Source organism: Macaca fascicularis, chromosome 19 (genome assembly GCF_037993035.2).
Source record: "Macaca fascicularis isolate 582-1 chromosome 19, T2T-MFA8v1.1".
In the NCBI taxonomy this organism is placed as follows: domain Eukaryota; kingdom Metazoa; phylum Chordata; class Mammalia; order Primates; family Cercopithecidae; genus Macaca; species Macaca fascicularis.
The window spans coordinates 40,348,100-40,471,879 of record NC_088393.1 but is presented as its reverse complement, the minus strand read 5'-3'; the positions used below and the strand labels follow the sequence as shown (position 1 = coordinate 40,471,879).

General features: G+C 47.8%; 2 protein-coding genes and 1 non-coding gene across 5 annotated transcripts; all 3 read right to left on the bottom strand.

Annotated features, from left to right (window-relative positions):
* Positions 1 to 17,717: 17,717 nt before the first annotated feature.
* TRNAT-AGU (transfer RNA threonine (anticodon AGU)) lies at positions 17,718 to 17,791 on the bottom strand. Its single transcript has one exon. It is a non-coding gene; the product is annotated as a tRNA-Thr (tRNA).
* Positions 17,792 to 17,876: 85 nt separating this feature from the next.
* WDR88 (WD repeat domain 88) lies at positions 17,877 to 65,241 on the bottom strand. Its single transcript, XM_045381277.3, has 11 exons — positions 64,843 to 65,241; positions 59,008 to 59,118; positions 51,881 to 51,969; positions 48,965 to 49,028; positions 47,176 to 47,314; positions 44,878 to 45,007; positions 38,301 to 38,488; positions 34,527 to 34,609; positions 31,083 to 31,151; positions 22,392 to 22,484; positions 17,877 to 19,450 (listed from the first exon to the last, which is right to left on the bottom strand). The coding sequence occupies exons 1-11, from the start codon at positions 65,116 to 65,118 to the stop codon at positions 19,274 to 19,276; spliced, it is 1,419 nt and encodes a 472-aa protein (XP_045237212.2). The 5' UTR covers positions 65,119 to 65,241; the 3' UTR covers positions 17,877 to 19,273.
* Positions 65,242 to 66,892: 1,651 nt separating this feature from the next.
* Positions 66,893 to 115,340, bottom strand: GPATCH1 (G-patch domain containing 1). Of its 3 annotated transcripts, XM_045379083.2 has the most exons (20): positions 115,257 to 115,340; positions 107,306 to 107,440; positions 103,768 to 103,853; positions 101,130 to 101,290; positions 100,393 to 100,490; positions 98,754 to 98,812; positions 98,125 to 98,364; positions 96,991 to 97,138; positions 92,920 to 92,999; positions 89,604 to 89,808; positions 86,314 to 86,613; positions 84,257 to 84,435; positions 83,544 to 83,671; positions 81,953 to 82,089; positions 81,441 to 81,607; positions 79,921 to 80,137; positions 77,481 to 77,588; positions 71,766 to 71,863; positions 70,231 to 70,376; positions 66,893 to 67,170 (listed from the first exon to the last, which is right to left on the bottom strand). In XM_045379083.2, exons 1-20 carry the CDS (start codon positions 115,327 to 115,329, stop codon positions 67,140 to 67,142), a joined length of 2,796 nt encoding a protein of 931 aa, XP_045235018.2. In that variant the 5' UTR covers positions 115,330 to 115,340; the 3' UTR covers positions 66,893 to 67,139. The 3 variants fall into 3 exon arrangements, 2 of the variants coding, with proteins under 2 accessions (XP_045235018.2, XP_065392441.1); XR_012427419.1 differs by lacking the exon at positions 84,257 to 84,435; XM_065536369.1 differs by lacking the exon at positions 77,481 to 77,588.
* Between the last annotated feature and the right edge of the window lie 8,440 nt (positions 115,341 to 123,780).

The window sequence follows — 123,780 nt, the reverse complement described above, 5'->3', positions numbered from 1 at the left end:
CGGTTTGTCTCATGATGGTCTAGTGCCCCCTAGAGGCTGCTGTGCTGGCAAGACCCTTGCTGGGGTCCCTAATGCAGCTGTGGCCCAGTCCTCTCCCCCACCGCCCTCTCACCACTTCTGGAAATGTTCCTGGTATTCCTGTCTCTGCTTGGACACTCTTCCACCCTAGCTACAGTCGCCTGGGTCTCTCCACCTCTGGAACCTTTTCATAAACCTCCCTCACAGACTCAAGCTATATCCAGAACGTGTCTATTCATCACAACCCAAAAACTTCTAACTAGTGGAGAATTCAGTACTGGGAAGGAGATGATGGGTGTGGACCCAGAATATGGGAACTGGCTGGGGCAGGTGAGGGAGCAGTGGTGGGGCCAAGGGGCTCAGACATGAGAGCAGGGTCTTCCTGGCAAGAAGCTGACCTTCCCAGTTAGCAGGAAGCAAAGCTGCTGTCACAGTCTCTGTGGGCCTGTGATGCCTTCAGGAATCTGCTCCAGGAGTGAGGGGCCAGAGGACACGCAGAGAGGAGACGGAAGGACATAGAGGCATCCCATGTAAGTCCCCACTCCATCCCAAACAAGAGGGCCACCACCATTGCCCACTCATCAGCCACATACCCCAAGCCCTCATGTGACACAGAAGAAACCAGTGACTCAGGAGAGTCCCACATCCTCCTCCAACATTCACCCGCAGGCAGATGCACACTCAAGCACTCTCTTATCCAACTGCTTACCAGACACTAATGAAGAGGACTCTGCGTTGAATGGTAAGTGTCTTTCCTGATTTCAAATAACTAGAATCATCCAGATGCGGTAGCTCACACTTGTAATCCCAGCACTCTGGGAGGCCGAGGTGGGAAGATCAGTTGAGGCTAGGAATTCGAGACCAGCCTGGGCAACATAGCAAGACCCTGGCTCTACAAAAAAAAAAAAAAAAAAATTTAATGTGCTGGGCATGGTGATACGCATCTGTAGTCTGAGCTACTCAGGAAGCTGAGGTGGGAGGATTGCTTGAGCCCAGGAGTTAGAGGCTGCAGTGACCATGATTGCACACTGCACTCCAGCCTGGGCAATAGAGTGAGACCCTGTCTCAAAAACAACAACAAAAATCCTACTATCTATTTGAAGGTCAAAGGCCAAAAGTGACTTTGGCAAATACAACTGAAAAAAAAAATTGTTTTATGATCACCTGCCCAGGTTTATCAGAGGTGACTTCCAGGAGGGCACACCCCTCATTGATCCATTATCCTAATTGAGCCATAGACCAGACACCCCTCACCCCCACATCTGCCCCTTCTCTACTGTGCTCTAGTCAGTTCATGGCCACATCCATTACTGAGTTGATAATTTTTACTCCAATCTCCCTACATCCAATCCATCACTATAACCCACAATGACCCAGCTCTCTCCATCACCATGACCACCTCCCTGGTCCCGGCCACCATCTCCTCTCTCCTGGACCTCCACAGAGGTGTCCCCTCCATGTGGTCCCTTGCCTCTCAATTCATTGCTCACATTTTTAACATGCAAATTGGTTCATTCCCACTGCTGAAAATGCTCCAGAGCAGACTTCAAAGTTTTTAGCTCAAGCTTCATGATCCTGTGGAATAGCCCTGCCTGCACCTTCTCCAAGCCCCCGTCATCACCAGTTTGCTCTGGCCTCAGAACGTTTCCGCTTCTCCCAGAGCTAATTCCTATCCTTCTACCTGTTCCATCAGGCAAATCGTCAAGCCAGAGAGCATTTGGAGGGAAGTTCTTGATCCTTTCAGCAGCCCCTCCAGCATATGGACATACTGATGGCCCCCGGGTCTCCAGGGTCCCCTTGGAGAGAAGAACTGCAAGCACCTGGGGCCAGCAGTGAAAGAGGAAAGTCTGTCTGCCTAGTCTCTCCTTGGGCAGAAACTGTCCTGAAGTGCTTTGTGCAGTGGTGTGATTATAGTTTGTTGTAGCCTTGATCCCTCCCAGGACCCTAGCAGATGTGCCTCACAGGATGATGTCTTCTAAATGGCTATTTTGCTCTCGTATACATTATTTTTTTAATTTTTTGTTTGTTTGTTTGAGACAGAGTCTCATTCTGTCACCCAGGCTGGAGTGCAATGGTGTGATCTTGGCTCACTGCAACTTCCGCCTCCTGGGTTCAAACGATTCTCCTGCCTCAGTCTCCTGAGTAGCTGGGATTACAAGCACGCGCCACCATACCCCGCTAATTTTTGTATTTTTAGTAGAGACAAGGTTTCACCACGTTGACCAGGCTGGTCTTGAACTCCTGACCTCAAATGATTCACCCGCCTCGGCCTCCCAAAGTGCTGGGATTACAGGAGTGAGCCACCACGCCCGGCCCTCATATATATTAAAATCCATGTTTCTCCAATGACATTTGAAAAGCTCAGCCATTTGGGAAGAAATTAACATGAGGGCCTGTGACTGTGGGATTTTTGAACAGAAGTTAATGTCCAACTTTGGAGTAAGATGGTGAAAGGACAAGAAAGAAAAGAAGACAAAAAATGGAGCTTTTGAGAAAGGGTGTTGATATGGTTTGGCTGTGTTCCCACCCAAATCTCATCTTGAATTGTAACTCCCACAATTCCCAAGTGTTGTGGGAGGGACCTGGTGGGAGGCAATTGGATGATGGGGGTGGATTTTCCCATGCTGTTCTTGTGATAGTGAATGAATCTGATGAGATCTGATGGTTTTAGAAAGAGGAGTTCCCCTGCACAAGTCCTCTCTTGCCTGCTGACATGTTAGAAGTCTCTTTGCTCTCCCTTCCTCTTCCACCATGATTGTGAGGCCTCGCCAGCCATACAGAACTGTGAGTCCATTAAACCTCTTTCCTTTATAAATTACCCAGTCTCGGGTATGTCTTTAACAGCAGTGTGAAAACGGACTGATGCAGGTGCTAAGGGTTATTTGAATTAAAAATATCAAAACCATAACGAGATACCAACTTTGCATCCATTAGGATGGCTACGGGGAGGGGGGATACACAGAAAACAACACATGTTGGCAAGGATGTGGAGAAATTGACATTTTTGTGCATTGCTGGTGGGAGTGCAAAATGGTGCGGCTACTGTGGAAACCAGTACTGGTTCCTTAAAAAATTAAAAATGGAATTACCATGTAATCCAGCCATTCCACTTCAGGGTATATACCCAGAATAACTGAAAGCAGGATTAGACAGATCCTTGTACACCCATGTTCATTGTGTCATCATTCACAATGGCCAGAAGGTAGGAGTAACCAAGTGTTCCTTGATGGATGATGAATGAATAGGCAAAATATGGTTCATCCATACAATGGAATATTATTCAGTTTTTTGTTTCTTTGGTTTTTTGGGGTTTTTTTTGTTTTTGTTTTTGTTTTTTAGACAAAGTCTCGCTCTGTCGCCCTGACTGGAGTGTGGTTGTGCAATCTCAGCTCACTGCAACCTCCATCTCCCAGGTTCAAGCGATTCTCCTGCCTCAGCCTCCTGAGTAGCTGGGATTATAGGTGCGCGCCACCACGCCTGGCTAATTTTTGTATTTTTAGTAGAGACAGTGTTTCGCCATATTGGCCAGGCTGTTCTCAAAGTCCTATCCTAAGGTGATCCACCTGCCTCAGCCTCCCTAAGTGCTGGGATTACAGGCGTGAGCCACCTATTCAGTCTTAACAGAAGGAAATTCTGACACATACTATGACATGGATGAAACTTGAAGACATTATGCTAAGAGAAATAAGCCAGTCACAAAAGGACAAATATTGTCTGATTCCACTTACAGGGGGACCTTGCATAGTCAAATTCGTACAGACAGTAAACAGAATGATGGCTGCCAGGGGCTGAGAGGAGGGGCAAACAGAGAGTTATTTAATGGGTAAGGAGTTTTAGTTTGGGAAAATTAAGAGTTGTTGAGATGGACGTGTGGATGGTTGTACAACAATGTGAATGTATTTAATGTCGCTAAACTGTACAGCTACAAATGGTTAAAATAGTAAATTTCATATGTGTCTTTTACCATAAAAACAAATAACAACAACAAAAAATCAAACAAACAAAAAAAAGGCCAGAAGCAGTAGCTCACACCTGTAATCCTAGCACTTTCGGAGGCCAAAGTGGGCAGACCACTTCAGGTCAGGAATTCGAGACCAGCCTGGTCATAGTGAAACCCCATCTCTACTAAAAATACAAAAATTAGCTGGGCCTGAAGGTGCGTGCCTGTAATCCCAGCTACTCGGGAGGCTGAGGCAGGAGAATGGCGTGAACCCGGGAGGCAGAGCTTGCAGTGAGCTGAGATCCGGCCACTGCACTCCAGCCTGGGCGACAGAGCGAGACTCCGTCTCAAAAAATAAATAAATAAATAAATAATAATAATAATAAAAATAAATTTAAGGCCAGGCACGGTGGCTCACGCCTGTAATCCCAGCACTTTGGGAGGCCAAGGCGGGCGGATCACAAGATCTGGAGTTCGAGACCATCCTGGCCAACATGGTGAAACCCCATCTCTACTAAAAATACAAAAAATGAGCCAGGCCTGGTGGCGCACTCCTGTAGTCCCAGCTACACGGGAGGCTGAGGCAGGAGAATCGCTTGAACCCGGGAGGTGGAGGTTGCAGTGAGCCCAGATCACGCCACCGCACTCCAACCTGGTGACAGAGCAAGACTCCATCTCAAAAAATAAACAAATAAGTAAATAAATAAATAATAAAAATAAAAATAAATTTAAAATACTACAAATAAACTGGCAACATATATGGTTGCAATCACAGCATTTCTTCCTGAGCTCAATGGGGTGGGGCAAGCCAGCCCAGGTTGCTGCTTTGACTTCAGTGCAACTTCCTAGCATTTCTGCAATCCCGGGGCAGTGGTGGGGGCGGGAGGGGCAGTGGAGATTGGTCAGTTCAGGTGGGAACTGCAAAGCTCAGAGCTGAGTGCCTGCTCGCCTGTGGAAGTGCCCGGACACACCCAGCCACAGTGCACCCATCCAGCCTGCTGTGTCTGCAGGCACGTCCGGGGCAGTGGGCACAGTGTGCCCAAGTGCATCTAGCCATAGACACTCTCCAAGCTGCAGCCAGTTCCTAGAACCTTAATAGACCAGCGGCAGTAAAATCATTTTACCTTCAATATTGAGCAGTAATTTTAAAATTATAGGCCTGAAACGGTGATAGTAAGTATGTCATAAAAGCACCATTCCAAAAAAAAAAAGTGTTTTATTGCAATGAAAATGTTAGCAGCAGGTCGCCCCTTGGTTTACATAACCCTCTCTGCAGGAAGTTCCAGTGCTGAGTGCAGTTTCCATTTTCAACCGAAAAGCTCCCTCGGCCTTGCTGAAGCACTCAGAAATACCCTGAAGCAATAATCATTTGTGTATTGATTTGGGGGAGAGTCAATCCAATCCCGTCCGTCCACCTCACTAAATTATTAATGAAGTCAAGTACATCAGAAACCCCAAGACGGGTTAACAGGTAAGGTTTATTCTTTAACCCTTTTGGCGCCTGATATGGTTTGGATATTTGTCCCTTCCAAACCTCATGTTGAAATGTGGCCCTCCAGTGTTGGAGGTGGGGCCTCGTGGGAGGTGTTTGGGTCTTGGGGGTGGATTCCTCACGAATGCCTTGGTGCCCACCACACAGTAATGAATGAGTGAGAGCTGATTGCTTAAAAGAGCCTGGCACTTCCTCTCACTTCCATCCTCTCTCGCCACGTGGCACTGCTCCCCCTTTGCCTTCCACCTTGATTGGAATTTTTTTTTTTTTTTTTTTTAGACCAAGTCTCACTCTGTCGCTCAGGCTGGAGGGCAGTGGCACAATCTCGGCTCACTGCAACCTCCGCCTCCCAGGTTCAAGCAATTCTCCTGCTTCAGCCTCCTACGTAGCTGAAATTACAGGCACCTGCCACCACGCCCAGCTAATTTTCGTAATTTTTAGTAGAGATGAGATTTCACTATGTTGGCCAGGCTGGTCTCGAACTCCTGGCCTCAAGTGATCTGCTTGCCTTGGCCTCCCAAAGTGTGGGGATTACAGGCATGAGCCACCATGTCTGGCCTTAATTGGAAGCCTCCTGAGGCACTCGCCAGAAGCAGATGCTAGTGCCAAGCCTCATGTACAGTCTGCAGAACTGTGAGCCAAATAAACCTCTTTTATTTGTAAATTACCCAGCCTCAGGCATTCCTTTACAGCAACACAAAACAGGTTACTACAGACTCACAAGAATAAAGGTGACACCCTGAGACAGCCTGAGTCTCGAGGCCTAAGTACAGATTGTGGGAATGCAAGGCTGGACGGGTGGATGAAGAAAGCCATGGACAAGCCCTCTGTCCTAAGGAGTGACCCCTCCTTAATCATAGCAGGTGAGAGGAGCAGACTAAGCTCACTTTCAGCTAAGCTCAAAGCAGCTGGTGGAGGGGCTCCAGGTGTCTGGTAGCAAGACCACCAGCCCTGGGAGAGACCCTGGGATTCCCTGGGGGGATGCAATAGGGAGGAGTCAGTGCTACCCACCTGCTGGGACTCTGTGGGCCCCTCCGCCACCACAGACAGCCCATCTTTATTATGAGCCTAATTGCCGTATTTAAATCCATTCATTTTTATATTATTTAAGAACAGTGTTATGTTGGCCCAAACCAAATGAAACATCATTACAAAGGGGGAAAGGGCTGGGCACGATGGCTCACACCTGTAGTCCCAGCACTTTGGAGGGCCAAGGCAGGAGGATCACTTCAGCTCGGGAGTTTGAGACCAGCCTGGGCAACTTAGCAAGACCCCCCATCTCTATAAAAATAAAAAATAATAATATATAAATAAAAATAACCACGCACAGGGTGCATGCCTGTAGTCCCAGCTACTCAGGAGGCTGAGGATAGCTTGAGCCCAGGAGTTCAAGACTGTAGTGAGCCATGATTGCACCACTGCAGTCCAGCCTGAGGGACAGAGTAAGACCCTGTCTCTAAAAGGGGGGAGGGAGAGGATTATTATGACACGTGAACTAAATCTTTTTAAAAGAAAATAAACTAGGCTGGGCGTGTTAGCTCACACCTGTAATCCCAGCACTTTGGCAGGTCCAGGTGGGCGGGTCACTTGAGGTCAGGAGTTTGAGATCAGCCTGGCCAACATGGTGAAACCCTGTCTCTACTAAAAATAAAAAAAGTAGCCTGGCATGGTGGTGCACACCTGTAGTCCCAGCTATTCAGGAGGCTGAGGCCCAAGAATAGCCTGAATCTGGAAGGCAGAGGTTGCAGTGAGTTGGGGGATCACGCCACTGCACTCCAGCCTGAGCGACAGAGCGAGACACCATCTCACACACACACACACAGAGGAATTCAATTTCCCACAAATGAAGTGTGGCAAAGCTTATGGAATTCACTGGTGTTGCCATGTTCCCCACCAATCTGAAGCTCCCCACCAATCTGAAGCAGCTTTTTTCTTTTTTTTTTTTTTAGACGGAGTCTCTGTCACCCAGGCTGGAGTGCAATGATGTGATCTCAGCTCACTGCAACCTCTGCCTCCTGGGATCAAGCGATTCTCCTGCCGCAGGCTCCCAAGCAGCTGGGATTACAGGCCAGCGCCACCCCGCCCTGCTAGTTTTGGATTTTTAGTAGAGACAGGGTTTCCCCATATTGGTCAGGCTGGTCTCGAACTCCTGACCTCGTGATCCACCCGGCTCAGCCTCCCAAAGTGCCGGGTATACTGGTGTGAGCCACCGCGCCCGGCCTGGAATGGCCTTTTGAAAACGCAGTTACAGCATCAGCTCAGAGGCGATACCTTGCAGAGTTGGAGCAAGGTTGTTCAGAAGGCCTCATAAACTCTGAATCAGTGTCCGATAGATGGCGCTGCTGCTTCTAGCCAGGACTCGATGGTCCAGGAATCAAGGAATGGAAAAGGAATGGCACCGTTCACCATTACCCTTAATGAGCCACTAGGAAATTTTGTTTCTTGTTCCCCCCAGCTCATGCTCTGTTGCCCTAGAGCACTTAGCTCCACAGGAAGGAATGATTCCGCCAGGAGTCACAGCACTGATTCCACCGAACTGGAAGTTGAGGCTGACTCCTGGCCACTCTGAGCTTCCCATGTCTCTGAATCAATGAGCAAAGAAGGGAGGGACTGGGCTGGCTAGGGTGATGGAGCCTGCCTGCCAGGGGGAAATTGGAACACCACTCACACTGGAGGTGAGTAAAAGTGTTTGGAACTCCGGAGATCCCTTAGGGGGATCTCGGTGTATGTGTTCCAGATTTCTCTCCCAGTCTATGACTTACTTTTTTTTTTTTTTTTTTTTTTTTTGAGACAGAGTCTTGCTCTGTTGCCCAGGCTAGAGTGCAGTGGCACAATCCTGGCTCACTGCAACCTCTGCCTCCTGAGTTCAAGTAATTCTCCTGCCTCAGCCTCCCGAGTAGCTGGAATTACAGACATCCACCATCATGCCCAGCTAATTTTTGTATTTTGAGTAGAGACAGGGTTTCACCATGTTGGCCAGGCTGGTCTCTAACTCCTGACCTCAAGTGCTCTGCCTGCCTCGGCCTCCCAGAGTGCTGGGATTACAGGCGTGAGCCACCACACCTGGCCCTATGGTTTACATTTTTACTTTCTCTTTAAAAAAATTTAGGCTGGGTGTGGTGGCTTACACCTGTAACCCCATCACTCTGGGAAGTCAAGGCAGGTGGATCAGTTGAGCTCAGGAGTTCGAGACCAGCCTGGCCAACATGGTGAAACCCCGTCTCTACTAAAAATATTTTAAAAATTAGCCGGGTGTGATGGCGGGCACCTGTAATCCCAGCTACTTGGGTGGCTGAGGTAGGAGAATCACTTGAACCCGGGAGGCAGAGGTTGCAGATTGTGCCACTGCACTCCAGCCTAGGTGACAGAGTGAGACTTCATCTCAGAAAAAAGCTTTGGGATTCACTGAAAGAGGGAAATCAGAAGTGCGCATTCCAGCATCAGAGGAATCTGATCAGCCTGGCTGTCTCCAGGGCTTGATTTTCCTAGGTGTGGATTTACTGAACATCAGCTGCTGGGCAGCCATCCCAGATGTCCACCCCAACGCCTGCAGTCACCCTTAGCTGTGTGCCTGTGGGACTGAGCCAGAGAAGCTCTACCGAGGAATTCAAGAGCAGACAGGCTCCTGGAGCATCAGCTGCCCTCCAAACCATCCTTAAAGCAAGGCTCCCAACCTGCTTATGCAATTCAATCCGGGATACACACACGTGCCCCAGGTAATCTGCCACACACAGCACAGTAAGCCCAGCCAGTGGCCAGCTTGGCATAATTTTATTTTTTTAAGTAACTGATCACAACCGCTTCTTAGGAGCCACTCTAAATTTAGGAGAAGGTGATACATTCTCTCAGAGGCACAGATCCGTGAAGAACAAAACAACACTGAAAGTCAGTCCACACTAATTCCAACACCACCCTTCTCTCCCCGCCTGCCTGAATTTGCCTATCCTAGGCGTTGTTTTCAGGGGTGGCTGTGGGACAGGGACAGGCCACTTCTGGTGGAAACCAAAAGCATGCTCCCACTCAGCCCCCAGAACATGTAGTAAACTATCTTACACCTCATAGACATCCCATGTTTGCTAAAGTTCAATTCAGTTTTAATGAGTTTTTTGTATTAAAGTATAATCTAATTGACTGTAGGAAATAAAATGTGGTGCTAAATGATGTTTCTGTTTCCACACTAGTCAACCTTTTAAATTAAATGATGGAATCTGGTAAATACAGTCTGTACAAATACATTCACCATGACATTCTGATTTATAAAAATCACCCATCACTGGCCAGGCACGGTGGCTGACGACTGCAATACTCTGGGAGGCCCAAGAGGGAGGATCACTTGAGTTCAGGAGTTTAAGACAGCCTGAGTAACATGGCAGGACCCTGTCTCTACAAAAAAATTAGAAATTTACCCTGGCATGGTGGCTCATGCCTATAGTCTCAGCTACTCAGAAGGCTAAGGCAGGAGGATGGCTTGAGCCCTGGAGTTAGAGGCTACAGTGAGCCATGATCGAATCACCACACTCCAGACTGGATGACAGAGTGAGTGAAACCCTGTCTTTAAGAAAGCAAAACATCGGCCTGTCACTGTGGCTCATACCTGTAATCCCAGCACTTTGGGAGGCCGAGACGGGCAGATCACAAGGTCAGGAGATCGAGACCATCCTGGCTAATCCGGTGAAACCCCGTCTCTACTAAAAAAAAATACAAAAAACTAGCCAGGCGAGGTGGCGGGCACCTGTAGTCCCAGCTACTCGGGAGGCTGAGGCAGGAGAATGGCGTAAACCCGGGAGGCGGAGCTTGCAGTGAGCTGAGATCCGGCCATTGCACTCCAGCCTGGGCGACAGAGCGAGACTCTGTCTCAAAAAAAAAAGAAAGCAAAAAATCGGCCTGTCACTGTGGTTCACACCTGTAATCCCAGCACTTTGGGAGCCTGAGGCAGGCAGATCACTTGAGGTCAGGAGTTCGAGACCAGCATGGCCAATATGGAGAAACCCTGTCTCTACTAAAAATACAAAAATTAGCCAGGCGGTAGTGGCACATGCCCATAGTCCAAGCTACTTGGGAGGCTGAGGCGGGAGAATTGCTTGAACCCAGGAGGCAGAGGTTGCAGTAAGCTGAGATTGTACTACTGCACTCCAGCCTGGGCAATAGAGCAAAACTCCATTTCAAAAAAAAAAAAAAAGGAAAAATCACCATCATTGAACAGAGGTGGGTGAGGGGAATGGATGAGTGGTTCTGCCTCCTGCAACTGAGAACTCAGTATACTGGGCCGGGCGCGGTGGCTCAAGCCTGTAATCCCACCACTTTGGGAGGCCGAGACGGGCGGATCACGAGGTCAGGAGATCGAGACCATCCTGGCTAACACGGTGAAACCCCGTCTCTACTAAAAATACAAGAAAACTAGCCGGGCGAGGTGGCGGGCGCCTGTAGTCCCAGCTACTCGGGAGGCTGAGGCAGGAGAATGGCGTGAACCCGGGGGGGCGGAGCTTGCAGTGAGCCGAGATCGCGCCACTGCACTCCAGCCTGGGGCACAGAGCAAGACTCCGTCTCAAAAAAAAAAAAAAAAAAAAAAAAAAGAACTCAGTATACTGGAGACCACGCTCTCAGTCTTCTCTGGCAGCGAGGAGGCACTGTTCCTCCGGAGAGGCTGTAGAAGGGTTTTTCCCCAAGGTTGAGGCCACCTCTCAGTCATTAAAGCTGACACCCTCTTCTGGAAGCAGCTGATGGAGTGTGCGTATCTCTACCCTCCTAGCCCAGATGAAACCTCTCTTCCCCTCTGTGGAACCCTTCGGGCCACAGTTGCATGGGAGGTAGAAACAGAGGGAAATGGGACAGCCCACCGCCCAGCAAATGCAGGCCCTGCCCTGCTGGAAGAGCATGGGCCATGGGCAAGAAATAGTTAAATCCACATGGAGCTGATGGGGACAGGCTGGGATGACGAACCAGACTGCTGTCAACATGACTTTTATTATTTTAAGTTGTTTTTTAAGAGAGATGAAGTCTCGCTATGTTGACCAGGCTGGTCTTGAACATTTTATTTTATGTTATGTTATGTTATGTTATGTTATGTTATGTTATGTTATGTTATGTTATGTTATGTTATTTTAATTTCATTTTATTTATGTTAGAGTCTTGCTCTTTCACCCAGGCTGGAGTGCAGTGGCGCAATCTCAGTTCACTGTAACCTCCACCTCCCAGGTTCAGGCAATTCTTGTGGCTCAGCCTCCCAAGTAGCCGGGACTACAGGTGCGCACCACCACGCCCTGCTACTTTTGTATTTCTAGTAGAGACAGGGTTTTGCCATGTTGGCCAGGCTGGTCTCGAACTCCTGAGCTCAAGCAATCCACACTCCTTGGCCTCCCAAAGTGCTGGGATTACTGGCATGAGCCACCACACCCAGCCTTTAATATTTTTGTTTAGATTAGATTGACTTTTGTGCTGTGAAATGCATAGATCTTAAGCATATAATTTAATGAGTTTTGATAAACACACACCCAAACTCCTACAAAATAAAGAGCATTTCCATCAACCCCCAAAGATCTTTTTGTACCCCTTTTGAAGAAATCAATCTCTACCACCAACGCAACCATTGCTCTGCTGTCACTATAGATAAATTTGCATTTCCTAGAGTTTTGTGTAAGTGAAATAATAAATGATGTACTGTTTCACTCCATAAGACGTGCGATTTCACCCATGTCTGTGTAAGTGTCAGCATCCCATCCCTTTCTCTTGCTGTGTAGTGATCCACTGCCTGGATAACCCATAGTTTATTCATCTCCTATGACACCTGAGCTGTTCATAGTTTTTTGCTATTGTATTAAGAGCATCTGTGACGTTTTCTTAAGGACGTTGTTTTCATTTCTTCTGGATAAATACTGAAGGCTGGGATTGTTCATAACCCAGCTTTTCAGATTCTGATAGAATGTGGTAATTTTCACTGCTTTGCTATACCCCTTGGGCCCTTCCTCTGCTGAAAATTATTTTGTCACTTATATGTGTTGTAGATATCTTTTTCTTGTTTGTAAGTTGTCTTTTTTTTCCCCCTTTAAGATCAAAGTTATCATTCACTATCTCAATTTGCACAATTCAGAATCTGTCAAAAAATCAAACAAGCAATCAGCAGTAATAAGACAGTCAAGACAGGCAAGAGGGCTGCTTTGAAGAGCCACATTTAAACATCAAAGCCATTCCTATTTAGCAGGAGTATGCAATTTAAAAAAATTGGAATTATCCTATTCACAGTATCTAGAAATAACCCCAGCAAGAAATATATATGACCCAGGCTGGGCACAGTGGCTCTTGCATGTAATCCCAGCACTTTGGGAGGCCAAGGCGGGCAGATCTGTTGATGCCAGGAGTCAGAGACCAGCCTGCGCAACGTGGTGAAGCCCCGTCTCTACTAAAAATACAAAAATTAGCCAGGTGTGATAGCACACGCCTGTAATCCCAGCTACCTGGGAGGCTGAGGCAGGAGAATCGCTCAAACCTGGGAGGTGAAGGTTGCAGTGAGCCAAGATTGCGCCACGGCACTCCAGTCTGGGTGACAGAGCAAGACTTGTGTCTCAAAAAAACCGAAAAAAAAAAAGAAGAAAAAAGAAATATAGAGTACCTAGATTACAGAACACTGTAAACTTGACCAAAGGACTTGAAGGATGACTTAAATAAATAAAAAGAGTTTAAAAGACACTGTAACAAATTTGAAAGGCAAATGATAGACTGAGAGGTAATATTGATCATATCTATAAAAGGCAAAGGACTCTTATCTAAAACAAATTCCACCTATACATCAGTAAGGAAAACAAACAAGACAACTGATTTGCTGAGCAAAGGATGTGAACTGCGCCCGGGTGTGGTGGCTCACGTCTGAAATCCCAACACTTTGGGAGGCCAAGGTGAGCGAATTGCTTGAGGCCAGGAGTTTGAGACCAGCCTGGCCAACATGGTGAAACTCCGTCTCTACTAAAAATACAAACATTAGCCGGGTATGGTGGCGCATCTGTAATTCTAGCTACTCGGGAGGCTGAGGCAGGAGAATTGCTTGAACCTGGGAGGCAGAGGTTGCAGTGAGCCGAGATAGTGCTGCTGTACTCCAGCCTGGGCAACAGAGCGAGACTCTGTATGAAAAACAAACAAACAAACAAAACCACACACACACACAAAGGATGTGAACTGGCAATTCATAGAAGGAATACAAATGGCCAAGAAACACATAAAAGAATGCCCAACTACATTGTTAAGCAAGGGAAATGTGGATTAAAACAATAAGATAGCATTTTGCAAAGCTTTCCATGTTGTTGCCGGGCTCCGATACTGGCAGCTGTGAAGGAGGAAGGAGAAACCAGAGTGGTCTTTGGAGAGAGCTGTTTGGCAGCAGCTATTAAATACAAAGTATGTACAAGCTATGCTCAGTTATCCCCTCTCATCTTTGTCCCAGAAAAAGTGATGTATAGAAAGAACCCTGTGTCGGGGGTTGTGCCATTCCGCTGTGTTAATTGCGGTGAGATTCAGAGACAAACCCTATACCGCCACAGTGTCCACCAACAAGGGAGAGCTCTTCTCATTCACGTAACAGCCACAGCCAAGCCAAGAATGCTGCAGCTCTGTAAGTGGGAATATAAGGAATCTAGGGGCACTCACCTGAAAAGACTTCCAAAATGAACATGTTGATCATTTATGTTAAAAACACCTGTGCATGGGATCGATCCCAGGAATGCAAGATTGGTTTAACATCTAAGATGAATTAATGTATTACACCATATCAATAAAATAAAAAACAAAAATCACATGATCCTCTCAACAGATGCAGAAAAGCATTTAACAAAATCCAATACCCTTTCATGATAAACAGACTAACAAGGAATAGAAAGCAACTTCTTCAACCAATAAAAAGTATCTATGAAAAACCCACAGCCAACATCATACTTAGTGGTGAAAGACTGAATGCTTTGCCCATAAGATAAGGAACAAGACGAGAATGTCTGCTCTCACCATTTCTATTCAACATTGTACTAGAGATTTTAGCCAGAGCAATTAGGCGAGAAAAAAATTGCATTAAAAGCATCCAGAATGAAAAAGAAAGGAGGAAAACTATCTCTATTCATAGATCACGTGATTTGCATATATAAAATATACAAACTAAGGAATTCACTTAAAAATAATTAGAATTAATAGAAGAGCTCATCTAAGTTGTGGGATACAAAATTAAGATACAGAAAACAATTGTATGTCTAACATTTGCAATTAAGAATCTGAAAATACAATTTAAAAAACAATTCTGGCCAGGCACGGTGGCTCACGCCTGTAATTCCAGCACTTTGGGAGGCCAAGGCAGGCCTTGAGGTCAGGCTTTGGAGACCATCCTGACCAACAGGATGAAACCCTGTCTCTACTAAAACTACAAAATTAGCTGGGCATTGCAGCACATGCCTGTAATCCTAGCTACTTAGGAGGCTGAGGCAGGAGAATTGCTTGAACCCAGGAAGCAGAGGTTGCAGTGAGCCAAGATCGTGCCATTGCACTCCAGCCTGGGCAACAAGAGCGAAACTCCGTCTCAAAAAAAAAAAAGAAAAAGAAAAAGAAAAAATCTATTTATAATGGCATCAAAAAGAAAATACTTAGAAATGTACTTAACAAAAGAGGTATAAAACTTATGCTCTGAAAACTAAAACATTGTTGAAAGAAATTAAAGAAGACCTAAATAAATTGAAAGGTATTCCATGTTCATGGATTAGAAAACTTAACATTATTAAGATAACAATATCTCCCCAAATGATCTATTTCTATCAAATGCAATTTCCATCAAAATCCCAGCTGGGTTGTTTGCAGAAATTTACAGGCTAATTCTAAGATTCATATGGAAATTCAACAGACCCAGAATAGCCAGAACAATCTTGAAAAGAACAACTTTGAAGGACTCATACTTCCCAATTTGAAGATTTAGTACACAGCTATAGTTATCAACACAGGCATAAAGCTAGACATGTAGATTAAGGGACTAGAATTGGAAATCCACAAATAAACCCTCATATTTATGGTCAATTGATTTTCCACAAGGGTGCCAAGACCTTTGGGAACAGAATGGTCTTTTCAACAAATGGTGTTTGGAAGAATGAAAGTGCACATACAAAAGAACGTAGTTGGACCCCTCCTTCACATCATATACAAAATTGACTCAAAGTAGATCCAAAACTTAAATGTAACAGCAAAAGCTATAAAACCCTATAAGAAAACATTAGTATAAATCTCTGTGACCTTGAACTTGGCAACAGAATCTTGAATATGAAATCATAAGCATAAGCAAAAAGGAAAAGTAGATACATTAGACTTGATCGATATTAAAACGTTTGCACTTCAAATGACAGTATCAAGAAAGCAAAGAAGACCGGGCGCGGTGGTTCACACCTGTAATCCCGGCACTTTGGGAGGCCAAGGCGGGGGGAATCAAGAGGTCAAGAGATCGAGACCATCCTGGCCAACATGGTGAAACCCCCGTCTCTACTAAAAATACAAAAATTAGTTGGGTGTAGCGGCGCGCGCCTGTAGTCCCAGCTACTCTGGAGGCTGAGGCAGGAGAATCGCTTGAACCCGGTAGGCGGAGGTTGCAGTGAGCCGAGATCACACCACTGCACTCCATCCTGGTGACAGAGCGAGACTCCCTCTCAAAAAAGAAAAAGAAAAAAAAAACAGCGGTGGCTCACACCCGTAATCCCCACACTTTGGGAGACCGAAGTGGGCAGGGCGGATCACCTGAGGTCAGGAATTCGAGACCAGCCTGGCCAACATGATGAAACCTCGTCTGTACTAAAAATGCAAAAATTAGCCAAGTGTGGTGGCGTGCACCTGTAATCCCAGCTGAGGCTGAGGCAGGAGAAACGCTTGAACCGGGGAGGCGGAGGCTGCAGTGAGGCAAGATCATGCCATTGCACTCCAGCCTGGGCAACAGAGACTCCATCTCAGTAAATAAATAAATAAATAAATAGCAAAGAGAAAAAGAAAGGGAGAAAAGGTTTCAAATCCTGTATCCAATGAGGGACTTTTTTATTTTTATTTTTTCTTCGAGATGGAGTCTCTCTCTGTCTCTCAGGCTGGCGTAACCATGAGCCAGAAATAAACCAGCTCCACAATGACGCAAGCCGAGTTTCCAATAAATTCATCCCTGATTGGATCCAGGTGAATGCTCCTATCAGCACTGCAAAGCGTCAAAGTCTCCTTGCAAGCTTTCCTGGGCAATGTCAATCAAAAACCACCAAGATACAAAGGCGCAAGAATTGACTGGAAAACGAGAGAAATAAACAAACAAACAAAAACAATAAACCCAGATCCATAGAGGCGGCAGAAAGAGGAACTGCTTCCGGGGCAGGTGAATTTGACTGTTTGGAACACAGCCTCATGCCATGCCTGCAGTTTCTGCACTGGGACTATCCTGTCGGGTTTGACATGTGACTCCCTGGAGAATGTAAAAACTCCAATGCCTCACCCAACCCTACCCCACCACCCCCAAAGCCTCGAATGCACTTGCTCGGGAATTGGTTCCCACATGCAAATATGGGTAGAACCCCAGCGCTAAGCAACCAACCCCAGCCCAGGCAGCTGGCTTCAGCCCACACCGGGCCGTCTGCAGTGAGGACAGAGTCCCCTGCGATCTTTCCCCGGTCTGGAGTTTCCACGCAGTCATCGGACTGACGGTCACGCTGACCGGACTCAGTCCCGCACCCCTTCCCCATGGGGTCCCCTTGGCCTTGCCGGCCCAGGTCTTGCATTTGTGAAACGGCTGCAACCACTGCGCGGCTGCAGGGAGACGGGCAATCTTCAGGCCTTTGCGAGGCTCTGCTAAGCCCGGCGACCGTCGGGGATCGGCACCCGCATGGGCTCTCCCAAGTGGCAGCTTGGAGCCAGGAAGACTAGTGCGAGGAACCCCTGCCACAGAAGGCGGCGCAGGAGAGCGCGTCCACCGCCCGCCTTGAGGAAGCAGCCTCGGGGCGAACACCGGCTGCTCGGTGGACTCTCAGGGCTGCTTCCCCGCCCGCCCACCTCCCACGGCCAGCCAGCACCATGACAACCGCAGTCGCCTAGGTCCCCGCGCCGCCCACGCCCCTCAGCGCCTGAGACCCGAGTAGGTGTAGTCCAAAGCCTGCCTGCACCCGTTGGGGGACCCGGCTACAGCGGCGTCTCGGGCTCCCCCTCACATCCACATGGTATCGGGCAGCCGGGTGAGGGCACAGAGCACAAAAGCGCAGGAGCAAAAATTGGAAGAGCTTGGACGCTCGGTTGAGGCACCGCTGGGATTCGAACCCAGGATCTCCTGTTTACTAGACAGGCGCTTTAACCAACTAAGCCACGGCGCCGCCCGTGCAAACACCTCGAGAAATGAGTCCTCATTACTATTTACCATATGGGCCGCGCGCACGCGCACAGACTCGGCCTGTTGTGGCGCACGCGTAGTGTGGCTCCCGATTCACACCGGCATCTGAGACAGACCGGAAGCTCGGGCTGCAAGGAGCGGGCAGCCTGGGAAGGCGAAGCTTACTGGTCACAATGTCTTTTTCAACGTGGAGCCAGGAGCCTCCGCCTTTGGGGAACGCTGGCGCAGGGCTTGCGCCTCGGCAGGGCGGCAGAGCCCCTACCCACTCCGGAGAACCCCCGGCCCCGCCAGCGCGGCCGGGCTGCTGGCTCCCCTGGCGTCAAGTCGGGGCGCACACCCGCCTGGGTCCGACGGTGACCCCGGTGAGCTTCGGACCGTTCCGCCCGGGGACCTCAGCCTGAGAAGGCCGAGGCCCTGCCAGCTCCCGCAGCCATAACTTCAGTTGAGTCGCTTCTTCCGGGGATCCTGAGCTGGGCAAAAGTTGAGGAGTCAGGAAGGCTCAGAGGAGGGATCGTGGGCTTCGGAGTTCCCAGGCAGCTGGCGTAGGGCACCAACACCTTATATGGAGGGGTTTCTGCTGCCAGAGCAGGCAAGGCCCTCCCCTCCCTGGTTTCTCACTTGCGCCTTCTGGGTGTCCTCACGCAACTACACCAGCCACTGGTTTCCGCACTTTCCAGAGGGCCTGTGGCAACTACGAAGCCGAACACTGCCAACCCATCCACCCAGCATCCCCGCAGCACGCACAGAAAGGTTCGCCCAGCATGGTGTGCAATAGGAACCTAAGCTCCTATCTCAGCCTATTTATGGACTGATGCACGCTGTGCAAAATGCCGTGGCAGCAGGAAGAGGGCTGCACATAGGCATGGGCGTTCTGGAAATTGAGACATCTAGAGGAGAAAGCATGTGACATCCCGTGATGGCAATGCCACCGCCACCCCCTTGCCTAATCAAACGGTCCTCTGCGCCGGGCAGGTGGCCATCTGGGAGCATTAGCCAGGGAGGCACCCATTGTGTCTTGCCATCTCGCCCACAGAGGGGGCCCCACACCTTGTCATACTCATTTGACAAACTGTCCAGAACTGTTGGTGCCAGCCCCCACGGGTCATCTTACAGGCAACTGCAGACTCCACAATGTGAGTCTAATATACGTTCCAAGTATCAAACAGGATGAGCACCAAGGCATAAAGCTTAGAAATAGCAAGACCGCTTTTCAAATGCACGTGCACACTTGTTTTCCAAAGGAATTAGATTTATTCTGCATGAAAACGGAAAGTCAAGTGTTCACTCCCCAAGCTGAAAGCTGAGGAGGTGGCACTGTGCTGAGAGCCCAGCCAGGGCTTGTGTCCTGCCCCAGTCTGACAGGCCTACTGAGCCTGGGAGGGGCCCAAGAGAAAGTCCCTGCAGAGCCCCAAAACCTACATGCTAGGAAGCATGTGCTGGAGTCACTCAAAGGGGCCTGTAGCTGTCAATCATCCTTGCTTCCCCCGGGCGGCGGTGGCAAGTTCTCCCTCTCCGATGATGATGATGATGAAGTCTCTGCTGGCAAGCCCCTTGTATCTATCCGGCAGAACACGCATTGGGTGAACACTTCAGAAGAGGTGTCACTCTTGAAGATGGAGAAAGGCCTGTCACATCTTTCGCACTGACATGGGATATTTTAAAAGAGCAGAAAGGAGGTGCTGGTCAGAGGGGATCCAGGCAAGCCGTTAGAATTCTCCCGCCTGATCCAGCTACTTTGAGCTGGGGCAAGGGAAGGGTTCCCCTCTCTGGAATCTCTTTTTTGTTTGTGTTTTTTTGGTTTTTGTTTTTTTGTTTGTTTTTTTGAGACAGAGTCTCACTCTGTTGCCCAGGCTGGAGTACAGTGGTGCCATCTTGGCTCACTGCAACCTCCGCCTCCCAGGTTCAAGCGCTTTTCCTGCCTCAGCTAACCCGAGTAGCTGGGATTACAGTCATGCACCACCACATCCAGCTAATTTTTGTATTTCTAGTAGAGATGGGGTTTCTGCATGTTGGCCAGGCTGGTCTCGAACTCCTGGCCTCAAGTGATCCACCCACCTCGGCTGCCCAAAGTGCTGGGATTACAGGCGTGAGCCACCGGGCGCAGCGCCTCTCTGGAATCTCTAACCCCACAAAGGCGGAAATTGCAGAGAGAGAATGAGCACAGCTTCTTCCCCACCAATGGCTAAGCAGGTCCTGCCAGCTCATGTCTCCTGCCATGGGGGCCCTGAGGACATGCGTGGCAAGCCCCTTGACAGTCGGGAGGATGGGGGTGGGTGTCCAGCCCCATCCATGGTTCTGTGCAGAGTAAAATTGTGGGACTGAGAGGATTACTTCCTGACATCCTGAGAACACCCAACTTTTACAGAACCATGAGACTAAAGTAGGCAAGATTTCTGAACAAAGCAGGGGTGTGAAGTAGATTGACGCGGGTGCTAGGCGCCCTCCTGTGTCCGTGAGCCTGTTTCTGGTCAAAGCTCACAGAGAACACTGGAAACAAATGGCACAACTCACCCACCACGTCTGCTTCCCACTAACAAGCAAGAATCCCATGGGATGGGGTCTCCCAGGCTATGGGCAGAGGCCCCTCAGGGGTTCCCGCCATGCATGGTCCCCTGGAGAAGAGCCTGCAAGGTGGCACGCCCCTGCTCTGGCTTTCCCAGCCCCTAGGCTTTGCTGTCTTGCCCGCTCCAGGACACTGAGGCCTGCTGGAGAGAGGGGTAAACCCCACCTGGGGCAGGCCTCGGGGCAGCCTGGTCTCTGAGGCTTCTCATGTTGATTGATTCAGAGCAAGTCAAATGCAGCAGGTTCATCCTTGCTTCAGCTTCAGGTAGGCCTCTTTCTTTTCCTTTTTTTGCAAGAAATAAATTAGATCCCAGTTCGGGCACGGATAGCTAACGCCTGTAGTCCCAGCACTTTGGGAGGCTGAGGTGGATCACTTGAGCTCAGGAGTTCGAGACCAGCCTGGCCAACATGGTGAAACCCCGTCTCCAATAAAAACACAAAACAATTAGCCGGGCGTAGTGGCGGGCGCCTGTAGTCCCAGCTACTCAGGAGGCTGAGTCAGGAGAATCGCTTGAACCTGGAAGGCGGAGGTTGCAGTGAGATGAGATCGCGCGACTGCACTCCGGCCTGGGTGACAGAGCTAGACTCCCTCTCAAAAAAGAAATAGAGAAAAAGAAAAAAGAAATGTGATCTTTACCTACCTTATCCTACATTCCTACATCTCATGGTCCAACCCCAGAACAGCAGGGCTGACAGAGGAGGTGGCTCCCAGGCCCTGCCCTAGGTGGCCGGTGAAAGACAAGGGCCATCCCTGCTCTGTGGCAAGTCAGCTTTCGGGGTTTAATGGCTAACACGGCCACAGGGACAAGGTCGTTTGAGTCCGACCCCCATACTCCTGCCTTGCTGTGCGGCTCCCAAATTAGCCATTCCCAGAAGCCGTGGCTCCCAGCCAAACCTGAAAGGAGGTCAAGTCTAGGTGGCTCCAGGATTCCCAGGGAAGGACTCAAGCGGGCCCAGCCCACACTCCAAGGCAGCAGCCAGGTGTGTGCACAGAGAGGCTCCAGTGGGGAGTTGCCTCCACTGCCCAGGGACAGCCTCTGTGGCCAGCCCGGGCTGGGCCTGGTGAAGCAGAAAATACGCTGGCCCGACCACCAAGCTCTTGCACTAGAGAAACGCAGGCACCTGAGCCTCTTGAAGTGGGGCACTGGGGACCTACCCAGGGTAGGAGGCTCACACAGTGCCCAGCTGTGTACCTGGCCATTCCTCCACTGACCAGTGCTCCTGCAAGCTTCATCCCCTCCACGCCCCCTCACTCCATCCCTCCGACACACCAGGCTGGCTCCCGCCTCTCAGGCTCTGCATTGGCTGTTCTCTTTGCTGGGAAGTTCTTTCCTTTTTTTTTTTTTTTTTTTTTTTTTTTTTTGAGACAGAGTCTCGCTCTGTTGCCCAGGCTGGAGTGCAGTGGCGAAATCTCGACTCACTGCAACTTCCACCTCCCAGTCCCAGGTTCAAGGGATTATCCTGCCTTAGCCTCCCAAGTAGCTGAAATGACAGGCCTGCACCACTACGCCTGGCTAATTTGTTTGTATTTTTAGTAGAGATGGGGCTTCACCATGTTGTCCAGGCTAGTCTTAAACTCCTACCTCAGGTAATCTGCCTGCTTCAGCCCCCCAAAATGTTGGGATTACAGGCGTGAGCCACTGCATCCAGCTGGAAGTTCTTTCCTTTAAATATCTACATGGCTCACCCCCTCACCACCTTCAAGTCGACACAGCGGTCACCTCTCAATGAGACTTATCCTGACCACCCTTTAAAATCTGGCAACCTCCAGCACTCCTATTCCCGTTTCTTGTGTATTTTTCTGTCAATTACTTATCACCATGCGACTTACTACACATTTTTCTTGTGTCTTTCCTCTTTGTGTCCTCTCTTTTAGAATTTAAGCTCCCCCGGGGCAAAAATGTCAGTCCATTTGTTCACAGTTGCATCTCCAGGTGCCCAAAGTTCATTTAAATGACAAATTAATTTATAGAGGGAACTAATGAAAGCCTTCCCTGGGCTTAATTTTACCCGATACCAACCTGTTTCACCTTTAAGCCCATAGCCTTTTTGTACTTGATTACCAAAGGAATTTCATCAATTTCTTCAATGTTCCACAGTCTCATGGTCGTATCCTAAAACAAATAGCAAACCAACGGTCACAAAACAGGCTGTGGTACATCCATACAAAGGAATATCATTCAACAATCCAAAGACATGGGCTGTCAAGGCACCAAAAGACAGAGAAGCCTTCAATGCACATTGTTAAGCCATAGAAGCCAACCTGAAGAGGCTACAGAGTATAATTCCAACCATATGACATTCTGGAAAAGGCAAAACTAAAGTAAATAGATCAGTGGTTGCCCAGGATTATGGGAAAGAGGAGGAGGGATGAATAGTAAAACTATTCTGTGTGGCCAGGCACGGTGGCTCATGCTTGTAATCCCAGCACTTTGAGAGGCCAAGGTGGGTGAGGTAGAAGTTCAAGACCAGCCTGACCAATAATGGCGAAACCCCGTCTCTACTAAAAATACAAAAATAGCTGGGTATGGTGGCGTACACCTGTAGTCCCAGCTACTTGGGAGGCCAAGACAGGAGAATTGCTTGAACCCAGGAGGCAGAGGTTGCAGTGAGACAAGATCGTGCCACTGCACTCAAGCCTGGGCGATAGAGCGAGACTCTGTCTCAAAAAAAAAAAACAAAAAAACAAAAACAAAACAAAAACAAAAACAACTATTCTGTATGACACTATATTGGTGGATATATGATATACATTTGGCAAAACCCGTAGAACTATACAACACAAAGCATGAAACGATGTAAACCATGGACTTTAGTTAATAAATAATAGTTCCTGAAAGGAATGCAGTCCTGTTAATACCTGGATTTTAGCCCAGCGAGAGCTTGTCAGACTTCTGTCTTACAGAACTGTAAGATATTAAATTTGTGTTGTTTAATGTTTAAACAGTACAGTCTGGTAACTTATTATTATAGCAGCAATAAAAAAACGGATACACTGAGTATGTTACATTTCTTGATTCAGCAGTTGCAACTAAATGTCCTATGGGAAAACAAAGGGGACATTTTTGTAATAGATGTGTTGGCTTTTTTTTGGTAATAGATGTGTTGGCTTCGTGCTGAGTACAGCGGTCAGATCTTACCAATAAGCATACTTCCTACAGTATAGCAAGTGATTTGCCAAATCGTGGCAACAAAAAATGTCCTCCTTGCTCTTAGCTACTTTAATTTGAAAGTTAGTTTCAAGCTGGGCATGGTGGCTCACACCTGTAATCCCAGCACTTTGAGAGGCAGATGCGGGAGGATGGCTTCAGCCCAAGAATTCAAGACCAGCCTGGGCAATATAGCGAGACCTTGTGTCTGCAGAATAAAAAAAAAAAAATTTGTTAGGCCGGGCATGGTGGCTCACACCTGCAATCCCAGCACTTTTGGAGGCCAAGGCATGCGGATCACCTGAGGTCAGGAGTTTGAGACTAGCCTGGCCAACATGGCGAAACCCTGTCTCTACTAAAAATACAAAAATTAGCCAGGTATGGTGCTGCATGCCCATAATCCCAGCTACTCAGGAGACTGAGGCAGGAGAATCGCTTGAACCTGGGAGGCAGAGGTTGCAGTAAGCTGAGATTGTACCATTGCACTCCAGCCTGGGTGACAGAGCGAGACTGTGTCTCAAAAAATTAATAATAATAATTTTTTTTAATTAGCTGGGTGTGGTGATGCACACCTGTAGTCCCAGCTACTCGGAAGGCTGAGGCAAGAGGATTACCTGAGCCCAGGAGTTTGAAGCTGCAGTGAGCTATGATCGCGCCACTGCACTCCAGCCTGAGTGACATGGTGAGACCCTGTCTCTAAAAAAATTAAGTTGGAGTTTTTAATCTTCTGGATTTCTATGAAGATTTTGATAAAACTGCAGAAAACCAAAGCATGTTGGTCCTCATCTAAATGCAAACTAGACTTTGCTCGTCTATCTCCATATTCAGCAGACAGTGCCGTTGTAAATTTTGGCAAATTCCATTCCTTCTGTAAATTTCTTACCGAAGCAAATGCAATGCCAAATGGCCTGCACACTTTGTACACAAAACTCCTAAAAAGGGAGTGTGGTTTTCTTACCTATAATGTTGGGTCTTTCATAATAAAAGTTTGGGGCCACTTTTCACCTTCCTCAAAATGTACAGAAGCACTTAATGAGATTTTTTTTTTTCTTTCTATAAGACAAGGTTTTATTTTGTCACCCAGGCTGGAGTGCAGTGGTGTGCTCTCAGCTCACTACAACCTCCGCCTCCCAGGCTCCAGTGATTCTCCTGCCTTGGCCTCCTGAATAGCTGGGACTACAGGCACACACCACTATATCCCACTAATTTTTTGTATTTTTAGTAGAGACGGGATTTTGGCATGTTACCCAGGCTGGTCTCAAACTCCTGGGCTCAGGCAATCTGTCCACCTCAGCCTCCCAAATTGCTGGCATTACAGGCATGAAACAACATGCCCAGCCAAGATTTTCAATTAGCGAAATGGAGATATCTTCCTTAAACATGTGCCTACAAGATGGCTATTATCATTTCTGAGCATAGAAAAGATGTTAAAATGGGCCGGGCACAGTGGCTCATGCCTGTAATCCCAGCACATTGGGAGGCCAAGGCGGGTGAATCACTTGAGGCCAGGAGTTTGAGATCAGCCTGGAGAACAAGGCCAAACCCCGTTTCCACTAAAAATACAAAAAATTAGCCAGGCATGGTGGCAGGCACCTGTAATCCCAGCTACTGGGGAGGCTAAGGAAGGAGGATTGCCTGAGCCTGGGAGACTGAGGCTGCAGTGAGCTGAGATTGTGCCACTGCACTCCAGTCTGGGCAACATAGCAAGACCCTGTCTCTTTAAAACATAAATAAATGGGCCAGACGCAGTGGCTCGCGCCTGTAATGCCAGCATTTTTGGGAGGCCGAGGTGGGTAGATCACCAGAGGACAGGAGTTCGAGACCAGCCTGACCAACATGGAGAAACCCCATCTCTACTAAAAATACAAAATCAGCCGGGCATGGTGGCACATGCCTGTGATCCCAGCTACTCAGGAGGCTGAGGCAGGAGAATCGCTTGAACCCAGGAGGCAGAGGTTGGGGTGAGCCAAGATTGCACCATTGCACTCCAGCCTGGGCAACAAGAGAGAAACTCCGTCTCAAAAATAAAATTAAATAAATAAATAAATAATGCACATTTTAGATAGATAGAGCCTATACCATGAGTTTATAGTGCAAAGGACTTCACTGACAAATACCTGGTCTTTTAAAGCAAGCTTATAGATTTAGTGCATTGAACATTTTTGGAGTGCTGGGAAATAAAGCCTGCAAATCAAAGAACCTGTTGTTGCCAGTAAGTAAAATCTTTTTTTTTTTTTTTTTTTTTTTGAGACTGGGTCTCACCCTGTCACCCAGGCTAGAGTGCCATGACTTGATCTTGGCTCACTGCAACCTCCCCTTCCCTAGTTCAAGCGATTCTCCTGCCTCAGTCTCCCAAGTAGTTGGGACTACAGTCACGCGCCACCAAGCCTGGCTAATTTTTGTATTTTTAGTACACACGGGGTTTCACCATGTTGGCTAGGCTGGTCTCGAACTCCTGACCCCAGGTGATCCACTTGCCTCGGCCTCCCAAAGCGCTGAGATTATAGGCATGAGCCACCATCCCCAGCCAGTAAGTGAAATGTTAAGTATCCATGCTCAAATGATTTTGCTGAGGGGATATTTAGCTTGAAGTTATCACATTGGGCTGACACCAGGAATCAGTATAATGTGGGCTTGATAAGAACAGAGCTGCGAATCAAAGCGAGTTTTACATTTGACAGTGTTCAGTTTTACCACTACAGAAACTAAAAGGATGTCCTGAAGGTTGCAAGCAGTTCAGAGAAGTATTATTTGCCATGGAAACAGAAAAGCAAAGATATCCTACTGTATTAAGGGACAGAAAGAAACATGTCATTGTTGGTTTTTTTAACTTGTGATAAAATATATACAACATAATATCATTTTAACAATTTGTAAGTATACAATTAAGTCACATTAAATACATTCACAATCTTCTGTCACCATAACCACTCTCTATACTCAAAACTTTTTCATCATCCCCAACAAAAACTCCATTACCCATTAAATAATTACTTTCTCCCCACCCTCCAGCCTCTGGCAACCACCATTCTACCTTCTGTCTCTGAATTTGGCTATGCTGGATTCCTGGTCTAAGAAGAATCATTACCGTATTTGCCCTTTTGTGACTGGCTTATTTCACTTAGCATGTCATCAAGATTCATCCATGATGTAGCATGTCAGAATTTCCCCCTTTTTATGGCTGAATTCCCTTGTATGGATAGATCACACTTTATGTATCCATTCATCCAACACCTAGGTCTCTTCTACCTTTTAGCTATTATAAATAATGCTACTGTGAACGTTGGCATATAAGTATCAATAAGGCCCTGCCTTCAGTTCTTTTGAATATAAACCCAAAAGTGGGCAGGGCATAGTGGCTCACACCTATAATCCCAGCACTTTGGGAGGCCGAGGCGGGTGGATCACCTGAGGTCAGGAGTTCGCGACCAGCCTGGCTAACATGGTGAAACCCTGTCTCTACTGAAAACCCAAAAATTAGCTGGGCATAGTGGCACACACCTGTAATCCCAGCTACTCAGGAGGCTGAGGCAGGTGAATCACTTGAACCCAGGAGGAGTAGGGTGCAGTAAGTGGACATCACGCCATTGCACTCTAGCCTGGGCGACAAGAGTGAAACTCCGTCTCAAACAAACCAACCAACCAACCCAACAAAACACCCAAAAGTGGAGTTGCCGGATCACATGGTAGTTCCGCTTAAGCTTTTGCGGAACTGCCAAACCATTTCCCACAGCAGCTGCACTATTTTACATTCCCATCAGTCATGCACAAGCGTTCCAGTTGCTCCACATCCTTTGCCAACATTCATTATTTTCTGAATATTTTTTATTATAGACCTCCTAGTAGATGTGAAGTGGTACCTCACAATGCTTTTGATGTGCGTTTCCCTAATGACTAATGATGTTGAGCATCTTGTCATATGCTTCTTGGCCATTTGTATATCTTCTTTGGAGAAATGTCTATTCGAGTCTTTTGCCTATCCTTGAATTGGGTTGTTTTTTGTTGTTGAGTCTTCAAAGTTCTTTATGTATTCTGCATATTAATCCCTTATCAGATACATGATGTGCAACTATTTTCTCCCATTCTCTAAGCTGTCTTTTCACTTTCTTGATATTACCCTTTGATGCACAAAAGTTCTTAATTTTGACGAAGGTTAGGTTGTCTCTTTTTGCTCTCATTGCCTGTACTTTTGTTGTCATATCCATGAAATCACTGCCAAATTCAATATCATGAAGATTTTCTCTACTGTTTTCTTCTAAGGGTTTTACATTTTAGCTCTCAAGTTAAGGTGTTTGATCCTGAGTTAATTTTTCTACACAGTATTAGGTAAGGGTGCAGTTTCATCCTTTGCATGTAAATTTCCAATTTTCCTAGAAGCATTTGTTGAAAAGACTGTCCCTTCTCCATTGAATGGTCTCAGCACCCTTGTCAAAAATCCCTTATTTCTGGGCTTTCTATTCTAAGCCATCAGTCTATATGTCTGTCCCTATACCAGAACCACACTGTTTTAATTACTATAGACTTGCAGTAACTTCAAAGTCAGGAAGTGTGAGTCCTCCAATTTGCTTCTTCTCCTTCTCCCTCTTATTCTTCTCCTTCCCCTTCTCCTTCTCCTTCTCCTTCTTCAGGATTGTTTTGGCTATTCGGGGCCCCTTGCAATTTCATATGAAAATGCTGTTGGAATTTTGATAGGGATTATGCAGAATCTGTAGATTACTTTGAGTGGTACTGACATCTTAATGATGAGTCTTCCTGTCCATGAATATAGGGTGTCTTTCCATTCATTCAGGTCTTCTTTAATTTCTTTAAGCAATACTTTATAGTATTCATTGTGCCAGTCTTTCACCGCCTTTGTTAGATTTATTCATAAGTATTGTTTTAGATGCCATTGTAAATGGAATTGCTTTTTCTTTTCAGATTGTTCATTGCTGGTGTATAGAAACACAACTGCTTTTTTTGTGTTGATTTTGTACCCTGAAACTTTGTTGAATTCATTTATTAGCTTTAGTAGCTTTCGTGTGAATTCTTTGGGATTTTCTATATTTATGATCATGCCACCTACGAATAGAAATAATTTTGGGGCCAGGCATGGTTGCTCATGCCTGTAATCCCAGCACTTTGGGAGGCAGAGGCAGGCGGATCATGGGGTCAGGAGTTCAAGGCCAGCCTTGCCAACATGGTGAAACCCCGTCTCTATTAAAAATGCAAAAAATTAGCCGGGCATAGTGGCACATGCCTGTAATCCCAGCTACTCAGGAGGCTGAGGCAGGAGAATTGCTTGAACCCAGAAGATGGAGGTTGCAATGAGCCGAGATCATGCCACTGCACGCCAGCCTAGGCGACAGAGCAAGACTCCATCTCAAAAAAAAAAAAAAAAAAAAGAAAGAAATCATTTTGACTGGGCCTAGTGGCTCACACCTGTAATCCCAGCACTTTGAGAGGCCAAGGCCGGCAGATCACTTGAAGTCAGGAGTTCAAGGCCAGCCTGGACAACATGGTGAAATCCCGTTTCTACCAAAAGAATTGCTTGAATCCAGGAGATGGAGGTTGCAGTGAGCTGAGATTGTGCCACTGCACTCTAGCCTGGATGACAGAATGAGACCCTGGGAAGAAAGAAAGAAGAAGGAAGGAAGGAAGGAAGGAAGGAAGGAAGGAAGGAAGGGAGAGAGAGAGAGAGAGAAGAAAAGAGGAGGGGAGGAGAGGGGAGGGGAGAGGAGAGGAGAGAAGAGGAGAGGAGGAAGACAGGAAGGAGAGGCAGGCAGGCAAGTTGGGAGGGAGGGAACGAAGGGAAGGAAGAAAATTTTACCTCTTCCTTTTCAATTTGGATGCCTTTTATTTATTTTTTTCTTGTCTAATAGCTCTGGCTAGCACTTCCAGTACAATACTGAATAGTAGCAGTGAAAGTAGGCAACCTTGTCCTGATCCTGATCTTAAGGAAGAAAAATTTTAGTCTTTTACCACTGAGAATCATGTTAGCTGCAGATTTTTTATAAACACTCTTTATCATGTTGAGGAATTTTCCCTTTATTCCTAGCTTTCTGAGTTTTTTATTATTATCATGAAAGGGTTTTGGATTTTTTCAAATGCTTTTCTGTGTCAGTTGAAATGATCGTATAGGTGTTTTTAACTTTGTTCTATTAATGTGATATATCACACTGATTTTATGTTGAGCCACCCTGTATCCCTGGAACAAATCCCACTTGGTCATGGTAAACAATCCTTTTAATGTACTATTGGATTTTATCTGCCCATATTATGTTGAGCATATTTGCATCTATATTAACAAGAGACATTGGTCTGTAATTTTCTTTTCTTGTGACATTTGTACTTGGCTTTGATATCCAACTGGTGCTGGCCTCATAGAATGAAGTCACTGCTTTATATTAAATATAAGTGATATGTGTTTAATCAGTTCTATTTTATTTGTGTTTGCTGTTTTAAACAGTCTTACCTCTATGTATGTTAAGAATATATAATATAACCTACAAAATTTATTTATTTATTTGTTGGACACAGGGTCTAGCTCTGTCACCCAGGATAGAGTGTAGTGGCATGATTATGGCTCACTGCAGCCTCCGCCTCCCATACTCAAACCATCCTCCCATCTCAGACTCCTGAGTAGCTGGAACTACAGGTGTGCACCACCATTCCTAGCTAATTTTTTGTATTTCTGGTAAAGACAGGGTTTCACTATGTTGCCCAAGCTGGTCCTAAACCCCTGGGCTCACGTGAACCTCCTGCCTCTGCCTCCCAAAGTGCTAGGATTACAGGCATGAGCCACTGTGCCTAGCCAAAAGTTTAAATATTCAATACTTTTTTTTTTTTAAGAGACAAGTTCTCACTCTGTCGCCCAGGCTGGAGTATAATGGCATGGTCACAGCTCACTGCAGCCTCAGCCTCCTAAGCTGAAGCATTCCTCCCATCTCAGCCTCCCAAGTAGGTGGGCCTGGAGTAACTGAGACTGTAGGCTCACATCACTATGCCTGGCTAATTTTTTGTAGAGACAGGGTTTCGCCACATTGCCTAGGCTGGTCTCAAATTCCTGAGCTCAAGCTATCTGCCTACCTTGGCCTCCCAAAGTGCTGGGATTACAGACATGAGCAGCCACCACACCCAGCTTTTTGTTTTTAGACAGGGTCTCATTGTTTGGCCCAGGCTGGAGTGCAGTGATGCCATCACGACTTACTGCAGCCTCGACCTGCCAGGCTCAGGCCATCCTCCCACCTCAGCCTCCCAAGTAGCTGGGTGGTCTCCAAGGCTTATCCATTAGCTAATGCTTTCCCTTCAAGCCCCCCATTGGCTCCACTGCTCACCGATCCAGTCAGACTCTTTTTCCAACAAAGTTCAAATGTCAACAGTGCAGACACAGAAATACCTGGAAACTCCTTGCATTTGCGGACGGAAGGACACGCTCTCCCCATTCCCGGGCAGCTCCGTGAACACTATGGCCCAGCCAGGTACAGCTCACCGAGCCCACCCAGGAATTTTATACATGGCAATAACTCTTCCGCTATCACCAATTCTGACGAATGTGATCGATATTGTAAGCTTGGCCACTTTTACCTTGGAAGCAGACAGGATCCATTTCTTGTTGTTGCTAATGGCAACATCCATCACCCAGTCATTATGGCCCTGAAGAAATAACAAATTTTAATGAAAACCTGGAGAAAATAATTTTGAAAAAACAACAAAAACAAGCTGGGTGTGGTGGCTCACACCTGCAACCTGCCCTTTGGGAAGCCGAGGCGGGAGGGTCACCTGAGCCCAGGAGATAGAAGCTTCAGTGAGCCATGATTGTACCACTGCACTTTAGCCTGGGCAACAGAGTGAGGTCCCATTCTAAAAAAACAACAAAGAGTCAAGAACCCAGGGTTGCTAACATTTCAGAGTAGCTGGCTGAGCGCAGTGGCTCATGCCTGTAATCCCAGCACTCTGGGAGGTTGAGGTGGACAGATCGCTTGAGTCCAGGAGTTTGAGACCAGCCTGGACAACGTAGTGAAATCCCGTCTCTACTAAAAATACAAAATATTAACTGGGCATGGTGTGACATGCCTCTGTAATCCCAACTACTCAGGAGGCTAAAGTGGGAGAGTCACCTGAGCCCGGGGAGGTTGAGGCTGCAGTGAGTCATGATCACGCCACTGCACTCCAGCCTCGGCGACAGAGCGAGACTGTCTCAAAAAAAAAAAAAAAAAAGAGCAGAGCAGCTCATTGTACTTCCTTGGTTTCATCAACAACATTTAGGGTGGAATACAAAGTGTAAAGATGTGGGATATATGTACATTCTATGTTTTTTTGCTGTTGTTTTTGGGGGTTTTTTTTTGGTTTGTTTTTGAGACAGAGTTTTGCTCTTGTCGCCCAGGCTGGAGTGCAGTGGCGCAATCTCCACTCACTGCAACCTTCACCTCCTGAGTTCAAGCGATTCTCCAGCCTCGGCCTCCCAAGTAGCTGGGATTACAGGTGCCCATCACCATGCCCAGCTAATGTTTCTATTTTTAATAGAGACGGGGTTTCACCATGTTGGCCAGGCTGGTCTCAAACTCCTGACCTCAAGTGATCTGCCCGCCTAATCCTCACACAGTGCTAGAATTACAGGCATGAGCCACCACGCCCTGCCCACTCTATATTTATTTATTTAGTTATTTTTATTTTGAGACAGGGTCTCACTCTGTCCCCCAGGCTGGAGTGTAGCAGCTCAATCATAGCTCACAGCAGCCTCTACCTCCTGAGCTCAAGTGCTTCTCCTGCCTCAGCCTCCCAAGTAGCTAGGACCACAAATCTGTGTGCCACTGTGTATGGTTTCTTAATATAGTACTCGGGTGTTTAGCAGGATTGGGGGAGAAATATTATATTCCCAGCTGGTCTCAGGTTTTCGTTTGTGTTCTTTGTTCTAGGGAATACCCCTCAGAGGCCCTGTAAGTGAGGGGCTTTTGGCTCCCAGTAACTGTAAACTTGATCCACTGTGGCTTAAGCAGAGGAGGAGTGGGATGTTTTCTTTAGGTAAATAGGAGCTCAGAGCAGGCCGGGCGCGGTGCCTCACAACTGTCATCCCAGCACTTTGGGAGGCCGAGGCAGGCGGATCACAAGGTCAGGAGATCGAGACCATCCTGGCTAACACGGTGAAACCCCGTCTCTACTAAAAAATACAAAATATATATATATATATATGTATAGCCAGGTGTGGTGGCGGGCGCCTGTAGTCCCAGCTACTCGGGAGGCTGAGGCAGGAGAATGGCGTGAACCTGGGAGGCAGAGGTTGCAGTGAGCTGAGATCGCGCCACTGCACTCCAGCAGAGACTCCATCTTAAAAAAAAAAGGAGCTCAGAGCAGATAGCTGCTATTGCTGCCTCAGGCACTGAATGATGGCTGGGTTTTATGCCAGCATCTCTGTCCTTCTTCGGCCTTCCCCCTACGGAAAGAGGCAGAAAGTGAGGCCATCGTGTGGTCAGAGAAAAAGGAATCAGAGAGAAGGTTAAACCGCTTAGTGTGATAAAAGGACAGGAGTTTGGAGATGGGAGAACAGACAGAGAGGAGAGAAGAGGAGAGAGAATAGAACAACCAGCTCTGTCACCCAGGCTGGAGTCCAGTGGTGCAGTCTCAGCTCACTGCAGCCTTGCCTCCCAGGCTCTAGAGATTCTTATGCCTCAGCCTCCCAAGTAGCTGGGGCTACAGGTGGGCATCACCACATCTGGCTAATTTTTGTATTTTTAGTAGAGATAGGGTTTCACTATGTTGGCCAGGCTGGTCTCGAACTCCTGACTTCCAATGATCCTCCAGCCTCAGCCTCCCAAAGTGCTGGGATTACAGGCATGAGCCACTGTGCCCAGATGACAGACAGATTTTAAGCACAGAGAGGTTTAACATTCCATTTTAAGCTGTTTATTTGCTGTGAGTAAACTCGCTTTGTCTCCCCAAGTCCTAGGAGAAGACAGCTCAGATAGACCAGCCCCAGGGACCTGAACATGGGCTGCTGGAGGACACATGTCTACTTTGTGTCCCTGGGGACAGAAAGACCAAGAATCAGGGATGCACGCATTCACAGCCGAAGGTGACAGTGAGATCGTGAAACCAGGGAGTGTGCAGAAATCCTGGCGTGCAGGGCCCCTTGGGGGAACAGGGGCACAGCATGAGGCAATCGTGGGTTCTTGCTGTGTGGGATAACACATCCCCTTATCATAGAGCCACTCTGAGTTGGGGCTCCTCTCACATGTACCCCAGAGCATCCAGTTGACATCTCCATTTTGGAGCCCCACGCTTTCTGTGCATGCCTCACTATGGTATGTGTCGCTCTTCATGGTCATTTCTGGTTTTTGTTTGTTTTGTTTTGTTAGAGACACAGCCTCGCTCGATCACCCAGGCTGGAGTGCAATGGCACAATCTCAGCCCACTGCAACCTCTGCCTCCTGGGTTCAAACGATCCTCCCACCTCAGCCTCCCAAGTAGCTGGGACTACAGGTTCGCACCACCACAACCAGCTGATTTTTGTATTTTTAGTAAAGACAGGGGTTTCACCATGTTGGCCAGGCTGGTCTCAAACTCCTGACCTCAGGTGATCCGCCCACCTCAGCCTCCCAAAGTACTGGGATTACAGGCGTGAGCCACCGCGCCCAGCCCTGCACAGTAACTTCTGCTGTTCTTGGACACTCCCACCTCGGGGTTTTTGCATCAGCTGTTCCTTCTGCTTGGACTGCCCTTCTTCTTCAAGATCCCCACTTATGTCCTTTCTGTGCTCAGCTCAAACACCTCCTTCTGCGGGAAGCTCTCCCTGCCCGTGCCGTGTGGATGGGTCCCCCGCATCTGTCACCATCATGTCACCCTGTTGTGGTTTCTCCATTTCACTCCTCACTGTTGGTGGTGTATTTGCTGGCTTCCTGTCTGTCCTTCATCAGCCCACGGAGGCATCTAGACCTGTGTCGCCCATGGCTGTGTCCCCAGCACCCAGCACTGAGCACGGGAAGGACTCAGGAGGGAAGTTCAGATCCTCAATCTCATGCTGGCCACATGTACCTTCAAGGAGAGCTTCCGGTAGCCTTCTGCTACATCCCAAATAGCCACAGTCCTATCAAATCCTCCAGAAATGAGAAAAGAGCCTGCAGCAGAAAATGAAAGGGTGGAGATGGGGGTCATATTTCTAAGCCAAGTGAGCCCAAAGCCAGCTGAAGATGCCTTGGCAACGTGCCACCTCAGCCTATTCTGATGACACTGAAACCCCTTCCTGGGGTGGCTCCATCACCCCAAGCCAATTACAGCTGATTCTCATCATTCACGGTAGTTATGTTCTATGACAGGGGTCCCCAACCCCTGGGCCACAGACTGGTACCAATCCGTGGCCTGTTGGGAGCTGGGCCACACAGCAGACAGTGAGCAGTGGGCAAGCGAGCCAAAGCTTCATCTGTATTTACAGCCGCTCCCCATCGCTCATATTACCATCTGAGCTCTGCCTCCGGTCAGATCAGCTGCAGCATTCGATTCTCACAGGAGCATGAACCGTATTGTGAACTGCACATGCGAGGGATCTAGGCTGTGCACTCTTTATGAGAATCTAATGCCTGACGAATCTGTCACTGTCTCCCATCAGCCCCGGATGGGACCATCTCGTTGCAGGAAAACAAGCTCAGGGCTCCCACTGATTCTACATGATGGTGACTTGTAGTTCACTGTATATTACAATGTAATAATAATAAAAATAATGGGCACAATAAATGAAATACAGTTGGATCATCACGAAACCATCCCCCACACCTCCCGTTTATGGAAAAGTTGTTTTCCATGAAACCGGTCCCTGGCCCCAAAAAGGTTGGCGGCCTCTGTAGTTTTTGCAGACACTAAATTAGCAGATACTGAGCCATCACTCGTAGGGGAAATACAGGGTCAGGTTCCTGTGAGCCTCTGGTCACATTCTCATCAGTTGATCAGTACGTAACCTTGTTTTATGTGTGTTTCTGTTTAAAGACACCTTATTGCATATATACTGTTGATTTGTTTACATTGAACTCACAGCCAACAGCTATAACTCATGCATGAATGGATGCATGCATTTTCCCCATCATAGCGCTCTTGCACTTAGGAACAGTAAACAGCACTTCCGCACTGTGGTTAGGGATCATTTTATTTATTTATTTATTTATTATTTATTTATTTATTTATTTATGTTTAGAGACAAGGTCTTGCTCTGTCACCCAAGCTAGAGTGCAGTGGTGCAATCCTAGCTCATAGCAGCTTCAAACTCCTGGTCTCAAGCGATCCTCCCACTTCAGTTCCCCAGTAGCTGGGACTACAAGCAGGTGCCAGCATACCTAGCTAAATTTTTTTTTTTTTTGGTAGAGATGGGGTCTCACTATGTTGCCCAGGCTGATCTCGAACTCTTGGGCTCAAGCAATATTCCCGCCTCAGCCTCCCCAGCACTGAAATTCAAGCTGTGAGCCACCACGCATGGCCAAGGGAGCCATTTTACACAGGAAAATCACCAAAAGAAAGCCTGGGTGTGGTGGCTCATGTCTGTAATCCCAGCACTTTGGGAGGTGGAGGCAGGCAGATCACATGAGGACAGGAGTTCAAGACCAGCCTAGCCAACATGGTGAAACCCCATCTCTACTAAAAACACAAAAATTAGCCAGGCATGGTAGTGTGCACCTGTAATCCCAGCTTCTTGGAAGGCTGAGACAGGAGAATCACTTGAACCCAGGAGGCGGGGGTTGCAGTGAGCCAAGATCACGCAACTGCACTCCAGCCTGGGCAACAGAGGGAGCAAAACAAACAAACAAACAATCAAACAAACGGTGGCACTAAATAGAACACATAAAGGACATTTTACCACGTGGGAGGTGAAACAAGAAGGCAGAGTGTTGCCTTGTCCAACCTCAGCTGGGAGGTGACTTAGATTTTTTGCTGCTTTTCACATCTGTGAGTGACCTCGAAAGTGCCATGAATGTTGACTTTAAGTTTCCAAATAGATATCAGCAAGAAGGTGAATTCACAAATACAGAATCTGGAATAATAATGATTGACTGCATGTGATTCTTTTTTTTTTTTTTTTGAGACAGAGTCTCACTCCGTCACACAGGTTGGAGTACAGGAGCGCAGTGGCATGATTTTGGCTCAACTGCATGTGATTCTGAACCCCGTAAAGCCAAGGACAGAAGCTGGCAGGGCGTCTCACAGTGGGACTTAGACAAGGGGTGCTGCTGAAGAGGGAAAGTTGCCCAGAAACACCCTAGCGCTTCTCAAGCCAGGCCCCAATGGCATGTGTGCCAGCTGAGGCCCCCAGACACACAGAGCTTCTCACCAGGATAGGGGAGCATACGTTTGGCTCCTGAGTGTCAAGAGCACCCACTTTCCTCCCTGGAGCTGGCTAGCCGCGGTGGCTTCCTGTCACTGCCCCCATTCACATCTATGTCCCTTTATCTGGCAACAGCTCCCCAATTTCCTGTGGGGAAACACTCCTTGCCTACTCTTAGTCCCTCTGCATCAGGGGGTTCTGACCCCAAACCCTAGCTCTGCAGGTGGGCAAGTCACCCAGACCTGGCCAATCAGAGGCTGTCATTGCCCCCTCAGTGATTCGTTAAGAGATAGACGTGTGTCCCAAGCTGAGCCAATGGGAGTCTTCCCTGGGACTTGTTCTGGCACCATCAGACAAAGGGTCTCTTTCTCCAGGACTGCCAGGGGCCAGAACCAGGCTGAGCTGGACCACTAGAGGTCCTCTTTATCTCTTTTATTTTATATATATACACACAAACACATATATATATTAAAATATATAAAATAAAATTATATATAATTATATATGATAAAAATATATATATATAATTATATATATACTTTTTTTTTTTTTGAGACAGAGTCTCTGTCACCCAGGCTGGGGTGCAGTGGTGCTATCTTGGCTCACTGCAGCCTCCGCCTCCCGGATTCAAGTGATTCTCCTGCCTCAGTCTTCTGAGTAGCTGGGATTATAGGCACCCACCACCACACCTGGCTAATTTTTGTATTTTTTAGTAGAGATGGGGTTTCACCATGTTGGCCAGCCTGATCTTGAACTCCTGACCTCAGGTGATCCGCCCACCTCAGCCTCCCAAAGTGCTGGGATTACAGGCGCGAGCCATTGTGCCTGGCCTTTTTTTTTTTTTTTTTTAAAGACACAGGGTCTCACTCTGTTGCCCAGGCTGGAGTACAGTAGCACAATCACAGCTCACTGCAGTCTCAAACTCCTGGGCTCAAGTGATCCTCCCACCTCAGCCTCTTGAAGAGCTGAGACTACAGGTGTGCACCACCACACTCAGCTAATTTTTTAGTGTTTTTGTAGAGACAGGGTCTTGCTATGTTGCCCAGGCTGGTCTTGAACTCCTGGCTTCAAGCAATCCTCCCACCTCGGCCTCCCAAAGCATTGGGATTACAGGCATGAGCCACCACATCTGGCCATCTTTGCCTCCTTGCGGGTAAAGGCTGATACACAGGGAAGCTAGGTTGAGAGACAGAGTGGAAGAGTTGGGTTCCCAGCAGCATTGACTCTCTTGTCCCATCGATGCCTGAAGTCAGACCTGCTCTTGGAGTTTTCCATTACAGGATTAATCAATTTCTTTGGTTGCATAAGCCACATTGAGCTGAGTTTCTACCACTGTAAACCGGTGCCTGTGGTCTTCCCTCTTGGCTTTTTTGTTCTCGTGGGGAAGAATCCGCCCTCCCCGTCAGCATCATTGGAAATCGCTTCTCCATTTGAACGGAACATGGAGAACTCTGCCCAGCACTCCCACAGGAATGGAGGCCTTCTGTGTGTTAATTACTCACTGTCTCTGGCAAAGTGACAGGAACTGACAGAACCTTCGTGGCCCTGCATCAGGGTCACACAGGCTCCACGGTTTCGAAACTCCCCTGTGTGGACGTTCCATATTTTTAAGTTTTTATCCCACGAGCTTGTACACAGGAAATGGCCACTGAAGGTAAAACAGCAGTTTGAGATTGCATTGGAATGTGCCCTGAAACACAGATGGTGAGGTGCACACATTAGTGCTTTGCTCCTGGAGGACCTGAAGACATACCTAAGTGGGGGTCAGTCAGCATCTCCTGTGAGCTCATGTTCATCTTGCCTTTGATCACTGCCTACCGTGGTCCAGATGTGAATTGCTCAGCCTGTCACACTGTTCCAGCGTTTCTCAACCGCACCAATTTTTAGAAAAATAAAATAATAGAGACAGTGTTTCGCTATGTTACCCAGGCTGCTCTCAAAACTCCTGGGCTCCAGTGATCCACCTGCCTTGGCCTCCCAAAGTTGTACTGTGATTACAGGCGTGAGCCACGGCACCTGGCCAGCCACACCAAGGTGGACATTTTGTGCTGGGTCACTGAGTTGTGGGGGCCGTCCTATGTTCTGTAGGAGGTGGAGCAACATCCCTGTCCTCACTAGATGCCAGGAATCCCCACACCCAGTTGTGACCACAAAAGACGTGTCCAGACATTGTCAAATGTCCACTGGGGCACAAATTGCCCTCTTTTTTTTTTTTTTTTGAGGCGGAGTCTTCACTCTGTCGCCCAGGCTGGAGCGCAGTGGCCTGATCTCAGCTCACTGCAAGCTCCGCCTCCCAGGTTCGCGCCATTCTCCTGCCTCAGCCTCCCGAGTAGCTGGGACTACAGGCGCCTGCCACCACTTCCGGCTAATTTTTTGTATTTTAGTAGAGACGGGGTTTCACCGTGTTAGCCAGGATGGTCTCGATCTCCTGACCTCGTGATCCGCCCGCCTCGGCCTCCCAAAGTGCAGGGATTACAGGCGTGAGCCACCGCGCCCGGCCTTGCCCTCATTTGAGAAGATTCTGCAGTATTCCCTTGGCACTGGAGGGAAAAGCAGCTGGTGTCAGGAGCGGTTGATTGTCAGGCAGCTTTTGGGACTTGGTGCTGGATCGTGCTTACACAGAGGCTCTCTCCTGCTCCCCATCTTTCCCCCCACAGTGTCAGGCGCGGTCTCCCCCTGTTCCACCCCTCTCTTCCTTACTCCTCTGCTTCTCCACCCCAACTATTCACTCTCCCTTTTTCTTGCTCGTATCCTCATTTGTCTTCAGTGCTATTCAAGTATATTTCAGTGTTGTATATTTAATTAATACAATTTTGGGTTATTCGGCTGGGTGCGGTGGCTCATGCCTGTAATCCCATCACTTTGGGAGGCCTAGGTGGAAGGATTGCTTGAGCCCAGGATTTTGACACCAACCTGGGCTACATAGCAAGACCTCATCTCTACAAAAAATATGAAAATTAGCTGGGCATGGTAGCACGTTCCGGTAGTCCCAGCTACTCTGGAGGCTGAGGCAGGAGAATCACTTGAACCCAGGAGGTGGAGGTTGCAGTGAGCCAAGATTGTGCCATTGCACTCCAGCCTGGGCAACAGAGCAAGACTCTATCTCAGAAAAAACAAAAAAACAAAAAAAACATGGGATTATTCATTCCCATTTTTAAGCATCTTCCTTTTCAGAAAAATAATAATAATAAAAAGCCTATCTGTATTTTGCCACTTTTTGTTTGTAACCCTCAATGTCTTTCTCCTGTGATTCACACCTCCTCTTGTAAGCAGAGTTTTCTCTGAGTTCTGAGTAACCCGGATCATAAAATCAATCATTTGAGTGGAAGAAAAGGTTGAGCGAAATGATTTTCTACAGCTCACGTCAGAGTTTTGGAACCCATTTTGGTTCTTTGAAATGCACAAACTAAGCAAGGCCAAAGGAGAAGAAATGTCAACTTCGCAGGGGCATCCAGGATAAACCTCACCAATTCCCAGTGCCTGGTGAGGTAAGAACCATGCTGGCATATCATGGAGGTTGACTGCAAGCTCTGCCAGAAGCCAGACACTGTCACTGAGGTTTAAACCAGAGGTACACCCAAAGGGATTATAAATCATTCTACTATAAAGACACATGCACACATGTGTTTATTGCAGCATTATTCACAATAGCAAAGACTTGGTATCAACCCAAATGCCCATCAGTGATAGACTGGATAAAGAAAAGGTGGTATATACACACCATGGAAGACTATGCAGCCATAAAAAGGAACGAGATCATGTCTTTTGCAGGGACATCATTCTCAGCAGACTAACACAGGAACAGAAGACCAAACACCACATATTCTCATTCATAAGTGGGAGTTGAACAGTGAGAACACGTGGACACAGGGAGGGGAACATCACACACTGAGGCCTGCCAGGAGGTCGGGGGCAAAGGGAGGGAGAGCATTAGGACAAATACCTAACACATGTGGGGCTTAAAACCTAGATGACGGGTTGACAGGTGCAGCAAACCACCATGGCACAAACCTGCACATTCTGCACATGTATCCCAGAGCTTAAAGTAAAAAAAAAAAAAAAAAAAAAAAAAAAAAGACATAGCAATTTTTAAATAAATAGGCCGGGCGTGGTGGCTCACACCTGTAATCTCAGCACTTTGGGAGGCCGAGGCAGGCAGATCACCTGAGGTCAGGAGTTCGAGACCAGCATGGCCAACATGGTGACACCCCATCTCTACTAAAAATACAATGGCCGGGCGCGGTGGCTCAAGCCTGTAATCCCAGCACTTTGGGAGGCCGAGACGGGCGGATCACAAGGTCAGGAGATCGAGACCATCCTGGCTAACACGGTGAAACCCCGTCTCTACTAAAAAATACAAAAAACTAGCCGGGCGAGGTGGCGGGCGCCTGTAGTCCCAGCTACTCGGGAGGCTGAGGCAGGAGAATGGCGTAAACCCGGGAGGCGGAGCTTGCAGTGAGCTGAGATCCGGCCACTGCACTCCAGCCTGGGCGACAGAGCCAGACTCAGTCTCAAAAAAAAAAAAAAAAAAAAAAAAAAAAAAATAGCCGGGCGCGGTGGCTCAAGCCTGTAATCCCAGCACTTTGGGAGGCCGAGACGGGCGGATCACGAGGTCAGGAGATCGAGACCATCCTGGCTAACATGGTGAAACCCCGTCTCTACTAAAAAATACAAAAAAAACTAGCCGGGCGAAGTGGCGGGCGCCTGTAGTCCCAGCTACTCGGGAGGCTGAGGCAGGAGAATGGCGTGAACCCGAGAGGAGGAGCTTGCAGTGAGCCGAGATCCGGCCACTGCACTCCAGCCTGGGTGACAGAGCAAGACTCTGTCTCAAAAAAAAAAATAATAAATAATAATAATAATAATAAGCTGGGCCTGGTGGTGGGCGCCTGTAATCTCAGCTACTCGGGTGGCTGAGGCAAGAGAATCGCTTGAACCCGTGGTCTATCAAGAGATGGAGGCTGCAGTGAGCCGAGATCGTGCCATTGCACTCCAGTCTGGGAGACAAGAGTGAGACTTCATCTCAAAAATAAAATAAAATAAAATAAAATAAATAAATAAACCAGAGGTATCTCTATGGACTCTCATCTCACATAAATCCCACTTCTCACAGAAGGCCATTTCACCTGTACAGAAGTTCGGTGAAAATGGCTATGCTGCACGTACAATTCTGGACAAGACGGAGTCAACTTCATAAGTAATTTTTTTAAATGGCTGAAATTTTACCAAATTTGGCAAAATATATAAACTTACAGATTCAAGAATCTGAGTAAAACCCAACAAGATAAATCCAAAGAAATCTACACCCAGACACATAATTACACGTCTGAAAACTAACGACAACAAAAATACCTTGAGAGCAACAAGAGAGAAATGACTTTTTACCTATAGGAGAAAAACAATATGAATGAGAGTGTAAATGAAAACCACAGTGTGGCCAGGCACAGTGGCTCACACCTGTCATCCCAGCACTTTGGGAGGCCGAGGCAGGCGGATCACAAGGTCAGGAGTTTAAGACCAGCCTGGCCAATACGGTGAAACCCTGTCTCTACTAAAAATACAAAAATTAGCTGGGCATGGGGGGGGGGGCACCTATAGTCCCAGCTACTCAGGAGGCTGAGGCAGGAGAACTGCTTGAACCCGGGAGGCAGAGGTTGCAGTGAGCCGAGATTGCACCACTGCAAATGTTATAGCTGGTCTTGCTAGAGGATTTACAAAATTCATAATCTCAGTCAGGCTATATCATTTTCAGTTCTCAGTGCAAAATTAATAAGCAAGGTCCCCATTCCTGAAAAAGCTAAGCACAGTATTACCATATGATCCAACAATTCCACTCCTGGGTATACAGAGTAAAGAATTAAAAACAGGCCAGGTGCAGTGGCTCACACCTGTCATCCCAGAACTTTGGAAGGCCAAAGTGAGAGAATCACTTGAGTTGAAAAGTTCAGGACTAGCTTGGGAGACATCATGAGACCCTGTCTCTACAAAAAAAACCACAAAACTTAAAAATTAGCCAGGTACGGTGGTGTGCACCCGTAGTCTCAGCTACTCAGGAAGTTGAGGCAAGAGGATCACTTGAGCCCGTGAATCCGAGGCTCCAGTAAGCTATGATCACACCACTGCACTCCAGCCTGGGCAACAGGGCAAGACCCTGTCTCAAAAGAAATGAAATAAAATGAAAAGAATTGAAAGCAGGAACTCAAAGTTACATGTACATGTGTTCACAGCAGCATTATTCCCAATAACTAAAAGGCAGAAACAGCCTAAGAGTTCATCAACAGATGAACAGATAAACAAAATATGGTGTGTACACCTATAATGAAGTACTATTCAGTCATCAAAAGGAATGAAGTTCTTAATCCCAGCACTGTGGGAGGCCAAGGCCAGGAGTTTGAGACCAGCCTGGTCAACACGGTGAAACCCCGTCTTTACTAAAAATACAGAAATTAGCCAGGCGTGGTGGTGGGCGCCTGTAATCCCAGCTACTCAGGAGGCTGAAGCAGGAAAATCACTTGAACCCGGGAGGCGGAGGTTGCAGTGAGCCGAGATGGCACCACTGCACTCCAGCCTGGGCGACACAGAGAGACTAAGTCTCAAAGGAAAAAAAAAAACAAAACAGGAATGAAGTTCTGATGTTCCGATGCAGGCTACAACACAGATGAACCTTGAGGACATTAGTTTAAGTGAAATAACCCCATCGCAAGAGGACAAATAATGTATGATTCTACTTATATGAAATACCCAGAATAGGCAAATTCATAGAGACAGAAAGTAGAATAAACATTACCCAGGGCTGGGGGCATGGGCAATGGGGAGTTATTGCTTAACGGGTAAGAGCTTCTGTCTGAGATGATGAAATCATTTTGGAAATAAATAGTGGTGATGGTTGCACAACACTGTGAATGTAATGAATGCCAGAGAATTGCACACTTACAAATGGTTAAAATGTCATGTTTTATGTTGTGTGTGTATATATATATATATATATATATTTTTTTTTTTTTTTTTTTTTTTTTTTTTTGAGACAAGAGTCTCACTCTGTCACCTAGGCTGGAGTGCAGTGGCACAATCTTGGCTCACTGCAACCTCCTCCTCCTAGGTTCAAGCGATTCTCTTGCCTCAGCCACCGCACCCGGCCCAAAATTTTTTTAAATGATAATGTAGTATCTCCAAAATGACTTAATTCATTTTATTTATTTATTTATTTATTTTATTTTTTGAGAAGGAGTCTTGCTCTGTTACCCAGGCTAGAGTGCAGTGGTGCTATCTCAGCTCACTGCAACCTCTGATTTCCGGGTTCACGCCATTCTCCTGCCTGAGCCTCCCGAGTAGCTGGGACTACAGGCGCCCACTACCTCACCCGGCTAATTTTTTATATTTTTAGTAGAGATGGGGTTTCACCGTGTTAGCCAGGAGGGTCTCGATCTCCTGATCTCGTGATCCTCCCACCTAGGCCTCCCAAAGTGCTGGGATTACAGGCGTGAGCCACCATGCCTGGCCTATTTATTTTTTTTAGACAGGGTCTTACTTCATTGTCCAGGCTGGGGTGAACTGGTGCAATCATAGCTCACAGCAGCCTCAAACTCCTGGGCTCAAGCAATCCTCCAGCCTCAGCCTCATGAGTAGCTGGGACTACAGGTGTGTGACACCACACCCAGCTAATTTTTAAATTTTTTGCAGAGATGAGGTCTCATGACATTGCCCAGGCTGGTGTTGAACTCCTGGCCTGAAGTGATCCTCCCACTTTGGCCTCCCAAAGCTCTGGGATTACAGCCATAAGCCACACACCCAGCCAGACCTTCCCATTTTACAGGAGATGCTGGAACTTCACATTTTGTGGGCTTCTCTGCACAATGGTTTCCACTAGTGGCTCACATTGAAACAAATGCATCTGAGGCCCAGCCAAGCCCACAGGCTGCAGCTGATGGCTCCCTCCCACCTGCCTGTCCCCAACCTCCTCGGAGCACCCATGACCAAGCTACAGACGTGTCCACATGGATGCTGGCTTGTGTGGAATCCAAGAGGGCATGAATGGGGATGCCCCACCCAAACTCCGTTCTGATCTCCTGGGGTCCAACTCACTTGGTGATGGTGAGCAGCGTGGCCTGGGATGTAACGTCCCAGATCTTGATGCACCTGTCCAATGAGACAGAAGCCACCCTCTGGCTGTCGGGGTCAAAGCAGCATGACGTGATGGTCCTTGTGTGATGATCTGCGGAACACAGAAGAAAGGGACTCCTTTGGGAGGCCGAGACGGGCGGATCACGAGGTCAGGAGATCGAGACCATCCTGGCGAACACGGTGAAACCCCGTCTCTACTAAAAAAATACAAAAAACTAGCCGGGCGAGGTGGCGGGCGCCTGTAGTCCCAGCTGCACAGGAGGCTGAGGCAGGAGAATGGCGTAAACCCGGGAGGCGGAGCTTGCAGTGAGCTGAGATCCGGCCACTGCGCTCCAGCCCCGGCGACAGAGCGAGACTCCGCCTCAAAAAAAAAAAAAAAAAAAAAAAGAAAGGGACTCGAGAGCACGCCTTCCACATGCTGGGCTGGAGGACTCCCACCACTTCCCCAGCCAGCGACAAGATGACAAAACACAATTCCAGTTTTCATCAGGAGCTACACACCTGCACAAATATTCCTGAGTGACTACTATGTCCCAGGCTTTGAACCGGGAGCACACGTGGCCCGTTCCCTGCCCCTGCAGAGCTCCCAGTCTGATGGAGGGGACACCCCGGAGCAGGCAATGACCTGCCACATGCCACGGGTCATGAGATGAGTGCACGGACCACCAAGGCCCAGACAACAGAAGCCTGGCCACCCTGAGGGGTCCGGGGAGGGCCCGAAAAGGCGGCGAGGGAAGCAGAAATGGTAGAGCACTCTAGAAAGAAGGAACGGTGCTTGCAAAGGCCTGGGCTGGATCACAGAGCAGTGTGGGGCAAAGCAGGAGTCTGAAGCGTGGTGGGGGCATAGTGTCAGGTGGGCTATTAGAGGCTACTAGGGAGGCTGTGGGGCAGTGTACGTGGCATAATGCCATGTCGTTAAAAAGAAACACAAAGCACATACGAGAAGCAGTGTTGTGTGTGCAAATGTGTACGCACAGGGACACACACAGGGTTCAGCAAGGCCACCCAGCAGCGTATGGTTCATAACAGTTGCCTCTGGGGAGGAGACAGGACAGACACAGCAGCCTTTTGCTTTTTTCTTTATATAATGAATGATTTCTTTTTTATTTTTGAGACAGAGTTTTGCTCTGTCACCTGGGCTGGAGCGCAGTGGTGCAATCTCAGTTCACTGCAACCTCCGCCTCCTGGGTTCCAACAATTCAACCTCAGCCTCCTGAGTAACTGGGATTACAGGCGCCCACCACCATGCCCAGCTAATTTTTGTATTTTTAGTAGAGATGGGGTTTCACCATGTTGGTCAGGCTGGTCTTGAACTTTTGAGCTCAGGTGATCCACCCGCCTTGGCCTCCCAAAGTGCTGGGATTACAGGCGTGAGCCACCGCACCCAGCCCATAATGAATGTCTTTACAATGAGTACACATTTTTTTAACTTTAATTTTAAGATAATTGTGAACTCACATGGAGGTGTAAGGAAAAACAGAGAGATCAGCCATATCCTTCACCCAGCAGCCCCTATAGCAGTAATTGTCATATGACAATTACTATTCCTATATTTTAAAAATATAGGGTGCAGTGGCTCATGCCCACTCGAGGCCAGGAGTTTGACATCAGCCTGGGCCACGTAGCGAGGCCCCGTCTCTACAAAAAAAAAAAGAAAAAAAAAAAACAGGTAAAAATGTCAAGAAAGCTGAGCCTCCATTCAATAAAAGATTAGGCTTCAATGACCACATGAGGTTTGAGTCAAACATTGTGTCATTTGTTAAAAGCACAAGACTGAATGAATGGAAAAGCATTAACTGAAGAGGATCAGTTTTGGGGTGTTTTTTGGGTTGTTTTTTGGTTTTTGGTTTGAGATGGAGTCTCACTCTGTCTCCCAGGCTAGAGTCCAGTGGCTCAATCTCAGCTCATTACGTCGTCCACCTCTGGGCTCAAGTGATCCTCCCACTTCAGCCTCCCAAGCAGCTGGGACTACAGGTGCACGCCATCACACCTGGCTAATTTTTGTACTGTTTTTGGTAGGGACAGGGTTTCATCCTGTTGCCCAGGCTGGTCTCAAACTCCTAGGCTCAAGCAACCTCTCAAAGTGCTGGGATTACAGGTGTAATCCCAGCCACCGCACCTAGCCTAGTGTCCCAGCTTTAATGATGTGCTTCATACCATTACAGTTTCACCAAATAAAGCAATGGAAGGTCACTGTCAGTCAGTGACAAGTGGCTATTCCTATGGCAGACTGAAGAGTCAGGGAGCCTGCACCCTCACCTTTGATGACAGAAACGGTGGTGATGTTCTCAGCGTCCATTATGCAGATTCCATGATCCACGTCGAAGCCTGAGACCACGTATTTACCATCAGGAGAAAACTTACAGGAGACGATGAAGGTATCATACCTGACCTTCCACTGAAATGAGCCAACAGTCAAAGGTTGTTTTAAGCCAGGTGTGGTGCGTCGCACCTGTAAACCCAGTGCTGGAAGATCGCTTGAGACCAGGAGCCTGAGACCAGCCTGGGCAACATGCAAGATCTCCATCTCTACAAAAGTAAATCATTAGCCAGGCATGGTTGTGCTCGCCTGTAGTCCCAGCTACTTGGGAGGCTGTGGCAGGAGGATCATCTGAGTTTGAAGCTGCAGTGAGCTACGATGACACCACTGCACTCCAGCCTGGGTGAGAGAGTTTGCAAGATCCTGTCTCTAAAAATCGTCATCATCATCATAAAATAAAAACTTGGCTTATCTTGTCTTTCTAAAAATGTTTACAATGAATATAAACTGAACTTTGCACTAACAAGAAAGGTGTTTTTTTTTTTTTTTTTTTTTTTTTTTTGAGACGGAGTCTCGCGCTGTCGCCCAGGCTGGAGTGCAGTGGCGCGATCTCGGCTCACTGCAAGCTCCGCCTCCCGGGTTTACACCATTCTCCTGCCTCAGCCTCCCGAGTAGCTGGGACTACAGGCGCCCGCCACCTCGCCCGGCTAATTTTTTGTATTTTTAGTAGAGACGGGGTTTCACCGTGGTCTCGATCTCCTGACCTTGTGATCCGCCCGCCTCGGCCTCCCAAAGTGCTGGGATTACAGGCGTGAGCCACCGCGCCCGGCCTGTTTTTTTTTTTTTTTTGAGACAGAGTCTCACTCTGTGTCCCAGGCTGGAGTGCAGTGGCCGGATCTCAGCTCACTGCAAGCTCCGCCTCCCGGGTTTACACCATTCTCCTGCCTCAGCCTCCCGAGTAGCTGGGACTACGGGCGCCCGCCACCTCATCCAGCTAGTTTTTTGGGTTTTTTTTTTTTTTTTGTATTTTTTAGTAGAGACGGGGTTTCACCATGTTAGCCAGGATGGTCTCGATCTCCTGACCTCGGGATCCGCCCGTCTCGGCCTCCCAAAGTGCTGGGATTACAGGCTTGAGCCACCGCGCCCGGCCGAAAGGTTGTTTTATTAAGGAAAGGAAGGAGGAAGGGAGAGGAAAGGCCTGCAGGAGCTGAGCGGGAGGGACCGCAGGGGTGAGGCAGGAGACCCCGAGGAGGCCCCTGAGCAGGGCTGAGGCTGCCTGGGGCAGGTGCAGGGCCAAGTGAGAGTCTTGGGCCTGTGGGATGGATGGAGAGCGGCCCCCTCCAAGATATAAGGAGAACAGACTGGTAAGGGCCAGAACCCTGGTTCTTGGGGGCACATGGCCTTTGTCCCATGGCCTCAGCCCCACTTCCTCTCTAATCAAATCCAAACATCTTACCGGGGAGCCTGGAATACCAGCCCCCACCCCCCACCCCCCATTCTGGCTTCTTTCTGTGTATCCAAACGCGTCCCATCTTTCAAGCAAAAGCCTTGGTTCCATCTGCCTCCTCCAGGAGTCTTCCTCCCCCATTGCCCAGCCTCTCACCCTCCAGACTTTTTGCAAGCAATGGCTGTTGTGGGGTGCAGTTCACATCTGTACCTTCCATCCCCAGGAACACGCTTCCTTCCTAGAAGAATGGAGTTCTATCACCTCCCCCTACCGGGGATCCAACCCAAAGCTGACTGAGACTTGGTCAAGCTGCAACGCGCCCACTGGGCAGGCATACGTACCAGCAGCTTGCCTGTCTCCAGGTCCCAGGCCCTCACAGTCTTATCGTAGGATGCGGCAATGACTCTGGAAATAAGATGATGAACATTGTTTCTTTTTTTTTTTTTTTTTTTTGAGACAGGGTCTCCTTCTGTTGCCCAGGCTGGAGTGCAGTGCAGTGGTGCAATCCTGGCTCACTGCAACCTCCGCCTCCCAGGTTCAAACGACCCTCCTGCCTCAGCCTCCTGAGTAGCTGAGATTACAGGCGCCCACCACCATGCCCAGCTAATTTTTGTATTTTTAGTAGAAACAGGGTTTTGCCATGTTGGCCAGGCTGGTCTCACACTCCTGACCTCAAGTGATCCACCTGCCTCAGCCTCCCAAAGTGCTAGTATCATAGGCGTGAGCCACCGTGCCTGGCCAAACATTGCTTCTTCACAACAGAGACAGTTAGGTCTGTGGTCCTTTCCATCCTCACCTCCCCTCCTTTCCTTTCCTTTTTTGAGACAGGATGTCACTCTGTCATCTAGGCTGCAGTCCAGTGGGGCAATCCTAGCTCACTGCCACCTTGAGCTTCTGGGCTCAAGTGATCCTCCTACCTCAGCCTCCTGAGTAGCTGGGACTGTGAGCACTCACCATCATGCCTGGCTTTTTTTTGTTTTTTTTTTTAAAGAGACAGAGTCTCACTATGTTGCCCAGGCTAGTCTCTCCTGGCCTCAAGCGATCCTCCCACCTCAGCCTCCCGAAGCACTGGAATTATAAGAATGAGCCACCATGTCTGGCCTGCCTGTGACTTCTATGAAGACTTTTTTCATTTTTCTAATTTAGGACCAAGATTATAAATAATACAATCATCTTTAAAAGACTGCTCCATCACTCACCCTAGGGACCATTCTGTTCTCATTGAAACTAGAGAGAACCAGCCAAGCAAGGTGGCTCATGTCTGTAATCCCAACATTTTGGGAGGCTGAGGCAGGCAGAACACCTGAGGTCAGGAGTTCAAGACCAGCCTGGCCAACATGGTGAAACCCCATCTCTACTAAAAATACAAAAATTAGCCAGGCGTGGTGGTGCGCACCTGTAATCCCAGCTACTCGGGAGGCTGAGGCATGAAAATATCTTGAACCAGGAGGCGGAGGTTACAGTGAGCCGAGATCACACCACTGCAGTCCAGCGTGAGCAGGAGAGGCTCCATCAAAAAAAAAAAAGGAAAGAAGGAAGGAAGGAAGGAAGGAAGGAAGGAAGGAACGAAGGAACGAAGGAAGGAAGGAAGGAAATATAACGTAACACACAAGGAACCACAGCACCATCATCCCCCATACTCTTCAGCCACCCACACATGCTCCTTTATATCAAGGGCTTTCAAAGTATCATCTCTTCTGTTTTCCTCTTCTTCTTCTTTTTTTTTTTAAGACGGAGTTTCGCTTGTCGCCCAGGCTGGAGTGCAACGGCATGACCTCGGCTCACCACAAACTCCACCTTCCAGGTTCAAGCGATTCTCCTGCCTCAGCCTGCTGAGTAGCTGGGATTACAGGCATGCCCCACCATGCCCGGCTAATTTTTGTTTTTAGTAGAGACGGGGTTTCTCCATGTTGGTCCGGCTAGCCTTGAACTCCCGACCTCAGGTGATCCGACCGCCTCGGCCTCCCAGCTGTTTTCCTCTTCTAAAGGGATCTCTGCACCCACAAGGATCAATCACTTTCCTCTCTGCTCACATGTCTGTCTTTTCACAGGAATATAGTTTAAGAGACTACTTATTTTGTTCTGAAATGTTTTCTTGTACAAAAAAACATAAATGTATCCTTGTCTTCTTACATGGCATGTTTCTGTGGCAAAGTTTGTCCTCTGTATAAGACAAATTCCCATGTGGGCATGGTGACTCATGCCTGTAATCCCAGCACTTTGGGAGGCTGAGGTGGGTGGATCACCTGAGGTCAAGAGTTCGAGAACACCCTGGACAACATGGTGAAACCTCTCTCTACTAAAAATACAAAAATTAGCCAGGTGTGGTGGTGTGCACCTGTAGTCCCAGGTACTCAGGAAGCTGAGGCAGGAGAATCACTCGAACCCGGGAGTTGGAGGTTGCAGTGGGCCAAGATCGTACCACTATACTCCAGCCTGGGCAACAGAGCAGGACTCCATCTCAAAAAAAAAAAAAAAAAAAAGATAAATTCCCATGAAACTTACATTTTCATACCAGTTTTCTGCTAACTATTTTATAGCTGCTGTTCAGGGTTAAAGTAAATCCATTTTAAAACAAATTCCTAGTAAGGGTGGTGGCTTATACCTATAATCACTGTATTTGGGAGGCCAAGACAGGAGGATTGTTTGAGCTCCGGAGTTGGAGGCTGCAGTGAGCTGTGATTACACCACCACACTACAGCCCGGGTGACAAAGCAAGACCCTATCTCAAAACCAAAAGAGGCCGAGCACAGTGGCTCACGCCTGTAATCCCAGCACTTTGAGGCGCCAAGGCAGGATTGTTTGAGCCTAGGAGTTTGAGACTAGCCTGGGCAACATGGCAAAACCCATCTCTACAAAAATACAAAAATTAGCCAGGTGTGGTGGTGCACACTTGTAATCCCAGCTACTCAGGGGGCTGAGGCAAGAGGATCACTGAGCCCAGGAGTCCATGGCTGCAGTGAACCATGTTTGCATCACTGCACTCCAGCCTGGGCAACATAGCAGAATCCTGTCTAAATAAAAAATTAAAATTAAAAAACGCCAGGTGTGGTGGCTCATACCTGTAATGCCAACACTTTGGGAGGCCAATGCAGGAGGAGAATCGCTTGAGGCCACAGGTTTGAGACCAGCTTAGGCCACATGGTAAGACGCCATGTCTATTACTTAAAACAAAAACAAAAATGTCACAGGCATGCCTATCTACGGCCTGCCTGCTCGCCCTCCCTCTTCCCAGTGTAAGACGAGGCAAAGATCACCTGCTGCTGTCGGCTGTGATGCTGCACTCTACAACAGGAGCCTTGGGCCTGTGCTCAAAATTGCGAACCACGGAACCATCCACCGCATCCTCAAATCAATGGGAGAGAGAGGAGAAGAGAGTGGTCACTGCCGTGTTTGCTGAAGTCATAAATCGAGGTCAACATTAGCCCTTAGCTTATCTCTGGTAGCAAAATCTGAGAACTCCACGGTCCTGGGACTCTCACTCAGCTCCGAAAGAGGAAAGGACTTTGCAACATGTCCCCTGAGCGGGAAGGACACCCTTGCCATTCTTGGCATCCATGGGAAATTACCCCGCAATTCCACAGACACCAGGTGGAAACTGGCCATGCTGGGGGCAGAGCTGCAAACGGATGGTGTTTGCCTTTCCTACCGGCCAAAAAGGCTTTGCAGAATCTAGCAGTGTTTTCCGGGCCGAGCGCAGTAGCTCACGCCTGTAATCCCAGCACTTTGGGAGGCCGAGGTGGGTGGATCACTTGAGATCAGGAGTTCGAGACCAGCCTGGCCAACATGGTGAAACCCCATCTCTACTAAAAATGCAAAAATTAGCTGGGTGTGGTGGCGCACGCCTGTAGTCCCAGTTACTGGTGAAGCTGAGGCAGGAGAATCGCTTGAACCCAGAAGATGGAGGTTTCAGTGAGCTAAGATCGTGCCACTTCATTCCGGCCTGGGTGACAGAGTGAGACTCCGTCTCAAAAAAAAAAAAAAGAAAAGAAAAGAAAAGAAAATGATCGTCTTGGGGTGTGGGATCGAGGCCCATGCACGCACTCTGGGCGGGCCGGGGCCAGCTCAGGGCAGCGCCAGAATGGATCAGGGTCCGTGGGGCTGTGCAGCTTTAGACTCGACAGTGACACCACGTGGCCAAGAGCAGGAACAGCCACTGTGCACAGATGGGCCCACTCCCTCCACACTGGGCATTTGGAAGCAGGACCCCACCCTGTGGACCCAGACAATTTAAAGGGCAAATACTGGTTAGACTTCAAATGAATGAGGGAAAGGGGGTCTAATAAATAGTTGGAAAATAAAGGAGATGTGACAATATTTGGCGTCTAAGTTTATGGTGAGTACATATTCAGTATTTCGGTACAGTCCCAATTTCATAAATGTATGTGGATGTGCTTGGACAGGAAAAAAATACCTATGCCAACATTTTCACAGCCGTTAACTCTGGGGTCAATGGAAAGATGAGTTTTTTCTTTCTTGTGTTTTCATGTGTTTCCTGTAATAAAATCATATTACCTTTGTAATAATATGAGAAAAACTACCAAACTTTTTTTTTTTTTTTTTGAGACAGGGTTTGCTCTATCACCCAGGCTGGAGTGCAGTGGCAAGAACACGGCTCACTGCACCCCTTGGCCTCCTGGGCCAAAGCCATCCTCCCATCTCAGCCTCCCAAGTCACTAGGACCACAGGCACACGCCACCGCACCCGGCTAATTTTTTGTTTTTGGTAGAAACAAGGTCTCACTATATTGCCCAGGCTGGTCTCAAACTCCTTGGCTCAAGCGATCCTCTTGCCTCAACATCCAAAAGTGCTGCAATTACAGGCATGAGTCACTGTGATCAGCATTTTTATTGTTTTGTTTTGTTTTTGACACTGGATCTCACTCTGTTACCCAGGCTTCAGTGTAGAGTTGCAATTATGGCTCACTGCAGGCACCACCTCCTGGGCTCAAGCAATCCTCCCAGCTCAACTTCCGGAGTAGCTAGGACGACAGAAGTGCACCACCATGCCTGGCTAATTTTTTATTTTGTATTTTGTAGAGATGAGGGTCTTGCTATGTTGCCCAGGCTGGTCTCAAACTCTTGGCCTCAAGCAACCCTCTCGCCTCAGCCTCCCAAAGCGCTGGGATTACAGACGTGGGCCATTGCACTCAGCTTTCTGGGAGCCTTAAACCCTTTCTTAATCCTCTGGGGTGACTGAGAGGCCCCAGGGCAAGGGAGCCTCTCCCCTTGTCATTGCCCAGGGGATGGGATGGTAACTTACCACCTGTACAGTCCACCTTGTATCTTCCAATTCCCCCACATGATTCCCCCTCCCACCACCACTCCACCTTTTTTTTTTTTTTTTTTTTTTTGTATTTTTAGTAGAGAAGGGGTTTCACCATGTTGGCCATGCTGGTCTCGAACTACTGACCTTGTGATCCACCCGCCTGGGCCTCCCAAAGTGCTGGGAATACAGGCATGAGCCACTACGCCCGGCCCTTCTTTCCCCTTTTGAGTTGGCGAAAGGACCCCCCGGGGCTGCTGTCTGTGTTGGTCAAAGGGCTCTTTTCTCCATGAAGGGAAAGATGCCTGTTTTCACCTTGGTTGTTTTCCCAAGATTAGAGACCCTAATCTTGGAGAGACCCTCGGTCCCCACAGCAGCCTCCTTGTTCTCATTCCCTGCCCGTTCCATGCCGCATCCACAATGCGGGCACTGCCACCTCTGCCACCTCGTATGCCCTCCTTCCCATAAGCCGTCCTTCTCCACGTCCCAGGAAGCACATCCAAGTGTTCCCCACCCACACCATGGACCGCTCCCAGCCCTCCTCCCTCCACCACCTTCTCCAGGCAGCCCCCATCCCTGTGCTCCCTCCCTCTGCCCTCCTACCTCTCTTCTGAGCCCCTACCTTTGCTGGTCCCATTGGCTGCCACTCCAGGGACCTGTCTCCTCCCCTGGCTCTCTCCTCTCATCTTCGTCCCCTCCTGCTGGCTCCTTGAGACCCTCAGTTGTGGCTCCCACCATGCGCTCCATGTCCCTCCGTAGGGGGTGAACCCATAACCCTACATAGTCACCTCCTCTTGTCACAGTATCTTGGCCAAAATCTCCGCTGGCCTCCCCTCTCTGCCTCATCCACTGACCCCATTTCCAGTCCCTGCCCCCAGTAACACCTCAAATCCAAATACCTTTAAATCTTTTAAAAGCCCCTTTTCCTCTAGGTGCGGTGACTCACGCCTGTAATCCCAGCACTTTGGGAGGCCAAGGCAGGCAGATCACCTGAGGTCAGGAGTTTGAGACAAGCCTGGCCAACATGGTGAAACCCCATCTCTACTAAAAATACAAAAATTAGCCGGGCGTGGTGGTGGGTGCCTGTAATCCCAGCTACTTGGGAGGCTGAGGCAGGAGAATCGCTTGAACTCAGGAGGCGGAGGTTGCAGTGAGCCGAGACCATGCCATTGCACTCCAGCCTGGGCCACAAGAGTAAAACGCTGTCTCAAACAAAAACAAAAACAATAAAAACCCTTTTTCCCTAATTGGAGATTACTGTGAATAACTTGGAAAGTCCATAAATGTACAGAGAAGCTGGGGAAAATATTCTTAATCCTATGTCCCATCTCCCTCTAATATATTGCCGCCTTTTTTCTGGTCATTTAAAAATAAGTTTGGGGCTGGGTTGTAGTAGCTCATGCTGTATCCCAGTGTTTTGGGAGGCCAAGGAGGAAGGATGGCTTGAGGCCAGGAGCTCAAGACCAGCCCAGGCAACAGAGGGAGATCCCCTCTATATAAAAAATGATAATATTAGCAGGACATGGCAGCCCATGCCTGTGGTCCCAGATACTCAGGAGGCTGAGGTGGGAGGATCACTTGAGCCCAGGAGGTCGAGGCTGCAGTGAGCCATAATTGCACCGCTGCACTTTAGCCTGGGCAACAGACTGAGATCCTACGTCAAAAAAAAAAAAAAAGTGCTCCCACACCTGTAATCCCAGCACTTTTGGAGGCTGAGGCAGGAGGGTCGCTTGAACCAAGGAGTTTGAGACCAGCCTGGGCAATGTAGTGAGACCCTGTCTCTACCTAAAACAAAAAAATTAGCCAGGCGTGGTGGTGTGTGCCTGTGGTCCCAGCGACTTGGGAGGCTGAGATGGGAGGATGCCTTTAGCAAAGGAGGTAAAAGGCTCAGTGAGCTGTGTTCTTGCCACTGCACTCCAGCCTGGGTGATAGAGCAATACCCTGTCTCAAAAAAAGAAAAAAAAATGCAAGTTTGGTAGTTTTTCTCATATTATTACAAAGGTAATATGATTTTATTACAGGAAACACATGAAAACACAAGAAAGAAAAACAATCGTCCTTCCATGACCCCAGAGCTAACAGCTGTGACTATGTTGGCATGTTTGTCTTTTTTTTTTTTTTTCTTTTGAGATGGGGTCCCTCTCTGTCTCCCAGGCTGGAGTGCAGTGGTACAATCTTGGGTCACTGCAACCTCTGCCTCCCAGGTTCAAGCAATTCTCCTGTCTCAGCCTCCAGAGTAGCTGGGACTACAGGCGCCCGCCACCACACCCGGCTATTTTTAGTAGAGACGGGGTTTCACCATATTGGTCAGGCTGGTCTTGAACTCCTGACCTCAGGTGATTCGCTCACCTCGGCCTCCCAAAGTGCTGGGATTACAGGCGTGAGCCACCACGCCCAGCCAGCATGCGTCTGTTCTTGTCCACACAAGTCCGCATACATTTATGAAACTGGGACCTTGGTGGCCCATGCCTGAAATTCCAGCATTTTGGGAGGCTGAGGCAGGAGGATTGCTTGAGGGCAAGAGTTGGAGACTAGCCTGGGCAATGTAGCAAGACCCTCATCTCTACAATATAAAATATAAAAAATTAGCTAGGTGTGGTGGTGCACTCCTGCAGTCCCAGCTACTCGGGGTGTTGAGATGGGAGGATTGCTTGAGTCCAGGAGGTTGAGGCTGCAGTGAGCCATAATTGCATCACTGCACTCCAGCCTGGGTGACAGAGAAAGACTCTGTCTCTAAAACAAAACAAACAAAAAATGCCTCTAGTGTCATCCTGTGGGGTGTGGGGGTGAGGCGCCCAGAGAAATCAGTAGTTTTTCTAACAAGATCTTGAGGCTCTGGGCTCTGTGGGCCAGGTGTCCATAAGGACAGCTACAGAGGGCAGGAGTGGAGGTGAGTTGAGCCCCGGGGCAGCCCCTTCACACAACTGGTCCTGTGCAGCACGGGCAGACCCAAGGAGGCCCAGGAGGTCATGCAACCCCCCGGGGTCACACAGCTAAACGTGGGGTCCACCACAAACCCTCCTGCCCAGTTGGCATGGCCTTGGCACAGATTGTACCTTGTGGCTGTGTGTGTGTGTGTGTGTGTGTGTATGCGTATTTTCTTCCATTTCCATTTCACAAAAGAACAAGTATGACGATATAGGCCAATGGTCTTAAATTCATTAAAAAAAAAAAAAAAGACAACAGTGGGGATTGACTGATAATGTCTCCAAAAAATCCTCTGTTTCAAACCCTTAAATCCTTTTGCCTGTACTGCCCTAAGAACCACTCAACTGATGTCTTTATTTCGGATCTCCGTGTAGTGTCTGTCCCCCTAGCAGGAAGTACCACGGAAAGCACTCCTTCAAGGTCGTCTGTAGGGTGAGGGGCTATCCTCTTCCCCGTTACCCAAACCAGAACCCAGGAACCAGCCCCAGCTCCCTCCACTCCTGTCCCTGAAGCCAGATGCTGCAAAACTCAGAACGGAGCGTCCTCTCCCGTGAGCCCCAGCCAGCCACACAGCCTTCTGTGGCCTGGCCCCATGGCCACTGCCTTCCCCCAGCCCTGCTCCTCCCCAGCCCTCCTGAGCGACCGGCACTGCCCGGGCCTGCTGGCCATGCCCTGCAGTCCCCTGGAGGGCTCCAGGAGCCACCTCTGCCAACCTCATCTGAACATCACAGCCCCATCCCCGGTGCCCCTGCCTCCGCACCTTGGGGTGCTGATCTGAACCCAGGCCTACCTCTTCCAACCACCCCTCATGAACAGGTCCCAGGCCTGGACACCTTTCTGTCCTCTGTGACCACACAGACCTGGCCATCCAGTCTCTGTGGATGGAACTCAGTTTTCCAGATGAGAAGGAGACTCAGAGAGATGACATCCTAGGCCCCAAACACAGCCAGGACTTTCGTTCTCTGACAGGTGTGTGGGGTGGCTGGGCGCCGTGGCTCACGCCTGTAATCCCAACAATTTGGAAGGCCGAAGCAGGCGGATCACTTAAGGCTAGGAGTTTGAGACCATCTTGGCCAATACAGTGAAACCCTGTCTCTACTAAAAAAAAAATTAGCTGGGCATGGTGGCATGCCTCTGTATTCCCAGCTACTAGGGAGGCTGAGGCAGGAGAATCACTTGAACCCAGAGGCGAAAATTGTAGTGAACCGAGATTGCACCACTATACTCCAGCCTGGGCGACAGAGCAAGACTCTGTCTCAAAAAAAAAAAAAAAAAAAAAAAAAAAAGAAAGAAAGAAAAGAAAAAGAAAAAGAAAAAAAGGTGTGGGGGCCAGGCATGGTGGCTCACACCTGTCATCCCTGCACTTTGGGAGGCCGAGGTAGGTGGATCATCTGAAGTCAGGATTTCAAGACCAGCCTGGCTAACATGGTTAAACTCTGTTTCTACTAAAAATATAAAATTAGCCAGGAGTGGTGGTACACACCTGTAGTCCTAGCTACTCAGGAGGCTGAGGCAGGACAATCACTTGAACCCGGGAGGCGGAGGTTGTAGTGAACTGAGATCACGCCATGACACTCCAGCCTGGGCGACAAGAACGAAACTCGGTCTCAAAAAAAAAAAAAAAAAAAAAAAGGCCTGGCACCGTGGTTCACGCCTGTAATCCCAGCACTTTGGGAGGCTGAGGTGGGTGGATCACCTGAGGTCAGGAGTTCAAGACCAGCCTGACCAACATGGTGAAACCCGATCTCTACTAAAAAAAAAAAAATTAGCTGGGTGTGGTGGCACATGCCTGTAATCCCAGCTACTGTAATCCCAGCTACTTGGGAGGCTGAGGCAGGAGAATGGCTTGAACCCAGTAGGCGGAGGTTGCAGTGAGCCGAGATCACACCAATGCACTCCAGCCTGGGCAACAAGATCAAAACCCCGTCTCAAAACAAAAAAGTGTGGCGCTCTCAGTCCAGAGGTCTCCATCCCATTCCCACTGTTTCCAGGCCCACAAGCTGGCAGCAGCCACCTTAACTTCATCCAGGCTGGGCTCTCACCTTCCCCTCCTTCTGGCACTTTGCTCAGAAGACCTGCAAACCAGGACCCACAAGTGCCTGCGAGTTTAGTGCTGAGGAACTCGACATGGGAGGTGCCTAAGCTTAAGAAAGGTTTTCGCTCCGGGAGCACCTGCCAGTGGGCCACCTACCCACAGCTTCACCGTGCAGTCATGGGAGCCACTGAGGAGCTTTGTGTCATCCACACAGAAGTGACAGGTGCTCACAGCATGCTCGTGCCCACTCAGAATTTTAAATGGTATCTGAAAAAAGGAGAGACCAGATGAGTTAAACATATTGCAGGACACAAGATCAATGTACAACAGTTAATTTTATTTCTAAACACTTACAATAGGCCGGGCGCGGTGGCTCACGCCTGTAATCCCAGCACTTTGGGAGGCCGAGGCGGGCGGATCACAAGGTCAGGAGATCGAGACCACGGTGAAACCCCGTCTCTACTAAAAATACAAAAAATTAGCCGGGCGCGGTTGTGGGTGCCTGTAGTCCCAGCTACTCGGGAGGCTGAGGTAGGAGAATGGCGTGAACCCGGGAGGCGGAGCTTGCAGTGAGCCGAGATCGCGCCACTGCACTCCAGCCTGGGCGACAGAGGGAGACTCCGTCTCAAAAAAAAAAAAAAACAAAAAAAAAAACAAAAAAAAAACACTTACAATAAACCAACTGGAAAAAAATGAATTTAAAAAATTCTGGCCAAAGAGGGGTGGCTCACGTCTGTAATCCCAGCACTTTGGGAGGCCAAGGCGGGCAGATCACCTGAGGTCAGGAGTTCGAGACCAGCCTGGCCAACATGGCAAAACTCCATCTCTACTAAAAATACAAAAATTAGCTGGGCATGGTGGCACACACCTGTAATCCCAGCTACTTGGAGGCTGAGGCAGGAGAATCACTTGAACACAGGAGGCGGAGGTTGCAGTAAGCCAAGATTGCACCACTGCACTCCAGCCTGGGCAACAGAGTGAGACTCCATCTGAAAAAAAAAAATTCTGCCTGGGCATAATGGTTTATCCCTGTAATCCCAGCACTCTGGGAGGCTGGGGCAGGAGGACTGCTTGAGCCTGGGAGTTCAAGACTAGTCTGGGCAACACAGTGAGACTGTCTGTACAAAATTGGAAAAAAAAAAAAAAAAAAGACAATGAGCCAGGCATGGTGGCGCACACTTGTAGTCCCAGCCACTCAGGAGGCTGAGACAGGAGGACTACTTGAGCCCAGAAGGTTAAGGTTACAGTGAGCTATGATTGCAGCACTGCACTCCAGCCTGGGTGACAGAGCAAGACCCTACCTTTAAATAATTAAAATTAAAATTAAAATTAAAAATTTAAATGGGCAAAGGATTTGAACAGATATATCTCCAAAGAAGATATGCAAGGGCTGGGTGCGGTGGCTCACAACTATAATCTCAGCACTTTGGGAGGCTGAGGCAGATGGATCACTTGAGGCCAGGAGTTCAAGACCAGCCTGGCCAACATGGCGAAACCCCATCTCTACTAAAAAAAAAAAAAAAAGTAGCCTGCTGTCGTGGTGTGCTCCTGTAATCCCAACTATTCAGGAGGCTGAAGCATGAGAATTGCTTGAACCTGGGAGGCAGAGGTTACAATGAGCTATGATCATGTCACTGCACTCCAGCCTGGGCAATAGAGTGAGACCTGTCTCAAAAAGAAAAACAAAACAAACAAAAACAAAAACTATATATATATATATATGCAAATAGTTGATAGCACATGAAAAGATTCTCAACATCACTCACCACATCAGGAAAGTGCAAATGAAAACCACAGTGTGGCCGGGCGCAGTGGCTCATGCCTGTAATCCCAGCACTTTGGGAGGCCAAGGTAGGTGGATCACCTGAGGTCGGGAGTTTGAGACCAGCCTCATCAACATGGAGAAACCCAGTCTCTACTAGAAATACAAAATTAGCCGGGCATGGTGGCGCATGCCTGTAATCCCAGCTACTCGGGAGGCTGAGGCAGGAGAATCGCTTGAATCGCTACTCAGGAGGTGGAGGTTGCGGTGAGCCGAGGTCGTGCCACTGCGCTCCAGCCTGGGCAACAAGAGCAAAACTCCATCTCCAAAAAAAAAAGCCTGGGTGACAGAGCAAGACTCCATCTAAAAAACAAAAAAGAAAAATAAAAAAAGAAAAAAAGAAAAAACAGAAAGAAAGAAAAGAAAACCAGAGTGTGATACCATGTCATATCTGTTAGGATGGCTATGATCAAAGTCCCATAACAAGTGTTGGCAAGGATGTGAATAGTTGAAACCCTCCTAACATTGCTGGTAGGAACGTAAAGTAGTGCAGTTACTTTGAAAAATAGGCAGTTTGACCAGGCACAGTGGCTCACACCTGTAATCCCAGCACTTTGGGAGGCCGAGGTATGTGGATCACCTGAGGTCAGGTGTTTGAGACCAGCCTGGCCAATGTGGTGAAACCCTGTCTCTACTAAAAGTACAAAAATTAGCCAGGCAGGGTGGCATGTGCCTGTAATCCCAGCTACTGGGGGACTGAGGCAGGAGAATCACTTGAACCTGGGAGGCAGAGGCTGCAGCGAGCCGAGATCATGCCACTGCACTCCAGTCTGGGCAACAGAGCAAGACTCTGTCTCAAAAAAAAAAAATGTGTCATGGCCATGCAACAGAATATTACTTGGTAATGAAAAGGGAAGGAAGCACTGCTACAGGCTACAACATGGATGAACCTTGAGGAAGTTATGCTAAGGAAACGAAGCCAGTCACAAGAGACCACATATGGCTTGATTCTATCACTATAAAAGGTCTAGAATAGACAAATCTATGGACAGAAAGTAGAATTGCCTGGTCTGGGCAGGATGGGTATTGGGGAACTGGGGAGTACAGTACTCTGTGAATACCCTAGAAACCACTACAGCTTCTATGGTTAAATTATATGGTATGTGAATTATATCTCAGTAAAACTGGAAGAAAAAAAAGAGGACAGAGCGCGGAAGCCTGAAGTGTTCCCCCCGACCCGCCCATGGCGACACGTCCCAGGTTGAGTTGTGGAAGTGTAGGGGTGGGGGAAATGTTGGAGGCAAGACGAGGGGTGTGGCCTGGAAGGCAGTGTCAGGGTGCTGGGCTGAGTCGGCAGGAGGGCAGGGGTGAGGGGATGCGACGGTTCAGGGCGGCGGTGGCCTTCGGGTTGCAGGTGATATGCGGGGTGTTGATGTGCAGGGTGTTCGGGAAGCGCAGGTGAGGATGCAGGGGACGAGAGGATACCCCGCTTCTAGGGGACTCGGGGACACGGGGACACTGGAACGTGGGCTCGGGCCTCCAGGGCGCGGGAACACGGGCTCCGTTGCCAGGGAGCGCGGAGAGCTGGGACTGGGCTTTTCTCCGGTAGAGTTCGCTAACCCCGGGCGGTCCGGGGCCGCGCGTGCAGGAACGGCTTCCTACCCCAGGAGCGGCCCCAGTCCCCGGGACGGGATGTGACCTGCGCAGCCCTCCCGCACCGCCCCCGCCCCTGGCGACCCCAGCCCCCGCCGCTCCTGCAGGGTTTGGGTTATCTCTCTCATTAGGCAAACCGAACTATCATTAAAAATTGAAATTAAATTTGCTGGATGCAGTGGCTCACGCATGCAATTCCATGAGTGAGGAGGAGGACTGCTTGAAGCCAGGAGTTTAAGACCAGCCTGGGCAACAAGGGAGACCTCCCTCTCTACAAAAAAATTAAAAATAATTAAAAAAAAACCATAAATAAATAAATAATCAAAATTAAAATTAAATAATTTAAAAAATATATAATTTAATTTAAAAAATAGGAAGCCGGGCGCGGTGGCTCACGCCTGTAATCCCAGCACTTTGGGAGGCCGAGGCGGGCGGATCACAAGGTCAGGAGATCGAGACCACGGTGAAACCCCGTCTCTACTAAAAATACAAAAAATTAGCCGGGCGCGGTTGTGGGCGCCTGTAGTCCCAGCTACTCGGGAGGCTGAGGCAGGAGAATGGCGTGAACCCGGGAGGCGGAGCTTGCAGTGAGCCGAGATCGCGCCACTGCACTCCAGCCTGGGCGACAGAGCGAGACTCCGTCTCAAAAATAAATAAATAAATAAATAAATAAATAATAAAAAATAAAAAATAAAAAATAGGAAAACACACACACACACACACACACACCCCCGCCCAGAACTCCATCATGGGAAAACGTCAGCAAGAGGGAGAAACCATTCCACTACCCCCACCACAGGCTTTTCTGGGGCCCTCCTTTCAGGTTTTTTTCTGCACACAGTCCCTTGGGATCCACTAGGTAAAGGGGTCCCAGGGGTTGCAGAGAGAAGTCCCCAACACATAATTACATTTCAGAGGCGCTGACATAGCTCATGCAGAGGACAGAGAATTTGGGCTAAAACAAAACGGTTCTTCTATGTGTAGCATTCATTCACGTATTCCACAAATAAACCTAGAGAACCTCCTCCCCCATGGGGCCTGGACTTGATGCTGCAGCTCAGCAGCCACCTAGGAGCAAAGTCTCCAACTTTGAAGTGTCAGTTGCTGGCAGCCAGATGACATCTTGAGGACAAAACGGGGATGTCAGGCCATGGCAAGAGGCACAGAGGAGACAGTGGCCCCGGCTACTTTAGACGGGCAGTCAGGGAGGGCCTCCCCAAGAGCGCAATACCGTGGAGGCAGGGACCTGCCAAGAGCCCTGAGGCCAGATCTGCTTATAGGTCAGCAAGACAGGGGGACCGGGGAGGAGAACATGGAGAGGTGCCAGATTTGAAATGGCCTGGAAGGCCACAGGCAGATCACCAGACTTCATCTTAAACATGCTGGGAAGCCAGGCAGAGGTTTCGAGGAAATTATTAAAAACACACTCTGACATCTACATGTGAGTGCATGAAATCAAGGCCAAGCAAGAAACGCTACTTACTGAGAATGTTCTTTGTTGGGTTTTTGTTTTGTTTTGTTTTTGAGACGGAGTGAGATGATCTTGGCTCACTGCAACCTCTGCCTCCCAGGTTCAAGTGATCCTCCCGCCGCGGCCTCCTCAGTAGCTGGGATTACAGGAATATACCACCACGCCCAGCTAATTTTTGCATTTTTAGTAGAGAAAGGGTTTCACCATATTGGCCAGGCTGGTCTCAAACCCCTGACCTCATGTGCTCATCTCGGCTTCCCAAAGTGCTGGGATTACAGGCATGAGCCACCACACCCAGCCAGTTTCTCTCTCTCTCTCTCTCTCTCTGTGTGTGTGTGTGTGTGTACGTATATATATATATATTCAGCATATATATATATATATATTTATTATGGAGACAGAGTCTCACTCTGTTGCCCAGGCTGGAGAGCAGTGATGCAATCATAGCTCACTGCAGCCTTAAACTCCTGGGTTCAAGGGATCCTCCTGCCTCAGCCTTTCAAGCGGCTGGGAACACAAGTGCGCCCCATCACACTGGGCTAAGTTTATTTTTTGTAGAGATGACCTCTCACTATGTTGCCCAGGCTGGTCTCAAACTCCTGGGCTCAAGTGATCCTCCCACCTGGGCCTCCCAAAGGGCTGGGATTACAGTTGTGAGTCACTTTGCCTGGCCCAATTCATTGTTGTTATTATTAATTATTATTCTGAGTTTCCCGTTTCTTCTGACGCTAACTCTATCTCCTGGAGGGGGAGAGCTGAGCCACCCACCCTTGGGCTGCACTTAGGAGCATCACTCTGGATGGTCCTACGGAGACTGTAAGGTCTAGGTGGGGTCAGGGTGCACATGGAGGCGCAGAGCCTCTTCCCAGCCAAGAGTCCTGGTTCCCCAGCAGGTGGCAGTGCGGGGAGCCCTCGCCAGCATCTCCAGCAGGTCCTGCTCGGCTGTCTGACCTTTTCCCACTGATGTACCACAGATGGGGGAATGGGCCTAGGGACTCTGGAGGCCCTGGTGAAGCCAGGTGGGTTTTCCATGGGTTCCCCCGACAGCCCGAGCGCCTTCCTCACGTGTGGGGAACAGGCCACTGCCCCCTGCGGCGGTTCTGACCTTGGAGAGAGGCTCCTGGTCGCCCCAAATCAATTTCTCCGGCATCTGCTGCTTCTCAGGCGACAGCTGCAGCGGTGGTTCCCTGTCCAAGGCCAGGGGGTCGAGGGTGGCCAGCAGGCGCGTGTGCGGGATGGACATCCTGAAGCGGCCTAAGGCCCTCGCCAGGGTTCCCCAGGACAGCTTGCCGGGAGGATACTCGCCGGCAGGGGCCGAGGGTGGCGGCAACTTGCATTCCCTGTCCGGGGCTGTCTGGGAGCACCGCCGCGGCGAGGCCATCTCAAAGCCCTGCCCGCCGGTGGCTGCCCGCAAGCCTAGATGGGAACGGTGGCGCCGCGCGCCCGCGCCTGCACCAAGCACTTAGGAGGCGCGCGCTACGCTGGGCCCGCAACTTCGCTGCCTCCTCACCCGCTGGGTGAAATATGGTGCCACCCCGCGCAGCACAGGTTACCCATAGAAAAATGCGCTTTGCAGCTGGGCGCGGTGGCTCATGCCCATAATCCCGGCACTTTGGGAGGCTGAGGCGGGCGGATCACCTGAGGTCAGGAGTTTGAGACCAGCCTGGCAGGGTTTAGTGAAACCCCGTCTCTACTAAAAAAAAAAAAATAAAATAAATACAAAAATTAGCCGGGCATGGGGGCGTGCGCCTGTAGTTCCAGCTACATGGAAGGCTGAGGCAGGAGGATGGCTTGAACCCAGGAGGCAGAGGTTGCAAAAAAAAGAAAAATGGGCTTTGCATTCTGGGAACCAGGCCGAGCCAGCAAAACCAGTGCCCCAGCCTCCAGCCCTCCCCTGTGGTTTCCGTGACTCCGTCACAGGGCAATTTCTTCATGTCCTCTGCCTGGGTACAGCTCCTGGCCAGCCCACTTCAGGTCAAAACAGAAAAGGTCAATAAGTTATGGGGTAGCCCCTGCACGAAATAAGATAGTTATTAGGGGCGGGTTTGCAACATTTATAATAGCATGAGGGAAGTATCTGTCACAACCCCAACAACAGTAACAGGGAATAAAATGCTACCACCAGTCAGATAACAGCCCCATAGCTAGAAAAGGACAGGGTGGAGTGATTCAAGATATTGAAGGGTGTCATCTTTGGATGATAAAAAAGTGATTTTCTTCGTGTGTGTGTGTGTGTGTGTGTGTGTGTGTGTAGATAAGAGTCTCTGTGTCACTCAGGCTGGAGTGCAGTGGCGCAATTTCGGCTCACTGCAACCTCCACCTCCAGGGTTCAAGGGATTCTTGTGCCTCAGCCTCCCACACAGCTGGGATCACAGGCGTATGCTCCACAGATCTGGCTAATTTTTTTTTTTTTTTTTTTTTTGTATTTTTAGTAGAGACAAGGTTTCACCATGCTGGCCAGGCTGTTTTCAAACTCCTGGTGTCAAGTGATCCGCTGGCCTCGGCCTCCCAAAGCACTGGGATTACAAGCATGGGCCACCACACCCGGCCTCTTCCTTTTTCCTGCTTTTAAAATTGTTGTGATCTATGATGCTACTTTCATAATGTAAAACACAAAGGCTCAGTACTTTATTTTTTGTGGAGACAAGGGTCTCTATGTGGCTCAGGCTGGTCTGGAATTCCTGGGCCCAAGCAGTCCTCCTGCCTCGGCCTCCCAAAGCTCTGGGATTACAGGCATGAGCCACCACACCTGGTCTGCACTTTATTTTTGGAAAAGGTCTCCTTGGTGCACATGAAATGGCCTCAGAGCAGGGAGCTGCAGCCATGCAACCCAGGCTGTGGGTGTACATTCTCCCACCTGGTTTCCCTGCCTGTCTCAGACACTTTAGTGACATCTACCCTGAGAGGATGAGGCCCCCTGCCAGGCTCTGGCTCTGCCCTCCCATGGGGCTTCCTGGGTACCAGCAGCAACCCAGTCACCCAAAGAGGGAAGAGCTTCATTCCCAAGAAACGGCAGGAGGGGCCGCAACCACCCCCTCTCACACACTTGCCCTTCAGTGAGTCCAGACTGTCTTCATCACAAAACCAGAGAGAAGCCTTCACTTTTAACTTCTTTTTTAACATCCCAGGAAACTGTTTAAAAATCACGAAGAAAATAGAAAAATTCCACTTTAATTAAACTGTTCAGTCTGGATTTTTTCCCCCTGACACTAACTGAAATTAAAAATAGAAATCAATTTCTACGACCTTTCAAGGCAGTCTTTGAAACGTCAAGGTTTTAAAAATTATTTTACAGTAGGAATTTACATATAAATACACTCTGTACAATGCGTTAACTGAACAATCACTGGGCTTCCATCATGGAGGAGAAATGATTCTAGGACGAGCCAGTGCAGCCTTCAATTACTGCCTTCTTAGCGGAAGACTTTTCAGCCTGGAAAAGAAAACAGAAAAGAAAGAAATGGAAAGTTAGCTACAAGTGAAAAACCAAACAGCTCTGTGAAGGCTGAGAATGCCAGGCCTCCCCAAATCACAGCAGCTTATCTGCACCGATAAAATGCACTCACAATAACCCACAATGAAGTACTGCCTCATCTGTGCTTTTTTTTCCCCCCCCCGAGATGGAGTTTCACTCTTGTTGCCAAGGCTGGAGTGCAGCGGTATAATCTCAGCTCACTGCAACCTCTGCCTCCCGGGTTTAAGTGAGTCTCCTGCCTCCGCCTCCAGAGTAGCTGGGATTACAGGTGCATGCCACCACACCCAGCTAATTTTTGTATTTTTAGTACAGACGGGGTTTCATCATGTTGGCCAGGCTTGTCTCGAACTCCTGACCTCGTGATCTGCCCTCCTCAACCTCCCAAAGTGCTGGGATTACAGGCATGAGCCACTGCACCCGGCCAATCTGTGTTCTTAAAATGCTTCTTCTATTACCCTGAAAACACAGACAGACTCACTCACCCACACCTCGTATTAAGACCATTTATAAAAGCAACCTTTTTCCCTAGTCTTATTTAGCCTTGAGAATACAAGCAATTTTTAATTTCAGTTTCACTCACCTACCGCATCTGTTGCATGACCCTTGAGAAGGAACTAAAATATATTCACTCCAGGGCCCAAAGCATTCACGTTGTCTTTTTTTTTTTTTTTTTTTTTTTTTTAATTTTTTTATAGAGGCAGGGTCTCCCTATGTTGCCCGAGCTGGTCTCGAACTCCTGGGCTCAAGCGATCTTCCCATCTTGGCCTCCCAAGGTGCTGGGATTACAGGCATGAGCCACCATGCCCAGCCCCCAAGTTGTCAATCTTAAATATAAATTTTTTTTTTTTTTTTTTTTTGACACGGAGTCTCTGTCACCACCCAGGCTGGAGTACGGTGGCATGATCTCGGTTCACTGCAGCCTCCACCTCCCAGGTTCAAGCGATTCTCCTGCCTCAACCTCCTGAGTAGCTGGGACTACAGGTGTGTGCTCCCACGCCCGGCTAGTTTTTTTAGTAGAGACAGGTTTGGGGTTTCACCATGTTAACCAGGATGGTCTCAATCTCCTGACCTCATGATCTGCCCGCCTTGGCCTCCCAGAGTGCTGGGATTACAGACGTGAGCCACCACACCTGGCCTAAATCTGAATTTCATACATATAGGAATGTTCGTGGCAGTTCTATTTGAAACAGAGCTGAGTCACACTGGCTGCAGATCCCTGCTCCACAGCCTCAAAGTAGAAAACCCAGTATCCACACAACAGAAGAGATAAACACACTGTGGTGTGCTCACAAGAAGGACTCTTCCACAGCAGTGACTGCAAGCCCCTCACTGCAGCCTACGATCATCTGAAGGAATCTCAGAAGCCAGACGCTCAAAGAGTTCACACAACACCCTTCTTCCAAATAAAGATGAAATTGGCAAGAGTAGTCTGCTGCAGTGGCTCATGTCTTGAGGCCAGGAGTTTGAGACTAGTTTGGGCAACATAGGAGATTTCATCTCTACAAAAAAGACTTTTTTTTTTTTTTTCTGAGACGGAGTCTCGCTCTGTCACTCAGGCTGGAGTGCGGTGGCACGATCTTGGCTCACTGCAAGCTCTGCCTCCCGGGTTCACACCATTCTCCTGCCTCAGCCTCCTGAGTAGCTGGGACTACAGGCGCCCGCCACTACACCTGGCTAATTGTTTTTGTTTTTGTTTTTTTGAGACAGAGTCTTGCTCTGTCACCCAGGCTGGAGTGCAGTGGCGCAATCTCGGTTCACTGCAAGGTCCACCTCCCGGGTTCACGCCATTCTCCTGCCTCAGTTTCCCCATCAGCTGGGACTACAGGCACCTGCCACCACGCCCAGCTAATTTTTTTGTATTTTTAGTAGAGACGGGGTTTCACCGTGTCAGCCAAGATGGTCTCGATCTCCTAACCTCATGATCTGCCTGCTTTGGCCTCCCAAAGTGCTGGGATAACAGGCGTGAGCCTGTAATAAAATAAAATTCATACCCTATGACTATATGCTATATACAATTATATTACTTATATTTAAAATGTGCACAAAAATCTGTATATAGGCCAGGATGGTGGTTCACACCTGTAATCCTAGCACTTTGAAAGGCCAAGGTGGGTGGATCACCTGAGGTCAGGAGTTTGAGACCAGGCTGGCCAGCATGATGAAACCCTGTCTCTACTTAAAAAAAAAAAAAAAAAATACAAAAATTAGCTGGGTGTGGGGGCGGGCACTTGTAATCCCAGTTACTTGGGAGGCTGAGGTAGGAGAATTGCTTGAACCCGGAAGGCAGGGGTTGCAGTGAGACAAGATTGCACCACTGCACTCCAGCCTGGGTGACAGAACGAGACTCCATCTAAAAAAACAAACAATGTGTATGTGCGTCCATGTATGTGAGTGTGTGTGTGTGTATGTGTGTGTGGTTGCACAAAAAAGTTCTTAAAGGTTACATATGGAACTGATGGCAGAAGTTACTATGGAGAAAGTAGAGGTCTGGAGAACTGGTCAGGGCTCCTTTAAGCACTGGCTGTAAGGTCTGAATTTTCATAATGATAATATATTCACTTATCACTTACATAATTAGATATTCAAACTTTTTAAAAAGCCTAGTTAATACACACATTATTTTTTCTTTTAGGGAGAGGGCCTTGCTCTATCACCCAGGCTGGAGTGCAGTGGTACGACTGTGGCTCACTGCAACCTCCAACTCCCCGGCTCAAGGGATCCTCCCACCTCAGCTTCCCAAATAGCTGGAGGCACAGTTGTGCACCACCACACCCAGCTAATTTGTTTTTGTTTTTGTTGTAGAGATGGGGTCTCACTACGTTGCCCAGGCTGGTCTCAAACTCCTGGGCTCAAGCGATCCTCCTGCCTCAACCTCCCAAAGTGCTGGGATTATAAGCGTGAGCCACTCCACCAGGCCTACCACTTTCTCATTTCTGATATTTGCCTCTAAGCAAACACATCAAGCACTCAGTAAGCCTCTAAAGGTTTCTTAAAAACCCTCCATCTCCCACTGCCCACCGTCTCAGCAGCTCCTGGGGCGACACGTCTGCCGTTTCCTCGTCACTCTGGCTGTCACTGCTGTCGGAACTCTCGGAGCTACTACTTTTTTCTGGTTTTTTATTCTTTTGCTTGCCTTTGTGTTTGTGCTTCCTGTGTTTCTTCTTCTGTAAAAAAAAATAAATAGTGGCAGGGGGAAACAAAGGTATTTTTTCTTCCTTCATTCAATACACTTCATTCAATACAAGGCTGCAGTGATGGAGTCATTAAAAAAAAAGTTTAAACCTCATTTAGAGCGAGTGAGAGTGACAGCCTAAGAAGACAGCACAGGGCACACGGTTGTGCCCCCCTCAACTGTGCAACCTGACCCAACTGCGCCTCCAGCAACAAACACAGCAGAACCAAGGAGGCGCAGACAGGACCCATCGTAACACCATAAGACGTGTGACACCACACGTCTTATGCGTGGTGACCTGTGCCGCCTCCGGTGAACCCGACTTGTTTATTGTGTCAGGCCCCTGGGAAACTTCATGTCAGGATGATGGGCACCCAGGAAAACCACAAGGAAGAAACTGGCAGAAGGTTACCAAACAGCAGATACACTGGTGAGGACACACAGATTTCGTTGACGCACATTTTCTTCCTTTCACTAGGAGGGAACACCCGTCATCCTCTATACACGGGAGTGCTTCCTTCTGGTGGCCAGCAAGAAAACTGTTTCTAATTTCTTCAACTGCTAGTCCAGACTACTTTGGGTACCCGACAAGAACATTAACCTAATTAAAAGTCTGTGCTGTAACCCAAAAGAAGACATGGATGATGAAATAAGAGACGTCAACAGTGGAAGCACATGCCTGCCTTCCATTCGAGTTCTTCTACTTCAAATGACAAGTGATGGACTAAAATTTCAAACTGTAATAAAGACAAAGTAGCTGAGAAATGCTGAAAATAATACCTTCACTTAATATTGAATAAATCAGAAATTGTTTTATTATTTAATATCCATTGCTCTAAGATCCTTAAATGCCCTTTTTTTCTGCTTTTTAATGTTCACAAAAAACTTTTTTTAAGGGCTGGGCACGGTGCCTCATGCCTGTAATCCCAGCACTTTAGGAGGTAGATCACTTGAGGTCAGGAGGTCAAAACCAGCTTGGCCAACATGGTGAAACCCCGTCTCTACTAAAAATACAAAAAATTAGCTGGGTGGCACACACTTGTGGTCCCAGCTACTTGGGAGGCTGAAGCAGGAGAATTGCTTGAACCCAGGAGATAGAGGTTGCAGTGAGCCGAGACTGAGTCACTGCACTCCACCCTGGGCAACAGAGTGAGACTCCATCTCAAAAAAAAAGTGGGGGGGATGATGCGGTTTACGTGCAAAAGAAAATGTTTCTGAAAAATCAAGGGTTTGCATTGAATGTCGACATTTCTGTTAAGTCTCAGAAAGAACTGTGACTTGGCCACCAGATCCGCTCTTCAACTGCGGTATATGACGCTCCTGGGAGCTGACCAACGGGTCCCACCCCACACTGATCCTGGGGTACACACAAGTCTCTCACCTTCTCTTTCTTCCGCCTGTGCTCTTTCTTGGCCTTGTGCTTGTCTTTGTTCTTTTTATGTTTCTCTTTTTGAGGAACCTCAAGTGTCTGACGAGCATCTGAAACACAAAGGTAATAAACACAAGACCTATATAGGGTGAAAACAAAGACATCCAAAACTAAGCTCCTAAATTGCTGAATCAGGCATCTAGTGTAGATGGAACGTTTAACACTGAGGAAGAACTCCTGCCCTCGGATTAGCTTCTGCCTCACTGAGAAACAGATTAGCACACCACCTTGCAGAGCTGTATTTAGAAAGCTGCCAGAGACCTCAACAAAGACCTGTGTGATCCAATCAGTATCCTGCTGTGACCCCAGCTGCCAGATGCCGATAAAGTCAGACCAGAAAGCCCACAAGCCTTTTGTAATTCAACATCGTCAGATAAGCTCAGAAACAGACCAGAATTGGAACTCAGCTCTGCTGCCAGCACTGTGATCTTCAACACATCGCCTAACCTCTCCCAGGCCCAGTTTCCCCAACTATAAAATGGGGACCATAAGAATCCTGATCCTTTTAAGGACACAGATTAGACTAGACAGGGCCGTGTCCGTGATTCCCAAAGCTCAGAATCTGGCACCTAAATGTTAGCTCTTCTTATATCATCCTCTGTCTACAAAAACATATTTTGTAAGAATTTGTCTTATAAGTGGAAACACTGAAAAAACTACTATCAAAACAACATAATGGGCTGGGAGCAGTGGCTCGTGCCTGTAATCCCAACACTTTGGGAAGCCCAGGCAGGAGGATCCTTGACCTCAGGAGTTCAAGGCCAGCCTGGGCAACATAGTGAGACCCTATCTCTACCTAATTAAAAAAAAATAATAACGTATATAATCATTAAAAATCATTAAAGAATTTGCATGTGCCTCAATTCTCCATCTCCAAATTCAGACCAAAATGTTTTCATTTTCCTAGGTCATTAATTTCCGGGTGACCAAATCAACAAAAATTCACAATAGTAGAAGCAGTGAAAGTCATTAAATCAATTTTTTTCACCTAAAGAAAAGTTTCAGCCAGGAACGGTGGCTCACGCCTGTAATCCCAGCACTTTGGGAGACTGAGGTGAGCGGATCACTTGAGGTCAGGAATTCAAAATCAGCCTGGCCAACAAGGTGAAACCCCGTCTCTACTAAAAATACAAAAATTAGCCGGGCGTGGTGGCATGCATCTGTAATCCCCACTACTCGGGAGGCTGAGGCAGGAGAATCACTTGAACCCGGGAGGCAGAGGTTGTAGTGAGCCGAGATTGTGCCGCACTCCAGCCTGGGTGACAGAGCAAGACTCTATCTCAAAAAATAAATAAATAAATAAAAAGAAAAATAAAAGTTTCAAGATGTTTCGTAAGGGTGAATATTTTCTCAACTCAGTTAAACAGATGCCTGTAACTTTGTAGTCCTGTTTCTTTGTGGGTTTTTTGGTGGTTTTTTTTTTTTTTAAGACAGGTTCTCGCTCTGCCACCCAGACTGGTGGGCAATGGTGCAATCACAGCTCATGACAGCCTTGACCTGGGTTCACATGATCCTCCTACCTCAGCTTCCTGAGTAGCTGGGACTACAGGCATGTACCACCATACCCGGCTAATTTTTTTTTATTTTTTTGTGGAAATGAGGGTCTCCCTATGTTGCCCAGGCTGGTATCAAACTTTTGAACTCAAGGGATCCTCCGACCTTAGCCTCCCAAAGTGCTGGGATTACAGGTGTGAGCTACCATGCCCAACTAGATTTTTCAAAATTCAACCTCACAAAACTTTTTATTTTTCCAAAATTCTTTTAATTTTTTTCTTTTTTTCTTTTTTTTTTTTTGAGATACAGTTTCACTCTTGTTGCCCAGGCTGGAGTGCAATGGTGTAATCTTGGCTCACCCCAACCTCCGTCTCTCAGGTTCAAGCGATTCTCCTGCCTCAGCCTCCTAAGTAGCTGGGATTACAGCCATGTGTCACCATGCCTGGCTAATTTTGTATTTTTAGTACAGATAGGGTTTCTCCATGTTGGTCAGGCTGGTCCCAAACTCCCAACCTCAGGTGATCCGCCCACCTTGGCCTCCACAAAGTGCTGGGATTACAGGTGTGAGCCACCTCACCCAGCCTTTTATTTATTTATTTATTTGAGACAGCATCTCACTCTGTTACCCAGGCTGCAGTGCAGCAGTGGGATCATAGCTCACTGCAGCCTCAACCTCCTGGGCTCAAGCAATCCTCCCACTTCAGCCTCCTGAGTAGCTGGGACCACAGGCACGCACCACCACACCAGGCTAATTTTTTTCTTTTTTATTTTTTTAAGAGATGCAATCTCTCTATGTTGCCCAGGCTGGCCTCAAACTCCTGGACTCAAGCAATTTTCCCGCCTCAGCCTTCCAAAGTGCTAAGATTATAGGCATGAGCCACCACACTCAGCCCAAAACTTTTTTTTAACACTAGTTTTTTTCAAAAATCATTTCCCTAAATAACCCATAGACCAAATTAAGTCACTATTACAAGGGTATCAAAGACATTATGGGAAAGGGACATAAAAGACTTGGCTTTCAAGTGCTGACACCAATTTGAAACTAAAGAGGCCGGGCGCAGTGGCTCACACCTGTAATCCCAGCACTTTGGGAGGCCGAGGTGGGCAGATCACGAGGTCAGGAGATCGAGACCATCCTGACTAATACAGTGAAACCCCGTCTCTACTAAAAATACAAAAAAATTAGCCACGCGTGGTGGCGGGCACCTGTAATCCCAGCTACTTAGGAGGCTGAGGCAGGAGAATAGCGTGAACCCAGGAGGTGGAGGGTGAAACCCCGTCTCTACTAAAAATACGAAACATTAGCCAGGCACCTGTAATCCCAGTTACTCCATTGGCTGAGGCAGAAGAATCACCTGAACTTGGGAGGCAGAGGTTGCAGTGAGCCGAAATCACGCCACTGCACTCCAGACTGGGTGACAGAGTGAGACTGTCTCAAAACAAAACAAAATAAAACAAAAGTGCTGAACAACTATAGCAAATAAGAAATACATTCACTGCAATTTGTCAAAACTTCATACTTTTTTCCCTCTGCTTTTATAATCCTGTCTTTGAAAGCAGTTAGCTAACCAAACCAGTATTCATATATGGACACCATGGGAAACTATAAAGTGAATAATGGAATTTATATGTTATTTATATATCTGGGCCATGTTACAGATGTTTGTTAACCTAGCCCTCAAAGAGATGATAAACAAGTCTAAATGTTTTAACTTGAGATGCCGATTTAAGATGGCATTGAATAGAAGTTGTTGACAAGATATTTGGGGAATGGAATGGGGGACAGATTGTATTCACTTCTGAGAGGACCGTTTTATTGTATTTGCTACATTAGCTAAACTAAAAAGGAGGCTTGGCGGCCGGGTGCAGTGGCTCACGCCTATAATCCCAGCACTTGCCGGGCGCGGTGGCTCAAGCCTGTAATCCCAGCACTTTGGGAGGCCGAGACGGGCAGATCACGAGGTCAGGAGATCGAGACCATCCTGGCTAACTGGGTGAAACCCCATCTCTACTAAAAAAATACAAAAAAAAAAAAAACTAGCTGGGCGAGGTGGCGGGCGCCTGTAGTCCCAGCTACTTGGGAGGCTGAGGCAGGAGACTGGTTTAAACCCGGGAGGCGGAGCTTGCAGTGAGCTGAGATCTGGCCACTGCACTCCAGCCTGGGCGACAGAGCAAGACTCCGTCTCCAAAAAAAAAAAAAAAAAATCCCAGCACTTTGGGAGGCTGAGGCAGGCGGATCACCTGAGGTCAGGAGTTCCAGACCAGCCTGACCAATATGGAGAAACCCCATCTCTACAAAAAAATACAAAATTAGCTGGCCATGGTGGTGCATGCCTATAATCCCAGCTACTCGGGAGGCTGAGGTAGGAGAAACGCTTGAACCCGGGAGGTGGAGGTTGCAGTGAGCTGAGATTGTGCCATTGCACTCAAGCCTAGCCAACAAGAGCAAAACTCCGTCTCAAAAAAAAAAAAAAAAAGGAGGCTCGGCTGGGTGCAGTGGTTCACACCTGTAATTCCAGCACAGTGGGAGGTTGAAGTGGGTGGATCACTTGAGCCCAGAAGTCCAAGGCTGCAGTGAGCTAGGACAGCACCACTACACTCCAGGCTAGGTGACAGAGTGAGACCCTGTCTGAAAAATAAATAAATAAACAAATAAAAATTTTTAAATAAATAAGAGTCTTAAATACTCTTCTCCTTGCAATTCTCCTCCAATTTTATATACTATTTTTTAAATTTCTCTTTTTCTCTTTTTTAAATTTTTATTTATTTATTTTTTTTTTTTTTTGAGACAGAGTCTTGCTCTGTCACCCAGGCTGGAGTGCAGTGGCAGGATCTTGGCTCACTGCAAGCCCCACCTCCCAGGTTCATGCCATTCTCCTACCTCAGCCTCCCCAGCAGCTGGGACTACAGGCACATGCCGCCAAGCCCAGTTAATTTTTTTGTATTTTTAGTAGAGACTGGGTTTCACTGTGTTAGCCAGGATGGTCTCGATCTCCTGACCTTGTGATCCACCTGCCTCGGCCTCCCAAAGTGCTGGGATTACAGGCGTGAGCCACCGTGCCTGGACTTTTTTTTTTTTTTCAAATAGAGATGGGCCTCCATGTGTCACCCAGGCTGGTCTCAAACTCCTGGGCTCAAGCAATCTGCCTGCCTCGGCCTCCCAAATTGCTGGGATTACAAGTATGAGCCACCGCACCCTGCCTCTTTTTCTTTTCTTTTCTTTTTTTTTCTTTTCTTTTTTTTTTTTTTTTTGAGACAAAGTCTCGCTCTGTCACCCAGGCTGGAGTGCAGTGACATAATCTCAATCTCGGCTCACTGCAACCTTCGCCTCTAAGGTTCAAGTGATTCTCGTGCCTCAGCCTCCTGAGTAGCTGGGATGACAGGCACACACCACCATGCCCGGCTAATTTTTATATTTTTAGTAGAGATGGGGTTTCACCAAATTCGCCAGGGTGGTCTCAAACTCCTGACCTCAAGCGATCTGCCCACCTCAGCCTCCCAAAGTGTTGGGATAACAGGCGTGAGCCACCCGCCCGGCTAGAGCCACTGTGCCTGGCTGCAGCCTCTTTCTCTCTCTGTTTGTTTTTTTTTTTTTTTGAGATAGTCTTGCGCAGTCACCTGGGCTGGAGTGCAGTGGCACAATCTCAGCTCACTGCAACCTCCGCCTCCTGGGTTCAAGCGATTCTCCTGCCTCAGCCTCCCGAGTAGCTGGGACTATAGGCGTGCGCCACTATGCCCAGCTAATTTTTGCATTTTTAGTAGAGATGGGGTTTCACCATGTTGGCCAGAATGGTCCGATCTCTTGACCTCATGATCCTCCCACCTCGGCCTCCCAAAGTGCTAGGATTACGGGCATGAGCCACCGCGCCCGGCCAGCCTCTTTTTCTTTTAGCTCTGTCGGGAAACTTGTATTTCTATAACAAAACTTAAGATACTTAGGACCCTCCTGTAAACATGTGGCAGCTAAGGAAATAAAGTTTGGAGGTCTCTGAAGCTGTACAGAAACAACTATCATTTTAGGCACTAGGTGGAGACAACGGGTTTAAAATGTGACTGAAAACATATAAACCAGAAGCAAGCGCGTGTGTTTGATTGGCTGTAAGTCACACTGTCCCCATCTCAGGGCAGTCACACACTGATAAAAATGGGTGAACCAAAGGGCTCTGCACTCACTGGGGCAGAAGACGGGAGGCAGCCGTGGGCCGAACTCTTCTCTTTCATCTATCTGCATCTTTTGTATCGGGATGGAAGGTGGCGGCTCCCGGGGTGCTGGCACGAGAGCTGAAAAACAGCAGGGTGTTCATGTCATTTGCCTGCCCCATGTTCATGTCTCTGAGTCTTTCATTCATGTCTTTTGCCACCAGATAACGTATGCTTGCCCACACCACTTCACTGCTGCCAGGTGCTAAGGATGCAGCAGTGAACATGCAGACCCCGGCGCTGCCCTTGTGAACTCCGGAGCTGGAAGTCAGTCACATGAGGGCGCCTGCGAGGGCACCAATGGCTGAGGTACAGAGTGCCGAGTGTACCTGTGGGCACATAGCCTAGCGCCCCTAAGACCTGAAAAGTAGAAATGTGTCCCCAAGAAAGGGCCATCTGAGAAGCAAACAACTTACAAACCATCAGGAGTGTAAGACTATGTCCCATCGCAGAGAACTGCGGGACACAAAGTTTCACTCCAAATAAATTATCAAAGAAAAAACCTTGGCCGGGCGCGGTGGCTGAAGCCTGTAATCCCAGCACTTTGGGAGGCCGAGACGGGCAGATCACGAGGTCAGGAGATCGAGACCATCCTGGCTAACCCGGTGAAACCCCGTCTCTACTAAAAAATACAAAAAACTAGCCGGGCGAGGTGGCGGGCGCCTGTAGTCCCAGCTACTCGGGAGGCTGAGGCAGGAGAATGGCGTAAACCCGGGAGGCGGAGCTTGCAGTGAGCTGAGATCCGGCCACTGCGCTCCAGCCTGGGTGACAGAGCCAGACTCCATCTCAAAAAAAAAAAAAAAGAAAAAAAAGAAAAAACCTTGAAGATAAATGATCATATTCACCGCTAATAATCTCATTTTTTAAACAGATTACTGTATGTTCAGATAGAAGAGATATAAAAATTTTAAAAGTCTGGAAAACTAGCCAGGCACTGGGATTACGCCTGTAATCCCAGCACTTTGGGAAGCTGAGGTGGGCGGATCACCTGAGGTCAGGAGTTCGAGACTAGCCTGGCCAATATGGTGAAACCCCATCTCTACTAAAAATACAAAAATTAGCTGAGCATGGTGGTGCACACCTGTAATCCCAGCTACTTGGCAGGCTGAGGCAGAAGAATCGCTTGAAACCAGGAGGTAGAGGTTGCAGTGAGCTGAGATTGTGCCACTGCACTCCAGCCTGGACAACAGAGAGACTCCATCTCAGAAAAAAAGTCTGGAAAACTATACATCAAAGTGTTTACATTGGTTATTTCTGGCCAGGCACAGTGACTCACACCTGTAATCCTAGCACTTTGGGAGCCCACTGCAGGTGGATCACTTGAGGCCCAGAGTTTGAGACCAGCCTGGCCAACATGGTGAAACCCCATCTCTACCAAAAATACAAAAATTAACCAGGCGTGGTGGTGCACGCCTATAATCCCAGCTACTTGGGAGGCTGAGGCAGGACAATCGCTTAAACCCAGGAGGTGGAGGTTGCAGTGAATCAAGACCACACCATTGCACTCCAGCCTGGATGATAGTGAGACTCCACCTCAAAAAAAAAAAAAGCTATCTTTTAAAATAAAATTGTTACTTTCTTTTTTGCTTTGAAACAGAGTCTTGCTCTGTCACCCAGGCTGGAGTACAACGGTTCAATTTCGGATCACTGCAACCTCCACCTCCCAGGTTCAAGTGATTCTCCTGCCTCAGCCTCCTGAGTAGCTAGGATTACAGGTGTGTGCCACCATGCTCCGCTAATTTTTGTACAGACAGGATTTCACGGTGTTGGCCAGGCTGGTCTCAAACTTCTGATTTGAACTGATCCACCCACCTCAGCCTCCCAAAGTGCTCAGATTACAGATGTGAACCACCATGCCTGCCTGAAATTTTTACTATATTTAAATTCTTCTCAATTAGGTTAAGTTGGAAAATCAAACACAGTGATCCAAAAAATATACCAGAGATACATACCTAATAGAAAAAAAAACAACTCTGTTCTATCTCAATTAAAAATATAAGATTGGCCAGGTGCGGTGGCTCGTGCCTGTAATCCCAGCACTTTGGGAGGCCGAGGCAGGCAGATGACTTAAGTCTAGGAGTTCAACACCAGCCTGGGCAACGTGGCAAAACCCTATCTCTACTAAAAATACAAAAATTAGTGAGGCGTGGTGGCACATGCCTGTAGTCCCAGCTACTCAGGAGGCTGAAGTGGGAGGACTGCTTGAGCCCAGGAGGTGGAGGCCTCAGTGAGCCAAAGATTGAGCCACTGTACTCCACCCTGGGGACAGAGCAAGATCCTGTTTCAAAAAAAAAAAAAATTGTATTTATATAAAAGATTACATATCATTGATTGCTAATCATCTGGGTTTAAGACTCTGTCGCAGAGTCATTGTCTTCTTCTTTAGATCCTTGAGTCTGAAATACTGACATACCATGAGCCACGGATGATGTTTCCCCCAAGTCAGTGTCTTGGGAGCTTGGGAAGTTGGCCTCCCCAGAGCCTGCCTGATCGTCCTCGCTGTCGCCTTGCTCATCCTCGGAGGATGAGGACTTTTCATCTGAGGAGCTGGCAAAGATGGCCCTGAATAAGTCCATGGATGGGCGGCTCCCTTCTCCTTCGGCCTGTGCGTCCACACCTTTGTTGACTGTCTGTATTGACGTGAAATAAGAGTCAGGGATACAGAGGCAAGGGTAAAAGGGAGGAGACATTCTAGAATACACTCCCAGACATACATATTTGTGTTTATGCTCACGTACATGGGTATCCATAGCCACACACCACCCAACTAAACAGTGATCACTCACATAGCTTTTATTTTTGTGGTGTTTCTGAGTCAACAACTGTAGAATGTGATGATGAGGTCAGAGCAGCTGAAATCTCTCATGGACTGGTCATTAATCAGAAGTGCAAAGGATCCCCAAAAATGCAGTAGAGCACCGTGCCTCTGTTCTATTTCCAAACTCAGATTCAGGCAACTTAGCAAACCCCAAACAAAATAAACTCAAAAGAATTCACACCCAGATACATCATAATACAACCGCTAAAATCCAAAGACCAAGTAAAAATCTTGGAAGCAGCCAGGAAAAAAAAAGCGTCAATTCACCTCATATGTACAGAGGAATAATAATTTGTTTTGGGGTTTTTTTGAGCCAAGGTCTCACTCTGTCACCCAGGCTGGAGAGCAATGGTGCGACCATAGCTCACGGCAGTGTTGACCTCCTGGGCTCAAGTAATCCTCCCACCCCAGCCACTTAAGTATCTGGGACCACAGGTGCACACCACCACACCCAACTAGTTTTTTAATTTTTTGTAAAGATGGGATCTCACTATGTTGCCCACCAAGAAAGAGCAATCCTAGTTTGAGACCAGCCTGGCCAACATGGTGAAACCCCATCTCTACTAAACACACAAAAATTAGCCAGGCATGGTGGTGCACACCTGTAGTCCCATCTACTTGGGAGGCTGAGGCAAGAGAATCAGTTGAACCCGGGAGGGGAGGCAGAGCTTACAGTAAGCTGAAATCATGCCACTGCACTCCAGCCTGGGTGACAGACCAAGAGTTCATTTCAAAAAAAAAAAAAAAGAGAGAGAGAAATAGGAATCCTAAATGTGCACTTCAAAATACATAAGGCAAAAATAAGTTTGGAATACAGTCTGGCAGCTTCTTATAAAGTTAAATATACATGTACATATTTTCCAGGATTCCCACTACTAGGTTTGTACTCTAGAGAAATGAAAACTTATATTCACACAAAAACCTGCACATGAACGCTCCCAGCAGCTTTATTTGTTATAGCCAAAAGTTAGAAACAAGCCACATGGCCTTTAAGGGGAAATGGATCAATAGTTGGCTGCCTCTACTGGTGAGTCACAAGGAGAAAGTTTCAACAAAGAGAAAAGCAAGGGCCACCACACTCAGTGTGGCAAAGAGAATCTGGAAGCCCCAAATACCTGATTTGTGGATGATTCTGGTGCACGCTCTTCCTCTTTGTTTACTAAGGGGTTGGACTCTTGTTTAGGTGGCCCGGCTTTTGATCTAGCCAAACTTAAAAATTCACTAATGGAATCTTCTTTCTTTTCCTGTTTAGAGGTATCCCATCTGGATGGTTTTCTTGATTCTGAAAAGTAGGACATAACTCCAGCATTAGCAAGGAAAAGGCAAGTTCTTCACCACTGCCCTTTCATTCGCTCAGAATGTCAGCGTGCCTACTACAGGGCCTGGCACCATGCAGGGGGAGTTGCGGAGGTAGGTGGCAGAGGCAGAGACAGAGCCCCAACCCCGAGGAGTAAACATCTGGACCATTACAACATGAGCTAAGTTATTAATAAGAGGAATTCCCTCAACAGAGGGAGAATATGCACCATTCATATCGTTAGGACTAAACTACCCTTTAATTCTGTCTTCCTACAGGCTAGAGGTTGAGGCCCTGGTCAATCAGAGACCCCGAGGATGCCCTACTCACTGTCGGGACCTCGGTGCTGTGATACTTTTTCCCTTGGAGCTTGAGTGGTGGGCAAGGAAGCTGTCTCTGGGAGCGTCAGAAAGTTGAAGACTGAGTACTTATCACGCTTCACTCTTGGTAAGCCAACTAAAGTTGAACTGGGAATTGAAAAAGAATCACTTTAATAACAACCAGTAGGACAAAATCCACCTCCTGAAAAACTTTCAAGTTTTCCACCTCCTCTGCATGACTAAAAAGTCCCCTGGCTGGGCGCGGTGGCTCAAGCCTTTAATCCCAGCACTTTGGGAGGCTGAGACGGGCGGATCACGAGGTCAGGAGATCGAGACCATCCTGGCTAACACGGTGAAACCCCGTCTCTACTAAAAAAATACAAAAAACTAGCCGGGCGAAGTGGCGGGCGCCTGTAGTCCCAGCTACTCGGGAGGCTGAGGCAGGAGAATGGCGTGAACCTGGGAGGCGGAGCTTGCAGTGAGCTGAGATCCGGCCACTGCACTCCAGCCTGGGCGACAGAGCGAGACTCCGTCTCAAAAAAAAAAAAAAAAAAAGAAAAGAAAAAAAAAAAAAAGAAGTCCCCTAAGATGCTTTCACTTCTCAAAGCAGTTCGAGAATCTGGGTGACTGACTTTAGGTCCCATGAGTTTTTCCTTATTATGATAAGGGCAAGAATTTAACTTTGAAAATGGATTTCCATTAAGGAAAAGTTCCACTAATAAAAATATACCTAAAGTTTCTGACAGTCTGGTTTGACTACCTATGCTATTTTTTTTTTTTCCTTGAGATTGAGTCTCGTTTTGTCACCCAGGCTACAGTGCAATGGCACAATCTTGGCTCACTGCAACCTCCGCCTCTCAGGTTCAAGCAGTTCTCCTGCCTCAGCCTCCCAAATAGCTGGGACTATAGGCGCGCACCACTACGCCCAGCTAATTTTTTGTATTTTTAATAGAGATGGGGTTTCACCATGTTGGCCAGGCTGGTCTTGAACTCCTGACCTCAAGTGATCTGCCCGCCTCAGTCTCTGAAAGTATAGGGATTACAGGTGTGAGCCATTGCACCCGGCCTACTATCTTGAAGTGTTCTGTTTGCTTGATTTTTTAGAGATGGGGTCTTACTATGTTACCCAGGCTGGCCTCGAAATCCTGGGCTCAAGCGATCCTGCTGCCTTGGCCTCCCAAGCTAGGATTACAAGTGTGCACCACCACACCCCACCTCTTGAAGTGTTATTAATCAAATAAGAAAGTGTTTAAGTTTTATAATGATAATTTAAAAACATAAGTAACATTATAAATGTAAACCACATGAGCAGCATTAAGAAGGTGGCAAATGAGAGAAGCATAATGCTTCTGTAACTTGACATATCTGAGTTTCATAGCTTCAATATAGAATAAAGTTTGCTATCCGGATTTCGTTTTAGTAACAAATTATAGAAGTAATTTATCAAAGCAAATCTGTAAAATGTGTAGATTTGTAATATCCAGGGATATACAAATAAGTTCATGTAGAAAAAACAAGAATTTATATGAGTATGTAAGGGGAAAATTAGCTTTAATCTCAAGAATACATTTTGTACTGATGTAAAGGTTTATCCAACTTACTCTGGATAAGGGTCGGGGACATTAAATCTCTTACATAGCAGCTTGTCAGGGTGCCACTCAAACGTGTCTCGGGTGAGCTTCCCAAACATCTTCATCTTCACGGCCGACTGCTTGTCCCCAACATCATTCTGGGAAAAGACATGCATTTTGTTTCATCAAGTGGTTGCACCATTGACCTGACTGCTCTCCCATGTAAAATTTTCAAGCAATCTTCTAGAAATGCGAAAAAAGTTTGTGCTATAACATTTTTGCTCCAGTACATTGGAAACTAGGCATAAAATGGTTTCTTATTCTCCTATACCATGTATGTTTTGATCTTTTCACCGAGGGATTAAAAATATTTGGCTCAGCTGGGTATGGTGGCTCATCTCTGTAATCCCAGCACTTTGGGAGGCTGAGGTAGGCGGATCACCTGAGGTCAGGAGTTCAAGACCAGCCAGGCCAACAAGGCGAAACCCCATCTCTACTAAAAATACAAAAATTAGATGGGTGTGGTGGTGAGCACCTGTAATCCCAGCTACTTGGGAAGCTGAGGCAGGAGAATTGCTTGAAGCCAGGAGGCAGAGGCTGCAGTGAGCTGAGATCGCACCACTGCACTCCAGCCTGGGCGACAGAGAGAGATTTCATCTCAAAAAAAAAAAGAAAAAACACTTTTGGCTAGGCAGTGCTTTAATATTAAAGTTCACCAGGTAAGGGACATGATGACAACAGACCTCTTGGTCTCGAGGGACTTCAACCTGATCTGAGTCATCCTCCTCCTTGGCATGAGTGAACCTGGAGGACAAGGTCGTATGGGAAGACGCGTACAGCAGGGCCGCCCGGGCAAACTCATCCCGCTCCCGGCCTCGCTCCCACTCTGTCATGCTGGGGTCCAGGCAGCGTTCCAGAGCATCTGCGGGGCAGAGAACAGGAAGCGTCTTCACTTCTCAGAAAAACATGGGGCTTACAAGAGAACATCTGCTGGGCACCACTGTATATTTCCTAAGTCCTTATCCTTGTTTTTATGACTATGGGAATGGTGAGGTATTTGGCAGGTAATACTGTTCTTTCCTTCTAAATTGTGCTTTTTCAAAAAAAAATTAGGCCAGGCGCAGTGGTTCATACCTGTAATCCCAGCACTTTGGGAGGCCAAGACAGGTGGGTCACTTAAGGTCAGGAACTCGAGACCAGCCTGGCCAACATGGTGAAACCCCATCTCTACTAAAACTATAAAACTTAGTTGGGCATGGTGGTGCACGCCTATAATCCCAGCTGCTCAGGAGGCTGAAGCAGGATAATCGCTTGAACCTGGGAGGTGGAGGTTGCAGTGAGCTGAGATTGCAGTGAGCCAAGATCCTGCCACTGCACTCCAGCCTGGGCAACAAGCAAGACTCCATTCAAAAAAAAAAAGTATTATTATTTTTATATTTAAAAATATATATATATTTATTATATATTATAATATATATTATATATTATATATATTATTTATATATTATTAAATATAAATATAATTATATATATTATTAAATATTATATATTTAATATATATATATATTTTTTTTTTTGGTATAGGCAGGATCTCACTATGTTGCCCAGACTGGTCTTGGACTCCTAGGCTCAACTGATCCTCATCTCAGCCTCCCAAAGTACTGGGATTACAGGCATGAGCCACCATCCCCAGCCAAAATGATGCTTTTATTGAATTCTGTCTACCAAACATAACAGAGAAAACCATGTGGGAGACTAATGCTTGGATAAATCTTTAGCAGTAAGGAACCTGTCACCACTCCCAGACAGTGATAAGTTGACCCCAACCACATCCTGACGTTTTGGCAGAAAAACACTTTTTCACTAACCTTTTTTTTTTTTTTTTTCTGAGACGGAGTCTTGCTCTATCGCCCAGGCTGGAGTGCAGTGGCACGATCTCTGCTCACTACAAGCTCCACCTCCCGGGTTCACACCATTCTCCTGCCTCAGCCTCCCGAGTAGCTGGGACTACAGGCACCTGCCACCACGCCCGGCAAGTTTTTTGTATTTTTAGTAGAGATGGGGTTTCACCGTGTTAGTCAGGATGGTCTCGATCTCATGACCTCGTGATTTGCCCGTCTCAGCCTCCCAAAGTGCTAGGATTACAGGCGTGAGCCACCGTGCCCGGCCCACCTTTTTTTTTTTTTTAAAGCAAATAAACATTAGTGATGTAGGTTCTTAGTACAAAGTTAAGGCACAGTAAATAGACTTTACATTCCACAAAGATCTGTTTTTAAAAACTAACCTTGTAATTTACTGATAACCTCTCACGAGGACTACTGCATACAACAGCAACCCCTTTCCTCATTCTTGCCATATTTACTTCAAAGATCACAAAGTGATTGTTTCTCCTCTGTAATGGTTCAATAGCTAACTATTGTTTTAAGTCGAATTTAAGACTATGAGTCAGGAGTGGATGGTTAGGATCTTTGGATAAGGTGGAAGATGATGTTGATATGAAATGTGAAATGCAATGCTTGTAGCAGTCAAGCACTTGCAAACACCAAACGGCCTGTAAGCACCAGCCACTGCCAGTTGTATTCTCTACTTAAACAGCTAGCTTTGGCCTGAGATATGGAGGAACATAAGCTAACTGTTCTTGCTTTCTGAGGTCAAGAGCCTTTGCACTATTTGCAGCAGGATAAAGCAAAAACACTGACAGAACGGGATACCTCAACTGTAAATATGAGTCTAGGATGAGAACAGTGAGAACGTGGCCCCGCCCTGGCCGAGATGTGGGAGACCCAGGCCCAGCACCCACCTTTCTGACCCTGTTTCATGTGTACTAAGAACTCTTCGTATCGCTTTTGCTTTTCCGGATCTTTGGCGAAAGGCTTGAAGTTGCTGGCTTTCAGGGTGGCCGTCCCACCACCTAATGCCATGTGCCAAGAGCAGTGCCCAGCAGCTGCTGCAGGGGAGGGCTGGGCTCTGCTGCTCTGGGCGTTCTGGGCCAGACTCCTGGCCTTGAGCTGAGCTGCTTTCAGGTCAGTTGCCTGCTTCATTTCTTTGATTCTCTCTTTATCTTTTTGGGACAGAAATTCTAACACTGAAGTAGCTGAACCTAAATAAAAACAGTAATTAGAAGAGATGAAAAGAGTCATAAAACAACCACATTTTCATTTCTCTGTACATACATTTCAGTATCACAAATTTACATAATTGGGGATGAGTATTTTATGTTTAGTGTTTCATTTATGTTCATATATCTTTGTGGACTAGACAGTGAAAAATGAGATTCTTTGTTTTGTTTTTTTTTTTTTTTTTTTGACGGAGTCTGGCTCTACTGCCCAGCCTGGAGTGCAGTGGCACAATCTCAGCTCACTGACTGCAACCTCCCGGGTTCAAGCGATTCTCCCGTCTCAGCCCCCCGAGTAGCCAGGACTACAGGCACGTGCCACAATGCCCGGCAAATTTTTTGTATTTTTAGTAGAGACAGGGTTTCATCATGTTGGCCAGGCTGGTCTCGAACTCCTGACCTCAGGTGATCCACCCGCCTCGGCCTCCCAAAGTGCTGGGATTACAGGTGTGAGCCACCACACCTGGCTGAATCCTATGTTTTTTTGGAGACATGGTCTCGCTCTGTCACCTGGACTGGAGTACAGTGGTGTGATCATGGCTCACTGCAACCTCCACCTCTCGGGCTCAAGTGATCCTCCCACCTCAGCCACCTGAGTAGCTGGGACCACAGGCACACACCACCATGCCCGGCTACTTTTTATATTTTTTGTAGAGACAGGATTTCACCATGTTTCTCAAGCTGGTCTCAACTCCTGGGCTCAAGAGATCATCCCACCTTGGCCTCCCAAAGTTCTGGGACTACAGGCATGAGCCACTGAGCAAGGCGAAGATTCCTGTTTTATAGTCAGCAAAAATGGAAGTTAACACATTCACACTTACAGGGCACATGAGTGGTCCCAGGATGCGGAACCTGACATCCCCGGCTCCAGACCTGCAGTCCGCCACCACTAGCCCTGATTCCGAGCGCAGCTCCCTAGCAAGCCCTCACTAATGGCACAAACACTCATGGGTGCCAACTCCACGCCAGGACCTGGCCCAGGAGCTCGGAGGGCAGTGGAGACAGGAAAGAAGCCAAGGTGCCACACGCCGGCCCTCAACAGAGGAGGGCTATGAAAAAAATAGGGCGACGTGACTGAGCGGGGGCTTGCGTGAGCGGGCTGGCAGAGGGGGCAGGCAGATAACCAGCTTATATGGTGGTCAGGGAAGGCTGGAAGAAGACAACATTTGAGATAAGTCCTAAGCTAAAAAAAAAAAAAAAAAAAAAAAAAAAAAGCCAGATTCACAAAAATATGACGGAAGAACAGAGAGGGAGGAACAGCAAACACAAAGGCCCTTAGGCAGTGTCATGGGTGACGGCGTGTTCACAGGAGGAAAGGAGGAGGAAGCTACACTGCGGGAGGGTAAGGGAAGGTGGTGGATGATGCAGCCTGAAAGGCGGGCGGGGGGGCCGCACAGGGCCTCGTGGGGAGCCTGGAGGTTTCTGTAGGTGGGGGAGGTGCTGGCTGGTATAGTTGGCCTCATCGAGCTGCTGGTAAGGAGAAGAGACTGCAGGGGGAATGGACAGAAACAAGGAGACTATCAAGGAGGCTGCTGCAGCGGTCCAAGTGGAGGGGCGGGGCTCAGACCCGGAGGTCACGGAAATGCAGATGAGTAGTGGACAGAACCCCGACACATTGTGGGTAGAGCTGAGAGGACTCACTGAGGGCCGGGGAGGGCCAGGGAGGGCGGGGAAAGACCAGAAAGAGAGGAGCTAAGAATTAGGCCTCCAACATTCCGGTCCGAGCAGTGGATCACGGTGGCACCAGTTCCTGAGATGAGAAGACTTAGAGGAGGAAGCGCAGTGTGTGATGGGAGGCTGGGGAACCAAGGGTTCTGTCTGCCAATTATAGGAGACACCTGTTGGATTCCCCATGGCAGTGAGGCTCGAGCCCCTGAGAGTCCAAGTCCACCTCTCATGGTGGGTCTTTTCTGCTGCACCCTGCAGGGGATTGGAGTGCCATTAGTGAGGGCTTGCTGGAAAGTCTTTCCAGAGTTTCAGACGCATTCATCCCTTTCAGAGTTTCCGGAGAAGAGGTACACAACGCGATCCCCAAGAGGAAGAAAACGTACTCTCCCAGGCTGTGCAGAGAAGGCGAAGGCACCTTAACCACATTCCCTGATAATTATCACAAGTCCGAAAACAGCTGAGCTTACAATAAAAGTGATTTGAATGACATCAACCAAACTGAAGGTGGAAAAACAAGCCTTGGCTCGGTGCAGAGGCTCACACCTGTAATCCCAGCACTCTGGGAAGCCAGAAGTTCCAGACCAGCCTGGGCAACATGGTGAGACCCTCATCTCCATTAAAAAAAAATTTTTTTTTTAATGTGCCAGGTGTGGTGGTGGCGCATGCCTATAGTCCCAGCAACATGGGAGTCTGAGGTGGGACGATCGCTTGAACCCAGGAGTTCCAGGTTATAGAGAGTTATCGCTGCCTTCAGCCTGGGTGACAAACCCAGACATTATCTCAAAATAAGTAAGTTTAATAATAAAACTTGGCCGGGCGCGGTGGCTCAAGCCTGTAATCCCAGCACTTTGGGAGGCCGAGACGGGTGGATCACGAGGTCAGGAGATCGAGACCATCCTGGTGAACACAGTGAAACCCCGTCTCTACTAAAACTACAAAAAACTAGCCGGGCGAGGTGGCGGGCGCCTGTAGTCCCAGCTACTCGGGAGGCTGAGGCAGGAGAATGGCGTGAACCCGGGAGGCGGAGCTTGCAGTGAGCTGAGATCAGGCCACTGCACTCCAGCCTGGGCGACAGAGCGAGACTCCGTCTCAAAAAAAAAAAAAAAAAAAAAAAAAAAAACTTAAAAAAAGAAGTAAAAGCTATGCACACTATTACGTATGCCATTTACAATAAATAGTGTTATTTCCACAGTTTGGGAATACAAATTCACATAAAAAACTTCAGTGGGAAAACAACTTTCCATTTTTATTTTGATAACTCAAGTTATGTGAAATGTAATGATTTCAGTCTTTTCCATGGCACATACCTTGAATAGGCGTCTCTCCAAGCAACTCTGCCCGTTTGGAGGCATTCAGTTGGTGCTTACTGTGCGTCCCTGGGTCAGGTGTTGCCTTTCCAGCTGACTCTGATAACACCTGCAGTAAGTGTGAGTTCTCGGAGGTGGTGGCCACCATGGGTCTGAAATAATGCACTGGTCGATAGTCTCTTGGCAACTCTGGAGGTGGATAGATCTTAACAAAACAAGACAAAACCCAGGAAATACAGGCTGCAAGATCATGTTTGATTTAATCAGGAAAACCTGTTACCTCTGAGCCTTGTTAACCCCGCCCCTTCCTGGGTTAACACTCAGCAGACAGGTAGCCCAAGAACAGGCTGGCCAGAGGTCCAGCCAGCATCCCCTCTGGACCGGAGGGTCACCAGAGCCACCGTGTTCCAGTGGTCAGGCATTGCGAATATCCTCCTACCCATTTCTACAGAAAGAAGCTAATGTGCCTGTTTCATAGGATAAGAACAATAAAGATGACAATAGATCATAAATGTCAGGGCTTACTGGCCCACTGTACATCGGAAAATTTAGAAAAGTACCATTCAAAGCATGAAAGAAAAATAATGGTGGGGCGCAGTGGCTCACACCTATAATCCCAGCACTTTGGGAGGCCAAGATGGGAGGATTGCTTGAGCCCAAGAGTTCCTGAGAAGCCTGGGCAACAGAATGAGACCCCATCTCTATAAAACTAAAAAATATATATTTAAAAAATAATAGTCGGGGCGGAGCACAGTGGATCACACCTGTAATCCCAGAATGTTGGAAGACCAACGCGGGTGGATCACCTGAGATCAGGAGTTCAAGGCCAGCCTGGCCAACATGGTGAAACCCCGTCTCTACTAAAAATACAAAAATTAGCCAGGCGTGGTGGTGGATGCCTGTAATCCCAGCTACTCGGAAGGCTGAGGCAGGAGAATTGCTTGAGCCTGGGAAGCAGAGGTTGCAGTGAGCCGAGATCACACCACTGCACTCCAGCCTGGTGACAGAGACTCCATCTCAAAAATAATAAATAATAATAATAACTGTAGTTATTTTTAAATTCAGAATTCTTTTTTCTAGTTACGTTTCAGTTGCAAATTGAAGCTTCAGGCCTTCTTTTTTCTTTTCTTTTTTTTTTGAGACAGAGTCTTGCTCTGTCGCCCAGGCTGGAGTGCAGTGGTACAATCACAGCTCACTGCAACCTCCACCTACTGCATATGCAATTCTCCTGCCTCAGCCTCCCGGGTGGCAGGAACTACAGGCACGCATCACCACGCCTGGCTAATTTTTGTATTTTTAGTAGAGACGGGGTTTCGCCATGTTGGCCAGGCTGGTCTCGAACTCCTGACCTCAAATGATCCACCCACCTCAGCCTCCCAATGTGCTGGGATTACAGGCGTGAGCTACCATGCCTGGCCTATTTTTTTCATCCAAGATATTACTATGAATAATGTGAGTAGAGCCAAGAGGACCTGGTCCAGGACCTAGGAGGGCAGTGGAGACAGGAATTTAAATTTAGTTGACAAAAGTGAAATGAAAATCTATTTGGGAAATTTGGGGATTTTTAATACTGACAGGCATGAATGATGGCACAGCAGACAAGGTAAAGGAAAGTACTAGATATTGTTAAATAACTGCATTAAATGGTCTCCGTTGCTCTTAGTCTAACAAACCCACATGTATTTGTTATTTAAGCTATTATCTAGACTTTTCTTTACTATTTTCCCCCCAAATTCACATTGAAATGTTCTCTAGATTTTTAAGCTATGTGAAAGCTCAAGTCCATGATGAGGTAACCCTGTAGCTGAAAGCAGTGACCCCTCTCTCCCAGCCCCTCTCTCCTCTGGCTCTCAGGCCCAGGTGCACGCTGGACTCGCCTAAGGAGTTGTAACTATATTGATGCCTGTGCCCCACCCCAGACAGTGTGCTATAACTGGAGTTCCCCAGGCTCCCCAGGTGGTTGTTAAGGTGCAGAGCCTGGCTCGAGCCCTTGGCACAATGAAAGTCCATGAAACAGTGGTGTTATCATTGTCAAGAAATCCTGTTTTTTTTTATCATCTTAGCCTTGTCACCTTCTGGAGACACACCCCCAAATCAGCCAGAAAGCACTCTCATGTTACCACCACACAAAAACCCAGAGGAGCATGGCAGAAAGGAGGAGTGTGTCCACAACTTCTCTATATCCTCCATGGGATTCAAAGTATTTCTTTTTTTTTTTTTTGAGACAGGGTCTCACTCTGTCGCCCAGGCTGGAGTGCAATGGCGCGATCTTGGCTCACTGCAACCTCTGCCACCCAGGTTCAAGCGATTCTCTCTGCCTCAGCTTCCTGAGTAACTGGGATTACAGGAGCCCACCACCACGCCCGGTTGATTTTTGTATTTTTAGTAGAGATGGAGTCTTGCCACATTGGCCAGGGTGGTCTCAAACTCCTAACCTCAGGTGATCCACCAACCTCGGCCTCCCAAAGTGCTGGGATTACAGGAGTGAGACATCACACCTGGCCAACTGATTTTTTTTTTTTTTCTGAGACAGAGTTTTGTTCGTTGTCCAGGCTGGAGTGCAATGGTGCGATCTCGGCTCACCGCAACATCCACCTCCCAGGTTCAAGTGATTCTGCCTCCGCCTCCCCAGTAGCTGGGATTACAGGCATGCACCACCAAGCCCGGCTAATTTTGTATTTGTAGTAGAGACGGGCTTTCTCCATGTTGGTCAGGTTGGTCTTGGACTCCCAACCTCAGGTGATCCACTCACCTCGGCCTCCCCGGGTGCTGGGATTACAGGCATGAGCCACTGCGCCTGGCCCTGATATTTCTGTTTTTTTTAATGCTCCTTTTTTTTTTTTTTTTTTTTTTTTTGAGACAGAGTCTCACTCGGTCGCCCAGGCTGGAGTGCAGTAGCGCGATCTCGGCTCACTGCAAGCTCCGCCTCCCAGGTTCACGCCATTCTCCTGCCTCAGCCTCCGGAGTAGCTGGGACTACAGGTGCCCGCCACCACACCTGGCTAATTTTTTGTATTTTTAGTAAAGACGGGGTTTCACCGTGTTAGCCAGGATGGTCTCGATCTCCTGACCTCGTGATCCGCCCACCTCGGCCTCCCAAACCGCTGGGATTACAGATGTGAGCCACCGCGCCTGGCGGCCCTGATATTTCTAATGTAGAATGTTTTTCTAGACAATCACTAGTAACCAGGCTGTTGTTTTTTGAAATCAAAATTTACTTATCTTTCCCGTTGTTAATAGAACTCAGATCACATAGCAGCAAATATTTTAAGAACTAAACCACTAAGAAAAAAAAAAAGAAAAAAAGTTGTTCTTACTTTCTTAGAAGATAAAGGTTTAGAAGCCAAGGAAAATCCATCCAAAATTTTGCCAATGTATCGAAGGTCTTTCTCTGATTCTACAAAATGATGTCATAGATTAATTCCAGAAGTAGAGACGATCAGAATAAGACAGAACACGTCAGCGTTTTATGTTACCTCTAAGAACGTAAATAGCATGTGTCATACCTGCTATCACTCAGCAGCAGCAGTAAAGGGAAGAACGAGTGGCAAGCAAAGCCCCACGCCTCTGTTGACTCAGTGACTGGGACCCAGCCCACACCGCCCTCTACAAATTGGGCTACCCAGGTAACAAGGCTGCGGTCCTCCAAGACAAGTACATTGATGTGACTTTTAGAAAAAGTACCTTAGGGGCACCAAAGGATCTACCCCATGGAGTAAAAGATCAAGAAAAACCACCAAGAGGACCAGTATGGAGAAAAACACAAATCACACCTGTGAGTGTGTCATGTGTAGAACTAGGTGAAGAACTGCAGGGTGACTACCTGGCCATCTCCCTAGCAACAATCCAAATAGGGACAAAAGGCCATGCCACCAGGTCAGCCTCTAATCTTTAACAAGACATAAAGATCACAGACATAGGACACTGAATGACCTGGTGGATCGTCTCCTGGTCATAGGGACAACCCCATCAACAAAATCCCTTTGATTTCATTCTCAAAGTTTTCCTGCATGTACTGGTTATGCCAAAAGTCCGTATAAATGAACTGTATTCTCTGCACTCAAAAGCCCCTTCTACATGACAATCACGAGCTCTTTCATGGGCTAGGAGCTGAGGCCTAAAGCAGGAGCAGAGCGCAGTGCAGATGAGCTAAGGCTTTTAGCCACTGATCACTCAGCACCACCGCATCTCTCCCCTCCCCACAAAACCATCCTTTGTGCTTTGACTCATGTTGGGCTTTTTTCCTTTTTTTTTTTTTTGAGATGGAGTCTCGCTCTGAAACCCAGGCTGGAGTGCGGTGGCACGATCTCAGCTCACTGCAACCTCTGCCTACTGGGTTCAAGTGATTCTTGTGCCTCAGCCTCCCGAGTAGCTAGGATTACAGGCGCCCGCCACCACACCCAGCTAATTTTTGTATTTTCAGTAGAGACGAGGTTTCACCATGTTGGCCAGGATGGTCTGGATCTCCGGACATTGTGATCTGCCCTCCTCGGCCTCCCAAAGTGCTGGGATTACAGGCGTGAGACAACGCACCCAGCATGTTGGGCTTTTTTTTAAGCTTCTAGAACTTACTAAAATTCCTTCAGGTAATGTGGGATTCAATTTCACATTCTTGGAATTTGCATTCTCTCAAAACCCAGAAATTTCATGTTTATGAGTTCATTCTGAAGAATTCTGAATAAATAAATGTGCATAAAGACAGAACCAGAAAAATATTCATTATAGCCCTATTGATCATGGGGGAAAAAAAATGAGAATTTAAAAATCAACCATGGCCAGCTGTGCTGGCTCACGCCTGTAATTCCAGCACTTTGGGAGGCTGAGGCAGGCAGATCACTTGAGGTCAGGAGTTCAAGACCAGCCTGACCAACATGGTGAAATCCCCGTGTCTATTAAAACTACAAAAAATTATCTGGGCGTCGACACTCTGGGAGGCCAAGGCGGGCAGATCACCCGAGGTCGGGAGTTCAAGACCAGCCTGGCCAACATGATGAAACTCCATCTCTACTAAAAATACAAAAATTAGCTGGGTGTGGTGGCAGGTACCTGTAATCCCAGCTACTTGGGAGGCTGAGGCAGGAGAATCACTTGAACCCAGGAGGCGGAGGTTGTGGTGAGCCGAGATCAGGCCATTGCACTCCAGCCTGGGCAACAAGAGCAAAACTCCTTCTCAAAAAAAAAAAAGAAAAAAAATTAGCTGTGTGTGGTGGTGCACACCTGTAATCCCAGCTACTTAGGAGGCTGAGGCAGGAGAATCACTTGAACCCAGGGGGCAGAGGTTGCAGTGAGCCGAGATCATGCCACTGCACTCCAGCCTGGATGACAGAGTGAGACTCTGTCTCAAAAAAAAAAAAAAAAAAAAAATTTAAATGTAAAAAATCAGCCGTGGAGACTGGGTAAAATAAAGATAGATTCACTGAATAGAAAACCATACAGTGGGCTGGGCACAGTGGCTCACGTTTGTAATCCCAGCACTTTGGAAGGCCAAGACGGGCAGATCATGAGGTCAGGAAATCGAGACCATCCTGGCTAACACGGTGAAACCCTGTCTACACTAAAAATACAAAAAAAAACCTAGCTGGGCGTAGTGGCGGGCACCTGTAGTCCCAGCTACTCGGGAGACTGAGGCAGGAGAATGGCGTGAACCCGGGAGGCGGAGCTTGCAGTGAGCTGAGATCCAGCCACCGCACTCCAGCTTGGGCGGCTGATCAACACTCCATCTCAAAAAAAAAAAAAAAAAAGAAAAAGAAAACCATACAGTCAAAACTACAGATGTTGTGGCCCTGCAGGGTGGAAGAGAGGACGCTGGGGGAGAGAGGTCACAGCAGAGAGGGACAAGGAGACAAGGACAGGCTTGGAACTCGGTGGACAGAATGGGAACCAATCAGCTGGGGGCAAAGCTGGTGCGTGAGGGAAAAGTGAAAGATGTGGCTCAGCAGGCAGACTTAAGTATATGTCATTATATATGATTATTAGAGGATTAATAAATTAATGTTATTAATATGTTGTATAATATTGAATGTCATTTATATTAACAGAGATACAGGATATTATCAATTTCATTCTCCCACCATTTTTTAATAAATAATAATTAACATATCTATACATTATGTAATAATATATTATATGTTACATAATATACTGACAGTATTGATATATTAATTATATAAAATATAAATCATATATAATATATAATGGTATATTGATTATAATATAGTATTTAAATTAGGTAGTATATTATGATATACTAATATATCTTCATTTAAGTTATATAAAAATAATTCATAGTTTGGGAAGAGAAATCAGAAACTATAGGGAGGCAAAAAGAAGAAGGCTCCGAAGCTAAATGACTCAGGGGAAAAAAAAAGAAAAAAATTAGAAGGAAAAAAAAAGGAAATAAGTACTAGCAACCCACTGACCGCCCAGAGGTTAAGTCTCCTAACACTGGGTACACATGCCCTTCCAGTGTCCTGTGTAAAACCCTGGGTTCCCTGTCACACCATCCCAGTCAAGTGACACATGACTGTATGATAACCAAAGAACAGTAGGTGCCACTTCTTCAGTCTTTGGGCAGGTGCTATGCCAGACACTAAGTTATGCCACTTAATCCTCACAACCACCTCTGGAGTGGATTTTATCCTCACTTTACAAATGTGGACTCCGATGCCCAGAGAGGTTATGAGCCTTGCCTAAGGTCACAAAGCTGGGCAGTGGAGAGCTGGCATCCAAACCCAGGTCTGACTGACTCCAAATCACATGCTGCTAATACTGACTCTACCCTGTCTGGCCCTGCACCTTTTCTGGAAACAACTGAAATGTGACTTCGACCACAGGATCTGATACCCCTTGAAATTTCAACACAGCGTGAAGTTAAAGCTGTGTTGAAAAATGTCGGCCTCTTATCCCAAAAAAAGCCTCCTCAGAGCCAGAGACTCAAGGGAGAAGATGGACTGGGCGCCCAGCTCCATCTTGCTGCAGGCTGTTGGTGTACCTGCCTCCTGGTCCCCTGGCCTGACCTTCTAACCTGCCGCATGTGTTGGCCTCCTTTGGCCGCCTGCCCAGTTCCTCTAACTCTGGGTGCTTCCCTTTGACCCGCTGCCAGCTCTGACCAGCCACTTGGTCACTGGTCCAGGCATTCCTCTTTCCCTGATTACAGACCTCTCCCTCCTTCCCACCTGGGCCCCACCTTGACAGCTGGCTTTGGCCTTGGCCAGGTCTGAATCCTGCATTTGTTTCACTTCCCACGCTGGGCCTTGCTTCTTTGTTTTGTTTCTTACCATGTCTTTGATCAACAACAGAGGCTGGTGCTCCTGTACCACTCTTGCAGCACCTCCTTCCTGATACCCTGACACTTGATCCTGCCATTAGGTTTGCGTCTGTCGAATTACCTTTCTGGTTTTTATACTGCCTGGGTGCTGTCCAGCCATAGAGTCCATCTCCAGGCTCCTCGTCCTTCAGAACAGTGTCATACTTGGATAGAGTTTCTGTGGCATATATATCATCATCTTCCTCTTCCAGGGCACCCACACCAAAAGCCTTTAAAAAACAAAGTTTCAAATTGAGTACAGGGGTTAGGGTATGTCTGGGATCTTCAGGGATAAAGCTACTTTAAGGATGTGACTGGAAACCACGGTAGCACTTCAAGATCACCAAGAGAGAAGCGAACGGGGGTCCCAGATCAACACACACACAAGATTTTTGGAAAACAATGACCAGAGATGAAATCCCATGTCCCCAGTGCTAATGCTGCCCTCCAGTCCCCACAACAGCCATGGCTCCAGGTCCCAGCACAGGACGAGGAGTGGAGAACAAAGCTAAGCAGCAGTGCAGGGGTGGAAATGTGGCTTCCAAGAGGAGAAAGGCAGAAATGTTCCTCAACTGATCAATGCAGCCTGGGCCAACGCTGGTGGCCAGGGTCTAAGGACCGCTGCTACTCTACTGCCCGCTGGAAGAACTCCTAGTCTCTGCGGGAAGGGGCCTCTAACAAGTAGCATTTTTGTTTAAAAGACTGAAAAAAAAAATGTTTATAAAAAGAAAAGGTGGCCAGGCGCAGTGGCTCATGCCTGTAATCCCAGCACTTTGGGAGGCTGAGGCAGGTGGATCACCTGAAGTCAGGAGTTCGAGACCAGCCTGGCCAACATGGTGAAACCCCATCTCTACTAAAAATACAAAAATTAGTTGGGCATGGTGGTGCATGCCTATAATCCCAGCTACTTAGGGAGACTGAGGCAGGAGAATCACTTGAACCCGGGAGACAGAGGTTGCAGCAAGCTGAGGTTGCACCACTGCACTTCAGCCTGGGCAACAGAGCGAAACCCCGTCTCAAAAAAAAAAAAAAAAAAAAAAAAGAGGGTAAATGGCAAAGTTACCATTTTAAAAATACATTTTAAGAAAGAACCTTTGACCTGATTCCACTTGAGGATTAGGGGAAAAAAAAGAAAATAAAGAACTTCTAAAAAGAAAAAAGAAAGTAGACTCATTTATCAATGACTCCCCCTTTATAAAATAGAAAATAATTTTACCTGGCCTGAAATTCCCAATTTTCTTCCTTTATTCAGTCCAATTTCTCCAAGATCGCCAGCTCTCTCAGAGCCACCACCGAAAAGATTAAAATGTTCTCCCGAAGTTCCAAACAGTGCCTGGTGGGGATCCAGGCCCTTGTAGGCCAGACCGTGCACATTATCTTTAGGTGTGAAATCCACAGGTGTGACATCTTTGGGTGCAAAGGTCACATTATCAGGCAAGTAGTCATCATCTTCACCCTATTTCAGTTTAAAGTGGAATGAAGGTGAGTCATTGCATGATGCAAAGTAAACCCACAAAATACTAATTGAAAATGCAGAGATTAATGCCACACACAACAATTAGCAAACTTTCATTGGTGCTGTTACAAATGACTAAATCACTTTCCGGCACAAAGGATGCTAACATCAACTTCATTTTATGAAGCTGAACAGACCTGTGTGTCTGTGGTGCAGGCACATTGCTGAATACGTATGTTGATACAATGAGGATAGCTTTAGGGCATGAGTATTTCACTGTACGGTGGTGGGATCTGATTTCTAAAATTGTCTCCAACCCTAAAATTTCACAATCATACAGAAACAGGTGCTATTGTACCAAACTGAAGGTCAGTGAGCCCGTGCAATACCTCAGATCCTTCCGAGCTTCCAGGGGGTAATGCACAGCCATAGATTTTGACTCCAGGATCTAGAAAAGAGATTTCAAATGCAATAGTCATGAGTGACTACAAATAGAAAACCCCGACCAGGCCGGGCACGGTGGATCACACCTGTAATCCCGGCACTCTGGGAGGCTGAGGGAGGATCACTTTAGCCTAGGAGTCAAGACCAGCCTGGGTAACATAGTGAGATTCCACCTCCACAAAAAATTACCAAAAAAAAAAAAAAAAGGCTGGTTGCAGTGGCTCATGCCTGTAATCCCAGCACTTTGAGAGGCTGAGACAGGTGGATCACGAGGTCGGAAGTTCGAGACCAGCTTGACCAACATAGAGAAACCCCGTTTCTACAAAAAAAAAAACAGCCAGGCACGGTGGCGCAAGCCTGTAATCCAGCTACTCAGGAGGCTGAGGCAGGAGAATTGCTTGAACCCAGGAGGCGGAGGTTGCAGTGAGCCAAGATCGCACATTTACACTTCAGCCTGGGCAACAAGAGCAAAACTCCAACTCAAAAAAAAAAAAAAAAAAACTCACTGATACTCTTCAGAGGTACATGGGTACATTTATAAAATGTGCTACAGCATTACGGTCAGAGGCAGATCACTGGGAATTGTTTTAGAAACAGGGTCTCGTCCTGTCACCCAGGCTGAAGTATGGTGGCATGATCATAGCTCACTGTAGCCTCAACCTTCTGGACTAAAGCCATCCTCCCACCTCACTCTCCTGAGTCATAGCTGGGACTACAGGTGCACTCCACCACGCCCGGCTGATTTTTGTATATTTGGTAGAGGCAGGGTTTCACCATGTTGCCCAGGCTGATCTCAAACACCTGGGCTCAAAGATCCTCTCACCTCAGCATCCCAAAGTGCTAGGATTATGGGTGTGAGTCACTGCACCCAGCCAGGAATCACTTTCTACCAGCACTGGCCCTACTTGGCAGTAGTGTGCTCAATGAATAACCAATACTGCCCCACGTCATGAAGAACCCAAAAGAAATGACTGTTGCCCTCAAAAAGTCACTTACAGTCTGGCTGGGGAGACTCAGGGCAAGAAATAAGTAACAAGTAATAATGTTAAACTGTGATAGTTTGGGGGAGGGTAGGAAACATGAACTCTCACATGCTGCTGGCAGAAGCACAAACTAACACAGCCTTTCTGGAAGCCGTCATGCGTTACACATAAAAAGCCTTAGAAGACGCACATACCACTGGGCCCAGCTATTTTGTTTATTGGAATTTGCAGTCATTAAAAAGTACGCTCTTGGCCAGGCACAGTGGCTCACGCCTATAATCCCAGCACTTTGGGAGGCTAAGGCAAGCGGATTCCCTGAGTGCAGGTGTTTGGGACCAGCCTGGGCAACACGGCAAAACCCTGTCTCTACAAAAAATACAAAAAATTAGCCTGGCATAGTGGCACATGCCTGTGGTCCCAGCTACTTGTGGGGCTGACGTGGAAAGATCACTTAAGCCCAGGAGGTCGAGGCTGCAGTGTGCTGGGATCACACCACTGCACTCCAGCCTGGGTGACAGAGCAAGACCCTGTCTCAAAAAAAAAAAAAAAAAAAAAAAGTACACTGCAGCAGTGATACCAGTTAATCAATTAACATACACACCAGGTTTCTGTCGGCGTGGCCGTCTCTTTACTCGAGGACCAACTCCTTGTCCTTCTTTCCAACCCATTTTTCTTAGCAATTCGAAACCAACAGATAATCTAGGATAGCAAGGCATTGAAAATGAACTTTTCAAAGTAACATTAACAAAGAGTATGAAATGAGTGGCTTCTGAGTTCCTGCTCAGTCCCTAGGCCTGTCTAGCTTGGGCCCTTGCCCTCACCCACATTACAACTAGCGTGACGCTGCCATTCCAGCCACAGCAGGCTGCAGTGGGGTGCGCGCCTGAACTGGGAAGTCAATCAGATGACCTCTCTCCTTTAGGATAGGATCACAGGGACTCTAGATAGTCCTTGCCAAGCATGTGGCCTGGGAATCCCTGAAGGTCTAAGGCTGTCGTATCAGGCCACAAGCCCAGGAGCACAACAAGGAAACACAGAAAGTGAAGGAGGCAGGCAGAAGCGAGGCTATAAGGTCTGGAGGGATGGTGTGAGAAGTCACTGCAATTCCTAACAGCTCTCCAGCCTCCACGAGCCCCAGCAGCACAGCTAGTGGCTGCAGTTCTTGATGTCTCAGTGCAGTGACAATGCAAGATCCTTTAGGCAAAACCCCCTTATTCACTGAGACTTTGAGCCTAAGAAGGCTTGTCTTACTTGCAAATAAACTACCCCTCAGCAAGAGAATCATACACATGCGAAACACCGGTGCTAAGATCACAACAGTCAGAAGGAAATGCTTACTTTGCTGGCGTTATGAGGTCATCAAGGAGGGTGGCTCCAGGAATCGGGGCAGTGGCAGCAGCCAACTGCCTGGCCTTTTCTCGTATTCTGTCTTTGGTTTTGGAGGCAAAATCGTCTGTGGTGACGATCGCTTTAGGTGCTATCCCAAATTCACTAAGATCCTTCAAAAAAATTCAAACAGAATTACATTATTTGGAAAGTGACTATACACAATACATCACATAGTTTGATTTCTGTTTAAAAAAAAAAAGTTAAAACTACAAACTTTAGGTCAGGATCAGCAGAGTGACAGATGTACACACAGACTTTATTTTTTGTTTATTTATTTTTTGAGATGGAGTTTCTCTCTTGTTGCCCAGGCTGGAGTATAATGGCGCAATCTGGGCTCACTGCAACCTCCGCCTCCCAGGTTCAAGTGATTCTCCTGCCTCAGCCTCCCAAGTAGCTGGGATTACAGGCACACACCACCATGCCCGGCTAATTTTTTGTGTTTTTAGTAGAGATGGGGTTTCACTATGTTGGCCAGGCTGGTCTCGAACTCCTGACCTCAGGTGATCCACCCGCCTCAGCCTGCCTCCCAAAGTGCTGGGATTACAGGCGTGAGTCACCGTGCCCAGCCTCACACTGACTTTAGAAGCTCATCCTCATACAAGGTAAAGTCAGTGGCCAAGGTCAGGAGGGCATGAGAGTCACTACTCATTAGGGCCACCCTAAGCATGACTAAGCTGGGAAGATAGGAAGTAAGGGCCGTGTTCTTCTCAACAGTATTTCAAAGGTCAGCATGCAGGGGACAAAGCTTGGAGTCCCAGCCAGCAAGCGTTCGCAAGTGTGAGGGCCAGCCTAGAGTCAGGTGCCTTTGCCTTTACTGGAGCAGATGTTGCTGGCGACCTGTCCAACCACTGTCATGCTTCCTCTTCCCTTGCAGGGTCCTGATGTTGTCTAGGTACCTGCCTTCCTCTGCACCACCACACACTGCAGGAGTGGTACTCCCAGTGTTAGGGAGGCAGGACTAGGAAGTGGGGCTTTGTGTCTTATCTAAGCCAGTCTTTTTGATTCCATTTTCCTTGCCAGGGACTGCATTAGGAATGGGCACGTAAAACAATCTGTGCAAGCAAATGTAGAGAAAATTCATGGTAGGACTTATATGAAAGGCTACTTTTTTTTTTTTTTTGAGACAGAGTCTCACTCTGTCGCCCAGGCTGGAGTGCAGTGGCACAATCTCGGCTCACTGCAAGCTCCACCTCCCGGGTTTACGCCATTCTCCTGCCTCAGCCTCCCGAGTAGCTGGGACTACAGGCGCCCGCCACCTCGCCCGGCTAATTTTTTGTATTTTCAATAGAGACAGGGTTTCACCATGTTAGCCAGGATGGTCTCGATCTCCTGACCTCGTGATCCACCCGCCTCGGCCTCCCAAAGTGCTGGCATTACAGGCTTGAGCCACCGCGCCCGGCCTACTTTTCTTTTAAGAAAAGAGACTGCCAGTTGCACACCTGTAATCCCAGCACTTTGGGAGGCCAAGGTGGGTGGATCACCTGAGGTCAGGAGTCCAAGACCAGCCTGGCCAACATGGTGAAACCCCATCTCTACTAAAAATACAAAAATTAGCCGGGCATGGTGGTGCATGTGCCTGTAATCCCAGCTACTTGGGAGGCTGAGGCAGGAGAATCACTTGAACCTGGAAGGTGGAGGTTGCAGTGAGCTGAGATAGCGCCACCGCACTCCAGCCTGGGCAACAGAGCGAGACTCCGTCTCAGGAAAACAAACAGAAAAGAAAAGGGACCAAAAGGAAGTTCTTCTCTTGGGCAACATCATCCTGGATGTGCTACCTGGAACTACTACAGCCATCTTGCAATCATGAGGAGAGGTAGTATAAGGACAAGCTGCCAGCAGAAGACTGAGAAGAGACAGCCTGGGGTCTCAGCACATCTAGACTTCCTGCTACATGAGATATGTTTCCTTCTAGATGATGCTACTCAAAAAAGGAAGGAGCCTTCCTTCCCTCTAACCTGCAGCCTAATAATGCATGCTGATATAAATGTTTCGTTTAATCTTTTTTTCTCTTCAGCTTTTATTTTAAGTTCCAGGGTACATGCACAGGACGTGCAGGTTTGTTACACAGGTAAATGTGTGCCATGGTGGTTTGCTGCACAGATCAACCCATCACTTAGGTCTTAAGCCCAGCATGCATTAGCTATTCTTCCTGATCCTCTCCCTCCCTGTTTAATCTTTATCGTGAGTGAATCCACGACCAGATTTTAAGGGAGCAGAAGTTTAATTTTAGTGCAGTCACTCATGGTTCTTTACTGTAGTGTGCCTGAGAGTTACTGTGGAAAGCTGCAGACCCAGCACCATGGATACTGAGCTTTTGAGGTAATGGAGGCTTTTCCAGTAAATTGCCTGTATATGATTTTCCCCTTACACTCTTGATTTTAGAAACTGGCCCCAGTATAAAATGCTCCTCCAATGAACAAGACTCTACTGATGTACAGGACACTGTACATCAAATACCTAAAAGATAAAGCCTTACAAACAAAGAGGAAATCGTACATCGGACCTTCTGGGGAGAGAGGAGGCACTTACAGCAACGAACTAGACCTTTCCCACCAGTGAACTGGCAATTAAAGTTTTGCACACCCACCTCTTCATCCATAAAATCTTCAGGACCAAGAACAGATTTGTCTGCTCTGTTCTGTCGTGAAGACACAAAGGTAGAGGGTGTCCATCCTGGAAAAAAAAGAGTTTAGAGCTTTATAATCCTAGAGAGTATTTGGGTCTATGAGTAAATGATTACATAACATGTATGGACTTGAAAATCCCAATAACTACAAACTCTTAGGTACTTCCCATCTCACTGCTTATATAGACATAATTATTCCACATAAATTTCTTATGAATCCCTGTATCCCCTGATGCAAAACTTAGTGGATCCATTAAGGTTTCCCCATAAGAAAGTGAAACCAAGAGAAGTAGAATTACACATTGAAAGTTAAACTGTGAAATGAACACAAGCAGATCTAAGCAGACAGTTGCAAGGTCACCTTAAAATGCAGGACCTGAGACCAGCAATCTCCACTGGCATATTAACTTTTCTAAAGAAATGATGTCATCACTTTGCAGCCTTTTGGCTAAGATCAAGTGTCAAGATATGATGTCAGGGTGTTTTAATCAGTCACGATGGATAAAGAGAGAGTCACAGAAGGAATCCAGGCAATATTCAGGGTACCCTGGTACTCAATCTGGCTGGTCCAAGGGCAATGGCTGTGCCAGGCCCCCAGTTCCATCAGACACTGGAATCCTATCATTAATGGCCTTGTTCCCTGACCATGGTTACTGAGCATGTGCCATGTCTACAAACAGGGAATGCCCTGGAGGTCACATATGTCTGTAACCTCTGCCATAAAGTTGTTTAGTTTTCTCTAAGAGGGATGCATCTCCTTCCTGATTCTCTCCAAGGCTCTTGTGAGCTGAGGCACCTGGGGAAGGTCTACTCTCAGTAGGTGCACCACTGCACTAAAGCCTGAGCGACAGAGTGAGACCCTGTCTCAAAAAATAAATTAATTAATTAAATAAAATGGTAGGGCTGGGCACGGTGGCTCACACCTGTAATCCCAGCACTTGGGAAGGCCAAGGCAGGTGGATCACTTGAGGTCAGGAGTTTGAGACCAGCCTGACCAACATGGTGAAACCTCTACTAAAATATAAAAATCAGCCAGGCGTGGTGGCGGGCGCCTGTAGTCCCAGTTACTCAGGAGGCTGAGGCAGGACAATTGCTTGAACCCAGGAGGTGGAAGCTGAAGTGAGCCGAGGTCGCGCCACTGCACTCCAGCCTGGGCGACAGAGCAAGACTCCATCTCAGGGAAAAAAAAAAAAAAATGATAAAAGATCTAGCCCATCTTTTTCTTGATAATTGCTATGTGAGTTAATCAGTTCATCTTCCATACTCACTTCAGCAGCACATATAATATCAGTTCATCTTCCATCCATAACTGAGATATAGAAAGCCATTTCTTCCAGTTCAAAAAAATGTTTCTAGATTAATACATCTTAAAACATACAATACTTTTTTTTTTTTTTTTTTTTTTTTTTTTTGAGACGGAGTCTCGCTCTGTCGCCCAGGCTGGAGTGCAGTGGCGCGATCTCGGCTCACTGCAAGCTCCGCCTCCCGGGTTCACGCCATTCTCCTGCCTCAGCCTCCCGAGTAGCTGGGACTACAGGCGCCCACAACCGCGCCCGGCTAATTTTTTGTATTTTTAGTAGAGACGGGGTTTCACCGTGGTCTCGATCTCCTGACCTTGTGATCCGCCCGCCTCGGCCTCCCAAAGTGCTGGGATTACAGGCGTGAGCCACCGCGCCCGGCCAAAACATACAATACTTTAAACAACTTGGCATTTATGAAAGTACATAACATAAAAGATTTAACTGATTTTTCCCCAGGTAGAGAGCACTGAAGAGCCAGTCTTGCTGTGGTCCCCAGTGTCTGAAGAGGACACCTGGTGACTCTTCCCTCAGCACTAACGCCATGCTGGCTCCTTAACCTCTCTGACCCTTGGTGGCCTCATCTGCAAGATCCCTGTGACACCTGCCCTCCTCACTCACTCAGTCACGAGACACAGTCAGTGATTAACTGAAAGACTCTAAGAGTATGTTGTGAATGGGAAATACTCGGAAACATTTCTCACCTTACAATAAAACGGAAGTCATTATCATCATTTAATCATCTGATTAGAAGGTACGCATTTTTTACAAAGTGGAGGAAAACTCTTTCACCATCAGATTGCAATCAATGAACAAGACACAAGTTGACTCTGGAAACATCCAAATATCCAAAGAACACAAAAGGTTACAGTGTATGTTCAGAGAAAGCTGAGCTCAGTGGCTCACACCTGTAATCTCGGGAGGCCAAGACAGGCGGATCACTTGAAGCCAGGAGTTAAGAGACCACACTGGCCAACATAGTGAGACCCTGTCTCTACTAAAAATACAAAAAAATTAGCTGGACGTGGTGGGCGCCTGTAATTCCACCTACTCGGAAGGCTGAGGCAGGAGAATCGCTTGAACCTGGGACGCAGAGGTTGCAGTGAGCCAAGATCACACCACTGCACTCCAGCCTGGGCAACAGAGTGAGACTCCATCTCAAAAAAAAAAAAAAAGCAAGGGTGGCCAGGTACAGTGGCTCACACCTGTAATCCCAGCACTTTTGGAGGCCAAGATGGGCAGATCACTCAAGGTCAGGAGTTTGAGACCAGCCTGGCCAACATGGTGAAACTCCAGTCTCTACTAAAAATATTTTTTTAAAAATTAGCAGGGCATAGCAGCACGTGCCTGTAATCCCAGCCAACTGGGAGGCTGAGGCAGGAGAATCACTTAACCCAGGAGGTGGAGGTTGCAGTGAGCCGAGATCACACCACTGCACTCCAGCCTGGGTGACACAGCAAGACTCCATCTCAAAAAAAAAAAGCTGCCGGGTAGGGTGGTTCACGCCTGTAATCTCAGCACTTCGGGAGGCTGAGGCGGGCAGATCACGAGGTCAGAAGACCGAGACCATTCTGGCTAATACAGTGAAACCCCGTCTCTACTAAAAATAAAAAAAAATTCACTGGGCGTGGTGGCAGGCACCTGTAGTCCCAGCTACTCGGGAGGCTGAGGCAGGAGAATGGCGTGAACCCGGGAGGCGGAACTTGCAGTGAGCCAAAATCACGTCACTGCACTCCAGCCTGGGCGACAAACCGAGACTCTGTCTCAAAAAAATAAAAAATAAAAAATAAAAATAAAAACAAAAAGGCCGGGCGCGGTGGCTCAAGCCTGTAATCCCAGCACTTTGGGAGGCCGAGACGGGCGGATCACAAGGTCAGGAGATCGAGACCATCCTGGCTAACATGGTGAAACCCCGTCTCTACTAAAAATACAAAAAAACTAGCCGGGCAAGGTGGCGGGCGCCTGTAGTTCCAGCTACTCGGGAGGCTGAGGCAGGAGAATGGCGGGAACCCGGGAGGCGGAGCTTGCAGTGAGCTGAGATCCGGCCACTGCACTCCAGCCTGGGCGACAGAGCGAGACTCCGTCTCAAAAAAATAAATAAATAAATAAAAAATAAAAACAAAAAAAGCAAGGGTGAGGGAGAATCGGTATTTCGATCATTTGCTTTAATGGTATAATAGCTATCATTAGGAAAATCATACCTTCTTTTGAGCCAACAGTATTGAAGTATCCAGCAGAGAAACCTCCGCTAAAGGCCCCGTGGAATCGTTTATACCTTCCTTTTTCATCTCTGACAGTCTGATCCTGAAGGGGGATTGGTTTCTTTGGTCTTTCACCTAAAAAAAAAAAAAAAAAAAAAAGTTTTTTAAACTTAAAAGAGAAGGAAATGGTCGGTTCTAATTTAGGGAAAATGTCACTTTTTAAACTAATAAATTGTTTACTTCTTATAACTTCAAATATAACCATTTAAATTGTTATTCCTAGACTTTACTACTTTATACAGCCTAAAAAACAATATATTTTATAAGCTTATGTTAGAATGATTGCCTGCTTTTCCCACTAAATTCCATTACAAAACCTGGTCAACATGGCAAAATCCCGGCTCTACTAACAAATACAAAAATTAACCAAGCGTAATGGCGGACATCAGTAATCCCAGCTACTCAGGAGGCTGAGGCAGGGGAATCGCTTGAACCCGGGAGGTGGAGGTTGTAGTGAGCCGAAATCACGCCACTGCACTCGTCTGGGAGGCAGATCGAGACTGACTCCCAAAAAACAAAAACAATTATATTGTCAGGAGAGTTTAGACAGATGAAATTGAAATCTCCTGGCTTCAAACGAAGGGCGCAGAAGCTGGGGTGGCACGTGGCAAGGAGAGAAACACTTCCATTCCTCTTCTAGAACTTCACACCATCTCTGGATCCGGAATTATTTTTTTTTTTTTTGGTATTGCCCATTTTCCCCAATTCCTAAGTTTCCTTAATTTCTGTGCATCTCCTGATTCCAGTGTTTTTTTTTTTTTTTTTTTTTTTTTTTGAGACAGAGTCTTGCTCTGTCGCCCAGGCTGGGGTACAGTGGCCGGATCTCAGCTCACTGCAAGCTCCGCCTCCCGGGTTTAGACCATTCTCCTGCCTCAGCCTCCCGAGTAGCTGGGACTACAGGCACCCGCCACCTCGCCTGGCTAGTTTTTTTGTATTTTTTAGTAGAGACGGGGTTTCACCGTGTTAGCCAGGATGGTCTCGATCTCCTGACCTCGTGATCCGCCCGTCTCGGCCTCCCAAAGTGCTGGGATTACAGGCTTGAGCCACCGCGCCCGGCCTCCAGTGTTCTTTAAACCTATTCCTTTTCCTACTTTATTGAAAGGGCTGGGTTGTGACATCACACAAGCAAGGGAATTAAACCTAATACATTTTAGGCCTAGCCAAACAATTCCTTAGGTCTAAAGTCCCAGGTACTATGGCACAAATTACTGCCTCATTTTATCAACTGCAATTCAAAATCCTGAATTTATTTAATTTTTTAAAAAAATATATCAAAAAAAGCAAGTTATTTTCAAAGGTTCACAAGAGGAAGTAGGTTATACAGTAGTTAAGGGTATGAGTTAAGGGGTGAGAGTCACAGTGGTCTGGAGTTTCAAGCCAGCTCCCTTTACTGGCACTGGACTTCGGTCAGCCTTGACTCTCTATGCCTCAATTTACTTATCTGTAAAATATAAATGGCATTAATGGTAACAGCTATTTCATAGAGTTGTTATGCAAATTAAACGCCTATAAAGTACTTAGCAAGAAGAAGGAGACACAAGAAATACTTTATTTTATTTTATTTTATTTTATTTGAGATGCAGTCTCTGTCGCCCAGGCTGGAGTGCAGTGGCATGATCTTGGCTCACTGCAACCTCTGCCTCCTGGGCTCAAGTGATTCTCCTGCCTCCTGCCTCAGCCTCCCAAGTAGCTGGGATTACAGGTGTGAGCAACCACGCCCAGCCAAGAGCCCAGGTTTAAACACCTAGAGAGATCTGAATTCAAATCCCCTTCTACTGCTTGTTAAGATTTGTCATCAGCTGGGCGCAGTGGCTCATGCCTGTAATCCCAGCACTTTGAGAGGCTGAGGCGGGTGGATCACCTGAGGTCAGAAGTTTGAGAACAGCCTGGCCAACAGGGTGAAACCCCATCTCTACTAAGATATAAAATATTAGACAGGCATGGTGGCAGGCACTTGTAATCCCAGCTACTTGGGAGGCTGAGGCAGGAGAATCGCTTGAACCTAGGAGGAGGTTGCAGTGAGCCAAAATCATGCCATTGCACTCCAGCCTGGGCGACAGAGTCAGATTCTGTCTCAAACAAAAGAAAAAAAAAAAAAAGATTTGTCATCTTGAACAAGTTACTTCATCGCTCTAAGCCTCAGCCTCCACAACTGTAAAATCAGGGTAATAAAGAAGCCCATCTTTGTAGGGTGGCAACGAGGATTAAATATCATATGTAAACAGCTGAGCACAGTCCCTGACCATGGGGAAAATCAGTTAACATCAGTTAAAATCAGTTAATATCAGCTACAATGTCTTTTCGCTCTAAAGGACTAAATTACAACTTGGGTCCCACAGCCCAAGATGTTCACCATTTCATGGAAATGCAGTACACACACTACGTTACTCTGTGTGCACCTGGCATTATTCTTGGCTATGGCAGAGCTTCTCAATCTCAGCATATTTTGTGCTGGAGAATTCTTTGCTTCAGGGGAATATTCTGTGCACTGCAGGATGTTCAGCAGCATTCTGGGCCTATAGCAGCAGCTTATGCCCCACAGGCATGACAGCCAAAAAGGTCTCCAGGCATTGCCAACTGTCCCACTCGGCTACAGTAAGAGGGAGCAGGTGTTGCCAGTGGTTGGTGCTATTGTCAAAGTGCTTCTGATCTCGAAGGGGAGATAAGATCTGCAGACAACTGAGTGCAGCCTGTGGCGGCAGACGACGAGGGCCAAGCAATGTGGCCAACTGCCTCCCACAGGTCTCCTAAGGAGAAGGCACCACCTCTAACCAGTGACGGAAAAACTCCAGAAAGGAGGTGGGTGGCATTTTAGCCAGGCCATGTCCTAATTACTGCTACTAATGACAACTCCTTCCTTCCTTTAGTACATATTATCTCATTTATCATACCCTGATAAGGATACTGATTGAGTAATTTCCCTGAGACTCACAGCTAATAAGCACAAAGGTGAAACCAGCTCTCAACTGTCTCCAAGCCAGAGATGCCTCCTATACTGTTCCTCCCTCTCATTCCCTGACCAAAAGTTCAATGGCCCCTGGCTGGCTAATGGTTAGTTTGTTTTTTTTTTTAAGGGTGGGGGAGTCAGGTGCAGTGGCTCACACCTGTAATCCCAGCACTTGGAGAGGCCCAGGTAGGCGTGGTTCGAGTCATTAGAAACAGTGGTTTGAGACCAGCCTGGGCAACATAGTGATGCAATTTTTAAAACTAGCTGGGCATGGTGGTATGAGCCTGTAGTCCTGGTTACTGGGGGCTGAGGGGTGCTGAGCTGGGAGGATCGCTTGAGCCCAGGAGGCCAAGGCGGCAGTGAGCCATAATCATGCCACTATACTCCAGCCTGGGAGATAAAGCAAGACTCTGTCTCAAAAACAAAAACAAAAAGTTGATGAGGGCCTTGCCATGCAAGCAGCCCTTCTAGACCCAGGGTGTAGAGAACTGAACAAAACTCTACTCCTGTTCTCAGGACACTCAGAGCCCACAAGAGGAGAGCTGCACGTACTGGAGCACTTCTGACAATGAGAAGGTCTGCAACATCAGCCACCGTTAGCAGTGAGCAGAATTTTGACAGAGGCACTGACTCCCATCAGTAAACAGAAGGAGGGATAAAAGGGCAAGGTCGCTGTGCACAGTGGCTCACGCCTGTAATTCCAGCACTTTGGGAGGCCGAGGCGGGCGGATCACCTGAGGTCAGGAGTTCAAGATCAGCCTGGCCAACATCGTGAAACCCCGCCTCTACTAAAAATACAAAAATTAGCTAGGCGTGGTGGCACGCACCTGTAAGCTCATCTACTTAGGAGGCTGAAGCAGGAGAATTGCTTGAACCTGGGAGGTGGAGGTTGCAGTGAGCTGAGATCGCGCCATTACACTCCAGCCTGGGCGACAGAGCAAGACTCCATCTCAAAAAAAAAAAAAAGAGCAAGGTCAGATGTATTGAGAAAGTGGTCCAGTCTAACAGGAGGCCAGGGAATGAGTGGAAGATGGAACCAGAAAGGCGGACAGTGCAGGGGGCCTTGAATGTGGTGCTGCAGGGTTTATGGTATGTCCTGGGGGCGAAGGAAGCCACGGTTAAAGTGTGAGAATCACAGCACCAAGGAGGAGAAAATTGTCCCTAAAGTTAATCTGGGTATAGAATGAGCTGTAGATAGATTCTAGAACCAAGTGGAAATGTCTAAGGAAAGAATAGGTAAGTATCTGGCCTCCTTCCTTCCAGATTAGAAGGCCTATTTGTCTATAAAGTTCACCCACGGTCACTAGGCTCCCTGGCTAACTCTTAACTAATAAACCTTTCTGTCAGGGCCAGCAACTTTAAAATAGAGTTCTCCTCTACCAATGCCTGTCTAACCTGTCACTAAAACTTCAAAGCAGGGAGTAAAAATAATTATTAGTCTAGTGTGTTATATTGTAAAATACAGAGTGCATTTAAACTTCAAAGTGCTTAGAAAACTGGCTGGGCACGGTGGCTCATGCCTGTAATCCCAGCACTTTGGGAGGCCGAGGCAGGCAGATCACCTGAGGTCAGGAGTTCGTGTCCAGCCTGGCCAACATGGTGAAACCCTGTGTCTACTAAAAATACAAAAATTAGCCGGACATGGTGGCAGGCACCTATAATCCCAGCTACTCGGGAGGCTGAGGCTGGAGAATCCCTTGAACCTGGGAGGCAGAGGTTGTAGTGAGCTGAGATCACACCATTACATGCCAGCCTAGGTAACAAGAGTGAAACTCCGTCTCAAAAAAAAGTGCTTAGAAGACAATTAATCAATCCTCAAAAACTTGTATTATTGAGAAGTTAAAGGATGTTTTTAGTCCAAAAAAACAAAGTCTAGCCGGGCGCGGTGGCTCACGCCTGTAATCCCAGCACTTTGGGAGGCCGAGGCGGGCGGATCACAAGGTCAGGAGATCGAGACCACGGTGAAACCCCGTCTCTACTAAAAATACAAAAAATTAGCCGGGCGCGGTTGTGGGCGCCTGTAGTCCCAGCTACTGGGGAGGCTGAGGCAGGAGAATGGCGTGAACCCGGGAGGCGGAGCTTGCAGTGAGCCGAGATCGCGCCACTGCACTCCAGCCTGGGCGACAGAGCGAGACTCCGTCTCAAAAAAAAAAAAAAAAAAAAAACAAAGTCTACAAGTTCAATGTCCTTTCCTTCTACTTCAGAAGCAAGGTTGGGGGCCAGGCACAATGGCTCACACCTGTAATTCCAGCACTTTGGGAGGCGAAGGTGGATGTATTGCTTGAGTTCAGGAGTTCAAGACCAGCCTGGCCAACATGGCGAAACCCCATCTCTACTAAAAATACAAAAATTAGCCAGGCATAGTGGCATGCACCTATAATCCCAGCTACTTGGGAGGCTGAGGCAGGAGAATCGTCTGAACCTGGAAGGCGGAGGTTGCAGTGAGCTGAGATTGTGCCACTGCACTCCAGCCTGGGCAACAGAGCAAGACTCTTGTCACAAACAAACAAACAAACAAACAAACATGGTTGGGGCTGGGCATGGAGAATCACGCCTGTAATTCCAACTCTTTAAGAAGCTGAGCTGGGAAGACCACTTGAGGCCAGGAGTTCAAGACCAGCCTGAGCAACATACAAGGATCCCGTCTCTATTTTTTTTTTTTTTTTTTTTTTTTTTGAGACAGTCTCGCTCTGTCACACAGGCTGGAGTGCAGTGGCGCCACCTTGGCTCATCGTAGCCTCCTCCTTCCAGTCTCATGTCATTCTCCTGCCTCTGCCTCCCGAGTAGCTGGGACTACAGGTGCCCGCCACCATGCCCTGCTAATTTTACTTTTGTTTTTTTTTAATTTTTTTTATTTTTTTGAGAGGGAGTCTCGCTCTGTCGCCTAGGCTGGAGTGCAGTGGCTGGATCTCAGCTCACTGCAAGCTCCGCCTCCCAGGTTCACGCCATTCTCCTGCCTCAGCCTCCCGAGTAGCTGGGACTACAGGCGCCCACCACCTCGCCCGGCTAGTTTTTTGTATTTTTTTTAGTAGAGACAGGGTTTCACAGTGTTAGCCAGGATGGTCTCGATCTCCTGACCTCGTGATCCGCCCATCTCGGCCTCCCAAAGTGCTGGGATTACAGGCTTGAGCCACCATGCCCGGCCTACTATTTTTGTATTTTTAATAGAGATGGGGTTTCACTGTGTTAGCCAGGATGGTCTCGACCTCCTGACCTCATGATCTGCCTGCCTCGGCCTCCCAAAGTGCTGGGATTACAGGCGTGAGCCACCACGCCCGGCCTCGTCCCTATTTTTAAAATAAAAAATGTTGGGTACTGTGGCTAACGCATGTAATCCCGCACTTTGGGAAGCCAAAGTGAGAGCATCACTTGAGATCAAGAGTTTGAAACCAGCGTGGTCAAAACAGCAAGACCCTGTCTCTACAAAACAAAGAACCTGGGATACAGAGATGTCTTAAGGAAATGCAACAGCTGACTTTAAACACATAAAAAGCATTCAGAAGACTAGCCTTTCTCAGCCGTTTGTTTGTTTGTTACGGAGTCTCACTATAATGCCCAGGCTGGTCTCAAACTCCTGACTTCAAGCAATCCTCCCACCTCAGCCTCCCAAAGTGCTAGGATTACAGGTGTGAAGTACTGTGCCTGGCCCCTTTCTCAACCTTTTGTAAGCCGAGGGTAGAAGTAGGGCCAGTATCCGGCAGAAGTTTCCACTAGAACTGTTTGTAGGAAATAAAAGGGGCATAAGTGGAGATATCCCAGAAGCACAATCAACCTGGCAGGATGTGGTCAGGGTGAGAAAAAGGAGGGGACCCCCACCAACAGGACGTCTGCAAATAAATTGTGGCCCAATGATTCCACCATTCTTCCTCTGCCTTCCCCACAGGGCTAGCACAGCCAACAGCCCTTACTGGACACTCAATACATACTTTGCTGAACAAGTCATTAAGTGGAACAGACCAGAAACACAGGAGAGAACCTTGATTCATCTTGCCCCTCTCCCCCACATTCCACCAGCAAGTATGGTCAGCTTTGCTTTCAAAATATATCTCCACCCAGACCACTACACACCACCGCCACTGCTAACTGTCCCGTCCATGCCACCATCGTCTCCTGCCCTGTTTTTGCTAATCTCCCTGCTTCACTCTTACCCATCCCCAAACAGTGTATTCTCAACATCAAAGATAGAATAATACTAAAAATTGGCCGAGCACAGTGGCTCACGCATGTAACCTCAGCACTTTGGGAAGCAAGAGGTGAGAGGATCACTTGAGGTCAGGAGTTCAAGACCAGCCTGGGAAACAGAGCAAAACCCTGTCTCTAAAAATCAAATATATAGATATAGATATATCCCTCCCTGTGTAATTTCCCATGACCCTAACCCTAACCCCAATCCTGCACTTAGTACAAGATCCAAACTCTTTACCCTACCAAATAAGATCCAGCCCCTCTGACATCCTCTTCTACCTGTCTCCCCCTCTGTCGTCTGCTGCAACTACACCCGTCCTGCCTGCCCCTCAATTTCCTAAACTGGCTTTCACTTCAGGGCCTTTGCACTTTATGTTCCTTCTGCCTGAAATGCTTTCCCTCCAGATTTGCCCATGGTTGTTTTCTTCCTCGGTTTCAAGTCTGAGCTCAAACGTACTCTCTTGGGGAAGACACTGCCTAAGCACCCCCCGCTCTCACACCAGCTATTCCGTCATTTTCTTGTTTCTATCCCGCCGCCCCCTTATTCGGCCACGCTTGTGTCTCCCATCCCTGTAAGTCTCTCTCTGCCGCTGCAGAAGGTGAGCACCCAGAGAGCGCGGCGAACACCTCCCTCGCCGCCGTGTTCCCAGCGCTGGGAACGATCTAACAATGGTCCAGCACCGACTTGTGCCTTTGTGGCCCGAATCCTGAGCCCTTGGCCTGTTTTCCACAGGCTCCGCCGGCCCATGCGGCCCGCACCTTCTTCCAGAGGCTCCAGCCCGGTCCCATAGCTGACCAGATCCTCGTCGCTATCACTGTCCCGCGCCGCCATCCTGCTCTTCCGGGCCCCGCCCCCTCGCTACGGCGGCCTTGGCAGGCCAAACGCCTTTCCTCCTTCTCCGCGAACCCCGGTGACTCTGGAAGGCTGGGTCCGCGGGCGAGGGAAGGTGTCCTCGCCGCCGGAGCCTGCGCCCCGGATTCTCAGGCCTGTCCTGTGGGAGGCCGACCCAGGCAGGAGTTGCCTCGGAGGATTTGGCAGCCACGACATCCCATCCTAGCCCCGCGATATGCGAGTGAGGAGGAGACTCCTGGCATAAGCTGGAAGCCACCCAACTGTTGCTGCGAGGCGACACCAATGCCTGCCCAGCCCCCCACCCCCGTCCCTCGCGCCAGCCCCTGCCCTGGCAGCAGTCACTGCCCAGCTCCGTCCACTCCCACCGCCCACCCAGCCACCTCCAGGAAAATGCCTGAGCGCCCAGATTTCTTGCTCGCCCCGGTGGGGCTTCACTTTATTTTTATTATTTTTTTTTAACTTTTATTTTGGGTTCAGGGGTACATGTGCAGGTTTGTTATATAAGTAAATTACATGTTGCAAGGGATTTGGATACAGATTTTTTCCTCCCCAGGTAATAAGCGTAGTACTCAAAAGATAGTTTTTCCTATCCTTAGCCTCCTCGCACCTTCCACCCTCAAGTAGGTCCACCCTCAAGTAGGTCCAGCCTCAGGTAGGCCCTGGTGTTATTCCCTTCTTTTCTTTTCTTTTCTTTTTTTTTTTTTTAAGACAGCCTGGCTCTGTCGCCCAGGCTGGAGTGCAGTGGCCGCGATCTCAGCTCACTGCAACCTCCCCGTCCCCGGTTCAAGCGATTCTCCTGCCTCAGCCTCCGGAGTAGCTGGGATTACAGGCATGCGCCAGTATGCCCGGCTAATTTTGTATTTTTTTTTTTTTTAGTGGAAATGGGGTTTGTCCATGTTGGTCAGGCTGGTCCCGAACTCCCGACCTCAAGCGATCCATCCGCCTCGGCCTCCCAAAATGCTGGGATTACAGATGTGAGCCACCGTGCCCGGCCATTTTTTTTTTTATTTTTATTTTGTATTTTTAGTAGAGATGGGGGTTTCACCATGTTGGCCAGGCTGGTCTTGAACTCCTGACTTGAAGTGATCCACCCGCCTTGGCCTCCCAAAGTGCTGGGATTACAGGCGTGAGCCATCATGGCTGGCCCCTGTTATTCCCTTCTTTATGTCCATGTGTGCTCAATTTTTAGTTTCCACTTATAAGTGAGAACATGCAGTATTTGGTTTTCTGTTCCTGCATTAGTTTGCTTAGGGTAATGGCCTCCAGCTGCATCTATGTTGTTGCCAAGGACATGGTCTTGTTCTGTTTTAATGGCTGTGTAGTGTTCCATGGTGTGTGTGGACCATATTTTGTTTATCCAGTCCAGCGTTTGTGGGCATATAGGTTGGTTCCATGTCTCTGCTATTGTGACTAGTGCCTCAGTGAACATATGCATGCATGTGTCTTTATGGTAGAACAACTTATATTCTTTTGGGTATATACCCAGTAATCAGATTGCTGGATCTAATGGTAGTTCTGTTTTAAGTGCTTCAGGAAATCTCCAAACTGCTTTCCAGTTTTAATTTCATTGTAATTTTCTTTTTTTTTTTTTATTTTTTTATTTTCTTTTAGACAGTCTCACTCTGTTGCCCAAGCTGGAGTGCAGTGGTGCGATCTCGTCTCACTGCAACCTCCGCCTCCTGGGTTCAAGCGATTCTCCCGCCTCAGCCTCCTGAATAGCTGGGACTACAGGCACGCGCCACCAAGCCTGGCTAATTTTTGTATTTTTTTAGTAGAGACGGGTTTTGCAATGTTGGCAAGGCTGGTCTCACACTCCTGACCTCAGGTGATCCACCCACCTCAGCCTCCCAAAGTGCTGGGATTACAGGCATGAGCCAGGGTACCCGTCCTTCATTGAAATTTTCAATTACAGTAGCTGAAAAAATTTACATTCCCACCAGCAGTGCATAAGCAGTTCTGGGGTTTCACTTTATTCTTGGAGGTGGGGGAAAACACTGTAACCATAATAGGTTCATTGCGGTATGCACATGAATGCCTAGAGATAACATGTTGTAGCAGAGAAAGAAGTTTAATCCTAGGGCCACCAAAAGAGGAGATGAGAGGAAATCTCAAATCCACCTCCTCACGGAATTCGGGGCTAGTGTTTTTAAGAGTATCGAAGTGGGCTGAAGTGTGGAGATCATTGATTGGTGGAAGAGTGCAGGGTGAAGTCCTGGGACCCAGAGAGGAAGAGGCTGTATTCTCATGCTAATCCCCATCCTCGGTAGGGGTCTTGGTGCTGGTTTCGCTGGAATTCAGAGATCTGAAAAACATCTTAAGGGTTCCTTAAACAAAAGCCTTATGATTCTGAAGTCAGAGATCCTGTCTATAAGAACAATGGAGATTCAAATCAGGTTTGTTTTTTTGTTTGTTTGTTTTGTTTTATTTTAGCCAGAGTCTCATTCTGTTGCCCAGGTTGGAGTGCAGTGGCAGGATCTCGGCGCACTGCATTCGCCTCCTGGGTTCAAGCGATTCTCCTGCCTCAGCCTCCCTAGTAGCTGGGATTACAGGCACCCGCCACTGTGCCCAGCTAGTTTTTGTATTTTCAGTAGAGACGGGGTTTCACCCTATTGGCCGGACTGGTCTTAAACTCCTGGCATCAAGTGATCCACCGGCCTCGGCCTCCCAAAATGCTGGAATTGCAGACGTGAGCCACTGTGCCCGACCCAAATCTATTTATTTTGTTTTATTTACTTGTTTATTTATTTTTGGAGACGGAGTCTCGCTCTGTCACCCATACTAGAATGCAGTGGTGCGGTCTCAGCTCACTGCAGCCTCCGCCTCCCGGGTTCAAGCAATTCTGCCTCAGCCTCCAGAGTAGCTGGGATTACAGGCGCATGCCGCCACACCCGACTAATTTTTTTGTATTTTTAGTAGAGACAGGGTTTCACAATGTTGCCTAGGCTGGTCTCGAACACCTGACCTCGTGATCTGCCCGTCTCGGCCTCCCAAAGTGCCAAATCAATTCTTGAACAGTCTTAGGACCCCAGTGTCAGAAATCCTACCTGTAATCCCACATTGAGGGATTGGCATTCCTGTTGACATGAGGGTCCTAAGACAGAATGGATTGGCATCCCCATTGCTCCTATAGAGAGGATTTCTGTCCATAGAGACCCTGTCTCTAAGGGAAGAAAAAAGATATGAAGCAATTAGCCAGGTTTAGTGACAGTACTTGGGAGGGTGAAACAGGAGGATCACTTGAGCCCAGGAATCAGAGGCCAGCCTGGGCAACATACCAAAACCCTGTCTCTAACAACAACAAAAGATAAGGGATAATTCATTAACAGCAATAGGTAATCAGAACAACCTATAACCTGTGACAATACTATGAGCATTTTAAACTCCCTGTGAATTATCTGCAACGTATGTTGATAAATGAGTTGTGGAATTAAATAATTCAAACTTAAAGCTATTGGAACTTTATTGTTGATATTATTATTTTTTAGAGGCAGGGTCTGGCTCTGTTGCCCAGGCTGGTGTGCGGTGATGCAATCATAGCTCACTGCAGCCTCAAACTACTGGGCTGAAGCAATCCTCCAGCCTCAACATCCCTGGTACTAGGACTACAGGCACCAGCCACCCTGCCCAGCTGCTGTTGGAATTTTAAATGATCCTGAAACTTGAGAGGAATGCGGTTATGCAGCATGAATCACATGGCGAGCAGCTGCAGCTTCTGCCCCTTTTCCCCTAGAAATAACTAAGACCAAACAGGCCAGAGATAGGACCTCCTCTGACGGGTACCCCCCTCACAGAGTAATAAAGCAATCTTCCTTGGAATGTAGCATCCTATAGCTAGTCAAGTCACTGTAAGGATTGTATGTCTGCCTATATAAGTGGAACCTTAACCTCTCCACTTTGGAATGCTTTTTTGTGTGTGTATTTTTGCTTTCTTTTTTGAGACAATATATCATTTTGACACCCAGGCTGGAGTGCAGTGGTAGGATCATGGCTCACTGCAGCCTTCCTCTCACCTCAGCCTCCTAAGTAGCTGGGACTACTAGTTGACAACGCTCAACTAATTATTTCATTTTTTGTAGAGGCCGGGTCTCACTATGTTGCTAAGGCTGGTCTCAAACTCCTGGGCTCAAGCGATCCTCCCACCTCAGCCTCCCACAGTATTGGGATTATAGGTATGAGCCATCGTGCCTGGCCTCCACTTTGGAATGTTGACCCTATACATTTGGAGTCGGTGTTTCCGGGTGGCTATCCTCAAGCTTTGGAATATTTGAGGATAAATAAACCTAGTAAACTATACTTAATCAGGGTGGGTGCAGTGGCTCACACCTGTAATCCCAGCACTTTGGGAGGCCAAGGCAAGTGGATCACCTGAGATCAGGAGTTTGAGACCAGCCTGGCCAACATGGTGAGACCCTGTCTCTACTAAAAGTACAAAAATTAGCCAGGTGTGGTGCCGCATGCCTGTAGTCCCAGCTACTTGGGAGGCTGAGGCATGAGGATTGCTTGAACTCAGGAGGCTCAGGTTACAATGAACCGAGATCGTGCCACTGCATTCCAGCCTGGGTGACAGAGCGAGACTCCATCTCAAAAAAAAACCAGCCTGGGCGACATCTGTCTCGCTCTGTCGCCCAGGCTGGAGTGCAGTGGCCGGATCTCAGCTCACTGCAAGCTCCGCCTCCCGGGTTTACGCCATTCTCCTGCCTCAGCCTCCCGAGTAGCTGGGACTACAGGCGCCCGCCACCTCGCCCGGCTAGTTATTTTGTATTTTTTTTTAGTAGAGACGGGGTTTCACTGTGTTAGCCAGGATGGTCTCGATCTCCTGACCTCATGATCCGCCCGTCTCGGCCTCCCAAAGTGCTGGGATTACAGGCTTGAGCCACCGTGCCCAGCCACAGAAACTATACTTAATCACATTTTCCTGAATCTCATGATTTCAGATTGACAGAGCTCAGTCAAGAGTGAGATAAAGTAACGATGCTGTCATTTATGTTAAAAGAAAACGTGAATAGCTAAATGTATTGTGGCTATTACAGCATGATGTATGGATATAGTACATCCACACATATACTCTAATATGCGTATTCTATCTCCAGTAAACTCCCCAAAGTAACAGTGGTTGCCACTGATCAAAGGACACCAGGATGGGAGGATACATATACCCAGCATTATACCATTAGAATTTTTTGTTTTTGCCGGGCGCAGTGACTTTTGCCTGTAATCCCAGCACTTTGGGAGGCCCAAGTGGGTGGATCATTTGAGGTCAGGAGTTCGAGACCAGCCTGGCCAAATAGTGAAACCCCGACTCTACCAAAAATACAAAAATGAGGCCGGCATGGTGGTGTGCGTTTGTAATCCCAGCTACTCTGGAGGCTGAGGTAGGAGAATCGCTTGAACTCAGGAGCCAGAGGTTGCAGTGAGCTGAGATCGTGCCACTGCATTCCAACCTGGGCAACAGAGCAAGACTCCATCTCAAAAAAAAAAAAAAAAGTACAGGCACAGTGGCTTACGCCTGTAATCCCAGCACGATCACAAGGTCAGAAGATCAAGACCATCCTGGCTGACACTGTGAAACCCCATCTCTACTAAAAATACAAAAAAGCAAAATTAGCCGGGTATGGTGGCGGGCGCCTGTAGTCCCAGCTACTGGGGAGGCCGAGGTGGGAGAATAGCGTGAACCCAGGAGGAGGAGCTTGCAGTGAGCAGAGATCGTGCCACAGCACTCCAGCCTGGGCAACAGAGCCAGACTTTGTCCTAGAAAAAAATTTTTAAAAAAAATGTTTTTGTTTTTAGCTACATGCATGGTATTCTGTCCAAAACATTTTTGCTAGTGTCTTAGTTTTCATTTTGAAGGTTCTTGTATGTTTTAGCCCCTTTCCTGCCTTGAGAAAGTTAATGTACTAAAGGAAAGGAATCTCCCTGCTTCTTGAAACTCTATAGCACCCCAAGGTCATCATTTGGCCATCTACTGTCATTGTGAATGTAAATGTAGATATTTAAAGTAAAGAAGGTTGGGGCCGGGCACGGTGGCTCATGTCTGTAATCCCAGCACTTTGGGAGGCCAAGGTGGGCAGATCACCTGAGGTCAGGAGTTTGAGACCTGCTTGGCCAACATGGTGAAACTCCGTCTCTACTAAAAATAGAAAAAAATTAGCCAGGTGTGGTGGCATGTGACTGTAGTCCCAGGCACTCAGGAGGCTGAGGCTTGAGAACCACTTGAGCCTGAGAGGTAGAATTTGCAGTGAGCCAAGACTATGCCACTGCACTCCCGTCTGGGTGACAAAGACTGTCTCAGAAAAAGGAAAGAAAAGAAAAGAAAGTTGGGTGAAGTGGCTCAAGTCCATAATCCCAGCACTTTGGGAGGCCACATTGGGAGGAACACTTGAGCCCAGGAGTTCAAGATGAGCCTGGGCAACATGCCAAAACTACCTCTACAAAAAATACAAAGATTAGCCAGGCATAGTGGGGCGTGTCTGTAGTCCCAGCTACTCCAGAGGCTGATATGGGAGAATCAATTGAGCCCGGGAGGCAGAGGTTGCAGTGAGCAGAGTTTGTGCTACTGCACTACAGCCTGGGTGACAGAATGAGACGCTGTCTCAAAGAAAAAGTAAAAGAAGCCAGGTGCAGTGGCTCACGCCTGTAATCCCAGCACTCAGGCAGATCACCTGAGATTGGGAGTTCGAGACCAGCCTGACCAACATGGAGAAACCCTGTCTCTACTAAAAATACAAAATTAGCCAGGCGTGGTGGCACATGCCTGTAATCCCAGCTACTCGGGAGGCTGAGGCAAGAGAATCACTTGAACCTGGGAGGCAGAAGTTGCGATGAGCCGAGACCATGCCGTTGCACTCTAGCCTGGGCAACAAGAGCAAAACTCCATCTCAAAAAAAAAAAAAGAAAAGAAAAAGTAAAAGAAAGTAAAAAAGATTGGGGACAAACTCATATATTCAGACAAAACACCAAAGTCCATGATTTTATTTCTATGTTACTCGTAATTTTCTTATGGCTTGTAGCTTCAAATAGGCAAAGAACACTCAATAACTTTTTTATTTTATTTTATTTTATTTTATTTTATTTTATTTAGACTGAGTCTTGTTCTATTGCCCAGGCTGAAGGGGCAGCATCGTGGCTCACTGCAGCCTCCACTGCCAGGGTTCAAGTGATTCTCCTGCCTCAGCCTCCTGAGTAGCTGAGATTACAGGCGCCACCACACCCAGCTAATTTTTGTATTTTCAGTGGTCCGGGGTTTCACCTGGGCAACATGCCAAGGTTTCTCCATGTTGGTCAGGCTAGTCTCGAACTCCCAATCTCAGGTGATCTGCCTGAGTGCTGGGATTATAGGCGTGAGCCACTGCACCTGGCTTCTTTTACTTTTTCTTTGAGACAACGTCTCATTCTGTCACCCAGGCTGTAGTGCAGTAGCACAAACTCTGCTCACTGCAACCTCTGCCTCCCGGGCTCAATTGATTCTCCCATATCAGCCTCTGGAGTAGCTGGGACTACAGACACGCCCCACTATGCCTGGCTAATCTTTGTATTTTTTTTTTTTTTTTTTTTTTTTTTTTGAGACGGAGTCTCGCTGTGTCTCCCAGGCTGGAGTGCAGTGGCATGATCTCGGCTCACTGCAAGCTCCGCCTCCCGGGTTCACGCCATTCTCCCGCCTCAGCCTCCCAAGTAGCTGAGACTACAGGCGCCCGCCACCACGCCCGGCTAGTTTTTTGTATTTTTAGTAGAGACGGGGTTTCACCATGTTAGCCAGGATAGTCTCGATCTCCTGACCTCGTGATCCACCCGCCTCGGCCTCCCAAAGTGCTGGGATTACAGGCTTGAGCCACCGCGCCCGGCCTATCTTTGTATTTTTTGTAGAGGTAGTTTTGGCATGTTGTCCAGGCTGGTCTCAAACTCATGACCTCAAGTGATCTGCCCTCCTCAACCTCCCATAGTGCTGGGATTACAAGCATGAGCTGCCGGACCTGGCCACTACATAGCTTTTCTTTTTTTTTTTGAGACAGGGTCTCATTCTGTTGCTGGAGTGCTGTGGCACAATCATGGCTCACTGCAGCCTCATCCTCCCCAAGTTCAGGTGGTCCTCCCATCCCAGCCTCTCAAGTAGCTGGGACTACAGACATACTCAACCATGTCTGGCTAATTTTTGTATTTTTTGTAAAGAAGCAATTTTACTATGTTGCCTAGGCTGGTCTCAAACTCCTGGGCTCCAGTGATCCTCCCACCTCAGTCTCTCAAAGTGCTGGGATTACCAGCATAAGCCACCACACCCAGCACACATACCTTTCCTTTCTTTCTGTTCTGTTCATTTTTTAGAGACAGGGTCTCAGTCTGTCACCCAGGCTGGAGTGCAGTGCAGCCTCGAACTCCTGGGCTCAAACAATCCTACTACCCTAGCCTTCTGAATAGCTGGGAATACAAGTGTATGCT

Bases quoted from the DNA above. Each gene is read 5' to 3' on its own strand.
- WDR88 (XM_045381277.3), bottom strand. From the start codon at position 65,118: ATGGCCTCGCCGCGGCGGTGCTCCCAGACAGCCCCGGACAGGGAATGC. The intron at 47,315-48,964 runs GTACGTATGCCT...GGCTCATTTCAG, and splicing joins TGGAGACAGGCAAGCTGCTG to TGGAAGGTCAGGTATGATAC. The intron at 34,610-38,300 runs GTGAGTAATTAA...TTTCTGCTGCAG, and splicing joins CTGTCACTTTGCCAGAGACA to GCTCTTTTCTCATTTCTGGA.
- GPATCH1 (XM_045379083.2), bottom strand. From the start codon at position 115,329: ATGGCGGCGCGGGACAGTGATAGCGACGAGGATCTGGTCAGCTATGGG. The intron at 101,291-103,767 runs GTGGGTGTGCAA...ATTTTTTTGAAG, and splicing joins AAGATTTTATGGATGAAGAG to GATCTTAGTGAATTTGGGAT. The intron at 82,090-83,543 runs GTAAGTTGGATA...TTCAATTCCCAG, and splicing joins GTCCCCGACCCTTATCCAGA to TTCAACTTTAGTTGGCTTAC.